The following is a 143,811-nucleotide window of genomic DNA, read 5'->3' on the forward strand; positions in this document are numbered from 1 at the left end:
ATCTCAGGGGACGGCCATTTTGCCACTTGCTGTTGACTAAAAATGACATCACAGTTGCCAGGTATTAGGTCAAACCAATCAGCTTCAGGAAACAAGCGAGCCGTGTTTGTTGTGACCTAAGACCTGGCAACTATAATGTCATTTCCAATTGACAGCCAGCAGCAAAATGAGCATCCCCTGAGATTTATAAAAAAATTGGGGATTTTTGCTGTTTAACTCATATTCCACAAACACAATATTAATAATTAGATTGCCATGTTTAGACTATTGGGGGCACATACACCACATGACTCTAAATTAAATATTGGGATTGAGTTCCCTTTTAAGGCAACGTCTGCAAATACAGTTGGGGAAAAAAAATTGCACAACATGTAAGAGTGCAAAAACTTTTCTTTTTTTTTTTAATGATCTAGTTCAGGGGTCGGCAACCTAAAATGTTCAAAGAGCCATATTGGCCCCAAAAAAAAAACCATACCTGTCTGCAGCCGCAAAAATCAAAAGCCATTTATAAGGCAACATAGACTGTCAATACATAAGCTGTATGCTTACTATTAAAATAACTAAGTAGGCTACAAATACAAAATAAACATTCATGATTAAATGTTTACTTTCCCTGCAGCGCATCCTGGAGAGAATTACGCACCACGTGACTACTGATGAACGATAGGCCTCTTGCTGCTTCAAGTTTAGCCGAATTTCCATTACAATATTGATGTGTTGTTTTGTCGCGGCCCATTGAAGCTCACGTACCTGCATAGAAGAGCTGTCTGTTCGATATCGGTCACGTCACACGACTCATCACAGGCCATTGAGAAAGCTGGAGCTGAATTAATGTCCTTGATTTGCTTATCGGTGATATTTTTTTTGCCATTTTAATTAATAATCTTTCCTTAACTGTTTTTGCAGAGAGAGGCATGGCTTTAATTTTCTGGATAATCTCGGTTTTGTTTTTGAAGTCCTAAAATAGGCACTCTGATATTTTAATAAATTAATCCTTCATGTATACTCGCCATCGGTGAATGGTTTTCCGCGCTTTATTATCTCTCGGGCTGCAAAAAAAAAAAAAAAATTGCAGCAGTAGTAGAGTTTAGAGATGAAATTCACTTCTTGAAAAAAAATTTCGGTCCTAGAACTTCTCCATCAGCACAGCAATTGCACGTTCCCTCTCAGTTCCAACTTGGTGATTGGCAGCAAATTTAGCATGCTTTATCTAAAAATATCGCTCCAAATTGCTCTTCTTGTTATTTAACAACTTCTCATTGCAAATCAAACATGCAGGCAATCCTTCAGCATTGGCAATGAAAGCAAATAGTTCAGTCCATTTTTTCTTAAACCCTCTGGTTTCATCAGCAATTTTCTCTTTTTGCCTTTTGAAACCATGGCCCATCACTAACACGCCTGATTGTTTACAACTCGCCTGTGTTGTGTCGCAAGCTGTGACGCAATTTTCTATTTGACGCCATTCTGAAATTCTGTATTTTTACTATATTTACAATTACATACATTTTTACAGCATAAAAAATTTTGTGTCATGATTGCCATCTAAAAACCATATTTCAAAAAAACAGCAAGAAAACATATTTTTCCATTTACACGCATTATTGCAAAAACTTCAAGGAGCCTCTCGAGGCGTGCTAAAGCCGTGCTAAAGTTGGCGACCCCTGATCTAGCTGGAATGAAGCTCTAATTAATGTCATCAGTAACTTATTTCGCTGAAATACCAGTTGCCAGGCATTCAAATGGAAACAATGGAATGTTGGTTCATGACCTTTGCACACAAATGTATTTGTAACTTGCATGTGTGCATCTCTATGAACACATCCTCCTTCAGAAGATTCTGTTGCCTCTGAAGACGCTACCAGCTGCACGTATGTGAAGCTGAATCCTTTCCAACTCTTTGTATCATCTGACTGCAACCACAAACGAAGTTTCTTCTGCACCCGCAGTAGGTGTCACATCGTTAAGCAGCTCTCCTTTTGATTCTACACACATACATCACTTAATTGTGTGAACATCCAGATCCAAACATTTATTGTCTTTTTTTTTTATCTGGAAAGGTTTGCGGTTGCCACAAAACCAACAGGTGAGATAAACATTCTGCTCACAGTAGAAAGTCAGGTCAGAATGTTATTAATGTGCTGCTTTTGTTTAAAATTATAGAAATCATTGGGATCTAAATCACGTGAGTGATACTACTTGAAAGGTCATACTTGGTAGAAAAGCACAATTAAAATTGCTGTTGTGTAATGCTGTCAAACATACCATAGGTTTCAAAAGGAGTGAACACCCGATGGCTCCCCATATCTATAACATTGTAAATCTCCTTTTGGTATGTATTGTTTTGGGGGATCAATACATTTTAGAAATGTAAAGTTGTTTTGCATATATTGGACTCACATTTATGGTTGATTTGCAAAAGGAAGCTGAGAATGAACTCATGCGAATGGAAACAGAAGCAGGGGAGCCAACAGAGGAAAGTAGGGTGGGTTACTAAATTTACTTTGATACTTGAGGAGGCTTAACTACTAAATCTTCTTCTAAAACAGCACTATGAATATTATATTTGCATGATTGAATCACTACTCTTTATAAAATATGAAAAGAAATTCCGAAATACCTCTGCTGCCAATAAGAACAATATTATTATTCACTACTGCTTACATAATACCTCTCTTCTCATCTGTTACAGAATGAATTCATTCTGTATTTGTTGAAAGGCACTCAAAATCTGACACCTGAATTTGCCCTTGAAAACACAGACATAATCAGTCACATCATTAGCTGCAGCATTAGCATCCTTGACATCTCCATAAACAAATGTGACATCCAGACGAGCCCTAACCGCACAGTAAGTTATAAATGACTTTTTTTTAATACTTCAGTACTGTTGCAATTGAAAAATGGTAACGCATCACTACCTCTACCAGTCCATATTTGAGGATATATTTGAAATTTTCCGGACCATTTTAATGCTGCTGAGTTCAGAAACATTGCAGAGGATTGTCATCAGGTACTCAACAGGCACCATCTACCAGAGCAGGTTGGTTCAGGCTTTCATCATAATAACTCAGGTGACAGAAACTTTGCATTTGTTCCAACTATAAAAATTCAGATTTTCCTGTTTCCACTCAGTCACAAGCCTGAAGACCTCAGCAATGTTATTCTGGGCTCTGTGGAAGATGGTGAGTTCATCATAATGCCCCCATATTCCGTTCTTCAGAGTCACATTGGACAACATGAAAGAATCATTGCTCAGGTGTGTGTGCTCACCATCGAGCATGTATTTTCATCTTTGTTGTCAGAAGTGACACTCTTATTAGTTGTTTTGTTTGGTAGATGTCTACATTCTCTGTGAATCCTCATCCAACTGATGACAAGATCTCTGGAACAGTTTGCAGCCTCATACTGAGTGATGGAGAATCAGATGTTCCGTTGGCCAATCTCACAGAAATGATAGAGGTACAACTGTGATAAGACATGATTTGGAGCACTGGAGTATGCATATCCTGTATCTTTCCCATATTTGTCATTTTTGACTAAATCAAAGACAATAAAACTGCAACGAAAACTCATTGGCTAAGGTAATGATACTGAATTGTTTCTTCACAGATATTTATGCCTCGCCCATTCACTCATATAATTAACCATACAGTTGCACTCGAAGAAAATTCAAAAGTACTGACTAGAGTCAATGTCTCAGACTCTTCCATGTCCATCTGTGTCAAAGTGGAACCAAGTGGGAACATGTCCTTGATTCTTACACTTTCTCAAGGGTCCCCTCCTAATTCCAGCTACTTTGCTAACGTGACCATCCTAAACCAAATAGGTAACCATTACGCCTAGCTTCTTGTTCTTGCTTTTCATGGTAACATGTTTTGATTGAGTGTAAAATTTGGGGTAGGGACTTTCCTTGAGCAAGAAACTAAATGGAACTTTCATTAAATTCTTATGATGAATTCATCTTTTTTTTTCCTTTTTTAATCATAGTCAATTGTAATAGGTAATTGGTCATCAGTTTTCTTGGTTGTCACATGACACCTGGCAACTGTAATGTCATTTTCAGTTGACAGCAAGTCACAAAATCCCCCCCACCCCACCTCAGATAAATATAATCGAGTGATAATAGCACATATAGTAAACTAAATTTGTGGGTTTACTTTCCCTTAGAGTCACTAATTCATTGTATTATTGCACAAATTGAGTATTATGCAGTAAAGTTTGTCCTTTTTGCGCTCTTCTGATATTCAAACAAAACTATTTAGTTCCATCATGCATTTCTTTCGATATGATTTCTTGTTTTATTTTTTAACCAAAGGAGGCTATCAATGGATCATAACACCAGAGATGTTACAGCAGACTCCTGGGGTATGGTACATTAGCAGTGAACTCTTTAACTCCACGTGGAAGCAAGGCATTACTCTGAGCATCACCGCTTTCATGACCAAATGCATGTACTGGAGCATAGACCGGCAGATATGGAGCACAGATGGCTGTCAGGTGACTTTCTACCAGGCAAATCCTTCCAAAACAACATTCCCTGCACTCTGTATACACAAATTCAAAAAAGAGGAACATTCAAATGACATTTTATTTTCAAAATGGCAGCTGAGCTCAGTTTGCTGTTGTTTTGCTTGTTCTTCAAGCTTCCTTGGTCAACAAGTTTGTTTTACTTCAGTATTAGACCACATATAATTGTAATTTAGGTTGGAGAAGGGTCACAAGTCAGAATTTCACATGGTAGCTTAAATTTCACATCATGTTCTTTTTACCTGCAGGTTGGGAAGCAAAGCACTCCTGGACAAACTCATTGTCTCTGCAATCACCTCACTCTTTTTGGGGGTTCCTTCTTTGTCATGCCTAACCATGTGGACTTAACACGCACAGCTGAGTTATTTGGCACTGTGTCTCAAAACTATGTGGTGCTTTCACTTCTTTGTGCTTTCTTTGGCCTCTACCTGGTCACTCTCTTGTGGGCGTACTCTGCTGACCGCAGATCACTCTCCAGGGTGAGTCATTCAACACAAGCCTTTATCAAAATCATCCAAAATTACTCACCTATCACTAACTACTATATTTGTATGATTATGGCAATCATCAAATGTCAGAGGAAGATGACTCTGCTGGAGGACAACCACCCGTGTGCGCAGTACAATTACTTGATCAGTGTCCAAACTGGACAGCGCAAGAATGCAGGGACGACTGCCAATGTAAGTCTTTATGAATGACACACAAACAGTTGTTCACGATGGAATATAAAGTTATGTCCAAAAGATGTCTTCGGACAATGACTGAGTTCTTGTGATTTTGCCCACCAACTCAACGGATAGGAAATTGAACAATCAAGAAAACGGATTGGGTTGAGCTGCGGTGAGCAAATTGGCTTTTGAAGAAAATTCCACTTTGCTTCGATTTGATTCCAATTCAGGAGTTATTTTTTGCATTTGGCTGAATCATCATTACAATATGATGGTATCTTATAGCTTTAAAAAATGTTAAAACCTTGTCATCATTCATTGTTGTTTGAATCAGATTTAATTGTTTTAAGTCCCCAAAAATGTTTAGAGGTCAATATTTAGCTAACCAAATGATGCTAAAGGAAAATGATCCTGTGTACTCAGTAGTTTCTTTGACAAAGTAAATTTACAGCAGCAGTTTCAAATTCAAAACTTTGACTGTGACAACAAAATATTATTATATGGCTTATTGTAACATGAAAACAATAACACTTTGATGTTTGTGAAATATGGTCTACATTTTGATGTTAAGCATGCTAAGTTTAGGTTTGCTGATGGGTGAGTAGAACATTCATTGTTTCTCTCTCAAGATCACTGTGACGCTGATTGGCTCAGAGGGACAAAGTGATGCACATCATCTCACGGATCCTGATAAGCCTGTCTTTGAAAGGGGAGCTGTCGACGTCTTTCTGTTGGCCACACCCTTCCCACTGGGCGAAGTGCGAAACATAAGGCTGCGTCACAAAAACTCGGGAGGTCATCCATCATGGTATGTGATGTAAACATAGTGGCGACGAGAAACGCTTGTGGGGAAGATTGGGTGATTCCAAAATAAAAAGTGCATGAGAGTAATCCAGGCAGGATGTGATGAAAACACTACAATGGCAATGAAACTACTGTTCAGAATTACTATTTGTCCAATAACATGACAAAAACAATACATTTATAGAAAATCAATCACACTCACCAGGGATACTTGACATTAATAAATGCATTATCGTGTGTATACAATTTAATAAACCATATTTAGACTTAAGGGTGTAAATGTTTGTCAGTGGTTCTGTTAGCGTTTAGGCCGGCAGAGAAGGCCTTGCTGGCCCTGGCTGGCACCTGACTACCACATCTACACACTAATCTAATGAATTCCTCCTTTGTTAAGGTATATAAACAAGGTGACCATACGCGATGTCCAAACTCAACACGTTTGGCACTTCTTTTGTGACTGTTGGATAAGCAGTGACCATACAGATGGTTTGACAAAGAAGATATTCAATGCTGCAAAGAACAATGAGGTTTCCTGCTTCAGGTAATATCAGATGTCTTGAAGGCATGGGGAAAATCTGACATACTTTGCCTCTTTATTATCAGGAATATTTTCCAGAGTCGAACATCGACGGGTTTTAGGGATGAACATATTTGGGTGTCCATTGTGGATCCGCCATCACGGAGCCCTTTCACTCGGGTTCAGAGGGTTTCTTGTTGTATGAGCCTGCTCCTCTGCACCATGGCCATCAATATTGCCTTTTGGAACATTCTGGAGAATGAGGATTCTCCAGTTGTCCTTTCTATTGGTAAACCTGCTTTTGAATGATGAGTGTGCATTGATTATGTCCATTTAGTCAGCATGTGAGATAGACAATGAATTACAATAGAAAAAAAAACGTCTTTATTTGTCATTTATACACACAAACGGGAAATTTGACCTCTGCCTTTTGACCCGTCAGAACAATTTGAATGTGTGAAAACTCTTGATGGGTTAATTGCAAATGATGCATTCATAGAGCTTCCACACAGGTGTTTTTCTGGAATTCTGGGAAGGAAAAAAATATATGTCCTATGATTGTGATTGGCCTTCACCCTAACTCATTTATGATAAACTCAGCAACTTTAATTTTAAGTTTCTTCCTCAGATCAACTTTAGAGTACTGTTGATCCTGGGATGAGCTACAGCGGATATAAACAGTCTACTCGGCCCTGTTCAAATGGGTTCTTAAGATACAAAAAAAAAATGAAAATCTTTAGCTGCAACTGGGAGCTTTGTCAAGGTGGAGGACGTTATTAACAGGGTGATATACCAAACGATTTAAGCAAAAATTCTCCAGATCTCAGATCGGACACAAAATATTTTTTGCAAAAATCTACTAAAACATAGTGGTTTGACTGGGTGTGTCCTGAATCCCATATAAATTTGAATGTGATTGGTTAATGGTTAAAACTGAACACAGCCAAACCCTCAATTATACTAAGAAGGTGTCCACACATGAGCAACCACATTGTCTCAGTTGCATCTTTGAACTTTTCACATTGATTCTTTTTTCCAATCCAGCTGAACAGGTTACATTATAATGGAAAAATGTTGTGAAACAATTTAACAATGTCTCAATTTTTTATACCACACAAAGAAATATTTGCAAAAATCTACTAAAACATAGTGGTTTGACTGGTTGTGTCCTGAGTCCCATATATGTTTGAATGTGATTGGTTATTGGTTAATGGTTAAAACTGAATACAGCCATAGCCTCAATTATACTAAGAATGTGTGCACACATGTGCAACCATATTGTCTCAGTTGCATCTTTGAACTTTTCCCATTGATTCTTTTTTCCAATCAAGTTGAACAGGTTACATTATGATGGAAAAATGTTGTGAAACCATTTAACAATGTCTCATTTTTTATATTGCAGAAATCTGGTACTTGAGCAGGGGCGTGTAGACTTTTAACATCCACTCTATCACGGTGGCAAGAGACAAACAACAAACAGAAGTGCGGCCTGATACCATGCATTTAATATATTGAACCATCACACCAGCGGAGAGCGCAAGAGATTACTTATCGCACTGATTTTGAACTGGCCAACCAAGTCAATGTAAAATTTTATTTAATGTGCATCCAATTAATATTTTAGAATAATTATTCAACAGATAAGCACCATAAATATTTTAATGACATTACTACACGTTTGTGCTTTTCCTAAACTCCAGTGCATTGTGCGTAGTGACGTGTGGGCTTTTTTTAAAGTCATATTTTATAGACTTTTATAGATCCATCTTAATCTTAGTCTTTAGTAGCACTTATTGTCATTATGGTTGCGGGTGAGTTGGTGCCTTCATCCCAGCCGGTTTCGGTTCGAATCAGGTGGATGACTTTTATAAACATGGGTTGTGATTGCTGATTACCAAACTGTATGTTTTATAGCACCCCTCAATTACTTGCTCATTGGCACATCCGTTCTTCCACATTCTTCCCAGGTTCACTGCACATTACATGGCAGGACATCATGGTGGGCGTTGAGAGTGGTCTTCTCATGTTTCCAATAAACATCCTCATCATCACCATATTCCGAAGCATCAAACCTCGCATCGTTTCAAAGTTTCCAAAAAGCAGCTCGGAGGACACAATGAGGTTGCGGGAGATTACCGTCCCAAACATTCTAAAGGTAAATTTAATAATAGGTGTGCTTTGCTACATTGCTGACCTTGTGAGATCACACTGCCAGTCCTGATGTAGAAAAGGGGCGCTGGGTAATTGTAACTTTCAACCGGGTCAAGTGTAGTGATTGTTTTGGTCAGCTGTTAATGCATTGCCCTTTGTTGTTTCTCCTTGCCAGGAAACCGAGGAGGTCCTTTCGCTGCTGAGCGGAAGTCTGCGGAATAAAATGGCACAGCTCTACAGACTGGAGTCCATAACTGATCTCTTTTCAGCCTTTAACAGTGTGCATGAATTCATCCATCTTATGCAAGGTACCTCAATTATCATGCAAATAAACACACAATAGATAACCGTAGGGATGCTAAAAATCTCTTCTTGGGGTTTGTCTCTATCAAGGGGAAACTGAAAGCGACCTGCATTGGGTTTATTGCAGCAAATTCCTCCTAGCTGCGCTTCGTCGCCTGCTCATGTGTCTGGAAAGGTTGGATGGAAAGAACTTCCCGACTCCGCAGGATTACACACGAGCACTAGACATCAGCAACCTGCTGGTTCGCAAGTCCGACATGGTCTTCAGCAGTCATTTAGTATGCTGGTCAGCTCTTTGTCTGTCACACTTACACAAACAAAATGCATGTTTGATGACTTGCTTCATTTGATGAGAACATGTGCTCTTGTTTTCTTGTCTGTGGCTAAGCCCACCTCCAACAAAAAAGAAGAGGGTGTCATCTGAGTGCCGGTTGGCCTGGTGGTTTGCGTTTCTCGGCTGGTTCCTGTTGATTTCCCTGAGCGGCGTGTCCACATTTTTCACTTTACTCTATGGCTTTTACTATGGCAAAGCAAAGTCCATCAAGTGGATCATGTCTCTAGGCCTCTCTCTTTTCCAGAGTATTTTTATATTGCAGCCTCTCAAGGTGGGTTCGGGTAAAATCTCTCCAGACACATTCATCCTTGGTACTTTTTCAAAATTGTCCTCTTCTCTGCTGTTTTGCTTATCAAGTCAAGTCAAGTCAAGTCAAATAATACCAGCCTTATACTTACTCTATACTTTTTATTACATTGAAGCGCACACTTGTAATAATGTAGCTCTGGCTCGGCCTGACTAGATTGGGAATTACAGTGGATGTGTATCAAGTATGTAGTCGGTAAGCTCACAGCACTTTACTTTTTCCATATTTTCATGTTAAATACGTATTCCAAAACAGAACGCCAAAAATAGTTTCCAAAGATTCAAAGTAGGAAATTGTTAATTTAGTTTCTTATTTCTAAGACATTTGTACACAGAAAGAAAAAAAAAATGGGGGATACAATTTTGAAGGGAATTCTTTCCATTGTTAAGTGACAGTTGTTATTATCATTATTATTATTATTATTATTATTATTATTATTATTATTATTATTATTATTATTATTGTTATTATTGTTATTAATATTATTATTATTATTATTATTACTAAAGGGTATTTTAAAGAAAGGTAATTTTACTTTTTTTACTTGCGTTTAGTACAACAAATCTTTTCTGAGGTGCATAGATAAATCGTCAAAATACGCTGTTTCTCAAGGCTGAAAAAAACTACCGTGTAAAAATAAGCTGTAAGTCTTGATTTTTGGGGCATTTTAAAAGTATGATACAGACTTTACACGCAGACAAATGAGAAAACACAAATACTATGTCTCCTCTAAAATCTTTATTGCTGTTGTTACTGTCCATTCATTTACCAATACTATTGCTGTCTCATGTAATTTCTTGAAATGTAATAACATTTCATTTTATTGTAAAGGTGATTGGAGTTGCTGTCTTTTTCGCCCTGTTGCTTAAACCTGTAGCTGTTGAGGAAACTGAAGAAATTGAACAAGTGCTTTCAGGTGAGCGGTCAAACTGCTGGAATACTTTGTAATGCTCTTTTAGCCCTTGCACACCATTTACCATTTGTTACAGTGATGACAATAGGATTGACTTTCTTTTGAAGAGTTTTCCCATCAGCAGCCTGCAGGTTCTAAATAAGGCACTTTCAGTGATTGTCTAAAATACCTAATAAGGAATTCTGAAAATTCTCGGGCCCTACTTTGTGGAAGTTTCAACTCTGTTTCAACCCTTTCATCCACTCCCTGTAAACCCACAAACATACATATAAACTCCCTTTCATCCCTTAAAGATAATACAATGATAGATAACGATTTGGAACAAATTATTGAACTGCAAAAACAATATTTTTATTTGAAGACTTTGGTTTTAAAGGCAAATCAATTACTTTTCATCACAATTGAATCGAGTAGTCTTAGTAAGAAGATAAACTATGGGATGGGTTATATTTTACCAGTCACATAAACTGAAGAGACTTCTCATTGATAATTTATAAAACTAGAGGTATGTATTCCATTTGGCACAGTGCTCTTTGACCCTGAATGCAAAACAAGGTTAATACTTAACAAAAATGATCAAAATAGTCAAATTAAAATCAAGAAAACATGTTTTGTTAATGTAATAAAATAAGAATGCTTTTTAAAGAATCAAAACTTACTTAAACCAACTGTAATTACAGTGCAATTATAGCTATAATCTTCACCTTTGTAGTTGTCTTTGTCAACTATATATAGCTTTAAGAGTTCAGTTTAAATGTATTTATTTTGGAATTGCTGTATGTTCGTACATAAGCAAGGTCCAACAGTCATATGAGAATTATAGTTTATTTTATTACACATCACTCAGTGATCTTTTTTTGGGGGGAAAACTTTGTACTCCACAAATACTCCATATATTTAAAAAACTGAAACTATTACTAAAACTACCAAAACCATTTGAGAATTGTCGTTTATTTTATTACACACCACTCAGTGATCTTTTTTTTTGTGTAAAACTTTGTACTCCACAAATACTCCATATATTTAAAAAAACTGAAACTATTACTAAAACTACCAAAACCTAAAATTATTTTCAAAAAATTAAAAATCAACCTGCTGTAAAAAACTACTTACTACTAAACTTGAAAACTAAAAGTCAAGCTTAAATAGAAACAATGAATAATACACAGCCCAATAATAATGAAAATTATTAGAATCATGACACTTAAAATATTTGTCTTGACAATGTGGCACTTGTGATATTTCCCCTTCTGAACAGGTCTGTTTGTGGGTTTGTATCAAAAGTAACATAACAGTACCATGAGATTCACAGGTGCATCTGTTTAATTTAACAGAACAAGAAGACAAATGCAAGCGTTACTCTAGGGGGGAACTCTGAGCGTGCAGCAATCCCTCACATCCTCTTTCCCTCCCTTGAATGCATTGGATGATAAATTTACATTCTCTTTTGTATATGCTTCAATAGACTGCATCGATTTGACAATGTTGATTTATGGTAGGGCCTTACATTTAATCGTAGTGTGTTGCTTTTTTGAACAGGCTGGCTCCTACAAAAACGTCTTAGCAAAAATTGGTCAACAAATCGAGCAAGCATAATGCCTTTTTGTTTTATGAAGGATTGTCACAAAAAGACAGAATGGTCAAGATTGTTTGGTGTGAGTCAAAATTCTGGATATACTTAATGCTGTTCTGAGTAAACTGACCAAATATGGTCTTTTGCAAGACAAGAATTGAAAAGATGATCAATGCTCTTAAAACAACTGAATAAAACCAATCCTGTTCCTTCAAATTATCCTTGACGAAAGTTGGCAACACTTTTTTAAAATTAGCTTTTCAATAGATTTGACAATCCTTTTTAAAAGTACCTGATCATTTAGCATAGTTGTTAATTTTTCATGACATCTTTTCTTAGAAACTAAACAATTGTTTTATTTAGGCCATTTGTGGAGTGTGAAGATGACGTGAATGATATATATTGTTTGTTCAGTATGTACTAGTGATGGGTCCGGCAACACCGATGCGTCGGCGCATGCGTCGAGCTCATAGAGCGAAGCCCCTTGTCGGTGCGCATATCGCTTCAAAAAGGTCACGTGACCAAACGAGCTGCAGTTGCCAAGGAAGCGCGTCAAAGCTCTGTTAACAATATCTGATCTTTTGCGGTTCATCCTCGAAGTTATCAAGAATTATGGAGCAGCCCCAAGTCAGATACTGGGACAATCAAAAGACCCACTACACTGCACTGCAGCCTCATCTGTGCCGTGTGAGTGGGTGTTTTTTACGGCGGGAGAAATGGTGTCCAAAAAGCGCAACAGGCTCAATTTCAAAACATTGGAAAAACTTGTTTAAAATAAAAAAAATTAGAAAAAAAAACAACAACAACAGTGCACAAGGATCCTCTTTCACAACACGTTCACTTAGATTTTCATGTTATGATACATGTTCACATTATTGAGTGTAACTAAAAAATGAAATATATTTTCAATTTAAATGAAGATGTGAAATAATATAATATAAAATATAATTACTTAAATTAATTAATGTATCGTATATATTAGGTCATCAAATCAGTGTCAGTCGAGTCTGTCAACTAGGTTGCCTGTAGTATTTTTAAGGTCCAACAGGTGTCAGCAGTCAGCGACATAGTGTCAATACAGTTTGGCAATGTGTCGAAACGATACACGACGCCTCATGGACTCATCACTAGTATGTACTATTTTTATGAGCTTTATGTAAGATGCGCTAAAAACTTCCCTTGAGTGACAAGCTTCATGGACCTGCCTAAGTTTGGAATTGAATAAACGGCTTTCGTTTCAAACAATGTGTTTTAACAATGTGTTTAAATTGTTTTTGTTACACACTCCATGAAAATAAAAAAAAATGTTACTTAATCCATAAAACAAAAACGGACTACAGTATACGTATACAAACCAATTCAACTAGTTCAATGATTTGTACTTGTTTTATTAAGTTGCTGGGAAAACACCAAATTGTTCAACATGGAAATTCACAAGTGTGGAGTTCTGCAGTGTCATTTGCTCAACAACGCCCATGATGCTCAACTTTCCAGAAACTGCTAAATCATTCATTCAAGGCACCCGTAACAGGTGTGGTTGGGTAGGTGGACACGTGTATGACAAAAAGTTCCACTGTTATCTGAACATCACCTTTAACCAAATAGTTTGTGGGAAATGTGACACCTCAACAAAACAAAATGCAGGAAATGTTTCCAGTCTTGATAGCATGTGCAAGATGAGCAATCATTGTACAGACTGGCCAAGGCCTCTGGTGAGCAATTGACAATAAGGCAAATGTAGCAGAAAACAGTGTAGGACACATGACACAGAGGAAGAATCTGAATTGACACCTCTATGGGGTAAAAATGTAAATATAAAATCAAGTTGTGTGGGCTCATCTTTTACACACTAGATATATTTGGTTAATCTGAAAGCTACTTCATTTGGAAACAACCTTGTCAATAATCCGAGCATTCCCAACCACCTCATCTAGTTACTATATAACATGCTTTCAACTGATATGTATGTGTGTACGTGTGTGATTGAGACAGACAACGCTCTCAAAGTGGCTGACAGAACAAAGCTGGTAACAAAGATTCTGTCTCAGGTACTGAAACCCAGTCACCCAACCAACCTGTACTGTAAACAGGCCAGCTAGACTTGTTTAACTGGTCTAAGATTAGACTGGAACTCGTCGGTGGGAAAGGTTACAGCATCACATTAGACAGGCAGCGAGCTCCAGAAAAACAATATTATATTATAAAGTATATCACACCAATAAAAGATTAATATTACAGTACAGGCCAAGCAAGAAGTGAGAATGACTATATATATGTTGTAAGCTTCACAACATGTCCAAATTAAATTGATACGAGGTAAGAGTAAATGTTTTGTTTCAGATGTTTCTATAAAGTCAGACCCTTGAGCATGTTTTACTTTCTGTTCTCATGTGTAGTGTCAGCCTGTGTTTGTTAAGACACTTAAGTCTTCTTCTTCAGCTCCTCAAAGCGTCGCGTTAGGTCATCAAAGTCGATGTCATCCGAAGTGCTGGTGGTCTTCCCGCCGAAGGAGCCTGCCGGGAGTGTGTCTGGGACCGAAGGAAGTTCTGGGAGAGCGTTGTTGTCGTATATTTGTGACGACGGACCTGCAGAAGAACATGTGGGGGTTGTCAAATGAGCTGTTTTGCTATTCCATATTGGACAGTGACATGACAAAGCATAACACAACACAGAGGTGCTCAATCTGGCAAACATGACAAGTCAAATGTAGCAACATTGTCCACTGAATAATACCTGGTAGAGCTTCCTTTTGCTTAAATTACAGATATGAATCTTTTTGGATAGGTCTCTTATTAGCTTTGCCCACTTCGATAATATTTGCCCATTCTTCCTTTCAGAGTTGCTCGAGTTTAGTCAAATTGTCAAGGTAACAGCGATGGTCTGCTCTCATCAAGATAATCCTTGTCCAGTTAATATAACAAATGGTGTTGGGGAGCCATGCCATTTTCTGGCGTGGGTCCATTCATTGTCTATCATCAAGTCCACACTCAATGCAATACACTGCATTTCCTGGGTCCTGAAGCCAACGAGCTTTTTCCCAGCAGGATTTGAAACCTGCCCACCAAGCCAACACGACTGATAACTGGTTGAATAACCATGGAATAGCGGTACAACACTCAATAGGCCGACGAACCAGCCTTACTTATACCCCATTGAAGATGTCATGTGGTATTGGTAGATGCAAGTTAAGGCGACAAACCCCAAGATGCAAATAAATCTAAAAAGCTTGGGCTACAATCACACCTGAACTTGTTCAACGGCTTAAATCCACCTTGATGCTGTCATTCATGCAAAAGGAGGCCCAATGTTACTTTGATATTCTTTTCAGAAGCCTGACATTTCTGTTTAAGATCCTTTTTCTTGATCACGTGAAATATTATGAATAGATTTGTGAAAGACTTGAGTTTTTGGTTTTGTCTAGCTGTCATTCACACACTTTCCATCAAATGTAAAATAAATAAGGCTTGAAATATTTCACTTTGTGTGTGGAGAACAAAATACAAATTGTAACAAACTATTGAAATAAACAGACTTTTTTCCCCTGATAATTTAATTTTTGGGCGCCCAAGGAAAGGAAATGAATGTCTAAAAACATCTGTGTGTTTCACTTTTGTATAGAACTATGACAGTGAATGGCATTTTCCATGTCATATTTCATGAGATGAACCTCTGGGTTTCAAGGGCCATACTGAATACAGTCGGAGGACTTACCTATGGACTGGGATGGAAGAGAGTTTTTTATGTCATCAATCTGAAACAGAAGAAGAGTGCCTGTGACAAGATCGCCTTACATTTGAGCCTTATAAGAATGTCGGTTATAATGTGTTAGTGCTTAGTGTAGGAAAAGAAACAAAGGTAACATGCTTGTGGCGCTCAACGAGAAACCAACACCTTTAGTGTGCATCAGACTTTGGGCTAGCTTGAGTCTCCGCTGCAGCACTCTTCTCAGTCCTATCTAATCCCAGGTCAGTTAGTGGGATCACTGAGTTGTTAGTGCTTAGAATACGTACAAGCCATTCACGCTGCCTACTTATGTGCACACAAAGCAAAAACGTCAGCCTATTCAGGGAAAGTGGCAGAAGTGCAGAGGTAACAAAAAAAAGCTGAAGCTAAGTGAACAACTCTTCCCTGAGTGATGCCCTGCCTGCCCTGTCCATCTGTCCTGTCCGTCTTTGGGAACAGGGAAGGGTCATGGATGGGATGAGTTGGGTCACTTACAGACTCGTATGTGGGGGGAGAAGTGGGCAGCTGAGGGGGTTGCCCTCCTCCCACAGGGTGCGGGAAGCTGTTGTACGATCCAATGGCTGGAGTGAACGGTTCCTGGAGGAAAACATGACCGTGGATTTTACTCATCAAACAAATAGGGTTAGGAATAACAACATGACCTGCAAAAGCGTGTGGTCAGATTTTTCAAAAGACAACGATAACTGACCATTTCGCATCGTTTCAAACTATATTTTTGCAAAGTTAACTATCTTCTAAGTGAAAATCCATTTTCTGTACTTTGTTCATTATCCAAGGTTGTCAACACTTGGTTCTTTAGAATAATGTCATTCAACTACATTTGTGGACTTGTCTGGACGCTCTGGGAAAAACAAAGGAGCAGTGAGAAACAGAGCAAGCACATGTGTGACTTTGATGTTCTCATTAAATGCTTAAATACACTAATTTAAAAAAAACTGCAAAACAAAATATTTCACTAGTTTTTTTCATGTCAGTGTGATGTATTCAATTTAATGATTTCCTTTCAATAGACTTAAAAATGCTATATACAACATGACTGGAAATGTATCATAATGCACATGGTTAGAATCTAAACAAGGGTTTGAAAATAATTATCTTACTCCTTTGGGAGTTGGATAGTTGAAAGGCGTAGGCATGGGCATAGGCATGGGCATGGGCATCGGCATGGGCATGACAGGAGCCGTGAAACCACCACCACCACCTCTGCCTCCTCCTCCTCCTCCCCCTCCGGACTTCTTGTCATTGTTCATGTCAATCAGGTCTGCTTCATCACAACTCACCTCAGGCTGTCAGGGGGAAAAGTGTTATGACGCTAACTAAAAGACAACATCCTGATTGGGACCTCCATCTATTCTTACCCGGACCATGGCATCAGGTTCATACGGCACATTGTAATTTTTGGCTATCTCAATCAAGTAGCGCTCCACCAAAATCTTTGGGGGAGACTCCACGCTCAGTTTGTGAATCAGCTGCAAGCATATCAGACATTTTATCAGACTTGGAGTGCTGGCACATTTCTTAGCTGAACAGAGTCAAGGCAGTCATGCGTTTAAAAAAGAAGAAAAAGAACACTAAAGAAAAAAGATATGCCAACCCTTTCATTGACCGTTCCAATCTGGTTTGTCCTGCACAGCTTGCCATATTCCTTGCTGTATTTTACACAGAGCTGTTCTGACACCTATAAGAATTGAGAATTTAAAGTGTCAAGATCTGAGAAGACCAGATAATATTGGTGCCAATGCTTTTCTTTGAATGTGTACTTACCAATTTTAATTCAGCCACCTCTGACTGAAGTCGAGGAGCTGCCCAGATAAGAGTGGACACTGCTTCTTGTAACCCTGGATCCAACTCCCTGAAATAATTAACCCATCAATACATACCCTTTCATTGGAAAAGGTCACCCCTCCCCCAAAGAAGTGATTTTTTTTTGCACAAGGTAAAATCCGCCCCTTACTTCATCGATTGAATGAGGCCAAAGCGTGTCAGGAGCAAGTCACAGTAAAGCTCCAGGATCTCCATGCCTTCAACCATATAGTCCTCTCTGATGATGTGCTCCACACGGATGCGCGCCCGTTCATCTTTTCCTGCTGACAGGTATTCCGATATCTCCTTACGAGCCTTTTGAGCGAGCTCGGCTTCATTTTAAATTGTTCAAGGGAAAGGAAAGCATTACAATGACATGAGATTAAAGACCAAAACCAAGCACTGGTGCGGTTTTATGATTTCAGGACTCACTTTTCTTTTTCTCTAGTAGCTTTAGTCGATTGATGACGAGCCGCAGGTTGACTCTTAACCTCTCAGATTTGAAGCCTCCCGGCATCATGTCTGACTTATCTTCCCTGAGAATAAAAGGTCATAAGACTATTTCTGACTTATCTTCCCTGTGGATAAAAGGTCATAAGACTGTGTGTATCTGTCGTTGAATGGCTGTTAAACGCAGTCACTCAATGATCCACGTTTTTTTCTATTCATGTAAAGTTGACAACTATTATCGAAATTACGTAGAGCAATAAGCCATTATATATATTGTGCTTTACACACACACACACACACACACACACACACACACACACACACACACACACACACACACACACACACACACACACACACACACACACACACACACACACACACACGATTTTACTAAAGGGAGGACTTCATACTATTCCGCAAAACATTTAGTTACTCAAGATTCAAGAAGTTTATTGGCCATGTTGGGGCATGCCAAACAAGGAGTTCAACTCCAGTAGATCTCAGCCTCTGTTCAACATTTACGTGACTAAAAACATTCAGGACTTGCGAAAATTGACAATTATTCTCAAACATCCCCCGATGTTAAGGTGACTAATAACATTCAGGACATGTGCGAAAACTGACAATTATTCTCAAACATCCCCTGATCCCAGGAGTTTAGTTAGTTAGTTAGTTAGTTAGTTAGTTAGTTAGTTAGTTAGTTAGTTAGTTAGTTAGCTAAATTTACCAATGGGTTCACATTTAGTGACTAGATTTAATTAATTTAGGACATTAGCAATTATCAACAAAATGTTGTGTTTTCTGGTTGTGTGTTTTGGCAAGCTTTCCAACGATACCAGTGTAACTCAATTAAAGCTTACCAAATGTACACAAACATCAAATTACACAAGTGACGTCCTGGAGAAGTTTTTAAAATTTACTGTCGGCCTCACCCACCTCCCTCCTTGTGAATCACTCAATCATGTGAGCATGACCAACCCATGGAACAACAATGGATCTCCAAATACAACCCCAAATTTAAAGGAAAAAGGCAGGTTGCTAAAAACTACTCAGCATTTAGCCTGTAACGGCGCCGTGCTCCTGTAAAGCGATGCCGACATTGCCCACATCATGAACTATTTGCTTACTAGCTGAATAAATTGGCTCTGAGCAAATATTGGGTTGTTATTGTTAGCAATCTTCCTGCCTGGCATCTGGCTAGCCAAGCTACCTAGCTCTCGCTACATGCTAAAGAGGACGCAACAAACACGTAGACTCGTTGTACGAGTTTAAACAACACGAATAAGTCCAAAAGCCGTTAAGGGTTCGGATATCCGCAGATAATTCGGTGTCGATAACATACCTTGTTGTAGCACTCGAATACGGAACGAGACGCAGTTTGTGTCTGTGCTTCGTCGCCTAGTTTACTTCCGTGATTATTTGTTGTGACGTCACGGGAGTTTCTATTTGGGGCGGACAAGGTGGAACGCAAGCTCAGGTGCTGCTGACGACGGACCCACTGAAATATGTGAATGACTGACTCATACCGTTGATGGATGTTAACGATGACGCAGCAGAGCTGGAAAATCAAGATATTCCCCCACCAATGAGTCATTGGCAGAGTTGATTTAAAATATTTTTCTGATGTCGTCGGCTCACAGAAAGACGTCCTTGCTTGACATCTCTTGTTTCTGGAGTTCAAAATATTATTATTTATAATAATAATAATACTTATAATAATAATAATAATAATAATAATAATAATAATAATAATAATAGTAATAGTAATTGTTAGTATATTATTATTATTATTATTATTATTATTATTATTATTATTATTATTATGCTTGATGCCTCGTTTTTTGATGTCGTCGGCTCACAGAAAGACGTCCTTGCTTGACGTCTCTTGTTTCTGGAGTTCAAAATATTATTATTTATTATTATAATAATAATTATTATTATTATTATTATTATTATTATTATTATTATGCTTGATGCCTCGTTTCTGAAGTTCAAAATGTATTATTATTATCCATCCTCTGTACCGCTTGTTCCTACTGGGGTCGCGGGCGTCTATTCCAGCCGTCATCGGGCAGTAGGCGGGGGACACCCTGAACCGGTGGCCAGCCAATCACAGGGCACACAGAGACAAACAACCATCCGCACTCATACCTACGGGCAATTTGGAGTGCTCAATCAGCCTATCATGCATGTTTTTGTCATGTGGGAGAAAACCGGAGTGCTCAGAGAAAACCCACGCAGGCACGGGGAGACCATGCAAACTCCTCACAGGGAAGGCTGGAGGTGGAATCGAACGCGCACCCTCTGAACTGTGAAGCGGACGTGCTAACCAGTGCTCCACTGTGCTGCCTATTATTATCATCATTATTATTATTTACCATACATATACATACAGTTAAAATTATGTTTCTTCACTTGTTTTGTTGTTTGTCTTTGACTCTGGTCAAAATGACAGCAACACTTTTGGGAACATGTTTTAACAGTGTCAAAGGTGATGTTGTATTGATGCATATTGAACATTTGTGAACATTTGAATAAAATACTCAAATCTTTGCTACAAAAACTTTAGATCAATCGACTTCATGAAATATAACTATTATTGAGATAGACTATAAGTGCCAGACTTAAGAAACAATAAAGCGGACTTTGACTTTTGACTTTGATTTACACTGCCGTTCAATAGTTTGGGGTCACCCAGACAATTTTGTGTTTTCCATGAAAACTAACATCGTTGCACAAGGGTTTTCAAGGGTTTTCTAATCACCCATTAGCCTTCTAACACAATTAGCAAACACAATGTACCATTAGAACACTGGAACTGCTGGAAATGGCCTTGATACACTTATGTAGATATTGCATTAAAAAATAGACTATTGTAGCAAGATAGTCATTTACCACATTAACAATGTAAAGAGTCTATTCCTGATGAGTTTAATGTTATCCTCATTGAAAAAAATAGCCATTTAGAAAATAAGGACATTTTTAAGTGACCCCAAACTTTTGAACGGTAATGTAGGTACTTAACAATAAAACACATTTTCCTTGTGTATTTTTACTTTACTTGCAAACGCAGAATCAGCACCTCTAATTTTATCTTTTTTTTTTTATCAACACTATTTCTACAAGTGATGGTGCCCCACTGGGGCAACTGGTTGCTATAGCCCTATCAGAAATTAGTAGAGATTCAATTAGCAGAGCTTCCCCGCTAGAATTTTATTTTATATTAAAATGTGGTAGACCTCAGTGTTAGGGTTGATAGATTAGTTTCATCCTATGCTTATGGAATGTAACCTGTAACAATTGACCAAACGTGTCCTGTCTTAACAAAGTAGTAAAACAAAGTGCTAAGATCCCTTGAACTGATTGACCAGCTGCAGAGGAAGCAATCAAAGTTGTTCTGTTTACATAACATCGTAAAACACCCCCTGCTGTGATCCCCCGAGAGGCCAGGGGTTCACCCCCACTCTGCTTCTCTCAATAAATATGCTCTTGCAAAAGGCCTAAGTCAGACTTTGTTCGATCATCGCTGTACGCACAGTGACGAATGACTTCTCCACTTGCAAGTGCTTAAAGGGCATACGTGTGGTTCTTGCAAAATAAGTTAGAGTGAGCACCACTCTAACACTCAGGACCAGGCCTCTTATCCAGAAGGCCGGCTTCTTGCAAAATAAGTTAGAGTGAGCACCACTCTAACACTCAGGACCAGGCCTCTTATCCAGAAAGCCGGCAGTTAGTGTCCTTTGTTACATCATGTTGACTTGCTGGCAGTCAATCCTGGAATAAAGACGTGTTCCTCACTTCTGCCACAGGCCCCATGAATAATAGATCACTTTTGCCCTACAGTTCAATACTGTAAAAACATATAACCCAATATGATAGGAGTGAGGAACATGTCTTTATTCCATGACTGACAGTCAGACTAGACACAAGTCATCAAAGCTAAAAAGACAGGACCCACATCCGTATAGCCCCGCCCCTAACTGCAGGCCTGCTGGGTGAGAGGCCTGGTCCTGAGGTTCGCCACAAACAAAATATATTTTCTCCCATAAAATTCAACCCCCTTTTATCAACGAAAGAGATGAAATCCTGGTGGCGTGCATAATCAGTACTTCTACTTATGTCCACACTACGACTACTTTTGCCACATCTGATTACTTCATTTGTACTGTCATCTCAAGTAAGCAGGCTTATAAAACAACAAAAAGCTACCAGCATTCCAAGTAGTACTCCCATTGCAGTAAATACCAGTCACAGTACAGTACTGTGAATTTCAGGGGGCAAAAATAACTACCATAATTTTCCAAATACTGCTGTTTAAGGGAAAACATTATTACAAAAAAATAACTTTGTCAAACGGCTAGCACAGCGCATGCCACCCATTCAAGTTGGACAAATATAAAGATCGAAGGCAAAAATTTCAGGGCCACTTTTATTTTAAGACTGGCCTTTCACCTTTGGTAATTCCAGGACCAGGCCAGTTCTACGGGACACTTGACCCACCAGTGACTCCAATACAAGTACATTTATTCAGATCTGATGTTGCATTTTAAAATAAATCATTCGCTATGACATCTGCCAACACGACTGCAACAAATTTGATTCCACTTTTTACATAGAAGGGTGTGTTGGCATTTTGAACGAGCTTTCTCAATCGCCTCCAATCACTGGCGCATACTTTGACGTACCTGCTTGATGCATCTTTGCGACTACCCATTTCACCAACATGTAAATGTGAAATTAAATACTGTTAAGTACTGTTGTAAAATGCAATATGTATGTAGCCAGTTGGGTCTCCAACCCTTATCAATGGTAAGCTTTGTGTGTGGCAGGAAAAGCAGACACGCTTGAATCCCTCTTCCCAAATGTAACACACGAATGGTTGTACTTTGTCTTGTTTGTAGTACACTCAACTTTGTAGTCCATCTATAAAAGGGAGACAATCATAAAGGAAGCATAACAACTGACATCATTCGTGTTCTGGACGAGACATGCTTTACATTCAAAGACAATAGGTCTTATCCAATTAACAATGAAAAACTCTCAGCAATGTATTAAACATTAAAAAATCACAAATGTCTAAGCAATCGCTTTGATATTTTATGCAATTATAATAAATGGTTCATTTGGTCCTTTCAATTTTGAATAGGTGTCTATAATGAAATCACTTGGCTGGCTTTCATCCTCCCAATTTTTGATATTAGTGGGTGGGATGGCGGATATAAGGTCTCTCATCCAGCAGGCTTGTAGTTGGGGGCGTGTTTATCCATCCACGTTCTTCATAGTGTAATATTGCCTTTGTTCCCTCGTGCTTCTTACTGCTACCACAATGTAATCATATCATACTGGCCAAAGGCTTCAATAGTTTTCAGGACTGGATATGCATCAAATTAGTATTGTTGTTTTTCAAGTTATTCTTGATAGACTTTTAAAAACCTAAAATATATTTTACTTTATCTTAAGGATTTTAATTAATGTCATTATTGAATTTGTTTGAATTGATACAAATAAAGTAAATTTGAAGTTGTTAGGCTGTGAGGTGATATTCCCTTGCTTTTTAATGCTGTTCTAAGCTTTTGTGGTTCTATTTCAGTACCTGCATCGAGGTATTTTATGGAGGCATGGTATTCAAGTAAAAATGTTGGTATCATGATGACAGTATTGCCAATTGTGGTTTCCTTATCAGACACTGAACCCTACAGGTGAGATTGTGTAATAATACATTTGCTCGAGTTGATTGGTGGTAAAGTATCTATCTCCTCATTGTTGTAGCACCTGCTAACCTGTCGGAACTATACAGTACTAAAATATAATGTTGAAATATTTCTAAATTTACACAATTTTAAAAAGTAAATCCTTCAAATAGCACAAACACAGATGCATATTGCTGCCCGGAGTGCTCTCTGGTCTTTGACGGATTCCTGGTATGGACGGGTAAAGAGGTTTAGCAATTCATCTTCCTCCATAGTTAACCGGGGAAGACACTGAGTAGTTAACACTTGGTAAAGAAAAACAAAGCACTTCAGTATTGTTTCATTTTAATAAAAACACATTTTCAAGATTTCAAAAACTGAAGTTAATAAGAAAATTGGACTCTGTACAATAGAATTAACTGCCACACCATTAGTGAGGCAGTCACTATAACTTGAGTTTGCTGGCAGAAACCTCCTTCTGTTTCTTTTTTGTAGGCTGCCCCTTGACACTTTTGATTTGACTTTTCACTTGATCCTGCAGCTGAGAGAAGAAGGCTTGAGAGGAGCGCAGAGCTTTATCCCGTCCCTCATCCTGACACAAGAGCCAAAATATTAGTTAGTCATGCTTGTCACTTATATTTTCACATTTATATTGTCATAACTACAACACATGCATACCTGTACATCACGCACACTATTTATCTGAATTACACAGTACTTACCTTGTAAAATGTGCTGACGTTTTTCAATTGTCATATTTTGTAGCAGATTTGTGGTACTTCTAAATTGATTTTGAGATAAACATTCAAAATGCCACTCACTTTGAGTATCGTAGCTTTGCCTCCTTTAGTGAGTTTCTTCAGGTCTTCTTTTGCTTGCGCCTTGGATGGCTTTTTGTTCTCGCTGGCTTTACTGGCTTCTTTGAGCTTCATTTTCTTTTCTTTCTCCTCGATTTTGAAATGCTTCACCTTCTTCTTATGTCGCCTCTCACGCTTCTTGTCTGTTGACGTCTTCTCTGTGGCACCCAGGATATCACCAGCTTTGTTTTTCACCTTTGGTTGGAAGAAGGGATTTTACACATTTTGTCAAAGCCACATCATCTTTGCAAAGAAATTAAATATAATCCAAACCTTGATTTCTTCTGGTGCAAGCAGTGTAGCATCACTGGCAGTGACTGGAGCCACCTCTTCCATTGTGATAGACGGCAGGTTGGAAACCACCTTCACCTCAGGTACAGACTGAAGGAGCAAAGGAAACGTGAGCAAGTGGTCAAGTAGCAAAGTTTTAGGGCCTGTCTCATACTAAACAATGTTTCTTACCTAATACATTAAACTTGACTACTATTTGGCTGCATTAAAAAAATGTAGTAATTCTTTCAGTAGTTAATAAAAATGTCATTTTTTGTGTGTGTACATGTTAAATTTGGCAATCACTACATTCAACGACTGTAGGGCATGTCTTTCCAATATCGTGCAGCCCTAATGTGACCTCTGAAAACGCAAACAGGGTTGCTGTTTTTCGGATGCAGTGCATCGTCGGTAGATGTGCGGCGCTCGATAACTTGGTGAGGTGAAAAGTTGGAAATGGTAATTTTTTCGTGATGTCCACTTCAGTCGTGCTCAGACAGCAGTGGGCCTATAATGCCTCTTTGTGTCATTGTTTGTTTCAAATGGTATCTATAATTGTGAATATTTGTATTCTCTCTTCAATCCTCCAATCTCATGTGTTAACATTGCTGAATATGCCGGAAACACAATAGCCATGCCTTCAAATAATTTCTCTGGCCTGTAAAAAGAAAACTTACAGGTTTGGGTGTGAAGTGGAAATTGGAGAGCGCATCCAGCTTTAAGAAGAGTGTGTCCATCAGTTTTTGTATCTCTACATGGGTTGGATTCTCCTCTTCCTCTTTCTGTGCCTGAAATCATTATGAAGATGTCAAAAAGTTAAAAAACAAAACAAAAACAACAACCTGAAATTAAATTTGCAAAACGTGAGATAAATGTCGAACCTGTGTTTGCTTGAGGTATTCCTGCTCATAAATTTCTGCTAGACTCTGTTTGCTCTTCTCGTGGTCTAACGTGAGTCTCTTCTTGTACTCAAACACGTCCTCTTTGGGCTTCTCTTTTCGGACCACGTCATCAAACGCCTTGGGAAATAAATGTCAAAAAGTACTTCATTACATAAGTAGGCAAGGAGCAGAACTTCAAATGATAAAGCATTGTAAAACAACTTATTGAGATGTGTGCAGGCACCTGGTCTTTAATTCTCTGACGAATGATGTCTTCTAGAACCAGTGTGGTTTCCTCTGTGATAGCAGGAGCTGACAGGGAACAGAGCAAATCTCATGGTCAAATTAAATTTGTTTATCATTTATTCAAATTATTTATATATGCATACTGGTCTTGGTTCGGACAATTTTCTACTTTTTGTCACTGGATCCGTTACAAAAATCAACAGTACCCTATCACTGCAGTTGCTGCCCTAATGGGTGGCTGCCAAAAAGTGGTATTATAAAATGTAAAAGAAGAAAAAAAAGTAGTCAAACAATAATGCCAGTTCCCTACTTCCTTCTTAATAGTACGCTATAGGTGACATTAATGCAACAAAAGTATTGGGCCACTGCCAAAAGAAAGATTTGGGGGAAAAAAATCTCAATTGTATTGCTCACAATCAAATATTCATGCACATTTTCATTTTGGTGCATCCCTACCTACTCATAGCATAGAACTGTTATCACCATTACACCCACCACATCCATATCACAGTGTCACCTACCCTTTCTTGATCCCTGCTCAAAGTCCAAATCTTCCTCAAGCATGCTGTTCTCCGGGCGCGATTGGGCTGTCACCTCTCCAGACAACTGCCATGACTTTGAAGCAAGAGACACTTTCTCCAACTGCTTGATCTTCTGTGACATCTACACACAGCAAGTGAAGAGATCATACTGACTGATTCAAGTTAAAGGCAGTGCTGTGATGAATGGTGTTGCCATGGTAATCGCGGTGCTCTGAGAAATAATCTAATTTCACTTAATTGGCCTAAAAATATTTTTTTATTTACTACAAACAATGTATCAATGTTCATCTATCCATGCTGGTAATGTATAGGTACAGGCACAACTATTAAATGCTCTTTTATTACATACCAGAAGGTATAATTAACATTTGTGTCCCCACCATTACTACTGTATTTGTACAACAAATTAACGTAGTTTTAATGCAACACTAATGTTGAGTATTTGTTTTAATGATTGTCTAATGCAGAATGTTGTCGTGTGAGAGCATCTTCAAATGCTTCATTATGCGCTAAGCCCATCACAAGGGCTTTTGCAGTACAAAAATCTATGTACAGTGATCCCTCCTACTTCGCGGGGGTTACGTTCCAGACCCAACCGCGAAATGGGAATTTCCGCGAAATAGAAACTAGATTTTTTTGAGCTATTCTTGGAAGATATTCTATTTTTATCGCTGACATCAACCAGCTCGCTGCTAGGGGACTTTCATATCAATGGACTGTGCGCTCCGCATTCATGCCTTAGCGACGAGACTAACAGTGTATTGCTATGTCCAGATGAAGGCCACCGCCGGTGGAGAGTGTTATATCTTTACTATTTTCCAGGTTCTGATGTAGCAAGCATGGTTCGGACAACGACGTGATGGGTACTGCTTTATTCCTTTCATCACAGTCAGTTCACTGGCCGTACATCGCGACACTGAACGTCCCCGAAGCTCCCCCTCCCACATCCGGGGTTTTCCCACTACGGAACATGAGTTAGTCCAAAATATACAACAGCGAGAACGCCCTGAAGTCACATGTGACGATAAAGTATACTGTACTGACTCTTTAATTTATTCATTTCACTTTTAAACGTAAGCTATCATTATTAAAGGAAAATGAAGAAACTCAAGTGGCCGCGAAACCTCGTGAAATGATGAAATTTCTGCGATAAAATAATTCATTTCCGCATTTTTGAAAACCCGCGATATAGCGAAGCCGCGATAGTTGAAGCCGCGAAGTAGGAGGGATTACTGTACTACTATTACCTTTTCTTGAATTTTCTCATGTGATGATTGGGATTGGGAGTTTTTGGAGTTTGGGTTTTTTCCTCCAAAAATATCTTCAAGGTCCTCCCCTTCGCTGTCTTCATCTCCAGAAAGGTTAAAAGTCACCTTTTTATGAGACGCTTTTGCTCCGTTCCTTGTAAAAGGCAGATAACAAATATATTGTGACAAACTGTTTCGACCATTTAAAATGTAAACATCCAAAAGAGAAAAAATATAATGATCAGTTTTACTCATTGTTAAAGTCCTCGCCAGAATCATCATCATCTACTTCATCTTCGTCCTCATGCATGTTGTCATTCTCACTATCCAACAGCTCGTCTGCATCAGCCCCTTCGGAAGCAGTAAAGTAGTCCTTGTACTTAAGGTCTCTGGAGCTCTTCTGTTAGTATAAAAAAAAATTAGTAATTGAAATTAAAAAAACATTTCACAAGTCTCTAAAAATCATAATGCATAGACGCAACAATACATACGGTGTTTTTCTTTGGCTTTCTGCTGGAGAGCATTTCAAGGTCAAAATCGTCATCCTCATCTGAGGGCAGATTCTGAAAGTAATCCACATTGTTTTCATCATCGTTCTCCTTCCCTTCTCGCTTGTCCATGTCATCAAGAAATGACTCCATCTCTGACAAGCGGAAGAATTCATCATCGACTTCTGAGAAAACGCCATTCATTTGGGAATGTTTCTCTGTAGGCCTCCTCTTTTGTTTCTCCCGCTTCTCCAGGGCATCCACGTCAAAATCGAAATCAGAGTCCTCATCTGTGTCATCTTCTGCGTCATGGTCCCCCATTGTCTTCAACTCACGTAGCTTCTCGTCAGCTTCTTCCTCCATATTTTCATCGGGCTCTCCTTCCTCATCCCCAGTTTCTTCATCCATCTCCTCATCCTCTTCCAGTACCGCTAACGTCTCATCAGACAAAGCCTCATCAATTGCATTTTTAAAGTGTTTTAATACAACAGAGTTCTGCAGCTCCAGCTCCTGCCAGATTTGTTCTTCATCGAAGTTTTCCACCACCAGCTGAACAAGCGGGCTGCCCTTATATTCTGCTGGCTCCTGGGATTTGTGGAGGTCATAAAGAGTTTTGGTGAGAGATGTAAAGTCCGCTGCCACAGTGTCTTGAAGGCTGCAACAATAAAAACAGAGAGCCATTGCATGTTATTAGCGGGGGAGTTTTTTGTTAATTGTCACTATCATATAATCCACTCAACCATTTTTTGCACTGCACCACAGCACATCACGGAATAAAGTAGATTTGGCCTCACCCAGCATTAAATTGCCTATCACTGTGACATTTATATCTAGTGAAAATATTATTACACATAAATACAACAGAATGTAGCTCAAGTCTTCCATTTTTAATTTAAAGACACGACACCTGATTTGATATACTGCACTGTGTTACGACAAAACCCCATCTGAGATTGGTAACAGCAACTAATCAACTAACCATCTTTTCTAGCTACAGACAATTACTTGATCATATTCTGTTCTTGAATCAACACACGCAAGTAGAAGTGTCAGAGTAAAGACATTCGCATCGTTAGCTTAAGCTAACACTTAGCAAGATCGAAAGACCTCCGATTCAAATTTGAGACAAGTTAAAGTAAACCACAACAGTTTGTAAAATTAGCACTTGCCTCAGAAAATTATGTGGTTGCTGTGTGTTGACGTCTAGTTTATTCAAACATTCCTCCAATGTGATATATTCGTCTGTTTCAGCCATCGTTGCTCACACGTGAAAATGCATGCGTCGCATATAAATAGGCTCGGTGAGAAACGCTTGGTCTTGTTATTTTAGTTCCGTCACTGGGGTTTCAAAATGGCGGCCGCTGTACTGAAGGTTGCAGGTTAGTTTTGACATGTTTAAATATATTTGGGCAATTGACTTTTTACGTGTGTGTGTTTGTTTTTATATATATATATAAACGGCGATGCGTTATGCAACAAACTGATTTGAACAAAATGCAACCAATTCGCGAGCTTTCTAAACACGTTAACGTTAAGTGTTTGTTTGTTTGTTTGTTTGTTTGTTTGTTTGTTTGTTTGTTTGTTTGTTTGTTTGTGTGCTGTCGGTACTTTGTGGGCACACGTTGGCATTTCTAGTCAACCTTTTCAGCAGGTAATCATTAATAATAATTTGTTCGCTGCGAATAAAACAATTGAGCGGCTGTCAAGAGTTATTGTCAAGTTATCCTAAAGTGAAGTACGTATTATTATTATAATTATTTTATATTTTTGTATTATTTATTTTACGATAATTGGCTCGGTCATTTCGATCTTAATATTTCTATTGAAGCAACAATACTACTGTGTCAAAATACATTTTTATACCAATACATTTTTACTCATACAGTATGAACAGTCTGTCTGTGGATATCGATTGACGTATGGTCTTTCAACTGAGAAATGTGACGTATGCATAATAAACCATACTATAACTCCAGTTGCCAAACAAATGATGTATTCACCCAAGCTTCTTGTCCTGTTGGTCTTTAAGTTTCCAGTCTTTCAAGCTATTGCCAACTTACACTTCGACGAGCACATTCGACCTCAGCAACCCTTCATCAGGGCAGCCTTGGATCACTGTGGAACCTGGGAAAGCTGAATCATATTGCCATTGCTGTCCCAGACATGGACAAGGCCACAGCTTTGTATCGAGATGTCCTCGGGGCCACAGTGAGTGAAAAGGTGCCTCTACCAGAGCATGGCGTCTACACAGTGTTTGTAGAGCTTGGCAACACTAAGTTGGAGCTACTCCATCCGCTTGGTGAGAAGAGCCCGATTTCTGGATTTTTGCAGAAGAACAAAGCTGGAGGAATGCACCACATTTGTATTGAGGTGAGCATTAACGTGTATTTTGTTGTCCCTTCTTATAGCCCTAAAGCATCACAACTGGATACTTCGACATGCTTATGATGGTGCATGTCAAACCTGTCAAGAAAAGCTTTATATTGTATGTTTACATTGTTAGCAATACTAGTACAATGATTTTCTGCTTTTGCATTCTCAAAAAATGTCCGTTCATACCTTTTTATTAAAATACACAAATTGTTAATGTACTGCAGAGCATTGCACCCCTTATCAGTTTTAATTACAAGATTATCTAAAATGTATACGTTATTTACTTTAAAGATATTAATTAATTTGAGAACCATGAATCAAGCAAAGATCATTTTTACACGAGCGGAACGGAATATGTAATCTGTTTCAGGTTGACGACATCAACGCTGCAATCAAAGACCTGAAAGTGAAGAACATCAGAACTCTTTCACCAGAGCCGCGAATAGGAGCTCATGGGAAACCAGTGATGTTTCTTCATCCTAAAGACTGTGACGGTGTATTAGTGGAGTTGGAGGAAGCATAACAAAGATCACGAGCTCTGTTTGCGGAACCTTATATATATATATATATATATATATATATATATATATATATATATATAATATATATATTTTTTCTAGAGCAGTGGTTCTTAACCTGGGTTCAATCGAACCCAAGGGTTCGGTGAGTCGGTCTCAGGGGTTCAGCAGAGCATCTACCAGGTCCGAACACACCTACTGGTGGGGTTCGGTACCTCCCACAAGGTTAAGAACCACTGTTCTAGCGATGCAACAAGCTTGCATTGAACATGAAATTTCAGTGTAGGTTTCTTTGAACACGTTTCACAAAAATCATATATTGAATTAACTTCTTGGTTAGTGTGCATGTGTGGAGATGGCCTTTTAATAGGATATTCAGAATTGGGCTATAAATTAACACAATAAACTTGTCCAAGTTTGTGGCTTTTGCAACATTTCTTAGGTTTGTGAAATTGCTTAAACATCTCTGGCATTTATATTGTGTGCATGTAAACAAATATTGAGCTGTAGTGACAGATGAACAAGTGTTAAAAAAAAATTTCAATCTTGCACAAAATGGATGAAATACGCATCGCATGACCAAACCCTATGGATCACTCGGATGAAATGGGGGAAAGAATGTGTCCTACCTTTATGCTGATTACCTTGAAAAGTGCAAAGTGCCAGATTTTAAATATCACCCGTAAAATGTTATCACTCATGCTGGGTGAAAATCACCCAAGCGCATCTCTTGACAAGACCAAAAATGGGAGACTCAAAGATACAATTTGACATCAGTGAACAGCCAAACTACCAAAGAACCCATGCAGCTCAGACATGAGCAACACAATGAAAATCACAAGACAAGAATTGTGTGGGTGAAACTAAATGTTACTGTTCTAGAGTTCATCTTCTGAACCGCTTTGTCCCCACGGGGGTCGCGGGCATGCTGGAGCCTATCCCAGCCGTCATCGGGCAGTAGGCGGGGGACACCCTGAACCAGTTGCCAGTCAATCGCAGAGACACAGACTAACAACCATCCGCACTCACTCATACCTAGGGACAATTTAGAGTCTTCAATCGGCCTACCAAGCATGTTTTTGGGATGTGGGAGGAAACAGGGGTGCCCGGAGAAAACCCACGCAGGCTCGGGAAGAACATGCAAACTTCACACAGGTAGGGCTGGAGGTGGTATCGAACCCGCACCCTCCTGAGGCGGACATGCTACCCACTGCTCCACTGAGCCGCCCTTGTTCTAGAGTTAAACCCAATATTTAATTTTCCATACACCTGGATAATTATTTTTACCAGATAATGAATAGGAACAAAAGTTCCACCTTAATTCATTCATCACACTTTGGGGAAAAATTCCTTTATTTTCCCCGAGTAGTATAGTTGACGAGGTAACCAAGTATAATTATTGTGGGACTATTAAGCTACCTTTGTTATTTCCAGTTATTTTCTTTAAATTCTTTAAAAACGCATTACTTTCACTAACAAGACACAATTTAACCTAAATAGTTAAACTTTAATTATTCTAAAATGAAAGTAGTCACATAAATTACATTCTGGTTTAGACTTAAGTGACCTTGCACATTTGGTGTGGAGCAGAGCTTTTTTTTTTTTTTTTTTACAGGAAACACTACACAGGTGACAAATAATCTTTCAGGTGGTTTATTTGGTCTGATCGACAGCTCATAGTTTCAAACATTTATGAATACCACAAAGAGGAGGCAGGGTGGTGCCAGGTACAGCAAGCCATGTCACAAAGTTCATAAGTTCATTTAAGCAAGGTTATCATGAGAGGATAAGCTACCAAATTACTAATAAACTGGCCAAAAGCATAAAGATGGATTCAACATCTTCAAACACAAAGCAAGATGTAAACAAAGCAATGTGGGGTGATTTAGCTGCTTTCCTTGCCCAAAGTATGTTTGTCAAATAAGTACTCTGCCAGCCCGCTCTGTTGGCTACCCATACGGCGTAGGTTGGTCACCCAGTCTCCCAGCTCTTTGATGGACTTGACCTGTTCGTCCAGGTAGTGGGTCTCGATGAAATCACACAGCTGAAACATTAAATTGTCATGGTTGAATTTAGATGGAAAATAGTCTTAGAAATAAATTCAAAATAAAATATCCAATGAGCTGCTTAAAACTCACATGTGGGTCGTTGTGATCGGAGCACAGTTTGTGCAAGTCCAGAAGTGACTGATTGACGCTTTTTTCAAGCTGGAGGGCACATTCAAGAGCTTCGAGACCACTGCCCCACTCATCCCGTTCAGGCTTCTGCAACATAAAGCGGCACGCATTGAAGATTCACCGGCGGGCCACTGGCCTGAGGCAGACGCAACTCCATTTTCAGTCACATAGGGTAATCATGTTTGCAGTTAAACATTTTACTTGTTTTCAAGACTACAAAAGATAAGCTGTACTCCACACCCACAGTATCTTTATTCACCTTGTGCTGCCCTCCCAACATGTCCCTCGTGATAAGAGTTGAAATGAAGTCCATACCCTGATATCTTGAAGGAAGATCCTACCACCCCGCTGGTTCTGAAGTTTCATGAGCTTCTCTGCATGCTCGCGCTCCTCGTGCGACTGGTTACGGAAGAACTTGGCAAAATTGTGTAAAGCCTGATCATCCCGGTCAAAGTAGTAACCCTATGACGAGGACAATAAGATCGTTGAGGTCTGAGCTATTCATTAACTTCAAACTAAGCAGTTTGAACAAGTCTAAAATAAACATGTTCTGTTAACAAAATGAAAAATAAAAGTGTACATAAGAGTCTCAAGCCAGTTTTAGTTTTGCTGATGTATTTCATCATATTCACTGTGACTCATTGTGGTCTTTCATTTATGAAACATGGCATCCACTCTAGTCACGTGGATTACTGGCTGTGTTTTGAAGACCAGGGACAAATCCTTTACTAACCTTATCTCAAATGCCCTTTCACCTATGTTTAATTGCAGACTCACCATAGAACAATGCCTCACTTGCAGCAGATACCAAGACACAATAGTTATATATAAACTTACGTTTCTGGAATTACTTTAACTATAGAATACCTTCACCCAAACCAACTTTTCTTCTCTGTTCATCTCCCAAGAGGACACGTGACTCACCATGGACAGGTAGACGTAGGAGGCATACAGCTCCAGGTTGATCTGCCTGTTGATTGCAGCCTCACAATCCTGGTGGAAGTTCTGTCTCACCTGGGAACTCATTGTTCTGAAATATGACACAAATTAGTCTTTATTAACACATACTACTCAAATTGGAGCTGTAATCTAGGAGCCTAGGACTGTATAAAAGTTGCTGCTCAGAGTTTTACAAAACAGCTTTTAGAAACAATAGTGCTTAGTTGTGCAAGTGTACCTGATTAATTGGCTAAATGTATATTCTAAACTTTATAAAACATTTCATTATTACATAACCGCGCCAAATTTAAATACAGGCACACGTGCAAAACATTATAATCAGACATTTATATTGTCGGATAACATCACTTCCTTTATTTGCGGAAAAAAGAAAATTCTATTGTTTCTACACTTTGCATTTTAAAGAGAGATGAAAGAAAAACGTCGTCGACGAAATAAACACGCTAGCAACAAGGCCGACACAGCGCCAAGGCCTCAGTGACGACATATAAACAATCATTGCAGAAGGCGTTGATCGAACAATACATACAATTACAAATAGTGTTCTTACCTTAATCGTGAGCGGCCTTTGTTGGAGAATATGTCGAAATGGTTCAAATAATGCGCGAAGTTAGCAAAACAAATAGTTTAACTTGCGAGAGAAAGCAATTTTTCGACAACAGACAACCAGGAGCTTAATTTTTTTTTAAAAATCCTGTTCTTTAGGTTTTATCGATGAAAACAAGACAGATGAAAGGTTGCCGTTCAAGCACTGTTGAAGCAGGTAACCTTCACTGTCCGCTATCTAGACGTGACTGAGCTTTTGTGCTTGAGCGTCACTTCTTAAGGACGAAAAGGATGACGTCACTGACCCTCCTCTCAAAGGGTGGAACCGAGGCGCAATCAGTTGACGTAATCGGTCAATCCAAAAAATTTGTATAATAGTCTAGTTAGTTTATGTTTGTGCTTGATCGTTGCGCTCAAGACAATGAACAGATAGACAGATGGACGGACGGATATTTATGTATATTATATGTACCAAAAGTATAGTTTCTAGCAAAATTCTACATTTTGTCATATTAAAATACTCATCAAATATTAAAAAACTATATTTTTTCTTCTTATCTAATATCTACATCTTTTGACTGATTCAAACCGTTTCAAACTCTTCATTTTGTGTCTACCGATTGGCAAATATTGCCCAAGGGACCACCATTATAACCAAGACGCAACTCGGGGACCACTGCTTTGACAGAATATTATTTTATTTAGCATACAGGCTATTTATGTGCATCTGTATGTCTATTTTGGGAATCCCACATCCTACATTTGACACAATTTGGATGGGTAAATAATCCAACAGATTAGCTGGAAAATAAATCAAATCAAATTTTTTTTCCCAAATTGACTTATTCTAATAGGACTTCTGTTTGAATTAGTACCCCTCTGTAACTTTGCTTGGGGAGGGGGGGCTGTTCAAAGGAAGACAGAAAAAGTTACTTGATTGTTCACTAAATTTGCTGGAAAATAAATCAAGTCTAAATAATAAATCAATTTTATTTTTTAAAATGTTACAATTATTTTCCATTTCCAATTTTGCAGACCACCTGCAACACCACCACGATCCACCAGTTGACAACCACTGCTTTAGAACTAACAACATTCCACGCCCACCGTGTTGGTAAGGTCACAGAAGCTCTAGAACAAAATTGACAAATACGGGTTTTGTCAAACAGGTCGGCCGGTGTCTACTAACTCAGCGCTGTGTTTTTCCAATGATGTCATTGTGCAATTTGAGAAACAGACAATTGGAGAAACAGTATTTTTGACTCACCGCCAGGAAATGACTACTTGTCATTCATACTTATTAGGAAATATCTTACGTTTCTTGATGTATGTTGTCTTGGTAGCAGGGGTATATGAACAATCAGAAGAAGCAAATGAGCCAAACCTTTATTGACATTGAATTGTGTTTGTAATTGCCTGTACTGTCAATAATAATAAACAGGCCTTTACTTTAAATGCATGGCAATACATGAAGGGGAGGGGAATGAGAAGGGAAAGGAGGAAGGGGTGAAGTGAAAGAGCACTCATATTACTCCCTTTAACTGGGTTTTGAATATGTCTTTGCTTATTTGCATTGTGCAAAAGTTCAGAATTAGGTTGAGATCAGAGACTACTGAAATTCTCTCAGATTGGTTCACCCTTTATTCATTTGTATCCACTTCATTGCTTAGTTTTGATGAGGTTCCACACAAACAGCCAAAATGTACTGCTTGTATTAGTGTATCATCATCTGGAGCTCCCACATTGAGGTCTCAATGGGTAAAGGGAGAACGATTGAAAAGTTTGATAAACATCTAGTGTTTCCATTTTTGTGGCTTTTGATTTGATTTGTTTATTTCGGCAAGTGCATAATCAACATTAATTACAATTTCATTTTGCATTGTGGTAAACATGAGTTGTCGAAAAGGGAGGCGGGTTAAGCAATTCTGCTTATGTAGTCCCGTCCCCATTTTAACCAAGGATTTGTCTTGGATTTTCCCCTATAAATCCCCTGGTTTATTTTAATGCACAGCGCCATGTTTGAAACTAATTTGGTGTCAAGTCGTTGATTTGCACTCGCCACCAAATCGCTTGCTTATAGTTATAAATCTGCCTCTTTTTTTTTCTAATCGGAGGTGACCCGAAGAAGCTGCTGTAGAAAACAAGGGTTCCTCAGTTGATATGAAAACTTGAACTTATTTATTGATTCATTTACCTTCCGTAACTACTGACTCAGAACCTGACCTGGAAATGAGAGCAAAACAAGGAAACGAGAGCGAAAGCATGTAAGCGAAAACATGTGATTGAAGACAATTATATTTTAAATTTCTCTCAAAATCTTCTTTTTTTTTTTGCCGTTGAAAAAGTATTTCTCGTTTGTTGTTTGGCACAATTCCGATACTGATGACGGTGAGATCTAAAAAAAAACTTTGACCCTGACGTGATTTGAACACGCAACCTTCTGATCTGGAGTCAGACGCGCTACCGTTGCGCCACAGAGTCCTATAGACAGATCCGCTCTACAGTGGCAATATGAAATATCAGTTTGTACCGTGTAATTAAACTTTTACGATGCATATATAAATATATATTGGAAATAAATACGAAAATATAATTAAAAATCTCTCTCTCTATATATATATATATATGTTCATTAAAAAAAAATCCATTGTATTTACACTTTCAATTATTTTTTCAAATCATATTTATTTTCATTGTCACTTTCACTGATTTTAGCAGTTTTTGTCCTCCATACTTATTGTGCCTATTTGAGTTCTTATTGTCATGCCGTTTTGATGGGCTTTGGATACGTCAATGATTTACTTGAAGAGACAGCAGTTGTGTTTAGAACGTGAACCAGCACCCGAAAATATGAGCCTGATACGTTCTGTCGCGATTAGACAGCTGCAAATATAAATAACCCATGAAATAACGTTTCTCCAACTAATTTTTGTTCACATTGAAAAATATATTGAACATTCAAGGGTGTTTTACTACCACCTGCTGGACAGACGTGTTGGTGTACGTTAAGTCATCCAAGCGTGTTTTGCATGATGCGAGAGACAGTGTACTTAAATAACTCCAAAATACAAATAAAAAATGCTTTCTTTGTTTGACAGACACAAAACTGCACCTACTTTCCAGTTTGTGACAATAAATAGCACTCTGACTTTTGAAGAAAGAAGAAAAAGAGAACCAAAATCTTAAAATGTTGGGGTTAACAATCATGTATTATGAACTTACCTCTGACACATTTTCTTTAGACATTTCCTGAAAAATATTTTCAAACTATTTTCTTATTTAGGTCACTTTTCCTCAGTCAGATCGTTGAAGTTGGAGCCTATCCCAGTAGATTTTGGGTAGAGTACACTCTGGTGCAGTCACCAGCCAATGAGGACACAAATTGACATGTTGCGTTCACACCTAGTGAGCTTTCGCTGAGATTCGAATCCAGGACATCTTGATTGTAAACGACCGGACAGCTCATATATTATTTGGGTTACAAAATAAAATCCCAGAAATACGAAAACAAAAAGTTGTAAAGATTTTAACCATTAAATTCCCCTCCCAAACTATTAAATTATCAATAAGATTCTTAACTACACTCTTGGATTTATTTTAATGCAATTTACACGATAAAAACAAGAGTTTTTTTTTTTTTTTAAAACCATCTTTAAAAATTTATTTGAGCGCTTAGTCAAAAAGACCAAATCCCATGTCGTCATCAGATTCTTCAGACTCTTCCTTCTTCTCTTCCTTCTTCTCTTCCTTAGCTAGAACCCCCCCAAAGAAACAGGTATGTATTAATGAATTTCGAATGAATAAGTTACAATACTAAACATTTAAATAATTAAATTATGGTGTGATTGAGCGGGCCACCCGAAAATAACTTGGTGAACTGATCAAATCGCAAACATGCCAAGCAGAAGCTGTGTGCCAAGAGCCAAATACGGTGGAAATCTTTGACGTTCACCTGCGACAGGGGCAGCGGCTCCTCCTGAACTAGCAGCCGCAGAGGTGGCGACTGCTACACCACCGCCCACTGGCATGCTTGCAAGTTTACCCATACCTGAGGAGACAATACATGAATTGCATCATCTGTTAAGACTGAGCAAGTAGATAAATTCAGCAGTGTCGTCAGCATCATGAAAAGATCCAGGTAAAAAAAATAGCACATTAGATTCAATATTTGCTTGTCCTTTGCTCTGTGTCAATTCTATAAGCATTTGAAGGCTTTGCAGAAATCATAACTATTTATTTTGAAATAATTGTTGTTGATCTTACAATATTGCAGCTTTTCACTTACCAGCAGCAATCACATCATTCACTTTCTTGCCTTTAAGCTCAGAGAGGACCTGTCCAAAGAAAAGGACATTTGTGTGATGCACTCAAGCAAAAAAAAAAAAATTAAGCAGGTTAGGTTAAACACCACAATAAGTACCTTTTCCAAACGGGTGTCGTCAGCCTCAATGCCGACACTTTCCAGGATCTTCTTGATGTGATTAGCATCTGGGTTATCATTGCCACCAAGGGCGGATAACAGGTAGGCAGCAACGTAACGCATTCTGCATCAAGTTATGAAAACAAACACTTGGGTCACTAGGGGTCACTGTAACATGCACTTAAGTAAGTACTCTTATTTTAGGTTATGAACACAGGAAGAAGCTTTAAAATCGTTATTGGCTGTCAAGCAGTTTCGAGAGTTTAAGTTATTAGCTATCCAATTATCTAACGTTCACAAAGCAGCAGCCTCAGAAAAAAATTAGACTACATTAAATAACTACATAGTTATTTTCAACAGGTATAACAGGGAGCAGTTAACGAAATAATCACTCTAGTTACGAATACTATTTAATTACTGACGATGCATATTTCTAGCGGCTAGCGACCATGTGGCGGTTCTCTTCGGTACAGTCCACTATCAGTTTTATACCTTCATTTCACCAAAATACGTTCAAATCACGCATGCGTTTATTAATAGTACATTTATTCGGTCACGTGGTTCATTTGATCACTTTATATAGTCATAAAATGCTTTTAAAAGGCCACTCACTTCGGCAAAAAAGGCGAACGCGTGTTCACTTGAAGGGTGGCACAAACGGAAAGGAAATTACGTCACACAACCAACACTGACGCGCACTCAATTCTTCTTCGTTTTGTGTTTGGCTACAGGTCAAGCGCCACCTGTTGCTGGATTTTGCAAGAGTGTACAGAACTGGAGATTAAATAGTTTGAGAAAAAAAGTCAGAATCCTGTCACGTCCCCGTTTTTTTTCTTCACTGGCCCTTCCATAATGGAGACATAAAAAAATTTAGAATAAAAATGTGACCTTCGAATTTAAAAGATTCACTGTCACTAGAAACCAAACTGTTCAGTGCACCGACAGTGTTGGAACCTGAGAACAAAATGTATAACACTCAAGATGAAATCTGTCATATTTATTTAACTTTCACTTCTATTACTACAGTTTACATTGCACATAAACACAACATAGTAAATAAGAAAAAGAAAGAGCACAAACATAACACAATCTACAGGTAAACAACTTTAACAAGCACAACTAAAATACTTCAAAACATTATCAAAACCTTCACATATGTTGCAAATCTGCTCTTGGAATTAGAGAGTGCACAAAAACCAGTTGAGATCTGAAAAGGGAGCATTGACGTAGGCCAGTTTGTCTGCAGAGTACTGACATCCAATTTGCTGCCAAATACAGCCCTGCTACACACACACACACACACACACACATACATACATACACGCAGCACAGACAGGCTCACATTGCCCCTAGATTAGTTTTTTTAGCAAAACACTTACAAAAATTGAAAAATATCAAAAGAAAGCTATTATAAAAAATACTCTATTCACCGTCCCAACAGGAAGATTGCGTAAAATGGCTAAAGTTGGGTGGCTTCACAATATTTTGCAATGATGTCAAATGACAGTGACATTCAGTGTGTTGAAATACGTGTGCAGAAAATCTAACATGCTGCTGTGGAATAAAACCATACAAGCTAAACTAGCATAGTATTCAACCAACTAAAATATGTACATGGAATGGTGTGCCAGCAAAACAAAACAAGGAGGGCGGAAAAAAAAAAAAAATCAATGCTAGCAGTGAAGCCCCTGAAATTCTCTACGTTTTTTTTTTTTTTTTTTTTTTAACTCCAATATAACCAGAGAGATTCATTGTGCAAGTTGAATGAATGCTTCATATTCAATTTTGCACAGCCTTGGACACATTCCAGATTGACATTCTCCATTAAAACAAACGGTTTTGCAGCAATTGAGGACAATAATCCCCCATTTTTAAAAAGGAAAAAAACTTTGCATAGATTGACTTGTACATTTCAATTTTGTGTCTTTTGAGTCAGACTTCCGTACATATATATATATTTTTTTTATACCAGTTTTCCAAATAAGCGTTATTTGCACTACATGCGGGAAAGAAGTAGCATCATTCATCTTCTTACAATCATTTTCCTTCACCGGAAAAACAAGGCAGTGCTTTGAGATAATTAGCTCATGTTGGGTATTTCACTAGTAAATAAGAAAACAACTGTTGCCTGAAAGGGTGCTGCACTAAGTCATTGTGATAGCACTGAGACTTCTTTTTGAACACAATCAATAGTTACCAACATTCCAGATCACAAAAGAAAATGAGCTGAGAATTATATAAAACTACAGATGTTGCATTCGTACACATGATAGTGTATTACAGACATGGTTTATTCATCAATATTAAGTTATGGTATGGCATGTAACAAAATAAGTGTCAGTAAATATCAGATGTTGCAGTGGCTGGATACAGTGTGTCATCACGAACATATTTGTTGCGTGGTCGAAGCCATATTGCATTCGCTTGAATATAGGAACCATAAAGCCCAGATGAATCAGGAGCCATTTTCATCCTCACTTTTGATGACTGTTGTAGCATGGCACACCAAACGTCAAGACACATAATCAATGCCGTAAAACCATGTCTTAGTCTTTACTTGTAAATATCTGCTTTGGACTATAATGAACAATCAGTGAACAAAAGAGGGAAAACACACACGTAGTGAACTCCTGCTCACTTGGTAAGTTGCTAACTTTCCTTGTTGAAGGAGTTTTGTAGTAGCATTCAAATTGCCTGTTCCAAAGGTAATGCACAAGTTGTGAGTGAGCTATGCTAAGCTGAAGTAAAAGTTTCCAAAATGGGCATGTTGGTCCGATCCACATCCAATTATGAGGCCTTTAAGCATTTCCAGCGATTTGCACCGCTAGCAGCTTTCATAGTGGACACCTAAGCAGGTGGGAGCAAAATGTTTCTGAAAAGTTATTTAGGACCAAGTCAGACATTTTGAATGGATGAGAGTCTATCCATGCGGGTTTCCTATTATGTGACTGTTGTGATGCAAAACATAAGCCTGAACCTGTTGCCCTGGTTACAGAGATGGCTGACGAGCGGCAATGTGTTGTCCAGGACAGTAACTGTGAGTAAATGTTGCTGAAAAGGGCAGAAACTAAGTACAACATATATACTTTGCTGTGCATCGACTAAAACTATGTGTGTGTAGGTTCCAATGTTTTGGATTTGGAATATAAGAAAAAGACCAGAACAGATGGCCTGAAGGCTGAAGGAGGAAAGCCGTAAGAACTGGCGTCGACATGAAACAATCCTACTGGGGATAGTTGGTTTGCTGCCGACGCTTCGCCGACCTCATTTTCTCAAAACGTGACTCCATCTCTTCGAGGACTTTGGGGGTGTACCGCACTACCAGCTTCACTGTGCCCTGAGCCGCTTTAAGTAGTTCCACTGCTTTCTCGTGGTGCTCACCTTCCACGCTCTAGAAAAAACAAACCATAAAACTGTTAGAATTTTGGCAGTGATAAAGCGTTTTTTTTGTTTGTTTTGTTTTGTTTTTAAATCAACAATTATTTAGGCCTCAGTCAATGTCTTCTCACATTTGCACAGGAGATTCATAATCGGGTTTCTGTAGAACAGTCACTAGTTGACCTTGTGGTTGGTCATTAGAAATTGATAGGAAAAGCCAAATGGTGGCAAGTACAAAAAAGTAAAACCATGCACACTTTTAAATTGAATATTTAGAGGCTTAACACATCACCAATATGGGTTTTCAAGGTGCTCAAAGCCATATTGAAGCACTGAACAACAAACTAAAGAGCATTGAGAGATGTGGTTTATAAATGCCTTGATTATCCTTGATTATGCAAAGTCAATGATGCTGTTGTGATTCAAACGCCTTGTGCAGGGAGTGTGGATTCAGTCCCCATTCACCAAGAGTGTAATATAAATAGTGATGGAAAAATGAAGCGTCAAAATTTGCTTCATGAACCAGTTGTATTTTTTTACTCTTCCAGATAGCACTGTTGCTTTCAAGAAGGCATTCAAGAAATTGCAAGTCATTGTACTTTCAGCAAGTGTCATCTTGAGGCGTCCAAAAAAAAAAATACAACAACTGGTTCATGCAGCAATTTTGGAGCTTCATTTTTCCCCATCACTGAATACAAACAATAAATGGATAAATAATAATAAATCATGGGATTTCTGTTTAACAGACAAGGCAGCCTTTTAGGAAATCAGAATAAGACGCATGAGTCCAACTGCTAAACAGTTATATTCCAACAAATGTGACAAGATAATTGACTTTTTGACTGAAAAAAAAGCAGACTTACCACCCCGTTGACAGAGAGAAGCTGATCACCTCTCTTCAGTCCACCGTGTCGGTCGGCGATGCCTCCTGGGATGATGCGTGAGATGTAAATTGGAGAGTTCTGCTCCTTTCCACCCATTATGTTGAACCCCAGGCCTTCTTCTGTTTTGGGAAGTTCCACCACACGTGGATGTGAGTGTCCCTCACTTGCCGCAAAAGCTGCCACGGTTGCCTGTACATTTAGAGTTTCTCTATTAAGACTTGAAATATATTTTAACACAGGGACTGTATGTTTGTACCTTTGCCGTAGCATTTGCTCTGACTTCGGGACTGCTGTTGATGTCCACTGTCTCATATACATGCTCATAAACCTGTAGGAACAAATTAGTCAAAGGTCAAAACTTGCTGTGTCAACAACAAATAATGCAACCTCCCATGAAAAATGGTACAAGTGGGTGTTCAAACCAAAGGAAAAATATGCCACAAATTTAAAACCAAACTTCCAATGATGATACCTGATGCGGTATCCTGACAAATCCTGTGAAAGGCGCCTTCAAGTAGGGATTTTACTTGAATGACCATTTACAATTTACAAACTTAAAACTAGTGCTGGGGAAACGAAGCAGCTTCAAATTTGCTTCATGATCCAGTTCTATTTTTTAGACTCTTCCTGATGGCACTGTTGATATAAATGAAGGTGTTTATAAAATAGCAAGTCGATGTGCTTTCAGCCCAATGTTGTACAGTAAGTGCCATCTTAAGGAGTCAAAAATAAAAATACAAATGGTTGATGAAGCAAATTTGAAGCTTCGTTTTCCTATCACTACTTAAAACTGCTTGTATAATTGATAACGTTTTAATGATTGGCAATAGTTGGAGCCTGGAACAAATTTACTTGAGATGGGAAGATTTCTTCACTAAAATTACTTACTTCTCTGACAGCATTGCAGAATTCACTCTGTAAGACCCTCTGAAGGGCTTGCAGCTTCTGAGGAGGAACCTCCCCTGTCCTCTGAAGCTTGTCAAGCAGTTCAATGGCACGGTTAATATCTGCCAACAAAGCACACGTACCACAACCAAAACAATTGCTGACATGAAGACCTTGAACATTTCGAGAAACCTAGAGAAATCTCAGAGTACTGAAGTGCATTCACTTGGGGGAAAAAGAAGAGAGGGAAACCAATAGATACATAAATAAACAAACAAACAATTAATTTTACTTCTGTATTCATTTATGTTTTTCAGAGATTACATTTTCCTCGGTTCTTTTATCTTTAATGCTCGCTATGCTAATAGTAGTTACCAGGAGGGTGCATTCTCAGTTTAACTATTTAACGTACGGCCAAAAGATCAAGACACGGCCATGGAGCCTTTTCTGTGAGATTGCGGAAGGTCGAACCCCCACCTCCAGGATTCCTTCTCATACTCTTGCCCATCCACCTACAAGGGGGTGGCTCTGCCTACTCTGTCTAATGATGTGTGACCTTGCAGTCTTCACTGAAATTAACTAATAAGTGCATAGATTGTCATAGAGAACGGAAGGCCAGTGAAAGCAAAAGAAGGGTCACAGCAAGATAGTGGCATACCTCAAGCTACCTAGCTAATCACGTGTGCCAAAGAGGATTATTCTAACACAGATTGATTTTATTTTTTCCCCCCTGATAATTTTGGTTTTCTGTTAATCATAACTCCCACTACTTTCATAAGTGATTCGTTTCCTATTTTTGAAATAATTTTAATTTTGGAAAGAATAAGAAAATAGAAAAACAGAAAAATAGTGCAACTTAAAAAATACTTTAGGGGAAAAAAAGGCTCTCCAATCTCAGGAGAAAACTAAATGCAGAAAGATTTTCTGAGACAAAATCTATTTCCTGAAACAGAAACAAATACTTTGATAAACAGGAACAAATATGAAAAATGAAGAAAACACATTTGTTGGAAAATGAACACCCCTCCTTCCTCAACACGCACAGACAGGCAGACAGGCAGACAGACAGACTTCAAGACATAACATAAATGTATAATCATATGGCAAAACGGAATGAACTGACTCTGAAAGGCTATCTTTACAATAATAACGTGTGAAACAGTTTTTACGATTGCACTACAGGAGAAACAGCGAGTAGCGGCTAACATCGGCTTTTCATGGCTAACAGGGTACAATGCTGACCTTTAGCCCGTGTCGGAATCCATCCTGAACATTCTTTTTCTCTTAGTTTATTACCGCTGAAGTATACAGAAATTAAAAATAATGTCAGTAAAACTAAACGTTGCCGACAGTTCCCTGACGTTAGCCAATTAGCTACGATAAGATACAAATACTGGTAATGCGAGTATGACGTCCAACAGCATTCTTCTTGGCTTCGAAATCAGATACAAATGAATATCTGCTAGCATATGACCCCTACGAAGTACATAAACTATCATGGTACCATAATTGCCACCGATGTTTGCTTTTAGCAATAGCATGTGTTCGTTGCTAACGGTAGTTTAATGTCAAATGTGCCCATCGACACAAACATTTCAAAGCGACACTAGCTAGCCAATTAACTGTACCTCTCTCCAAACGTACAGGCTCCCCTAGCGACGCCATTTTTCTACTGGGATGCTGTTTGTTGTCACGCAGATATTACGTTGAATGGCAGATATGGGACACTAAAATTGACAATCCTGGCTGACACTACGGGCTCTCAACAGAGACGATAAACCAGATTAGCTAAATTAGCAGGCTAGGCTAGCGGCCAGTGTCATGGTGCGTTCAGGTAACGCTGGAAAACAGAGACTCCCCACGAAATTTAATTTGAATTTACGTTTCAAAAAGAATACAGTTGGTTTAGTGACAGCAACTATGATTTTTTTTTTTTTTGCAGTATATTTGGATTAATCGGTGAACAGGTTTAATACAATTCTCCTGAATGTGAATTATGTCTTCAACCTCAAAAAGTAAAACAATACTTAGTATTCCCTGATTATGATCATTCGAATCTGAAGTTTGAGACTCCTGGCAAGTGAAATCCTTCATTTTATTCCTAAAAAAATATATGTAAACCACAGTAACATTAACTCTGTGTTAAAAATTTTAAATGAACTAACTTAAATACAGATTTGATTAAAAAAAATTGGCTTCAAATAAAAGAAACAAATGTACCTATGTCTTTAGTGTTATCAATGCCACTGGATACTGCTCAGTTTTTGCACGGCGTTGCCTATTGCGTTGCCTCTGATTGATCAAAGTCAGATCAAATCATAAAATTCCATACAAAAGTTGGACAGAAAATCTTACCAGTTTACTTACAAATTCTCTTGTCTGGTTAGCAGTATTAAAGTTGGCAAGTAGCAACCAGTGTTTGCAAACCTACCTGCAGGATGTAAATTGAAGAGGTCCAATGAAGAAGCAAATCCTATTGAAGAGGTCCAATGAAGAAGCAAATCCTCTTTTCAGCAGACAGAGCCAACCGCACTTTTAATGTGAGCGTATAGGTGAATATTTCTGCACCCCATACCTAAAATACGAGATGGACAAAAGTTGTTTTCATAATTCCGATAATCATATTTTTCTTACTTCCCGTACTATATTGATGTACTTTATTTCAATATATTTCCATTTCATTTTATTTTTCTCGTGTTCTTCCCGAGTGCTGGGGCGACTCCTTAGTGCCCTCTATTGGCCAGCTGCAACTATAATGCCATGGATTGATCTGTTATAGCAGTTGATTGATTGATTGATTGATTGGTTGATTGATTGATTGATTGATTGATTGATTGATTGATTGATTGATTGATTGATTGATTGATTGAGTTAGTTAGTTAGTTAGTTAGTTAGTTAGTTAGTTAGTTAGTTAGTTAGTTAGTTAGTTAGTTAGTTAGTTAGTTAGTCTTTTAAATGGGGAAGACCCCCCCCTGCAAGTTAACAACTAGATTAGAACAGTTTTGTTGTTTTAAACATTGAGCAGAAATGCCTGTTATAGGATGGCTTTAGGTGACAAGTTTGTACTGTCCCTCAGGAATGTGTACCATTAAAGTTTTGCATTGTGTAGTAATCACATTCACTTATATGTTGCCATGATTCACTTCCATTAGCTATAAAACTACTGTTGCAGCAATATTTCAGCATTTCCTTACTACGACTGTACCTGTTGTTGGACACTCATATAGAGTGATGACGATCATACCTTTTGAGCAGCTGTATGAATCCTTCCTTGCATTTAGTGTATGAAAGGAAAGCACAGTAAATTCTCACCACATTTCATGGGCTGGAAAGAGGAGCGAGGATCAGTTCTCTGGTCCTGGACATTTTCTTCAGGACCTTCCCAAATTTCAAAGGGTAAGTTCCAATCCTCTTTCAGGGCTTCTTCTTATCTTCAAATAGGTGGTGGTGAAGGAAATTGAGGTGAAAGTTGCACACATTAGAAAAAAAGTTACCTAATTTACATAATTGGGTTGTTTTTGCTTATCTTATGTTCATCCCCTTTTCTGAATTGTGAACACTTTGAATGTACCAGTAGTGTTCTAAAGATGTGAAAGAAAATGGCGTTTCATGGGCTGTTGATGGAATGAACTCGTGACAACCTTACCCCTCAGGAAACAGACAAGTCGGTTTGCTTCAGGTCTTTGTGATTGTACCACTCAATGAATGCCCTGATGACTGATCTTTTGTTGAAGACACATCATGATGGGATTCACTGAAGTTGTGCACAGATGCATGGGCCGGCTGAAGCCTTTAAGTATGTGTCAAGAGCACCCAGAGCCTAACTTCACAAGTCGAAACTTGATCGTGCAGACACTTTTTTACTCGTGAAAGTGAGGATTATTTCTGATTGTGGGATTATGGTGTAGGTTGAGCGACAATAAAGACCGTGCCTGTGAACACTTGTAAATGAGTGCCACTGCTCTTTTGGAGTTCACCCAACAACAGTCTCTCTCTCTCTCTCTCTCTCTCTGAAAAGCCCAAAACTCCAAGTTCCCTTTGGATCCTGACATTTTTCATCAGTCCCAATTTGAAATACTGCACATTATTGGTTATTGGGTAACATTTTGATCAATTTGGCGACTGATTGATGTGTTTTATGTTTTATGTGCGTCAGTATTTGTGACTATAACTAAAAATGGAGGGTTGAAACTTTATCCACATTGGTTTTGTTTTTCAGTTGCCTATAGTCATTTTTATTTCTTCAAATACTTCAGTTTAATATTGCAAACAACTTCACAACATACAAAATGAATAATATTAACCCAGAAACATATCTCATATTATATATATATATATATATATATATATATATATATATATATATATATATATATATATATATATATATATATATTCTTTTTTTAATATATATATCTTACTCTGGTGGGAATAAAAAAATAAACAGCAAAGCTTTGACAACAGCACCTTGACATAGTATGTAATCCCAACATTATACCTTGAGAAGTTTAGAACAGTAAACAGATAAATTACTGGAGAGGAAAGTTAATTTCCGCCGAGTATGTAAACGGAAAGTTGATTTTTTTTTTCTTTTTTTGGTCAGCCTCTTATTATTTTTTTGTAAGTGGAGAATTTCTCAATTCACAATTGAAGCAGCATGCAAGCTTTTGAAGATGGAGCTGTCCTCTCTCATTCCGTGCCTGTTTTTTTTCCACCTCATTTTGTAAATCTTGGCAACATAAACAAATCCACAATGTCTTGAGAAATGTGATATAGTAATTTAAAGTGGGAGCAAATGACTGATCAGATTTTTTTTAATCGTTTACAAGGTCATGAATATGTTCAATAAATAGACTGTTATATCACTTTTACTGTATAAACTTCATCTTTTTTTTACATGCAGTCCATAAAATTTTCATTTGACGGAATAATTTACCCTGTTATGTATATATACAAATAGATATTTTCTCTGTATTCTCTTTTTTAAACTCTTCAATAAAATCTATACATTTTATACATTATCTCCCTCTTTTAATGGTCAATGTGCATACACAGGAAGTGTCTATCCTTATAAACCGCCAGCCGATCTTCTTTTTGCTATCCATGGTGAGGGCTCGCACGTAGGACTGGGTTGTCCTGCATTGGGAGTTATAATGCCGCTTGTCTATTCCTCTGCAGCCGTCTTTCGTGTACCCCATGGGGTTGCATTTGGTCTCGTAAAAGTATTGCTTCAGTTGGCCGTTGGGGACGGGAACCTTTTCCATGACGGTAACCGTCTGCCCCGACATGTCTATCGCCGTCTTTTTATCCACCGCTGTCACCCACTGGCTAATACTGTCACAAACGCTGAGCTCTCCACGTCGCGAGGGGTCAGAGTGTCGCCGCACCCTCATGGACATATTAGCAGCATCCAGATAGTTTTTGTATTCCTCCAGAAGAAAGAGCAACGGCGGCTCCAAAGGCACTTGGTTGCTGATCATCACCCGCGAGTCGTACATGTCGACATCCTTGCTTTCGGTGGCCGCGTCTGGAGCCGGACCCCCGCCTCCCTGGCTCCTATCTGCCCCCTGTCCCATTTGTGCCGCCTCTGCCTCCCCCTCCACCTCCAGCAGCTCCTCTATCACCTGCTCAAAGGTGTCTGCGAGCGAGGGCATCCCACGCTGGCCCGGCCCGCCACCACTCTGTGGAGTCCCCCGGCCTCTTGCGACCGTCGCGGCGGCGCCCAGGTAGCCTTCCGTCCGATGGCCCTGCATGCCTGGGGCGTCTCTCAGGGGCACAGCTCTCATGCAACTGAAGTATGAAATAACCATAGTAAGGAACAGGATGGTCATCACTCTTCTAACCTGGTGGAACTGGAGGGACAAAGAAAGACAAAAGGGAAGGAAGGGGACACCCGGCTAGTTAGTGGACAGTTGGCTCGTCATTGTGAGTTATAATGAATTGAATTGAATATTCAAAGTCTCCCCAGAGACTAGCTTCATCAAATGTTTGCAATCACACTCAATCTTGCCAGTGGTTTCCTAACATGCGTAAACCAGGATCATACGATTCATATGTGAGGCTTGAGTGACTGTCGAGAAAATAAACCCTTTGTGTGTCGTATTTGGACTGTACCATATACAACTACCTCCCCGAGGCAATCGCAGATGGAAGCAGCTCTTGTTTTAGCAAAAAGTAGCATGTTTAACACCTGTTTCTTTGTTCATTGGCTTGTTCCGTGACTGCACACGTTTCGGAGATGTTACAACAAAGTTACAACTTTCTTTTGTCTTGTTTCAGCGACCACAAAGTAGCCCGACAAACAAAAACAAGGCACTTTTGCTGGAGGAATTATGATTATTATTATTCGTGTTTGAACCAGTCTTCCTTATTACATCAAAAGAAAAGAAAAAAAAAATCCTCCAACGTGTCACTCTGCATCCTATAATTTGTGTTGCTGAGATACAGAAAGCCCGACCTTTTTCATTTGAGCGTGGCATCATTTACTAGTTTTGGTATCATTATAAAACACGCTGCTGAGTGCAGAGACTGCCACTCAACAGGATGAGGCTGGACAAATACAATTAAACTCTTGTCAGCAGTTGACCCTGTTTACGCTTGATGGACACAATTACATGTTTTGCATCTGAACCTACATTTGATGGCTGTTAGGCACCAACAATGCAGACAGTTGTCATGTGTTGACGTAAGAGAGTACTGTTTTGTTTGTTTTGCGTGTTTGATAAAGGGACATCCAATGCGGAAACACGAAAAACATGGGAATAATTTGTTTAGCCGTGTCTCTGGCAAGAAAATTCCAATCGTAAGTAGCGAGAACTTTGCAGCGAACAGGTGGATGACTCCATAACTCTCCAGGCTGAACCCAGCAGGACACGAATGACTCAAAAAATGTGTCATCTTCGCTACCAGGGAAAGTGGCAATCTTTACACTGACATGATGATTAAACCCTGCTAGGTGTCACTCCAACACTGTGCGCATGCAAATGATCTAAGTAGAAAGTCATCCTTACAGAAATGACTTGTCTTCAATGATGGACTTATTTAGAAGAAAAAGAAAAGTGATCATGGCTGTGAGTGTACCATGCACGTCCCAACCTTTTACAGGAATATGTAGAGAACAAAGACACACACACACACACCCTCCCCTCTGAATGGACATAAGGACCTTTACCGTAAAGAAGGAGCAAGCCCCGCCCTTCAACGCATTTGTTTCCTTCTTAATTGGTGTCTGGGGCTGCAATTAAACAACAGCGGTGACTGCCATAAAGATATCTGCTCTAAAAATAGATGTGCTGGGAGTCTCCCAGTCTATTCAGAATATCACATCCTTCTTCCTAATGAGCCACTCATTCCCCAAGCTCAGGGACGTGCGCGCGCGCCTCCACAAAGTGTGTGTGCTCCAAGGAGGATGCATAGGGAGGGGCCGCCTTGTAAGAAGATTGGGGGTATTTTTCCCTCTCGCCAATTAAACCACAATAAGGACAAAAGAATGGCGTAAAACGCAAATCCATGCTGGTGAAATGTAATTACAAGCTAAAGCACCTCACCGATTAAACCCCTCATTGTTGTTTGGATTCCAATCAGGAGATGTACGCGGCGGGCCTTCCCAGCACTGAAAAATCATGTTGCTTTACGGGACGGATGCCAGTCACGAGCTTTATGTGTAGGATGCATTTAGGCTGATATTATTATCAGCACTGCACACAAATGGTTCCACTTCCACATCAAGGAAATGAAGGGAGAGGGCTGATTACTGTTAGGCGTCAAACTTCATGCTGGAAATGGCGCAGACAAAGTGCTGCATCTTCCGTAACCGACCACAGGGGTAATATTGCAGCAGCAGGGGGTGGAGAGGGTGGCGGCGTCATTTCGCAGCATAACAACCACAGATGACGTCTCTTCCAGGTCTCCACAGGGGAGAGAATGGAGAGGAGGAGGTTGCTGGGGGTAATGCCACTCAACAGCGCGCAATTGCATGCAATTCCCCCAGGTACGCTCACACCGGGAACAACAAATGATTGTATTTATATCTCTGTGATTTCCTGTTTCCATCAGGGCGATCAATATGGCTCATGTTCTCAATCAACATCCTGTTAAAACGCAATAAAGCCAATGAATCATTTAATTGCTGTGGGACCGGCTGAGAATTATACAAGCGGCCATGGAAGATGTTCCACGCACTGCAGGATTTTCACAGTGCATAACAGCATGTGTTTGTGTGTTTAACACAACGGGCATGAAAACTCAAGCTGGGGGGGGGGATCCAGATGTTCCAGAGGATTTATTGCAGTATCTGGACTTTGGTTTTGGCTTGATGCTAGGGTATTGATTTGTGTCCAATAATTAAGTCTTGACCATTGAGAGGCAGCATTTCCTTCCTTGCATTTATTCATTCATCCATCCATCCACCCATCCCTTCCGCCAGATAGATGACATGAAGCAGAGGGGTGGTGGTGGTGGTGGTGGGGGGGCACATACACAAAGGCCTCAATAAGCACTGCTCAAACATGCTTTTAATACGCGGTGACACACCTCAAGCCACGAAGCGCACGGAACAATGCGAGCAGGTGAGCGTGTGGCCTTTTGGACGTCCACACGCACTAAATGACCACCTGTTCGCCTGCTTTGAGGACACGGCCTGCAGGCTGTCATATGTAACTTAGTCTCGTGTTTATTCTTTGCGCCAGGTGGGGATTACAGTGCTAAATACCTCATATGACAGATGATGAAAAGTTTCTAAAGGACATGAAAGGGCTAGCATTCCTTGTGATTATTAACCATATACCTATGCTAGACTTTATGTTATCATCTACCCCCCCCCCCCATAGGAAAACTTCAATATGAGAGATAAACATCAGATCGGACTGTATAGCAACATTTGTTATCTGTCATGTCTTGCTTGTGTTTTGTACACTTTGTTCAATTCCTCAACAACCTTGCGAAGTGGAAGTGTTTACCAAGCAGCATGTTTGGTCACGTCCAACGTGCACAGAACTCAATGCCAAATGTTCAGCTATAATAACAGTGGGAAAACAAACACGCACATATGAAATTAGATTCAGGAAAACCCTTGTGTTCTATAATATATGCAGTAAAAAAAAAATCAGGCTGTCATTGGTAACAGCTTACACATGTGGAACATTGCTGCCTGGAGATCTGTTTTTAATCCAAGCATATTTAGCAAGACTGTATACTGCAGGAGCAGCAACAGGGGATCACACCTGGTCTCAGAGCCAAGCCTTATCAACAGTCATTTTGAAGCCAACAAGAATTCCAACTGCTGCTGTCTGAGCTGTGCTGTCCAAAGCGCCCACACATCATGCAGCATTGATGAGGAGAATTCGCCTCCATCGAAAAAAAATGCAGTCATATGCTAGTCGATGGCAAATCCGCTTAAAATTAGATTCAAAGTGTTCATTTGAACCCAGAAATCACCCGATCACAAGGAGATTGCTGCACACATTTTGGAATTGGGGCATTACAATTATACACTTTGTACACTAGATGGCGCCCGAGACCGTAGAATATTGGCAAGCTTTACCGTCCTCTTCCGTCTGAGATAGATAGATAGATAGATAGATAGATAGATAGATAGATAGATAGATAGATAGATAGATAGATAGATAGATAGATAGATAGATAGATAGATAGATAGATAGATAGATAGATAGATAGATAGATAGATAGATAGATAGATAGATAGATAGATAGATAGATAGATAGATAGATAGATAGATAGATAGATAGATAGATAGATAGATAGATAGATAGATAGATAGATAGATAGATAGATAGATAGATCAGTAATTTGAAGACACCCGGTGCAAACACAACACCAAGAAGTGGACCAAAGTGGCTGGTCTCGGGTTTCTCATAAAGTCTTAATGAGTGATGAATCCAAAGTTTTATTTTGCCTCGGATCTTTTTTTTACATAGATGATTTTTCTAAAAACTTACAGGATGATCCAATGCACTTGTTTTTACTAAATGCTGCCACTCATGAAGAAAAACTAGCCCAATGCTTATTTATCATTGTCCAGTGGTGAAACAGGCGTCTTACTTTTGCGTTATAGTATTACACAAGTGAGTCCTTCTTCTGCTTCGGAAACCCAATCAACATAATAAGTCCGTTTTTTATTAATGAACGGCGGGATAAGATTACACATACTCCCCCCTGGGGCCGCGGCGCTGCCTGTCCATGGGATAACGACACTTGATGGGGTTATTTCAGACACACAGCACACAAACCGAGCACCAACTTTTGTTTGTCTTAACATACAGCGCAATAACAGCAGCATCCAAAGAAGTTGGGAGAGAAACGTACCTTGTGCTGCCCAGTCGTAAAACAGACCATTCAACAGGACAGTGTCATCTGGGCTGTCCTGGGCAACTCCCTGAGTAATTTAGACTTTAGCGATACTTTCCTCTCTGTGTCCTCCTGACAAGCTTCAGGATATCTCTTCAAGTTTGGAGCAAATACATTAAATTATTGATGGTGGAAATTGCATGGATGAGGTCATGCACTCCCATGGCTGGACGGCTCCGGTGAAGATGTTGTGTGAAAGCCAAGTTGTCGCCTGCATGCCGCCGCAGCAGCAGCAGCTGAGGAAGAGGAGGAGGAGGAAGGAGGAGGAGGAGGTTGAGGAGGAGGAGCAAACCAGTGGCGGGATGAAGACAAGACAAGAGAGCCGTGGAGCTTGCAATGGGGAGTCTGTGTGGAAGTCGAGCAACTTTACTACACGATGACGCTGCAACATGTGACCAGCGGCTGGCTGGCTGGCTGGCTGGCCCACTTGCTCGCCTCCGACTCCTGTTTAAACAGCCCGGAGGCGGAACTATTAGTGTGCCTTCACTGCGCATCTTCTTTTTTTTTTTTTTTTTTCGAGCGCATTCCGTACACACCACACCCACACATTTATTTATATATATATGTATTATATATATATATATATATATATATATATATATATATATATATATATATATATATATATATATATATATATATATATATATATATATATATATATATATATATATATATATATATATATATATATATATATATATATATATATATATATCACACGCACGCAAAGCCTCTTTGCTTCCGCGTTTGCCCACCAAACATGGTGGTATGTTTCTTGAGGGCTGTGCGTCAGCGTGCAAATCGTGACCCAACGCGGAGACGTGCAACAATAGCCTGAATTTATTCATGAGCAACACCACCCTTAGTCATATTTGCGTGGACATTCTATTTCAATAAGATATTGAATTAGAATTGTTGAACGTCAAAAGACATTGGAGGCTAACAAAAAGATGAACTTGGTGAAAGAACAAGCCTTGCTTTTGAAAATAATAACGCCATCCTCGTAACAAACGGATGGATCAATAAACAAACATGTTTGCATTACAGCATATTAACAAAGGTAGCTTGCACTGAGCAGGTCAAGCCTTTGAGTGCATGTTGAACATGGTCAAACTGATGGTTCACTATAATAGGGAAACAGCGCCTCATTATCCTTTGTGACTGGTCCAGAGCAAAGATTGAGGGATTTGTTTGCTCAATGACCAGCATAATTCTTCCCTGCATTGGCGTATGTGCTGGGGAGCTCCTATTTGGCATGCAGCGATATGGGAGTGGATGCTCACACCTGCCTAATGAGTCAGCCCTACCTCCAACACACACAGGAACATGCTAAGATAGATATAGCGCTCCTCAAAGGCCCACAGGTGAGGGCGAACTCTGGATGACAAAGAGCAGCAATCATCGAGGGTTTTGACTCCAGCGAGGACAAAATAATGCTCAATGTTCCAAACAAGTAATTCATAAATAAATCACTTGTAGTCTCATTAGCAGAAAAAGCAACAGTCTCTCTCTCTCTCTCTCTCTCTCTCTCTCTCTCTCTCTCTCTCTCTCTCTCTCTCTCTCTCTCTCTCTCTCTCTCTCTCTCTCTCTCTCTCTCTCTCTCTCTCTCTCTCTCTCTCTCTCTCTCTCTCTCTCTCTCTCTCATTTGTGCAAATGCAGCAAAACCGAAGACAGTGTAGCAAGTGGTCTTTTGGCTTGCATGCGGCGTCAGAGGCTTTAGGGAGTAGTTTTCTGAATGAATTCAAAATAATGTGTAATAAATGGAGGCAACAAAGCGCTCCAGAGATAACTTTGAGGCTTGTGTTAAAGCAACCTGGAGTCCTTCTGAAAACTAAGCCACTATTTCATCCGCACCGTGGTGTTCTGTTTCTACAGGTTTAAGATTTCTCAGGGACAATGACTTCAAACTGTCTGAGGCGTATGGATGAACATCTTTTGTCTTTTGTTGAAGGGGGGGGTGGGCATGGCTCAGGTTTTAATCGAGCCATGTTACAAACATGTGATTTGCATTTACACTTCTCTCTTGCTTAACGTCTTTCCCTGTTTGTGCAGCAAAGAAAAGAAACGCATGTATAACGTTTCTTACATGTTGTGATGCCAAATGCAGACAAACTGGCACTGCATTCAGTCAGCAGCCTACCTGCTTGTGCAAGACAGGAACTGCGTAACCATGGACAAGGTGGAAATGACATTTGAGAAATTGTCATTTTCACTGGGGATAAAAGAAGGAGATGAGGGGCACTTGGATCAAAGTAGGAGTACATGCCTCCTCGAGTCGATCTGAGAAAACACTGTTTAAGCTTAGATGACGTCAAACAGTGAGGGCGGGTTGCGGATCACTTGGGACGCCTTTTAAACAGATAAATTCGGTTTCTTCAAAAGAATGAGACACTAGGATGAGGAGGCAATACAATCACTCCTGTGATGACAATATATTTATTATAGTATGAAGTTGCGAGAATTCGGTGCTGCGAAGACCTGACTGTGATCGAGCAAACGCACACTGCATCGTGAATCCGCCTAGTTCCACAGTCACACGTTAGAACGGCAGCTTCTTATTTGCTGTTTATTTTTTTATATATCAATGTATTAAACCCGAATCCGTGTTGAAAAAAAAAAAACACAGAACGTCCGAAGCCTCGCCTCTTGACGGAACTTGTTTAAACAAGCCTGTTAATTGGATGAAGGTGACGGTGATGAAGGTGATGACGGTGGTGACTATAAGCGGCAGCGGTGGCGGGGCGATGGAGCCTTCATTGCCATCATGATTAAGATGATTATTCCTTGCTCTAAATATATCGTGACGTCCGCCTGCTGTTGTGTGGAGATTTCCGCCATCTATAGCCCAAATATAATCGATAGCCCATTTCTTATTTATATCATGTGCACGAGAGCGCCGACAGTTTTTTATAATTAATGAATGAGAAACAGACCGGAAAGGACGCAGTATGGAGTGAAAAGGGGGGCCTGTCGTCATTATTAATATTAAAAAAAAATAATAATAATAATATTTGATTTTAACGAATCCATTCGAAGCACAGAAATTGACTGAAATAAGACAAAGGCCAAGACAAAAACACACAAGGCAGCTAGCTGTAAGAATTAAAAGTAAAATTACGCCTTTTCATTAAATGAATAAAGCCAAGCGAATGATTTGATGTGAATTTTGACGCCCACCACAACTCTGCAGCGAGAGAGAGAGAGGGAGAGCGAGAGAGGAGATTCTCAGTAAAGATAACGCGTGCGTCCGCGTGCGCACGCAGACGCGCGCCCGCACACACACGCGCACAACCCCATTTATGGACTGATCCGCTGACGTACATTGCAGAAAAGTGCTATAAAAAAACCTTCATACATACAAAGTGTGTCGTGCCACCCCACAGACCCCTCCTAACCCGCCTTCGCTCATCCCTCCTCCTCCACCCATGCACGCCCACGCCCACACCATAATCCCACGTATCAGTCGGGGAAAAACATGTATATATTGCAACATGCATAGAAAGGCACGCATTTTGCTTGTCATTTTTCTTGATACAATTACATCGTAGACATACACAAAACAAACAATCAAACAAACAATAATTAATTCAAGAAAAATCCCTCGATGGGGAAAAATAGGATTAAACCATCCAGATTTATTCCTTAAAATGGTAGTAAAATAACCTCACAGCTTTGTGTAATTATTTTTAATTTAAGATTTTGCAAGAAACGTTTTCTTATTTATTCACCCGAAACGTGACTGCAGAGACGTGGCATTCATTAGCAACGTATTATGAACGTTCTAAATAATGTGAGTTTTTCTGCCCGTGCAAAATGAGCATTAACGAACAGAATATGATCGGCGCACGTTGCACACGCATAAAAAACGAGCGTGGACGCTTGCACACAAGTTCCACCATTCAAACACAATGAAACAAACGTGAGGAACACATTCGTTTTCGGACTATTTATTGGATCACGTGCCGCGTGAAAGGTGACTGCTGATTAAAACAGAACTGACTGTGGGCGTTGGGGCTTTTCTCTCCTCGCTTTGCAATTGCTTCGTCTTGGATCTTAAATCTTTGACCGGAGGAGGAGGAGAGGGGGAAAAAAAGAGACAAGAGATGGAGAGTGGGACTGAGATGAAGATGGGGGGTGGAAATATCCAAAGCTTTTCGAGCGATTTTTTAAGAGAAAAGTATGCACTTTCAAGTGACGATCCTATAAATCTGTCTCCATCAAGTGTCCAATCATAGTAATTCTTTATTTTTAAAGGGGGGGGGGGGGGGGGGGAATAATTAATCCACGCTACCGCGTCAGCACAAGTGCTCACGGAGACATGTTATCGCTCCATCACATCTGTCAGTGACGTACTGAGCCACGCCCATTAGAATAATTTCACACAAAAAACTAATTCTGCGGGCAATAAATTGAAAAGTTCTACGAAAGGACGTGATCACGATTGGTATATTTTTAGAATGTTATTTCTGTGCAGCCCGTGGTTGTGGTGTACGCCCCCCCCCCAAAAAAAAAAAACCCCAAAAAAACCGAGGGGGATAGTAGGGGGAGCAGGTGAAGCGAAAAGCACCTTATGAATGAAACCGTGGAGCGGGCGTAGTAAAAACACAAGTGATTTGATGGCGATGACGGGAGGGGTAGGGTGGGGGTCCGGGGGAAGGAGGGGGTAAAGCGTAGGGCTATATTTGGACCGATAACAGAATCCACAGACATCAAGACAAAACATGAATGTAGCAGCATAAGCATATGGATAAAAAAACAACAACAACGTAGAATAAATAAAATAATAATAAAAAGGGAGGATGCTAGATTTTTTTTCTCCCCATGCATGCTATCACGACAACATCATTGTACGCACATCCAAGGATCAGTCTACCGGTTATGGAGCAGGATGACTGGATCACTGCAGCGTCTTGGTCTCATACGGGGAGCATGATTAGGCATAACGCAACCATTACGCACATTGTGTTGCAGCAAGACAGCTTCGGAAACTCCAAAGATTCAAAGAAAGAAAAGCCCATTTTAAATCATTTAAAATGGACACGTCTCGATAGAGACATTCCACGAGACTTACACGCGAGCCTTTATTCTTGCCTGATGCATTCAATTTCGTGACTAAAAGAGCAGGCATTTGATCAACTGGAGTTATTTTGGAGACTAACGCCGACAACGCAGGCGAGGATGCAAGCCGCATGCTGTGCTTAAAAAAAGCCCAAGTTAGAGAAAAGCCTGCAAAGACGACAGCAAAAAAAAGAGTGACATGGAAAAATGGATTGGGCTCTTACCTTTACAAGGGCTGACAACCACTATGTGCGTGGTTAGATCTCCGCGACCAACGCTTGCATGTCCCAAAGTTTAAACGCAGTGTGGGGGGGCTTAAGGGTACTGACAATGTGCAGTGCAGAAAAAAATAAACAAAAACAACAAAAAAGGCAAAACTAAAACAGCAGACAGCCTAATGTTTCAACTTTGACAGTGCTCTACAAAAAAAGCACATGCGCTTTTCTTTCCCCCCTACTCCTCTCTCTCCCGTTTGAATCCCCCCCCTCTCTCTTTAAATCTGGTGTAAAAGACAACCGTCTCCCTGAAAATAATCTTACCAAAAGTTGGAAAAACAATCCCAGGTTTGGCAAAGGGGGGAAGAGAGTTGGCGTCCACCGTGTGCGCGTTTAGTCCATGCACGGCTCCGGTGCCTCTGTCCAATGTGCTGAAAGCATCACACAGCCGGGGAACTACTACAGTATGAGGGGGCCACAGAAATATCTGGATACTTTTGTTGAGTGCCCACTTAAAAAAAGAAAGAAAGAAAAAAAACTGCTGCTGCTGCTGCTGCTGCTCTTGTCACGTGTATTTCCCCTCTCTGCCAAAACCAACCGCGTTAATATTTGATCACATGTCGGGTGGACATTTCCTTCCAGATAGCGGCTCCTACTAATGAAACCCAAAAAACAAAACAAACCCCCCCTCCAAAAAAAAAAACCCCCAAACGTCCAGCCGCCTTGTTTAAATCCGCCTTAAAAAGATACTATACCCGGTGAACCGGATCTCCAAGTGTCTCACTTAAGTGGCACATGTTGCTTTAAAAGAACATACATGCATGTATAATAAAGCCTCTCGCTGGCAGCAGGCACGACCCACCTGGAAGCCCCAGCATATACGCGCACGCACCAGTCATGTATTCCATGGTTTCCTTACCTGCCTCGGCGTAGCCCTAAAACACTACACAATCTTTTTTTTTTTTTTTTTTCCCCCACACAAGCTTTGTCAACACGAGCCTTCAACACACAACGCAGTCTCGCTATACTGGAGCGACTTTGTCAAGTAGAAGCCATCCAAGCCTCGAGCGGCAATGCAGTCTTAAACACCAAACGCGACTATTTTACCCTTAGAATGTTGTATTATTCCAAACGCTTACTTACCATTTCCCCCCCTACGCTGTCCTGGATAGAAGTGTCTTAATAGCCACTCACTCCAACAGATGCTGGTAGGTAATGTGTCTTGTTTGAAGTCATCATATGAGAAGTTCTGCTGTGCTCAGTAGATCGCCCACCACTTCGCTGACTTATGAATCTAATAACCCCTTCGCAATAACGCCGTGCTTAAACTGTCTCAGGAAGAAAAAAAAATCAATCAAACAAACAAAAGCAAGCACCACCACAACAACAACAACCTTGGGTGGCTTTACGGGGAAACGCAAATAATCAACAAGAGCGACTTGTCAGAGAGAAGCTTGCACAGACACAACGTAACAACACTCGTCCGGACAACGCCATTATAGGGGGGCTCTTACGCGATTGAAATACGCTCCGGCAAGCAGGCAACTTTTATGACGGGGACTAGTTCCTTACTGGGGGGGCTTTTTGGTTGGCCGACAGCTGTCAAACGTAGTCGATCAGTGAACGGAGACGTACATACCCAATTCGTCGGACAAACGTCCTTTGCTTATAGGCCTGTAATGCGCGTTCAGAATTAAAAACCAGCATTCCCGCATAACTTGTTGCTTGTTCAGAGCCAAATGATACTTACGTTGCCTCTCACACAATCGAAATTCCCCCACAACCCCTGCAGAAGAGTTCTACTCTGAGAGTTGATCACCCCGAAACAATACTTTTGGATGAAGATTATGGGGAAGTTCAAAGGCGAAATCTGTTTTGAGTAAAATTCCATCAGTTGCGGTGCCAACACCGAGCCATCTGATTGTTATGCAGTGACGAGGCGATGTGCTTGCAAGCCATGCCCCAAATGTACGAAACAACATGAGTAATAGGTGAGATTCGCCTGAGCCGATGCCAGCAAGCAAAACTTTCTTAAAGTGTCTGTGTCATTCGTTTGGTTTAAATGACTTTTTTTTTCTTTTTTTTTTTTTTTTGTAGGTGGGTGGGGGGGCATCCTCGTCGGAGGAAATCACACTGCATGGGTGGTGCACGGCTGTATACTGACTGGAACCTGTAGGCGTCTGGAAGAGACACTAGCGGCAATGTGACAACTCATTGCACACTTGTGTCACAAACACGAAAGCTGTGAATCAAACCAGGATGTCATTCCGAGCATAGCTGCCTAGGACAACAACCACACGAAACCAGGAAAGCGTCTTATAAAATCATCATGTGATGAGGATCATCACCATGATAAGAAACTTATCTTTTTCAACATCACTATTGGATTACACGCTGGACAGGTAATACTGTCACAGCAGACACTTCAATTATAAGAAGCAATAGACTTAACTAGAATACCTTCATTGTCATTGTACAACAGGTATGCAACACATTTGTAAAAGTAATCAGAAAGTTGTATTATTTATGATCAATAAAGCAACCTCTTGTTCCCTTTTACTTCGGGCTACTCGGTAAGCTTGCGCATTTGAGACAAGCAACAAGTGCTGTAGCACACAGGCAGGCTCCTATGGCTGATGAAGTATATTGCTCATATAAAGTTGATTTCTTACTACAGTGTGCTAAATGGAGATGCTGTAAGCAAGTGGGCAACAGGTTTTTGAAGAAAAAAAAAAAAAAAAAAGGGGAGTGACGTAAAGAGGGTGAGAGGTAACACATCAACTGGCTGGGGAGGAACAATTCACCTTGTTGGCTGCGCATGATTTAATGATAAAGATGTATGTGTCCCATCACCTCCAAGCGCTCCCACGCCACCGCCGCTACCACCAGCATCATCATCCTCCTCTCAGTCCTCTCTGCTTCCTGACGTGGTAACTTGAATGGCTCCTACTTGTGATGTTGTTAACACTTCCTCTGCTCCCTCAGCTCCTTGCAGACTCGCCGCCTGACTCATGCTCGTCCTTTTTCCCACTAGCCGAGCCTTTGCCACCTCTTCACCACCATATATCTTATGGCTTGGCCTGAGGTCACGGATTAAACACTCACGCGCCCTGCCTAGTGTTGCGTCGCTCTGTGGTCAGACGAGATGCTCACTCTTTCAATTTTGAAGTGCTCATGTGAAATACAATTTGCTGCTTATACTTGAAACCAACAGGCAGCGTACGTATGAAGATGAACGTGCGCACTTTTGTACTCTCTAAAGAAATATGTATTGTGAAGGAAATATTTCACTCAAGTATTATCACTATCTAATAGAGGGCTCATTTTACCACCTCACCATTACTTAGGGATTTCGCTCAATTTCTAAAGCAGCAGTCTCCCCTTAAAATGTGATCTCATTCTATTTAATCCAATTTTTAGTGAGATGTGCAAGCAACTGACGGCAATATGAGCTTGAAAAGAAATCTCAGCTCTCCCTTCTATATATGATACCAAATTGATCGGCAGAAACGTATCGTTATTGAAGCGCCACGTTAACACGGAAAGTCATCATACCTGATTGTTTACATCTGCTAATTGCTTTTGGACCTCATCTGGTCTCCAGAATCATTATGAAAATAAGTGCAAGCCTAAAATTTCTTGTCAATCAGCACTTTACCCTTCACCACAATGACAACTTTTAAGTCTTACAATAAATACTGGTCGCAATATTAACAAGTGTCTTTGTGCTTTCATTCTATAGGAAATGAAAACTCTCCTCCGCGTCCTCTAAACACTCATTCTAACAAAAGCATTTTCATCACAGGCCACATTGTTGTTATGGTTTCACTCAGAAGGCAGCTATGATTGGGAAAAAAAAATCATATGAATGTATAATCACATACATGTAGGGGTGTTGAGAGTGGTGTCTGCGCTCGGCAAAAAAATGGGCATTCATTTTGGTCTGCTGTAATTTTGTGTGTTCTGGACCATGTTGTGCCTCACTGGGCATTCCAGCCAACAGAACTGCCTCGGCAGCCACAAACTTGCTTATTCGGTCACAGAAAGTAGACTCGTAAAAACAGGCGTATTTCAATTTTTGCGCCGGGGCAAATCTCGTGTAGCGTGTTCATGAATTTGGTAAATGTGTTATGTCTTGCCGGGTATTCCAATTGACGCGTTTATATTTGCTTTAAAAAAGTGAAGCGGTGACCTCAGCCCTTTAGTCTGCACCTGTGCCCTTGGAGGTTGAGGTCCGGGACCCACAAAGAGGTGAACGCAAACAAATATTCGGAGAAACTATTCAAGCCTCGATTGGAAAACAAATATAAGGTCTTGATTGCTTTAAGAATAATTCTTTCAAATCACAGTGAAAGCCTGTTGCTAATGTGCTTCACATTGCTGTAAAGTATCCCTGAAAAGGGTGGAAATTAATTACCAGGCTCAGCCAGTGACTCAGAGCTGAGGTCGTATGGAAGTAATGCGGCCTGTAAATGATTGCCCTGCTGCCACCATACTTCAAGCTAGTGCCAAGTGCAGCATTTGTGCTAATTTGGCTGTTCTGTGTACAGTGTGACGGACAGTGTCAGGATGGATGGTTGTTTGGCTTGCCCCGGTGTCTGCGCAGAACCAAAGGAGACCGTTTCGACGTGGATTTGCAGCATTATCATCTATCTTTCAACCGCCAGCCGAACACCGGGAGAGTTTGTAAACAGTATTTACCCCCCTCAGAGGGAATTTGGAGCTTTTGGTACGATATCTTACTCTATATCTGACTAACCCGACTGCGGTCAAACCCGTATCTATATTACTGTGTATGCCAAGTGAAACGGTACCCGAGTGATTCTTTTTACTTTTTTAAAAAAAAAATGGACATTGTGAATGGCAGATGTTATTTTACTGAAAGGTCCAGGGTGACATTCTGGGCTGATAGAAGTGGAATATAATGTTCATAGAAATTTGAAAACAGAGACATTCGTGTATGTTTTTATTTTGAAATTCCTTGTCTGATTTGAATGAAACTGTATGGGGCAACATTGTATATTGATCATGTGTCGCAATGGAAAATAAGGGTTATTTCTATATTCTGAAATCAGAGGCCACATTAGGCAAGACAAAAAAAACTTAATCTCCAAGGGGTTTCCCGTTGAGTATAAAGAGGCACTCCAAATGAGAATGAGGGCTTGCTTGGGTTTGTTTTCTCAAGTGGAGGCTGCTTTGACCTCAGTCAGACCCCACATCTGCTGGAGTGGAAGATGCCGCTTGTAGCTTTATGGCTGCTCTGCTCAGATAAGTAATCTCAACCTGTCACCAGACTGACGGGGCTGCCAAACCCGACGAGATCCCAAGATTGTCTTTGCTCGGTCTGATTTTGCAGGTGACGACAAGGCGCAGAAAGGCCAATCCGAGTGCACCTACAACTGTAACTCAGCTCAGGATGGTGACACTTTAATGGTGCATTCTGAATGGATGTATTCATCGTGCAGCATGGTGCTCCAAGAGTAGTTTGTTTTTCCTTTTGGCTTGAACGACTATTGAGATGTGAAAATTTGAATACAAGTATTTGCATGTTGTTGCATGGTCAAAGCCACTGCTGGCTACCAGTGAAAGAGACTTGAAAGTTTGCATACATGGCAACCCTGTGAATGGCAGCCTCTTTCAAAACATGTTGCGAGTATGATGCACTGACCTTTAATGCAGCACATATGTGGAACATCTGTTGACAAAGATGTCCACATTTCATGATAAGACCCCTCCTGGTTTTCTGCTGAACTCTACAAAGAAACATCATTCCATTATTATCTTATTGCTATGCTAAATTAATATACAAACACGCTTGCAGTCAGACACAAATGAATGTAACGTGACTCAAAATACAGTTACAGATGCTCTTAATATGTTCACATTATGCAACGGCCCACCATAATATCATAGGCACTTGCAAAATATGTTAATGTTAAGAAATGAAAATCTACCTTTTCCAACGTAGAATGTTCCATTTTTCTGACACAGAATTAGAAGTTCATTGTGTTTACTACCGTGGCTGCAGTTTGCAGTACTATGGAGCAGTAATATTAATCCAAATCCTGCCTTAAAAATCTAATTTCGGTTAAAGAGCTGGTGTCATAATATTTTGGTAATGGTCTTGTAAAGCATGTAAAGCACTATACCTGGCTAAAAGTCAAGTTTAAAGTAAACGTAAGGAACAGCTGGTGATTATGTACTTTAAAGCCATTGTCAAAAATGCTAATTAGGAGTAAACATGCATTTGTTCACTAGCAACCGAATGGTCAGACAAGCTGTAGAGGGCAAAATGACTAGATGTAGTACTTTCTCATTGGATAAGTCAATTTGTGAGGAAATTTAGAGGAGATCATCTATATTTCCAAATGTATACGTTGGTGACATTTTTTTGTCTATGGTGGTGTGAGATTATTCTAATGCAGGGTCTACAACTACTTGTGGCTCTTTCATCTATCTGCCATGGCTCTCTGTGACTTTAGAAAATAAATATGTCATTTTAAATGACTGTTGATTTTTCAATTAAAACAGTAAATGTGAAGATTATGGTAGTCTGGTTACATTAAAAGACAATTTTGGTCATATGCATCACAAAACTTGGCATCTTGATTGATTGAGCTGGTATTTGTAAAATGGATGCCTGGGCTCAATAAAGGTTGGGAAATACTGCTTTAGATGTTTTTTTTTTGCCACTTTGTTTACCCATTCTGCTTTGACTCAAGTCTGTATTGTACTATGTTTAGTTATATTTGGTTATTAATAAACCCTAAAATGAAATCGCAAATACTGTCGGTTTTGGCAAACAAGTGAAAATGTTGGTTGGTTTCCAGTCCTAAAAATCCCCAAACGTTCAACCCAAAAGTTCAAAATCAAACTATAGGATCGACCTGATAAGAAAAAAACCAAACTTTCCACGTCAAGATAACTGCATAAAACGTCCCGCCCCCGGCCTCTACCACAAACGCATCCAATATATGCCAGCGACAGTTGACAGACAGACAGACAGCAGGCACACAGTCTGAAATAAAGGAAAGGAAAGCTTCCCAGTGAATGGGGAGGCAATTGTTAAGGCAAATACAAAAGAGTGGGATTTCTCCTGTGAGGGATATCCCGGCCAAAGTTTTTCTATACATCAAAGGGCTGCTGCAAATAAAAGTACACTTGTCAGGAGCGAACAAACTCGCTCCTTTTGTGACATCGAGCAGCCAAATTCATGCACACAAAGCCGTTGGATGTGCAACAGTGAAAAGAAGACACACTATTCAGATGACATGCTTTGCTCTCCCGTGGGTTTACTGCCTGCTTTTGTCTGTCCTCATCAGGACGGAGAATATCACAGGATCAAAAACCATTCAGGCTTTTTTACACACTGTTAAACGACTCCTGTTGCAGACCCCTATTATACTCCACAATTCTTTCTTTTCTTAAAGTAAACTTGATGCAAGCAGATAATACTGCCCCCAAGGCCTTATCCCCCAAAATGAGTCTCAAGTTCATTTTGTCTTTTTTTTTAAGCTAAGGGCCCTGAACCGTCACGCTCAGGCTGTGAGCGGTTAAGCGTGTTTTGCACACTTCCAACAAGTGTCACCTGCATCTTTTACATGTGGGTGAAATAAATCACCAGAAGATAGAAACACAGGTCATACAAGGCACCCGGCACACCATGAGCCACCCAACAGCTTCAATTTCTGCATTACTACACAGGTCATCAATTATTTATGGCGCCTCATAAACATTTTTAGGATTGGTTGCAGTTTCATAACAGGTTTTTTTTCTTTAGTTTCCTGAGAGAAGCAAGCAGTGTTTCCTGTAGAAGAACCTGTTGCATTTTCTGTGCACACAAGAGGCTTCATGAACAACACATGGTGCCCTTACTGAAAGAAAATGAAGAACATGAACTAGTAATGTATATTTATACTTAATGATGGTCCTAGCTGAATTACCACAATCACACATAAAAGAACACAAACACAATACCATCAATCTCAGCTCTATACTGACTGACTGAAGAAGTGACAATCAAAGAAAGGTTTAGTGAACCTCATCACTCCTAAACTGAAGTCATCTGCCTATCATGCCTATCTGCCAAGTCTGACAAATGTATATATTTCTATGTACAGTACTGATGGGCTGAGAGGACACTCGTGTAAATATGCATCGATCAGTGAAACGTTGAAAATGATCCCTTTATCCATTCATCCACCCCGTCGTCCATCCGTCCGCCCGTCCGTCCGCCCGTCCGCCCGTCCATCCATCCATCCATCCATCCATCCATCCATCCATCCATCCATCCATCCATCCATCCATCCATCCATCCATCCATCCATCCATCCATCCATCCATCCGCCTAACCACCCACCCACCAATTTTGGCCAGTGTCCTTAGTAAATTAAAGTATAAATACATGACAAAATTCAGTGTAAAAATTCATTTTTCCAGGCATAGTGTTCTGCTCATTGAGCTGATGTCATAGTTATCAAATTTCATAAATAGAAGATTCCATCCATCCATCCGTCTGTCCAACAACCAATTTTGGCCAGTGTCCCTGGGAAATTAAAGTATATATACATGACAAAATTCAATGTAAAAATTCATTTTTCTAGGCATAGTGTTCTGCTCATTGAGCTGATGTCATAGTTAGCATATTTCATAAATAGAAGATTCAACTATTTTGAAAAGGTGCATTTGTTGAGTGTCCTTGCAGTCTAAAATTGGATTAAAATATAGGACTTGATTCAAAACATAACAATTTGGTTTTATTCATCTGTGGAAATATCTGAAATATATTCTATTTTCTCTCTCTCTCACACGCGCGCACGCACACACACACACACACACACACACACACACACACACACACACACACACACACACACACACACACACACACACACACACACACACACACACACACACACACACACACACACAAAGGCATCATGCCAGAGTATGTCCCACAGAGACCTTCAAGAGCAGGAAGTACCACAAAGTCAGTTTTGAGCATTTGGCAGGCTTTTGTTTGTCTGTAGCCACATGTTTCCAAAACCGGGCGTGGTCCAAACAAGGACAGAGTGGAAGGAGTAGGTAGTGGCTAGGACCACATTACCAAGCCTATTAAATAACAACACGACCGGAACAATATGCAGCCCGAGTTCCTGACATTCAACCGGGAACAAGATGAAGCAAAACTAGAAAAAAAAAATCAATGTAAAATAAAACATGACAACTGTTCTTTTTCCACCCAGAAACAGCTAATTTAATATAATAAACCAATCTGTATAGGGTCGATATGTGAATTGAAAGCTGCTTAAAGTGTTTTTTTCTTTTTAATTTGGGCTTGTATTTAGGTCGAATAGAACTTTTTTTTTTCCGCATGTACCCTTTGTATGAATGTCTGTGATTAATTAATTGGTCTTATTTGTGCTCTTAATTGTGCCATATTGGCACGATCTCACAACAAAACTGATCAAAGCTTTGGTTGTGAGCAGATTTTCATGCCATGGGGTTTGCATCAACTGCCAAATTTTTAGAGCTTTTGAGTTTCCTGAACATTTTACACTGATAGTAAAAGATTGTAGATCTGCTTCTACCAACTAATGTCATTCAGATGTCTATTATTAACGTCTTGACAATAATGCTACAGTATAATTTGAGCTGAATGCAGCAGGTTGTGATTAGGGAAATAGCATGTTGTTGTTGCCGCGACAACCCAAAATCAACCTCTTGAGTGGTTCATATGATTGGTGGACCGCATTATTGTATCAGTACTAGTACCAGTATTAATGTTGGTATTTAGAGTTATAGTCAGACACGACTTGAGACAATAATAAAATAAACAAAACAATGATGATAATTATATGATAATGAACACCAATATAGTAATAATGGATTCGTGGTTAAGGGCGGCACAGTGGCGCATGTCGGTGCACTTGTTAGCATGTCCGCCTCACAGTTTGGAGGGTGCAAGCTCGATTCCATCTCCGGCCCTCCCTGTGTGGAGTTTGCATGTTCTCCCCGTGCCTGCGTGGCTTGTTTCCAGGCACTCTGGTTTCCTCCCACTTCCCAAAAACATGCATGGTAGGCTGATTGATCACTCCAAATTGTCCCTAGGTGTGAGTGCAAGTGTGAAGGGTTGTCCTGTGAGTGGCTGGCAACTGGTTCAGGGTGTCCCCCGCTTTCTGCCACATGACTGCTGGGATAGGCCCCAGCATGCCGTGGGGAAAAGTGGTACAGAAAATGGATGGATCGATTAGTGGTTATCACATCATAAGATTTAGTGAGGCCAAAGCGTAAAAAAAATAAATTGATGTAAATTCTCTTGCAGGGGTGATCAACCTAAAAAAAATCTTTACAAGATGTTGTATGCGCTCCCAGTAGTCTAAACATGGCATTCTGATTAATATTGCTTTTGTGGAATTTGAGTTAAGCAGCAAAATTGACTTGTTTTTATCCATGTCAGGGGGCGGCCATGTTTACACTTGCTGTCGACTGAAAATGACATCACAGTTGCCAGGTCTCAGGTCAACACCAATCATGACTCACCAGTTTTCTGAAGCTGAGTCATGATTGGTTGTGACCTGGGTCCTAGGCGAGGGACTGGACAAAGCACGGCTCAAAAGACCCCTTGTGACGAGTGAAATAAATGGATCTAATTTTTCCTTGCATACAGGACACTGGACCTCAAGAACCAGCATTGAAGACCCCTGACGTAGTGGATAGCGAGTGTTTGCAAACCCAGCCATGCTCCGATAAAAACGTCTATAGTCCTCAATCCAGCTGTAGCATATTCTAATAATATAGCCCAAAACGTCAATAACTAGTTTTACACGAAGATTCCCAAATTTTGAATTTTCGTTTGTTTGTTTAAATCACCATAACATCTGGATATATGCGCTGGGGTTTTCTGCCAGGAACTCATCTGTTGCGTCATATCTGACTGATTTCAGTTTAGTATTGTTAAGGGCAGCGTGGTTGCTAAGCGTTTTTACATTGCCGCCTCCACAAAAAGAATACGTAGGTCAAGACAGAAGGTTGCATTTTTTTTTTGTGTGTGTGGTGAATCTCCCTCCTTTAAATCCTGAGTTGAGTGGCGGATCACTCTCGGTCAGGGTGGCCAGAATATGACTTGAAGAAGAAAAGATGAATTCACTCAATTGCACCCACACAAAATTATTTTCTCTTTTAACATTGATGGATTGGGCAGACATTATTTTTAAAGAAAAATGGAAGGTAGGAAAGGCTGCTTAGAAAAAATCTTAGTTTCTAGTACATGGGTATCATAGTAAAGAGGCTACAACACACAATTTGTAATTCTTTTTGCTGGGTGGGGCTAAAGCAGTTCTATTACTTGGAACAGATGTGGCGCTGTAGAGTCATTTTCTCAACACATTATAGGAAAGTTTTAGTCAAGCCGTTATTAGTCTACATACATTTGCTGGACAGTCATTGTTTTCATGCATGTCTGGAATAAACACAACAAAACAAAACAAAACGGTGAGCCGTTTCAGCGCAGTCTCTCCTCGCTCCGCCTGCTTTCTTTTTTCCTTTTTCCCCCCAAAGTATTTCAACATCTCTGCCATTAAAAGAACATCATTGGCGGCCTCCTAGTTTTCCCAGTCGGTGCAAAATAGAAAACCTATTTCATGCAGGGTTCAAATTTGTCAGGGCGATTTAAGCAGAACAGGTGTACAATGGCACTGAGATAGTATTTGAATGCGTGCATCTTCTGACCACGGAACAGATGGACTCACCCCTGAGTGTGCAGTGCTTATTGGAAGTTGCAGGAAAAAGTAATAATGAGCACACACCGATGCACAATAGTGATGTCTCATAGCGCTAGGTTTGGGACTCACCCTGTCTCCATGGCAATTGCCGCAATGACGCCAAATTTGCAGTTTCAATAAAGAAAATACAATTCTGGAGGTTTAACTGATGCCTCACTGTCGTACGTGTCACTGATATTGTCATTACGTGTGCAACACAGCAGGGACGCAGGAACACAGGGGGATTTTTTTTTTTCCCCCTTGTTGTCGTCTGAGTAAAGCAGCAATGGTGTGTCAGTTGGCATTTGCAATGTGTGGGTTTCACATTTGAAGTCATCCAAGTACTTCAGTTGACTCTGCAATTTGTGAAATGTTTATTTGCAATAGCGCTACTACCTGCACCGTACAGCTCATTCTCCTGAGGATGAGTCATCCACAGGCTAATATAGAGTACATCAGAGGTGGGCTTTGGATATGCTGTCTGAGGAAAACGGAAAGGGGCAAGATACACTGCTGAGCCATCTCACCACTACTGATTTTCTGTCACATTGTTTCACAACAGGAGACTATACCTGCTAAAGGAAACTGTTAAGCGAACCCACCCCCACAAAGCCCCTCTGCTTCAACTATGTCACAAGGTCCTACCAACAGGCCACATATTATTGAGAAGTGGTGTCATATGTTTGCCACGCAAAAGCCTCAACATGAAGAATATCACCATAAAAAACATTAACATCTATTGAGAAAAGATGCCAGGAACAAAATGAAAGTCTTGCAGACGGCATCACGACCTAGTGATGTAGGGATTCTTGTATGAGTCATATTGACGTTTTTTTTTTTTTTCTCTCCCCTAAATAGCAAATACAGAATCAGTGAAGATGCACAAGAAATACGCCTTTGATATGGCACAAACAGTCAGAGGTCAAAGTACATCTCACATTATAACATATCTCACAAGACAGACAATCTAACAAAACTTAGTCAGTGAGCATATAAATGGTAGATTACTCCAAAGGCCGAGTTGTCTTTGTCTCTTTTATTACCATAGAAGAAGAAATATACGGCTGGTTACCAGCATACTGGCTAACAAATCTGCATATCATTATAAGCCCTTCCAAATGTATTATTGTTTTCAAGTATATATTTTTTAAGTATCTGAACTTGAGAAGTTCTGGTTTTTACTCCATAAATTTGAAAACATATCTATACTTTTAACTTCTTTGTCAAAATAGGCTTATTGCTCATTTCAAAACAAAAAGATTACAAGATGCCTTCATGTAAGACATGTTAAGATTTGACTTAGACTGGTTTGATATCTCAGTAGCTGAAATAATGATTCATGGCAAACGTGTTGTCCCGCCGACCCCTGGCACCGGCCCCCACCCTCATGCGGGTAAAACATTGCACGTTCCAACACCAAATATTTATTAATACATCTTCTGGATTAATAACACACAATTTGACAAGACATAAAATGTGTTTAGATTGTGACGTCGCAGTTTGATTAAACGATGACAAATCAAATGGTAGGTTCCTAAATGTTACTTGAACTACTTTTGAATTCAATTTAATTCTTTGGACTTCACTTTATTTCTTAAAAATACATTTTTACAATCACATACTTTGATTGGGCAAAAAGATAAAAAACTGACATTAATTTTATGCAGTTTAAAAAATGCTGTGCTAAAATATGTAGGTCTTTAAAATTGTCAAATTTTTTCGTGAAGGGAAATTTTATGAATCAAAAGTACTAGAGGGATTGGTTCTTGGTATTGGTGACAAATTAAGAATTGAGTATTCGTATTGGTATGGAAAAAAAAAAACACGGTCTCCAACACCCCAGAATAAATGCCCCCCCAAAGCTAAAGTATTTTAATGTGGATCAGCACCAAAGTCACAGTCTATGTAGTATATTTACAAAAAGCACAACAAAGTTGTTGTTTTTATACAGATTTTCATTAAAGTGTTATGTACTGTGTTGTCTTAACCATGCACGAACCTATACAAAAATATGTGGAAATAATTACCTACCAGACACATACCAATGAAAACTATCACTAATAATGTGATAAATCTGAAAAAAAAAAAAAACATATTTTAGAAACAACATGAGGTTATGTCACTTACCTTATTATCCCAGCGGTATATTCGAATACTAACATCAGTTGAAGTATTTTTCCAGTTCCAATTTAATAGGACATACAGATCATTCAAATTTTGATCTTTACTTTGAAAAGCTTGCTGTAGTGGACAGTGGCAGCTATAAGTTGTCAACAACACTCCTCTTGGCCCTGCTTTACATGAAAAATCTAGTGTGCATCCTAGGAATTTCCATAACCTCCATTTAAATATTTGCATCCAGCATCATGAGGCGGAATGAGAAAAGGCACTTTATGTTTGACAAAGATGAAGAAACAATATACTCAGTTGTATATGTCTGAGCATAGATTTCATTCTCAAATGAATTACATTTTTATTTTCTATAACTTACTTCCTTTGTATTACACGTTTGAGTAACTATACTGTGCTTTATATGGCCGAGTGTAGCACAATGAATGATTAGATTTAAATTAACGGCGAATGAGACAGTTAAGAATTTTTTATGATCATTATTTAGGTCCAAATTTGTATGAAGTAAACTTTTTACTTATACAAGGTGCAGGTACTTGTTTAGGGAGAGGAGACAGATACTATATGCAGTAATGCAACATACAGTTAAAATCATTGATTCCGTTTCACGATGCAAAAAAAAAAAAAAAAAGAGTAAAACTTTGTGACGCATTTGACAGATGTGTCCCCCCCCCCCACCCTTCACGAATCACAACACATATCATGTAATGTCTCCCAGGGAAGCGAGATAAAACAATGGGTCCAACATGATCTGAGATTCTACCTGCAGTTGCTAAGCAACACCCACTTCCAACCCCTCAATCTATTCTATTGGTCAGCAGGAAAAACGCACAAGGCACCTCATTGGCCAAGAGAAAGTTAATAAACTTTAGCCAAGACCTGCTTCACTGCGTACCCGCACACACACGCGCATGCAATGAAGAGCTTCTTGTGAATGAGTGTCAGCGCTTGCGCACTACAGTGCTGACATACTGTATGCATTGTGCCACTGTGCTAAAAATAAAGATCACACCGAATGTGCTGCTGCTGAAAGTTGCACGACTGAATTGAAAGTGACAAGTTCACTTTTGTCCAGAGTGGTTTGGTCTAACACTCATCACAGATCAAAGAGACATGTTTTCAAATTTCAAAATATAGGAGTATAGCAACATGAGTGATGCACTCAAATCACGTTCATTTTGTTGGTAAGGTGCACTTTGTACTAAGCATTTGTTTTCTTACCATAAGCTGTGGCACAGGTGGAGGGAGGGCCACGGGGGCACTGCATCCACCCCGAAATATGTCTGCACCCTCTGGGAGCAAGACCAAATAATTGAGTTTTGGAATTTGCAGAGTTTTGCGTTTCAGCTGATCGTTGGCCGAAGGAAAAAAAATCCTATATTTGCCACTATCCCCTTACGTTAAAAAAACACGACTCAAAATTAATCGTACAATCTATTAGGTAGTGTATATGGATATAAAACATCCAAATATTAATGGTATATAAGTATAAAAAATAACGACAACCCCTGTACACTGTGCTACTGGACAATTTTGACCCGTTTTAAGTGATACAATGTTTTCTTTATCTTCTTGCAGTAAATAAGATAAAAGCTTTCTGAAGCGCATTATGAAAGAATGATTAACATTAGTTTCCCTAATTTTATGACATGTTAAGGACCAAATCAATTACTGAATCGTCATCATTTTTTTGAAAAATAATTAGTACTACAACTAACTTGTAATTGACATTACCACTTGTGTGATACTGATTTGTTCCTTTTTGGTTTTAATTATTTAACAATGCCAAAAAAAAAACAATGATTAATTAATAAGCAATAATTAGAAGAAAAAGGGAATATCCGTTATGCAAAATATATTCAGATCCGATAAATGAATTACGATTACCTATGTTTGATCGTGACATTCCAGCTTTACACTGAAATGGTAAACAAAGCATACCATCATTCCCAGACAGTACTTTTTGCTCTTGACATAAATATCCATGTTTTAAATGACCAGAGACACTCAGAAATCCCTGATCATCATTAAAAAACACACTTGTGGCACATACTTTACTTAAAAGCTTAAATTTTATTTTGAACGAATTCGACTTTTGCCATTTGGCAAACAATGATGAAGTAATTTTAACAGTAACGCCTTAGTGCTGACTGTTTCATGAAAGTAAAATGTAAAACTATTTACAATGACGCCCACATGTCTATATTCATTCCTTAGATGCATTTTGGCACATTGGCAAAACATCTTTAAAAAGCAAGCAGTAGGCTTGAACAGAGATGCAGTAGTTTAGTGATAAACATTTTGGAAAGAACAATTTCAAGGTCCCCAGAAGTGGGTTTAAAATCTTTAACACAAATAATATGTCATAAAAGGACACTAGGAGTGTTTGGGAGGCTGTCAGTCAATGGATGCTTTAATAAGTTTAATTCACATCAGTAGAAAATTGATTATGTTGTACCATTGTTACCTCTCATCCAATGAACATGGTTTAACAATCAGATTATCTTGAGTGTGTGTTTAGTGGTTATTTAAAGTCAAGTATATATAAAAAAAAAAAAAAAAAAAAAAAAAAAGCTCATAGAGCCTAAAATGCTAGTTAAAATGGTTTCACATAGAAATCAAAATACACAGAAAAGGGAATTAGATCCATTTGGTCACTTGACTGAACAGGCGTGACTTAGGTTTCGATGGTATAAAGACGTTAAGATTTCCTTCAGAACGTTTGGACGGTATTGAGAAGTTCGGATTTCCTTCAGAAATGCTCCTGACAGCTCTCTGAGGTTTGTCCTCAACCGAACCTGATAACGCAAAGACGGTATTTCAGAATCAGTGACTGAGCTTTGCATCAAAACAAACATACATTCTGTATTGAGCGTGTGCCATTCTACAACTGATACTTACCAAATGAATTAGGGGGTGGTGCCCTCTTCGGTCTGGTGTTAATGGAAAGGACTTTCTTCACCCGCTTTGGTGCGGACAGGTTTTCATCAATCTCCCTAAGAGAGAACCAAAGAAGGAAAAAATTGTCTAACAAAAAGACAGCAACTTATCACTGTAGGTAATTTCGCCATGAAAACAATTCTTTGACAACCGTGGTGAGCTTTTTAACTTTGAAGGAAATATGGGGCTCTAAAAAGGAAAAGAAAAAGAAAGGATATTGTGGTTTTCTGTTTTTATTTTAGGGTTAGAGATTGCCCTCCACCCTTAACACTATTGTTCATGGGAAACTGTCGTATACAGTAATCTCTCGTTTATTGCGGACAATTGGTTCCAAGACCACCTGCGATAGGTGAAAATCCGCAAAGTGATGTCACCCTCTCATTTTTAACATACATACATTTTTGTGTATCAATAAAGGTATATTAAACTATATAAGTGCATATGTTATCATTAGAACATTAAATAATAGTTTCAAACATGTAAAAAAGTTCGCATGTTCTCCCCGTGTCCGTGTGGGTTTTCTCGGGGCACTCCGGTTTCTTTCCACATCCCAAAAACATGCTCGGTAGGCCGACTGAGCACTCCAAATTGCCCCTAGGTGTGAGTGCGAATGGTTGTTCGTCTCTGTGTGCCCTGCGATTGGCTGGCAACCAGTTCAGGGTGTCCCCCACCTCCTGCCCGAGGACGGCTGGGATAGGCTCCAGCACGTCCGCGACCCCCGTGGGGACAAAACGGTACAGAAAATGGATGGATGGATTATAAAAGCTTTTTTATAACAAGAACTCTTATTATTATAACAAGGTACAATACTGTAAATGTTTTTTGAACTTTTATTATAACAATATATTTTTTATAAAAAAGTACAAGTGTATGTACTGCAACCTTCTGCTGGCATGTGGGCATTTTTTGTGGCATAATTCCTTGATTTAGAAGGTTTATTTTGAATTTGTGATTTTTTTTTGGACTGAAGCCGCGATAATCGAACCACGATATAGCGAGAGATTACTGTATTAAAAAAAAAAAAAAAAAGACGAAGAAAGAAAGATAAACAAATCATTGCCTATCCTGATTCTATCTGTTCGGTTTGTTAAGGTCTGGATTATTTCCAGGCTGGCTGCTAAGGTACAACACTTGTGGTATACAAGCCAACAAAATAAAAGGTGATTGAACAATTAATTACCTGATATGTTTACGCTTTCCTCGGGCAGCAGACGTCATGCTCATGTAAGCTGGGTTGGCACGTCTCTTTTCTTGTAAGGAGAGCTGATGTCTGCATAGAATTTTTTTTCTGTTAGTTTAATGCCTTTTCCATGAAATTTAATGCATTCATTATTCAAGCAAAAGTTGACAGCGTTTCTATTACAAAGACTAGCAAAGAACTGCTCTGCTCCACTTGCCTTAACACGGTGAGGTGTGTCTCCAAATTCAGGAGCAGACAAGTTATTTCCACCGTTCAAAGCATTCTTTTTGAAGGCCTCAGTAGTAAATGCCACTTGGGCTAAAACGTTCCTTGCACAATCCTATGGAGTGATGGGTAATTGGTAATCTCTGCCAGTTACGATTTTTTAGGCCCATGTTAAAAATTGATCTGGCCAAAATATTTCGTTTTTCCACACTACGACAAATCTTTCGACATAGGAATTCTCCCGTCCAAGAAAAAAAAACACGACAGAATGTCTTTGGAAGCAATCGAGTATGCTTACTAACACCAAGCACGATGTTCAGTCTATGGAATTTTTGTTTGTCTAAATTTTGATCTCTCTAGAACCGGTCTCCCCATACATTAAAAACAATAAAGCGGTGACATGTTCCTCATATTTTGTCATTCACTGTTCTCTCTGATAGCATTGTTAAACCCAATATGAACATAATTACATCATTTCGGTTTTGAAAGTTTTTATATTCTGTTAATGAGACTTTTTTTTTTTAATGTGGTCTTGGGGGGGAAACACTGCTTTCTATGGCTTCAAGAACATTCAGTTGGTGTGCCTTTTACTGAATTTAAGTACACCATTGTGTGGGGGGGACTTTCTCACCGTTTGTTAGGAATCTGCTGGGCTTCATTGACAGGAATGATTAGTCGGGTTTGAGTTGAATCACCCTGTGACTTCATTTCCTCCGAGGGGTCGTCATCGCTTATGATCATCGTTGCATTGTCTTCATGTTGAACTTCAAGGGTCACGTTGGGATCCATGCGGGTGGACAAACTAAACTTAACATCTTTTTGAGAAGGCTCTGGTGTGCACTGGAGAGGAAAGGTACCCTCTTCAAACTCGTGGGAAAAAGTCTTTGGGCTTTGTTGTGGCAGCAACACAGAGAGATTTCTTCTAACTGGCCTTCGGGGAAGTACGTCTTGCTGTGGGTTTGAATGACCTCTGCTGCCTAGAACCCCAAGCAAACCAAAACATTGAGAAGAAATGAGCACAATGTTTTTTTTTATATTTGTTCGATATCAGAATTTTTTGAACATTTCTGTGTCATTACTGTCATATGGAAAATGACCGATCAAATTACAGCAATTCAAAGATTTGAATTCTAGGTTTATAATTACTCAGAAAATATCCAGTCAACCGGAGTAATTTAACTTTTAATATAATAGAGGTAGCTTGTTCGCTAAGAGACACTTAATCGTTGCAGCTTCACTCAGGAACAGAGTACTCCAAATTATGTCTTGGAACAGATTGGGCCTGTCAGGAACTCTGCCGTTTCATTATACTACTGTTGGTTGTCAACTCGGGCAGCTATCACTTGTTTGCCAAAACTAGTTACTCCTCTGCTAAGGTACTAAACATTTTAATGAGTCCTAAGAGTTGTTCTTGGGCATCCTCAGGTCTCTATATATTAATCCAAGCAAATAATAAAAAATATTATTATATAATGGTAATAGTAACAATGCATAATTTTTCATAAATTTTCTCAATCAGAATTAGCCTGCATGCTTAAACTCCCCAAAACCTTTTTTATGTTTGTGAATTTTTAAGTATCGTTTCCATTATCTATTCGCAAAATATATCGTTGCACAAATAATGATATTTTCACCTAGTAGCTCCTCTATAAAAAAAATCAACCTCATAAAAATGTAATTGAGTTGCAGATGAGAATGGGGTCAAAGCCCAGTGTCTGCATCACATGATGAAGCCCAATGCACTCATTTTCCTGCAGAGGGTTGTTGGGGCTTAAGCGAAAACACCAGCAGGACACTAACGAGAGGATGAGCGTGCAAAAATGCACATGACTTAAACAACACGTTTTCTATTTTAATGTTCTGTTTATCATACATATATGAGCATCTGAAAGGTTGATCAGTGTGGTGATTACATAATTGCTATATATCATCATGTCACTGTCATCACATTGGTGTGACAGTGGAGTTATTCCTTGCAATAAATGGCAGCAGAATTCCTTCAATCACATATTTTTGGCTTGTGGGGGATTAATACATGCATGAGTTGCTATTTCTGGTAGAGGCGGCACTGAATTAGGGTCGCCTGGTTGCCGCTGCATGTTTTTTATAGCGCGCCTTTTCTGGTTGGCGGAGCCGGGGAATTTACGTCTGCTGACGTTTTTTCCTGCCCTGCTGTGGATCTGCATTTTCATGAATGAAGCTCAAGAGGGATTGGGAGTGTTCACCGCAAGGCACTGAGGAAAAAAACAATTGCGGGTGCAAAGGAAAGGCAGAATCAGACAATGAGAGGTGAAGTAACGTAGAAAAGTAAATGTTTAGAGAGGGGGGGAAATGAAAGGAAAACAAAGCAAAGATTAGATACAAATGAGAAAACAAAGATAAGTAAATACTGCAGAGAATCTGTACAAAACAACAGAAGGACATCAAACGTAGACATGTTTTAATCCTCTGCGAACCACCTTCAAAGCGACAACTTTTGTGTACGTTTCTATTAATAACCAGCCGAGGCAAAGCGTCAATTCCCTCTTTAAAACCCATCAGTCGCACTCTATCTCTGACCACATTTGATTGGCTTTGAAAATTGCAGGGAGGAGCTATTTCTCATACGCTGCAGTGTCTATCACAAGAACTAGAGGAGGAGGAGGAGACGAGCAAAGCAGCATCAGGGCGACATCCGAGCACTTTGTCAAATTCTAAATAGTCCTCAATAGACCGAAGCCACAGGTTAAGAAGACATGTTTTGTGTCGCTGATGACAAAGTGAATATTTTCCATTGTTATACCCATAGTGTAAATACTATAAGAATGTGACAGTGGAATTAGGATATACATAGGATTGGTTTGAGAGATTCAAGCGTGAGTCAGTGAATGAATAATTGAGAGGGATGCAAAGAGTTATGATTTCATTAGAGAGATGAAACAGTGGCGGCATGTTCCCAATAATGGAAACTGGAGTGATTAACAGTTATATAAAGGCTGTATATATTACATTGATGATATTACATGGAAATTCACTAGTATGCTCTTTTGAAATGGCTGAATGCCTTACACTACAGGGATGCTAGCAAAATGAATGATGCTTTGACCGTACAAGGAGATGAAAACACAACACATTTCTATTAATAAAGTCTAATGTGGAGTCTCGATTAACTGGTTTTAAAGACGAGATTGTCTGCGAAGATACAAATGATGAGTAAAATAAGCAAAAAAGAGTTTGCGGGCTAATGGAAAAGGCTGTCCAAGTTTTACCAGTAAACTTTCAAACCACATATTTGATCAGACTGCAGGAAATAAGTAAAAGGGACGTGAAAATATTAGTCTGAATGGCATGAATGCGTGCAGGCAGGAGAACTTACAGATCTCTTTTTCTATGTCCTTCTTGATAGGGTTGATTATTTCTGTATGTTTTTCCTTTCCTAATTTATTGTGCAAGACATTTTCAAATCGTATGCCTAATGCACTTGTGTCCAATTCTATTCACTGTTTACATTTGAATACTACTGCACAATGTCTGCAGCAATAATGACGCACTGCTCACAATAAAAAATGTTCTTTGAGAGACTGTTCACTAATTTGAGAAAATGTCATATATATATATATATATTTATTTTTTTAACAAAAAACAAATTGGACACTGTCTGTTAACAGCACTTCCTTCCAGGAGGGACCCTAGGCTGCCCAATTCATCTTAGTTCTATTTATTTTTTTAAATCAGGTGAATAGCGTACACCCCTTCCGTACCACTGTTATAGCTGGCACAACCAAAATTCGGTCCACAATGTTTACGCATTAATTTGGTCACGGGGGCCAGTCAGCCTCCAATCATTTTGTGACGTGGTCACATGGGTAATACAGCCAATCAATCCAGTGCTTGTGGCGAGAGTGCTGTAGCAGCCATGCTAAGCAACATGCCAACCTAAAAGTCACTGTTTAGAATGATGGCTAAACAAGACTACGATTGTATCGACAAACTATCACTACCGCAATAGTACTAATATGGAGGAATCCCGAATACCTGAATACAAAATTAAATAAATGATGTACTATTAATTTAATGACTGGCACGGGGAGCACTTGTCAGCATATTCGGCTCACAGTTCAGAGGTGCAGGGTTTAATTCCGGCCCGTGTCCGGTGAGAGTTAAAAGAGAGTGAAATTGCTTAGTGGTTTGGAGATTCAGAGAGGACAATCAGAAGAGGTAAAATATAAGAATAAATCTTGGAATAATTAGGTCAACAGTAGAATAATTGAGTAATGATGACCAATTTATTTAATTAATGAATAAGGTATTTATTTTATTTAGTTTGGGACATAGAGTGATGCATTCCTGTTAGGAGCATTTGGACTATTTTGTCAGGAACATTTGGATTTAGTCTAGTTTATTAGATGGGGAAGTTGCAATAACCTCAACAAATGTTACCACGATTGGTTGGTAGAGGCCAAAGCTAATGTCGCACTTAAAGACACACTTGCAAACAGCAAGTTAATGTACCGCATGTTGGAACATTTTCGACCTCAACAAAACAAAGTATGACCAAACCGACACAGTTGACACCGTTTTATTACAGACTGTTGGTAAAAAAAAAAGAAGAAGTTATTTCTGCTCAGGGTATGGTGATTAACACAAATAAAAAAGTAAAAAGAAAACCAAATCTTACCTTTGGACAATGGGGCATTTTTTATCAGTGACTTTGCCCGCCCTTCTGCACCTGTGTTTAAAAACAAATACTGTTTGTCAATACATTCCAAACCACATTTAAAAATGTGCTACAAGGTCTTAAGACTGGTGTGTTTGGCTTCTTTGGATAATTGCCCAATACACTCGGGTTGTTGCACCAACACGGTCGAGCCTTTTGGTTGTTACATTCCAGCCAATACCTTAAGCTTTTATCTTAGTAATGATAAAGAAATCTTTCAAATAGAAAAAAAGTCCACGACACTGCTCTCATTAATGTGAAGCGTTTCTGCAGAGCATTCCGATATCTGCAAGGATAGCCACCAACATTGCTGGCTCTCAAAACCCATTACTCGGGATGATTCAATAGGGTCAAATGCAATTCATGGGTTCATATCTGAATGTCACATAATCTATATTGAGGCATAGCATAATTTTAGCAATGCAGAAAAGCAGCTTTTGTGCTCTTTCAATATCAGTTACACATATCGGCTTACATTTGATGATGAGTAGGAGAATTACAGTAGACACCCATGATAAGGTCTTGGTAAAAAGTGACACTAATGATGAAAGAAAAATAAAGAGCATGGAGACTTACTACAAGGGCTGCTCTGAAAGTAAAGCAGTTTTGAGAAAGCCAGGAAAGGTGCGATTTCACCACCGAAATCCTTGCTCTCCTGAGAGGTTTTTCCACCTTGTACGTCTTGGTTGGTTCCGACCTGGTCTGCCCAAGCCACGCTTCTCTCTCTTAGTAGAATTTGCTTAAGTTCTTGGTTTTTCAACTCATTTTGGGCTGTAACAAGCCCAGAGTCATACATGGCAGTGTAGAGTTGACTATAAGATGGCAATAACAGATTCACCATTCTAGAATCAATACAGAAGGTTACAATTAGATTTGTGTTACACGGGAAATAGCAAGTAGCAATGTACTGCTTACAAATAAATAACGACATACTTTAGCATGCGTTTGTTCTCTTGATCCTGAAGTGCAGCGATTTTGACCATCTGTTTGATGTGCTGTTTAAGATCATTCACCTGTAGCTCTAGTCGGTGGCAACGTACGTCTTTTTCTAATATCTTCAAAAGAGAGCAAGACGGTGTTACAAAAAAAAAAAACATACACTACAGAAAATCTAAAAGCTAAACTCAAGACATGCCGAATTGTTTAAAGTTAGCCCGAGATGCTATAGTCATGCATTTGTCCATGTTTTATTTGAAAGGCTGTAAGCAGTGGATAGGAGACAGGGGTGTCTCTCTGACGCAAGAAAACTATGAAACAACAGCAGCGAGAACATTTAACTGGGGAGTACGTCATAGTTCCGGGTCAGTTCTTGGAAGAAAGGATAATGAAGAAAAAAACATGGACATGGTTTTAGGTAACTGGCTGCTGTGTGAGGGACGAGTAAAGTGTATTGATTTATTCTCTTCAGTGATCCACGAGTGAGCTGGAGAAATAAAATGAGCACGGTTCTAATTACTGGGAGAACAGATGGGACGAAAACAAAGACAGTCACGACACCAGTAGAGACACAGCCTACCTTCTAAAATAAACAAAAAACAACAAGCGTTGCGTTTTAAGGATCCTTTCTATATTGATAAGTATCTTTTTTATAACATGCCCTTGTGTGCTCCTCTCACAAGAAATCTATTGCACTCGATTAAGTTACGGACATAATAATGTAATAAGGCATTTGTACATCACTCGTATTGGTCAGGCCAGAAAAATTGGTCACTCTAATTTGCGCAAAAATACGTAATATTATATTTTGAACAAAACAAAATAAACAAATAAGTAGCTGTTCTCTGAGAGAAGAACCAGGAGAACCTGAGAACTAAGTTGTTACTCACCTCAGAAATCTGATTATTTGACTTCAACAATTTCACTTCATTCTCGACACGGTGAAGCCAGCCATCATTTTTCTGAAAATTTATTTCAGCCTCTTTCAGTTTTTTATGAATGCGCTCCTGCTCAGAGCGCAGCATCCCCAACCTCCGCTCATATTTACAAGTAGCCTATTGGAAAAGGACAATGGGGGAGAGACCAATGAGAACAACAAAAGCTCATAATATCTTGCTTTCACCCATTTAGTATTTTACATTTTCGCGCCATGTGCGTGTAAACAACGACGGTAGCTAGATAGCAATAAAAAGTCAGGAACTTTGAGGGACATTTTTGGAGCGAAAAGAACAAAATCCAGATTTTATTTCAGTTTGGAGAATTAGTGGTGTTCTGCAATACAGCATTTTAGAGGTGGGACTAAGATTAGGAAAGCGAGCAACTGGGGAGCAGGACTCACTAAATCCTGTTGTGGTGTAAATTACTGGCTCAGACTACTATGGAGTGTTGCAAAGTAAAATGATGATTCAGCAGCAGTTTTCCTGCAGGGACGACAGAATCTAGAAACCAGTATAAGCATCTGCTACCTTCTCAGTCTTTTCGTTGGCAGAGATGTATTGGATCTGCAGGTTGTCCTCTTCGCTGTAGCGCTGGCGCAGCTCATTCTCCTTCAGCTGTCTCTCCAGATCCAGCTGTTCTGTCCTGATTTGGGCACGGTTGGAGAAGACTTGCTGCAGAGATTCTGACACCCTAAAGAGAGTATAAAGTGATTTACTAAACCTTCAAAGAGCCGCCACATTTGCAAAATATACAGGCAAAAAAAAAAAAAAAGAACAATAAGGGTTAAACATTTAATCTTGTAAAAGCATCATATTTAACAAAAATGCTTACAAGAAAGATAATCTTATACAATAGCATGAAATGTAGCTTTGTTTTTTATTAAATCACATCAACTGGAGGTGGAGAATGAGCGATACACGCAAGTAAATAAAATTGGAGAGCTGTCGCTGAAATGTGACTGCACTCTTGAATGAAACTCTAGTGACGTAGGAGACGTGGCCTTGCTAGACTGCTGAATTTTTAATAGTGTGAGAAGCGTGCATGGCCTATTCAGAGCCTCTCACTGTGCGAGTTGTGAATTCTGATGCCAGTGAATGAAATGTGTGGGAGGGAGACTCATTCAGCTTTTCTGTGTCCTCTGTCCCCAGCCCAAACACCTTGACAGATGCCAGTGTCGGCTCTAATGATGACATTTACAGTAAATACTGTACAACAGCAGATCTTCTGATCGATCAACCCATAAAGTATATGCAACGAAACACTGCCCAATCAGTTGTTTCAGATATGATCATTTAGCTCCACGAGTAAACTTGTTAAAAAATACACTTCCCTCCAAAATGATGGGAACACACACCCACTTGAATTTTTAAAAAGCTTATATTTCAATTGCAAATTCTATGCTTGCAAAACAACCAGGAAGCCTGTGACCCATTGGCAGCAAAACCTTCGTGTTGTAGAGTTGGCCAGTCTAACACTTTTCAATTCTTAACCCCAAATTCTCACATGTCCTATCTTATACAACCGATCACTTTGACCACATAACAGATGAACCGTGCTTACCTTTTGATGTCTGCTTGCTTCTCCGTAGATATTTTATCCACCAGATCTTTGCCTTCATACTCTTTCAATTTTTGCTTCAACTGTACAATCTTGAATGAGAACATTTGATTTACAGTGATGAGAACTGATGATATTGTTTATTCATAAAAAATGAGGCATCGCCAGTGTGTTGTTTACCTCCAGTCGTTGCTTTTCACAAATGACTGCATACTGACCAATATGGCTGTCCAGGCTTATAACATTACTTTTCAGCTGATTAGACAAAGAAAATACAATAATATGATTCATGAATGTTACAATCCATGGATGACAAATAATATATACACTGTATATAGTGTGCAATTGGATGACACAATAGTTGAATACATACCGAAGATTTGATTTCCTTGGCCCTGTTAGCATATTTCAGAGTGTTTTGTGTGTCATCATATGACTTGGATGAAGGGCTGATGTTGGCTATCATGACCGTACTGCAGTTGCCTCCCAAAGAGTCCTTGAGAATCCGAGTGAGTTTGCTGTCCCGGTATGGTATATGAGATTTCTTGTTCTAAAGCAAATGGAATTCAATGAGGTCAAAAGTTATTATCAAGGACATTTGGATGAAAGGTATGTATGGTTTGTATAAAAAGTGACTATAGGATGACAATCATTCCACTCCAAATATGGCATTTGAGAGGATGTCATGCAGTAATAAAGGAAATATGACATAGGCCAAACAAATGAAAAGTATCATATATACATATATATTTTTTTTTCCATCTGTAAAGCTTCACAAAAGATCTTCAAATACATGACACTGACCAAAACAGTTTCTTGCTGAAAGACATCTACTAAGCAAGTACAGCCATTTGCAATATTGGTCAGTTTAGGTAACTCGTGATCTCACTAGCATTCATTTTGCATAATGTCACATTAGAAGGAAAATTCCAAATAAAGGGAAGTAAGAGTATCAAGCATTGCACCTGGAAATACAGAAGGTGCTACACCTGGATCCAAAGACCACTGAGCAGCGTGATTTTTATAGGCAGAATTCAGAAAACATCCCCTGTATTAGATCTTATAGATGTGCCTAATATTTGACAAGTGAGGACATTGTAAAGCTGCAAAGGAGGCATTATCTTGATACATAGTAGTAGTATAAAACTTCACAAGAACAAACTCCTTAAGAATCCATGCATCTTTTGTTTTTGTCTTGCATGTGTCCTCGTTTGGATTGTGGGTGAGTTAGAGTCTCTCTCGAATGACTTCAGGTGAGAGGCAGGGGTACTCCGGACTATTGTTTAGACAAATGCAGAACACCAGAAACATTCACACCCATGGGCAATATAGTGTCAATTAACCCAGTATGCATGCTTTTGGAATGTGGAACTAAAAAATGTGGAACTTAAATTAATAAAAGTGCAAATAAATGTATAGTGGCCCTCTTGCCAACTGGTCGGCACCAGTGAATTCACCTATGTGTCAAACCGTTTTTTCTAAAAATCTTTAGATTTTTTTTTAGTTAAACCACAAAATTCCATGTGGCATCTAAAAAAAATTATTTTATGGGCATCAATAATAGATGGACTTTGGCAATTCGCGGGCTGGCCCAGCCCTTAACCCCGCGAATAGTGAGTGCCCACTGTACATGAGAAGAACACTTTGCCTTCCTGTGATCTGCCCTTTGCACACATATGTACACAGACATGTGGGTTCACTGTCGGGTCAAAGCAGCTTTTCACAAAATTCAATTTTTTTCGGGGTCAAGTAGTTTTTGTGTAATCCTTCTGACAGACGGACAGATAACAAAGCAACATGCGCGGGTGAAAACATGATGAAAAAATGATGAGAATGAGGATTTGACCCAACCCCCCCCCCCATCTTTTCCATAAATAGAATGCCAGGAAGCGACGCTTATAGAAAATAACTACTCCAAAATACCTCATACATACAAGCACTTGACAGCAGAGATGTAAACAATTATAAGCAACATGCCTAATACCCACTCACTTAGGAGTAAGTAGAGGGAAACAACCCTCATATTTTATTGTGACTTTTTTTTGCATGACCAAAGTTCTCATAGTTCAACAGCAACACCGGGTGACTTTGAAAGACTCAGCTTTACTAGGAAGTATATGAAAACTTTGTACACAAATACTGTATTTGAGTGTCTCGAATACCTGCCCACCTCAAGTGAAATTTAACAACCAAAGTTGCTAAACACAGAGGTACAAAAATGCTACCAAAGCAACACTGAGCAGTCACCGCTTTTTTCAAAGTGCCTTTGCCTCATCTACATTCTATACGTCTGACTTACTTGATTGGTAAACCATAGATGTATGATAAACACATACCTAATGAGTTCTTAAGGGATCTAAGCAAGAAAGTGAACTTTAAAGTGACAAAAAAAATAACCCCTTGTGTGGATGAAATCATAATTCCCACTGTCTGGCTTGAAGTTATGAAATATGAAATACTGTGCAGTTCTTGTTAGCCAATATTGGCAACAAGTATAGGTTCATCCCAAATGAAAAATTAACTCACCTTGGGATTAGCGAGAGCATTTATAACATTTCCCAGGGCGAGGAGTGAGCGGTTGATGTTCGCACCTTCACGCAAGCGCTGCCCTTTGGCATTGGTAGCACTGGCTCTTTCTGAGCCTGCCAGGTCAATTAGGCTCATTTTGGCAACACATACACTAGGATTAAGACTAGCAGCCTTGTCCTGCTGTCGCAAATATATCTGGAAAAAAAAAGTAACACATTCATTGTATGGTAAGAGTTCAAAGATGTATGGGACTCAGAAAGGTGACTATTAGACTTAGGGTGTATTCAGACCTGACTGTTTGGTCCACTTTAAACGGACCAGGGTTCAATTGTAACGCTGATCTGGACATTTTGTGCAGGTGTGAATACATGCAAACGAATCCTGGGGCGAATCAAAGAAACGGACCGAGACCAACTTTTTAAAGTGGCCTTGGTTCACTTCAGGGGTAAATACAAAGAGCGTGGATCCGAACCAACATCGCAAATATGCAGAACAGGAATGCAGTGAATAGGACTCGCATTTTTTTCCCTCCATTTCTGGTCGCCCTGGTCATTGCTGCCCAATGGGAGCACAGATCATCACAAGCGTGGGTGTGTAAACAAAATATACTTAGCTTGCAAAATGTACAGTCTGAATAGGAACCACACCAAACAAAAAAAATTAAGTCCGCTTTTGGTCCAGACCAAACAAGCGAAATAAAGGACTTTTCTGGTCTGAATACACTCTTAGATTATAGTGGATAGTTAAAGCTGTTCTTTTGGACAGTTTAAATACCTGAAATACGGCATGGGATCTGGAGGAAGTGGCATTCATATCAGTAGGGTGTTGCGTCCGGTTTTGATTGCCAAAATCCAAAGCCTGGAGAATGCTCTCGGCAGATTTTGGCTATGCAAAGAAGAAATCAGTCATCCACTTTACCGAGGACTGCATATAAAACCTTTATTGCCAATTTCTAGGTCCAAATTGATAATCATTTCCATATAGCTACAACTGACACCATTCTACAGAATGCTGAATAGTGTTTACAGAAAAATGTGGCTCCTTACCTGGTGCAGTGTCAGGCCCTGAACCACTACTCCTTTACCACTGTCCTCTCTTACTGCAAGAGGACCTGCATCAGCCAGTAAATCCCTGATTTGTTCATTGTAAACCTGTGGTTAAAACAACATTTGTGGAGAAAACCAATCAAATAATTGCAAGACATCATCTGACAAAGCGCGTGGTTTGAGCAAAACTGTAGTGCAAGACATCATCTGACAAAGCGCGTGGTTTGAGCAAAACTGAAACTGTAGTTAAAGCAGTAGTGTTTCTGACTTTCTAGTCTTCAAAACATAATCTTTCTCTCGTATTTGTCTGCTTGGTAGGAAATATACGATAAACATACACATATGCATAGATTATTAACCTACAGCACATTCTGACATCTAAAACAAAACACAAAAAAGTAAATAACTGATCACAACCTACTTACTCAGTAGACCTGGGGGGTATTCCAGAAAGCAGGTTCAACATACTCTGAGTCTATCCCTGAACTCTGAGTTGACTTACTCTGAGATGAGAGACTCTGAGTATTCGGTTCCAGAAAAGTTGATCTGAGTTAGTTCAATCAACTATGTTAACCTGGAGTTACGCGCGTGCACAACCACTATAAAAAACCATCATCAATCGAGACCCCTAGGGTTCGATCGAATCCAGGTTAAGAACCACTGATAAGAACCCAGGTTAAGAACCACCATAAGATCGTAGCATAATAACATACGCTTTTAAACAAAGTCAATATGAATTAAAACAAAAATATTATTTCAGTGGCTATGTCAAATAATTTAGACCCCAAACAAAATGTTTTCCAAAGTCCTCTCAGTTAATTCTACAATTTACTTACTCAGAGTTTTCAAATAACCCGCTTTCTGGAATACCCCTCAGGTTTTTCCAGACAAGATTAAAGAACAAAGAATGAGAGAGAAAAAAAATACCTCAAGATAGGAGACCGCAACAGAAAACTCTTTCTCATGCTTGGCATCGTCCATGCGTTTAAAAAGGTCTTCCATGGTGCGGTACATGACTCCCGGTTCATCTGGTGTTCCTAACATGGTATGCGTTTTGCCTGCTCCAGTTGCACCATAGGCAAAAACTAAAACATCAAGAGAAATATATAGTATATGTCGTATAATTGTATAATAAGCTTTACTAAGAACACACCATAACCGCAACCCGGTAAGATTTGTGATAGTGATGGACTTTTGTCCCGCGTTGATTTTAAAATGGACAGCTTAACTTGCTGAACTACAAGTTCACAACCATTTTGATCAAAATTGGATAAATACCATTTCTTCAGAAATGTGCATCATCCATCAAGGAAGTTACAAAAGTTACATCCTCAACAATCACACTGAAAAATTCACATGAAGGTTGTTTCTTTTCTGAGCTAATTCATAAACAAATTCATGAGCTTGATAAAGAACGTTAAACTATCGCTCTACGATAATCTAAAACATGTCGCATGAGTGTTGAAACTTGAGTGTGCGGACAAACAAAGGTGACAATTTTTAATTGTGAGACTTCAAATTTAGGAAAAAGTTAATTGTGTATCTTGTGTGCCATTACCTGTGCAGTTAAAACCATTCATAACCCCATCCAACACTCCTTTCATGGCATTCTCAAATATTTCGTCTTGAGTTGAATTCTCTCCAAAGACTTGGTCAAAAACAAATTTAAGGTCTTTGTTGGGCCTCTTGTTGATGTTTCTACTTTTAACTCTTCGGGAACCAAAACAGGAGAAGTCCTCTTCTTTTGGATCAAATATTAACATGTGTTTATCAACTACCTGCACCACATTGCGAAAATTGTCGCTCTTTTCGTTACTGTTGGTTGGCCTCACCCGAACGACCACCTTCATGTGGCTGCATACATTACTTTCCATTGTGTTTCCTCAAAGCGATACTACAAAAACAACAAGAAACAACAACATTGTTAAAATTATACAAATACGTCTTGGTTTCATGATTGGGACTTTTTACGTACAAGCGTATAGAGGGAAGGAGTGGACACAGTGTTACCATTTGAATGAATTAATTGGGTATAATATTTTGAGTATCAGCAGATACAGTGATTCAAGGTCTAAAAATTAGAATTTTTCTCAAAAATTAGTATTTGTATAATAAGCATATACATTTTTCCACCTTTTCCATTTATTTTTACAATATTCATCATCTTAACTTTCAATAGGGTCCAGTTTGAAAGACCAAAATTTTGTTCTTAGGAGCCCATAGCTTTGGGTCATTTCAATTAGTAGAGGTTGAGCAGTGAATTGTTCTATAGATTAGTTATCAACCGTTTGAGAGATCTGCACTATATTCATCAAAGCTGTTCAATAAATAATCTGACCGGCGAAGTTAATTGTGATTATGTGTAAAAACTACAGTACGTAATCAGTATGGATTTCCCTTGGCGTTAGACTTGACCATCAAAACAGTACAGTTTACGGTATGTTTCAACCACGCTTTGTAAATCCAAACTAGCACCTTTAAACAGCATACACATGGGCATTGTTGGCAATCAAATATATTAATTTGGAAGGATCATTGTTGAGACGATCTTTGATATGGAAACGGTTAGCGAAGAGGCTAACGTCAAATAATCAACGGCTGTCTGCGACAAAGACTTACCTATTGTTTATAAGAGGACACTTTAATTCCGTCACGTCTGCTATATTTTCAGAAGATCCACATAACACTCGCATATCATAACACAGTATTACATGGATCTTGTAAAAGAGCTGGCGTTGACGAGACAAGCGCCAATATTTTTAAAAGCAAGCATTCTTCCTCGGTGGATGCAGATTGGGTGTGAGCTGCTGGTCAATGGGCGGATCCGAGTGACATCACCAACATGCTGCTGTTTGTGGGTGGAGCTACGCGTTAGCTTCTTCCGGTTAAGGTCAACCTACTGATCGCGTCCTGAAATGTTAACTACTATGTGGACACTTCACCGTGATTAGGTTTAAGTAAGTCTGTTTATATTTGCTGCAGTTATCGTGTCCTGTCATCCAGTATGATCACGTCACAATATAGTATGATCAAACGCCGATCGCAGGATTATGTTGCTAAATTTGGATCATGTTCACGTGTTGACAAACAGCTTTAGTGGGTGGAAGTTTCTACGGCTCCTGCAGGAACAAAGATTTCTGATGCTGCAATTTTTAGTACGCGCAAAACACACTCGAGTTTTACATCCTAATGGTAGCATTGTTTGTTTCATGCATGCTGTTCTTCAGCAATGTGGTGCCTGAACATGATCATAACCATCAAACCTCTTTACACCTCCCTTTACCTAACCATTCTCATTGAATTTGAAAGGGACCGGTTGATAGGGCCACTGCAGTTGATTTGTGGGATCACTCACTACCGTTTTGAAATTCAGTGGATTCATTTGAAGCCATTGACCAATATTATGTTCATCATCCCTGGCAGCTCCTCTACATGCATCGGGTTAATTGGAATCCCAAGTCAGTAACACTCATATTTTGAATTTATCTAGTTGCCAGGATACACCTGAAGTCCTTTCTTTTTTATTACAAAGTGACTCACTTAGGTGCTTTTTGTAGGGAGTATTTTTTTTACGTCATGTAGCTTGCCAACCTGATTGATTAACCGAAGCAGATAATAATAGTTAAAAGAGGTAATATTGCAGTTGTGTATTGAGCTGCTCCAGCGTGGGAAATAAACATTGTCACGTCGATTGGCCCTTGATAATAGTAAATGATTGTTTCAGGATTTAGAATCTATCACCCCAGCTCTAATTTCCAGCATCTGCCTGATCTGGCACTGAAGATAGTGTATGCACCCCTGGCAGGGCTCAATATTTGGTTAAAAATATGATGCCCTATTGGATATAAATTTCATCCCTGCCAGAAACAATAAAGCAAAATGGTTTAACCTTGTATGCTTGTCATGTATCATTGCAGTCCAACATATCAGTCCTGCACTGTCTTGTTAATTTTATTGTGATGCTACTTATGATTAATATGTTTTCCAGTCCAAAACTAAAAAAACGGGTAATGTCATGTTATAAATGATATATTGCATCATATTTTACTCATCCTTGCTATTGTCTTTATCACAGGTCAAACTAAGGATGGCAATTCTCCGTATTCCCACTCCCCGACAGTTTCAGAAAACACGTTTGGCTGTGCAAACAGTGAAGAAATTATGGAATTTAAATTTGGACTCTCAGACAGTTGGCCTTTGTGCCTTCTCTGGTGCTCGTTCTTTGTGTAAATCGGAAGAACTGTATGCTTCAAATGAAAAACCTCCACATGTTCCTGCAATGCTCAAAGAAGTACTTCAACACTTAGACATCCACCCAGGTCAAGTAAGTTTATTTTTCTATTACCTATTCTATTTTTATATATACCAGCATATTACCCAATATGCTGGTACATGGTGTTCTAAATTAGCTTCCAACCAAACAATCATATAAACGGTTGTGAATTTCTTTTTGCTTGTTTAACCAAGGTAAGTGTGAAAGCCTTTATAATACAGCATGTATGATATTTGAATTCCGCCAAAAATTGGTTCAAGCTTTCATTGGTTATGCTGTCACAGCAGTGTGAACACATAAACAACCAAAATTCATTGTTCTTTTGCATTCCTCTTATCTAGAGGATTACACAGGCCAATTAGTGCACTTGTTTATTTGTCAATGGTTTTTAAATTTCACATTCACTATAGTTTTACATCATGACAAAAAAAGTTACGTTTCAAAAGTATTTTTTGCATTCGTAGACGTCAGGAGGTAAGTTTTAAGTAAGGGTGTCATACGGACTAAGGAAGTCCTTTTTTGTGATTGAATGAACCTTTGTGGAAAAGCAGTCGTAACATGTAAGGGTGTTCCGATCAGGATTTTATGCTGCCGGTCCCGAGACAGATCATCCATGAGTGAGATTAGCCAATAGCGATTCTGATACCGATCACCTGGATTAGTTGCATGTATTTAAATGTTAAATTTCTTCACTAACCTTTATTTTAATTATCGATTAATCCGCCATTTTCTTTAGATGAATTGATGAATCAGATTAAAAAACATTCTATTCAAATTTCAATCCCTTTAATATGCAAAATACAGATATTATTACAAATTGACAGGGTAGAAAATGTACAAACATATTTTATGATTTATTTGCTGTTTTTTCCTGTAACCTTTAATCCATGTTAAGGAAAGGGGGAAGGTTTGCTAACTGCGCACAGGCTGGTCTCTCGTTGGTCAATTGGACCACCACTAGTAACTATTAAAGTTTACCTTTGTTAGACATAAAACCACTGGCAAAATAATCAAATACAGAAAAATAAAGTCTACAGTTTATGAATGAAGCAATTAACCACTGTTATGGAATATTTTTATTTGTGTGCTGCACAATAAGGTAGTAGCTGACTAGGGTCCACCAGCCCTGGGTGTACCCGTGCCTTTTGCCCAAATTAAGATGGAATTGATGACACTTCATCCATAACCCTAGTTAAAGAAAATGGTGTAGAAAATTGTTCATTATGGTGAAAATCCGCAAGATGAAGAAATTGCAACGTCTCTGCAGTGTACTTGTAATTGATCGATAACACCAGCTGCTGGTGCGAGATGCTAACTGACAACTATCGTTCCAACGGTGCTTTATTGTAACTTTACTGTAATTTATCACTGTGATAGTGAACTTGTTTTTGCGTGTGGGAATGTATTAAGAGTTTCATTGTTTTCTGTCACAGAACAGTTAACAATACCAAAATCTTACTTACCATAAAACCTCACCTGTAAAATTAATAATTATGATGTTCACAATATGACCTGCCAAGTTCCTCTTTACTGGGAATGATTCTCAGTGAAATGCAGTGCAATGCAGCAAACTACAGCCACAATAATAAACATGACAAAACTGACCAGTCTTATTATTTGTGAAGCTGTTGATGCAGAACACGTTTTGTACCGTAGGCTTTGGATGATGACCGGAATAGAATGTGTGTTGTTATTTTCTTTGAGAGATGGTGATATTCTCTTTGCTTTTGTTAAATGCATTTTTGATGAGCACAGATGGGCATGAGTCAAAAGATCTCTTTTGAAGAAGTGCTGTGTTATTTGTTTTTTTTTAAATGTATAAATAGTTATGTTTAAATAAATACATGTATATGTAATATGAAATGCATGGTCAAGAAAAGTGGGGGCCACGGGTCAGTGAGTTAGTCAGGAATTTGCGCCACCGTTAAGCTGTTGGCACGACACAGGGTGCTGCGTCGCTGCTGCCTGAACTTTAACACCTCTAAACTCCTCCGCTGCCCGCCCATTTGCCAACTGTCCCAAGACAGTTTGCCAATCAGATGTTAGTAAAACAGTCTGATAGATTTTGTTTTGCTGCACAGTACATGCTGTGCACCTTACGCATTTGACACATACAGAACTGCTGCTTCAACACAGGTGTTCATTCATTCATCCATTCATTCATCCAATGACCTCAATCAAATGTAATATTGCAGTTCTATAAACAATGATGCCATGTGACATTAACATGGCTAAAGTGTAACTCTGTAAACTCTGCTAGTGTCAATTTGAGAGTGAATGGGATGAGAAATCTGAATTTGGACATGCCCTAACAAACAGCTGGCATTATATTGTAGTCTCAATAACAAATTAGTCCTGTAATAAAACAATTCATTGCTATCAGATGGATGCCACTTCATATCAGTGTGGACAGTGAAAATAATAGCCTGAGTGGCTGTGGAAAAATAGTCCCATATATGTATTTGCTTTTTTGCTCAAGTATCGTAAACTGGTGACGACTGGTGACGCCAGCAGAAGGCAGGGAGTGCCCACACAATTGCAGTAAATACCCTTGTACCTTGTTATAAAAAAGTTGTTATAATAAGAGTTCTAAAAACATATTTACTGTATTGTACCTTGGTATAAAAATATTGTTATAATAATAAGTGTTCTAAAAACATATTTACAGTGTGTATAGTACTTTAGCTACATGTACATATGTCACACACACACACACACACACACACACACACACACACACACACACACACACACACACACACACACACACACACACACACACACACACACACACACACACACACACACACACACACACACACACACACACACACACATATGGTGAGTTTGGAAACCACACCCTCTTGCAAACGTAGCCATTTTTTTTTCACAGACCCTTTTTGGATGCGCCCTAAGTTTTGAAAGAAGATGCCACTAAATAATTGATTCTTGAAATGAAACACTCTAGCCAAGGATACGAGGGGCTGATTGATAGACAGATATTAGGTCTTGGTCTCGTAAAGTTACAAGTTTAGTCTGAGGTTATTAGTGGTCAGAGAAGTCCTTCTCCTTCCTTGCCTCATTACTGTCATGAGTAGAACATGTCAATGTGGGATAGTTGGTGGGGGTGTGCTGTAAAGACAAGTCAGTCGTACTTCATTATCAGTAAGGTTTTTCTGAGTCTACAGAGTGGCAAGTTGTTCTCCCTTCCTGAGCAGACAAGGTCTTTATGGGCACTTTTGTCATGCAATGTTGTTTTAGTCCTTTCATTTACACGTTCTTTAGCTTGATGTTCATATAACAACACTGAAATAAATACAAGAGGCCTTCACTTACCTGAGCAGGTGGTTTCTATCACATTCTTGCGTCTTAAAACATCTACGATGAATAAAGTCATTTTCAGCATGCAGTGTTGTCTGGGTCTGTAAAATAATTTTTGGTATCAGATAATGAATAAATAATACATGTTCTTTTTCTTTCATCTGTGTGGTCCTGGGCCGCGGCATGTTGGTTGGGGACCACTGGCCTAGAGAGAAATATGCCACTCAGTGTCAGACAGTTTGGTCTCAGTTACAGCTGTTCTTGCATCTGTATAATGATCCAAAATGCACAGATAAAAACATCCAAGAATGCTGAGAGCAAAACAGTAGACTATTCTGAAGTGACCTTCTGATCTAAATCCTATTGAATATCTGTGGAAGGAGATGAAATATGCCATCTGAAGAAAGCAACCGTCAAACCCGAGACAACATGCATAGTTTGTTCATGAAGAATGGCCCAAAATATCCACTGAGGGGCAGAATTCTCATTGAAAGTCACCCAAATCTATTGATTCCATTGATAGCCTCAAAAGGTTGTGCAATAAAACTTGAAGTTAAGAGGACCATTGATTGCAATGTCAGATTTTCATTGCTTGGTTTTTATTTTACATAGAAATTTTGCTATTACTTTTGTCAGATTCAATTTATTTCTGTGACCACAGTGGGTTTCTCTTTAATTAACATAGTAGTACCAACAATTTTGTCTTTGTGTGTGGTAAACTGGTGGATAAACTAAGGAGAAAGACATTATGTGTTGTGGGCACAAAGTTGAAGACAGCTTGACAGCCGTAGCAGAAAGAAGCACAAATGAAAAGCTTGTGTCCATTAGAGACACATATCACATCGTCCACTGCACAGTAGCATCTCCAGATCTCCAGTCTGAGAAACAGCTTTACAGACTACTGTCACTGCCCACTTCATTCACAGGCTGAAGGAATCCTTCCTCTTCCCCCCATGCTATTAGACCTTTTAATTCCAGCCTGAGATATAAACATTAATAGTATCACATTTCTTTAATTTTGTAGTGTTAATGTGTTCCACAGTAAGCATTTTCCTCAATGCATTTGTTTTTGATGAAAGAAATACATTAATCACATTTTATTCTAAACCTTAAAATGAGTTGGAAAATAACCCCTGTGGCATTATTTTATATATTCTCCAATATTTCCAATCATTAAAAAAAACTAACTCTAAACTTTTGAGCTTATTAAACATGTAAACATTTTAAACATGTAATCTTTCCTCCTTTTGCTAATATCTTGCTGTTATTCATTTTTTTGTTTGCTTTTTTTGTTTGACAATCAAGCAACCACTGACATGACAGAGGCTCATTTTGTATTAACCAGCATACTTATTATAACTGCCCCAAGGAAATATAGGGCGCAAACATTTTTATATTGGTTTTTAAATGGTTTAAATCTTAGCCACTAAGTATAATAGTTAATATTGTGTTATTTTTCAAGTCTTCAGTATTATTTGATACACTGAATTTCCCCTGTGGTTGAATAAAGTCTCTCTTCATCCATCCGTTTTTATCCATTTACCTACAGTGCTGTGAAAAATTCATGTAAATATCAGACAAAGCTAACTGAAGTATGGTAATTTCTGAACTATAAGCCGCACCCGAATGTAAACTGTACCAGCTAAAATTAGGGGAAAATCCTGATTCGTTCATATATAGATTTTGTTTTAATGTTAAATTTCCATGTACACATAAGAGAATATGCAGAAATTATACAATACCATAAAAATCTTGAGAAATCCATAGATGAGCCGCACTGGACTATAAAACACAGGGTTCAAAGTTTGTGCAAATAGTAGCGTCTTATAGAAAATAAGGTAAAAGTGGTGAGTCTCTTCATTAAGGTGAAATATTCAAAGCCCAACATGAACGTAAATACAACCTTAAACGACATACTAATTGAAAGAGAGGAGACTTGTATGAGTCATTTCACTATATTGCTTTAACAGCAATCAAACCAAGATTCTGAACTGTATGTATCCAATAGTGATCCATGTAACAAAAGTAATGGTAATCTATGTCGATCTTGATCCGTGAAACAAAAGTAACGGTCATTTTCGTAGATCTTAGATCGATATCATTGTTGGTCTACTGTATTTGCAATATTAACTGTAAATATTTCTCGTGTGAGGGTTGGTATGGTAATCATATGCATACCCTGTGGATAGCTGGATTGGGATGACTCATTCCTGCAACATATGCTCAATTGGTGTTTTTTGCAAGGTCTACCTGCATTATCTCAAACTTTCCAGTAAATTTGGGATAACAATGAATAGTATTCTTGGATTGAAATACTCTTATCATGCATCACTGTTTTGAATAATTTCAGACTTGGGAAGCATTTACACTACATGGTTTAAACAGGAGTTTCATGCTCCCTGGTCAAATATGCATAAAGGCAGTGCAGAAAAAGATCAGATCTAAATCAGGCCCTGTTCATACTTTGTGGATTGAAAACAACATTTGCCAATGTAGCCATTGTGTAAGTGAGCTGACTGGGTGCACAGCAACTTCAAGGCTGACGTCACTCAAATGTGCGGATCGATGACGTATGGTAAATGCACCCGGGGCGTTGCAAAGTGAGGGCTGGTTGTCTTTGTCCTCTTTGTCCTTTTCAAGGTTGAAGTGCGGGCTGGAGCCTTTTCCTGCTAACTTTAGGGTAAAGACAAGACACAATGGAAAGGTTTGCCATCAATGATAGGGAGAATGTAAAGAGTTTATACAACAGGAATTAGTCCAACTTCAGCTGCATGTATTTTTGATTTGTGAATGATTTGCGCATTCACCAAATACCTCTTAAGTGAAAAATGAATTATTATATATTTTTTCAATTTCAAGACATAGATGTTTTATACTTGTGCACAAAATGAGCCGTGTGTGAACATCCATCCATCCATCTTCTATACCGCTTGTCCCAACGGGGGTCGCGGCCGTGCTGGGGCCTATCCCAGCAGTAGGCCGGGGGTACCCTGAACTGGTTGCCAGCCAATCTCAGGGCACACAGAGACGAACAACCATTCGCACTTACACTCAGGGACAATTTGGAGTGTTCAATCGGCCTACCAAGCATGTTTTGGGGATGTGGGAGGAAACCGGAATGCCCGGAGAAAACCCACATGGGCATGGGGAGAACCTCCACACAGGGAGGCTGGAGGTGGAATCAAACCCGCACTCGCCTAACTGAGGCGGACGTGCCTAACCAGTGTTCCACCGAGCCGCCCTGCATAAACATCACCTTATTCAAAGAACAACACGATGCATGAACTCTCAACAAATTACATACCTGCAAGTCAGTGTGACTTGTGTTGTTGTCTTGGAGAGACCAGTTCAGATATGCGTCATCACAAATTAACACGATAAATCAGGTGACCCCCCTGAGGCTCTGCCGAACCACTTAGAACGACTCACCGAACCCCTCGAGTTCGATAGAACCCAGGTTAAGAACCACTGTACTACAACATCAACGAGAGTTTGAAATAATCTGTTTTTAATTATCTCCAGTAAAGTTGTCGATGAATTTATCTTTATCTAGTTTAGACAGTTGCTTCACGGAGTTTTGTATGTAAGATACGATGGTGATAAAGCAATTATGGAAAATAAACAAATCTTTGCTTTCAGGTACTCATTTTTCTTTTAAATTTTTAGTACTACTGAGAACAGGTGTTTTTGTTTGTTTGAACATTTTACCTCTCGAGAATAATGTTAAAACTGGCACAACATCACGTCAACATGTGTTGGTGTCATTGTTGCTTGGGAATCTTTGGGTCCTTGGAATTGTTATTTATAACTCATTAAAGATATCAGTCCCTTGATAAAATAATTGCGCATGTCTTTTTTTGACCTATTTTTTTTTGCCTTCATAATCTCATCATGCTGGCCACATCTGCTAAAATTGACTCCATCCTCAGTTGAGGAGATCATGCAAAATTAATATTATTAATGCAAGTAATATAACCAGTATTTGGTTCAGTTTTCAGTGAGAAATGGAAAAAATATATGTACTTTAGCTGTTATCATTAGTAGCAGTATCTATAGTGACATAATCTCATATTTATTAGTGACCATTAGGCGATGTGGAGGGTCATTCAAAATTGCTGTGGTTATTCAATGCATTACTTGAGGGCACAGTATGTCTGCAAACAGAATTTTTGTAAGGGTGTGTATTCTTTTGGATGTGTATACTTTGCATCACTTTGGTCTTTGAACCTAACAAATGCTTATTTTTCAGTCCAGTGCTGATCTACTGTAACAGATGCATAATACGTTTCAAGACGTCATGTATTACTTGTATATTAGATTAAAGATCACTCATTAGGCAGCATTATGCAATGCCTTGAAGAAATATGAGGCATTGACCGATCTGTGAGACCAACACAATCTGTATTATCAGCTTCACCCTGAAAGTGCTGTTCGTCTAAGCTAAAGTGCTCCCACTTGTTGCTTTCTCTGTTTCCTGACTAATTTGGTTGGGCAGAGCATGTCTGCTTGACTTTACATGACACCACTCACCTCAACCAGTAATGGTAGTTTCCTTGTTTCCTTGTCATTGTGTTCATTCTTTCTCCTGCCATACTTTTAAACTTATTGTTAAAGCAGTGTCTGCACTCGAAGCTTTCTGTTATTAAGTTTGTCATATTGCCCTGTGGCGGCACGGTGATTGATTCATGAGCACGTCCTCTTCACAGTGCGGACGTGCAGGGTTCGATTCCAGCTCCGGGCTTCCTGTGTAAAGTTTGCATGTTCTCCCCGTGCCTGGGTAGTCCGGTTTCCTCCAGAATTCCAAAGACATGCATGGTTGGCCGATTGAACACTCCAGATTGTCCGTAGGTGTGATTGTGAGTGTAAATGTTTGTTTGTCTACATGTGACCTGTGATTGGCTAGCGACCAGTTCAGAGTGTCCTTCGCCTCCTGCCCAAAGTCAGCTGGGATAGGTTGAAGCACACCTGGGACCCTCGTGGCGGTTTTGGTGATGTGTCCATGCATCGTCTTGGGCTTGATTGTTTTCCTTACTATGCTACTAGTACAGCAAAAACAAGTAGTCTGCCACTGCAAACCATTACTGTATAGTTAGTTGGAATAGGAGAGGCCAAATGCTGGAATTAACTTGCTAGCGAGTTTTAAATTGTCAAAAAGAATGCTGAATATGACACTATTTAACCAATAATGCTCCTTGCAAATAAAACTGAACATTATTATCTTAAAGGCAGAATAATTTGTACTGGATCTTACTGTATTGTGCAAGTGCATAATGTTGTGACTGGTCCATGTAGGACTGTGAAGTCTACCTGCACATTTGCTGGTTTCAGAACACTATCAAATGCAACGAGTCTGTGAACTTTAACACTGGAGACTCACTGACCACTCAGCTTCGTGATGAAAGCAATTGTCACTGTCTCAGATGCAGCAATGGTGTTACCACTCATCTAATTATCTGAATGCTCAAGGCGGCAATGGCTATGGCAGTTTTACTTTTAATTAGTTTATCCATCCATCCAACGTTGATACGGCTTAAACAGCATTTTAAAAGAGCTAACCCCAGGATGTCAAAATTTGGTTTTATTGTGCATATCCTCACGAGCTGATGTTTAAATAATCTGCAAAGTATTTATTGTGAAATATTTTTTTTTCCACCTGCTCGCTTTCTGAATTTGAAAAAAATAACAAAAAACATACACACACCGAAGTCCATTAAACACTCATTACACTTAGGGGACTACAAAATACTATTTTGCAACTCTCAAATGGCCCCTGACCTGCGAGTTTGAAACAGATGAGTTAAACATTTGTGAAAAGAACAGAAGAATAAATGAAACAAAGGTGTAAGAGAGGAAGTAGAAGTATGAGAGGAAGAAAAAGGATGGATGATGAGGGAAAGGTCAAAGAAAGGAAAGCTTGGGGTGGGTCAGTGAAATAATGAGCTATCACAACTTTCCCAGTACTATGCTGCGACAAGACAACTTTTTTTTCTCCTTTTTTTTTGACAGGCTATATCACCAAAAATGCTGTCTGCATAACTTCAAGCAGCTTGTGTTCCTCAAGGTGAACATGTCCTTGTTGGGGTACTCCAGCTATAAAGAGCAGTTTAGGGAGAAGTACCAGGGGGTGGAGCAGTCATGACATTCCGAGTGACTTTGTCATTTCCCCGGTGATACATATTTCCTGGGGAAAAAAAAAAAGCCCTAACTAGTAGTTGTATAATAAGACTTGCATAGCGCTACATCATATCAGAATCAGCTTTATTGACCAAGTTTGTGCATGCCAAACAGGGAATTTGACTCTGGTTGATCTCAGCCTCTGTACAACATTTAAGTGACTACTGATATGTTGCTCAAAACGTTTTAAAGGCCAGATATTCTTTTATTTGAAATCATATTTGTTTGCCTTTAATTGGCCAGCATTTGTAGTGCACAAGTTTGTCGGCTAAGGTTCTGGGAAGGCATTTAAAAAACTGAAAACCTGTTCTATCTATTCAAAACAAGGTTATTGCATTTTGGTGCTTATTTTTTACTCATTTATGTAAAGAGTTACATCTTCTTATTGTAGTAAGAATAATCCAAATGTAGAATTTATAATAGTCCGACCGTATTTGCTACTTTAAATGTAGTGATGTCACACGGCCAACCATAAACAGCAAATGCCTGTGATTTCTCAAAGTGAATCATGAGGAAAGCTCATGATCATAATGAAAATGTGGATTTAAAAAATTCATGGGCCAGCCCAGTCCCTATGCCCTTCAAATAGCTGTACTATAGAGTACTATACAGTAGATTGCTACCCTAATGAATTGCAATACTTTCTCATTTATTACTGTTTCTGTGACCATGTATGTTAAGATGAGATGAAATAATGCGTTGAGTATCTGTTAATCCATGGATGCCTTTTCACAGTTTACAGGACCATCTCTTGATTTCATACTGTAAACATAAAACATGTACTCAAACTTTTCATGCTAGTAACGCCTAGGGCGAAGTTCAGTAAAAATCTCATCCTATGGGAGCACGAAGAAGCACCCCCTGTGAAGCCCTTCTCCCTGAAGCCACCATCGCCACCCCCACCTCATCCTCTAGTTCCTTTCATTTAAGATTGCTTTTGTCAACCCGGGCTTCAAACTACTGGACGCATCTTCCTAAATGCCTCTAGATGTGTTTTCCCTATTACTATGTCTTCCACCACGAAGCCTTCATTTAGCTCGACTCCTCTTTGCTCTCCCTAATGGACTTGGCCCTGTTCTTCCTTTGTCTTCCTTTAGGGGCATGAAATTCACCTTCAGGAGAGAAAGCCATCTTTCATGATGCTTCTTTACATTTTGTGAATATAGTTAGATGATTCCACCCCCTCTTTTCACTTCTATCTTCTCTTGAGCTTTATATAGTTTGCATTGTTTCGCTGGCACACTGTATTGACAGGCGTGTCACACTTAAAAGAAATCTTTCATAGCTCGCACCAATGAAGCGCATAATCATCTTGAATAGATACTCTGCATCATATTTGACCTTATTTCTTGTTTTCTGTAAAACAAAGTTATCCTTTAGGTATTTCTGTTGCACTTTATGGCCTTTTGTTTGATGTATCTTATACATTTGTATTCATAAATTGTTCATAAATTGGCAAGTTCACAAATGGCTAGTTGTAGTATTTTTTTCCCAGGGTTCACAGTTTGTAAAACATGTGGACAGCGGGACATTTCTATGATCATTTGTTTGTTAGAATGATTCTTAGGAATTGCGACTGTCTCAGTGGGAATTCACTATAAAAATGTCTTTCTCATATTTTTAGTGAGTACTGTTTAGTACCTATAGGTTACGAGTACAAAAACATGCATCAGTAGTTGCTCTGGTCAATAAGATAAGAAAATGACAATATAACAATGCAAAACACCATTGGGAGTCATGTACAGAACAATGTAGACAACATGAAAGAACATATATTTCTAGAGTATGTCAAACCTTTATTAAGTGGCGGAAACTATTTTATATTAAATTAGTTTATACTGGCAAGCTTTATAGTGTTCTGTCTAGAGTTTATGGAGGCAGTTAAAGAAAATGTTTTTCTTCGCATGCATGCGTGGACATGTTTTCTCGTAACTCACTCAAATACCTATTCTAGTCAAAGTCTCCCAAAAGACTGCAAACAGCACTTGAATAGCTGAGGAATTTAAGTATTTGTGCAACTTCATTGCATTCCGCTGACAAAAGAAAGATTACCTAAACATACAAGTTGCTGTTTGGGCTGCCTTCTAGAAAAGGGTTGTGTCAATGTGTCTGTGCTCCTGGATCTTTCACTCACTCCTTTGCTCATTTTGATACACGAGCAGAATGTTTAGTTTTCACAGGTAGTCATCTGAGACATTACTGATCACTATACACATAAGTCTAACAGACGAAGTGTAGGAAGCTGTCATGTCTTCATCAGTTTATCTATTCAACTACCATCTGTTTTGGAGATCCCTTTCCCCAATGCTGCCTCCTACCTGTAAGACTAATGCAAACAAAGGCTTTCTCCCAAATGTTTATAAACAAAAAAAGTGATCAGTGTGCCTATGGAGCGGTAGTCATAGAAATAAAACTTGCCTGTATGCAGTATTTGCCTGTTTTAGAAAAGGTTTAAAACAGTTTGTGCCATTACAATAATTGAATAAAGCCACACAAAATTATGTTTAATTTTACGTAAATACATACTCTAAAATGTAACTGGTTATGTACGTATATAATTTTAGAAAGGCAGCTTCAAGTGAGATTTGTCTCCAGAATAAAGTTGATAATTTATTGGTCCAATATGTTACAGTAAATCTACCCAAATAATGTTATTAAAAAAAAAAAAACCACACAATTCCTGCCATGATTCCTCTTGTGCCAGTTCATGTCCAGTTGTCTTGCCATGAACTCTGTACACCAGAAGAAGAAATGCAAACCGGTTAGCTTTACTCTTGCCATGGCAACGGACGCGACAAGAAAAGCGATCCTGCACCGGTGTTTCTGTCTCCCTAATGGTCTGTCCGTTAGTGTAACAAGATCTGTAAAAAACTCCTCTCAATGACATTTTAGATCCCTCACTGTAACTGACCTGGGCTTGGGAGTCACAGGTAGGATTTAGGTGAGTACTCTGGCTTCTCTCAGGTTCCCGTTCGCTTTAATGAATTCAACCATAAGATGGACTGTAATCAGGCCTCTTTTTCCACCTAGACCAAATAGATTTCCATAAACCATACTATTTATAAATACAAAGTGAGAGTCTATTATGCGGAACAATGTCTTCAATGATGCTGTGAGAGGACTGCTGAAGTGTCCTGCAATATACATACTACCACCTTGCAGCCTCACTGCATCACTCACATCACTCCAACTCTCCTGTTCCCTCTGCTGGCAAAGGCAGATATCACACATTTATCAAGAAGAAAATGCTCATTACAGTCATTAGCTTGAGGAAAAAACTACAAATTGTCACGGGATTCAAGTATCTGGTTGTTCTAATTTTCCAATCATAAATGTAAATTCCTTGTGAACAACAATAAAAACAAACAATAAAAAAGTAATATTCATTTTGTCCAATTTCCACTTGATCAGAAATCACCCAAGCAGCCATAACCAATATGCATTCAATTACGTACTGCCTGACAAGCTGGTCCCAGGCTAACACCACTACTCTATCTGTACAAACAAACACTGAAGGTTCTGGACAAAAAAATCCCATCACTATCATCACTGTAATATACCGTATTTTCCGGACTATAAATCGCAGTTCTTTTCCTAGTTTGGCCGGGGGTACGACTTATGTGTGAAATTATTAACACCTGATTATATCATTTCACGTTATTTTCTCACTAACTAGCATGAGGGCGCTCTAGGCCTGTGGAATAATTGGAACTGCAACTGATGATGAGTCTGACGTAAGCCACGTAGAAGAGGAATCGCTGCAGCTTCTTCTTTCGGAGTTAGCAGAGTTGTTTAAAAGTGACACAGAGGATGAAGATTTCATTGGATTTAGTGATTTGGAGTGACACGGATAGTTTGGTATACTTGTTAGCATGTTATTTATGCTATAGCTATCTGAATAACTCTTAATATGTTACGTCAGGCACGTTCTCAGTTTGTTGTTTTTGTGTCATGTAACGTTAGCATACCGTACAAATATTCAGCCTGTTGTTGGCTCTATTCTATTTTTATTTTAAATTGCCTTTCAAGATGACATGTCTGTTCTTGATGTTGAATTTTATGGAATAAATTTCCCCCCATAATGCAACTAATACTTCATTGGGACTTACATGTCTTTTTCTTCTTTATTATGCATTTTATGGCGGGTGCGACTTGTACCCCGGAGTGACTTATAGGCCGGAAAATACGGTACTGTTAAGGTACAGCTTACTAATAAGCCTTACAAACATTAAATATGTGTGTTGTTGTTGCATTTGTTTGGGGTCAGACATTATCAAATGTGGTCAAACATGTTTGGTGCAACATTGAAAATGTGAATACACATTTCGCGGCAATACAAATAACAAACAGTGAGTTTTTGTTGTTTTTCCACTTAAAGCAGTAAAATAAACAAAGTTCCATTTGTTCTTTTGGGCATATCTCATGGAAGAAGTGTAAAAATATTGTGACAAGTACTGTACACTTCAGTCATGAACTAGTTTGTCTCATGGGCGCTTTACGGAATGTCATCAAGTTTTTATAAAAGCATATCTTCTTTGCTTTTCCTTCTCCCTTTTTTGTATTGAATAGCACAACAGGCAAGTTCATTATGCGTGTGAGTCATCCCACTAGCCCACACCCCCTCCCCTGTCTGCTGCTGTGCGCTGAAAAGGAGAGGGAACCGCCATTGATCATTTCTTTCCTCACACATTCACGCACACAGCCCACCTTCCACCTCACCATCGATTGACATGTTTAATGTTTTTGTGAGGAATAGCGAGCATTTCCTTGTCATTTAAAAGTCAATCAGAAAACTGTTCATTTTTATTTGTATAACTTAATATTTCTGTAGTGGACAAAATCAGAGTTAGGATGGCAGAATTTTTTTCAAAATGTTTTTTACTTTAGGTATCTGACAGTTGAGTTTAATCATGTCACCTTAAAGCATTTCTTTAAGAGTAAATCGAGAAGAGACATTTTCATTCGTCGAATTGAATTTCCTTTTTAAATGAACTTGTCGTGATATGTAGATTAAAGGAAAATCGCTGTTCCATTTTTCATCTTGTGTTGGGTGGTGTGGGAAGCATCTAAGCAGGGAAGTTTAGATTTCCTTTTTCCCTGCCTTTTTTCCAGGGGGGACCCTGAAGCATTCCCAGGCCTGCCGGAGAGACATAGTCTCTCCAGCATGTCCTGGGCTGTTCATTGGGCCTTCTCCTTACCAGTGACACATCCTGGGCTGTTCATTGGGCCTTCTCCTTACCAGTGACACATCCAGGAGGCACCCTTACCAGAAACCCAAATCACTTCATCTGGCTTCTCTTAATGCGGAGGAACAGCAGCTTGGTTCTTAGTCCCCCCCCCTTTGTTTACAACCAAGCTTCTGACCTATCTCTAACAGAGAATGAACCTCATTATATCTGTGATTTTTTTCTTTTGATTACAACTGCCTGTGACCAGAGGTGTGGGTAGGATTGTAGCTTGACCATCAAAGTAAGAGCATTGCCTTGCCTAAGCTTCCACCTTGACAGGCTGGTGCAGAGTCTGCATCACTGCAACGACCAACCAAATCGATAACAAAATACACCTAAACGTTGATTTTACGCGGACTTTGGGTATCCGAATTTTAGAAATACAGTGGAGCCTCGGTTTTCGACCACAATCCGTTCCAGAAGGCTGTTTGAGAAGTGAATCGTTCGAATTCCGAATCATGCGTTCCAATTACAAATAATGGGAAAAAAAAATCATCCGTTCCAAGATATGACGCATAAATCAGACCTTATTAGAAATATAAATCCTGCAATGAAAACATGTACGTATAGTGTATCTTAAATCTTCACGTTCTCTCATGTAGGTGGTCCTCGACATGACGTTTGGTGGTGGTGGTCATACCAAGGCAATACTTGAAGCAGTTTCTGATGTTACAGTCCTGGCCTTAGACCGGGATCCCATGGCAATTTACCACGCCCAAGAGTTAGCCAAGGAAAACCCGTAAGTGATTTATTATGAAAGCTCAACCAATCTTAAACACAAGCCAAAGCCTGTGTCACTAACTGTTTAGACCACAGGTGTCAAACTCAAGGCCTGGGGGCCAGATACGGCCCGCCACATCATTTTATGTGGCCCGCGAAGACAAATTGTGCATCAAATTCGTGTGAAATTACTACAATTGCAAACTGTCTTTACTTTTAATATATATATTTTTTTAAATATTTGTCCAGTTTTTACTCGTCTGATTTGAAAACAAGTTATTTCTCAATTTGTTTTGTAGATTTTACTGTATATAATATGAGGTGCTCATACATTTATTTGGGTTGACAGTCATAATGGCCCTCCGAAAGAAGCTATGACGACAATGCGGCCTGCGAAAAAAATGAGTTTGACACCCCTGGTTTCGACAAACGTGTGTACAGGGTTGTGGTTCATGTTTCACCCTTCTTAACAGACTTGACAGCTTCACCTTTTTGAGCATTGTTTGGTTTGTGGTCAGCTCTATAAACATATGTACCGCATTTTCCCCACCATAAGGTGCTTCGGGCTTAAAGGCGCAGAGTCAATTCTTGGGGCTATTCTTGCTACTTAATCCACACATAGGTAGCACCGCATTATAGGGCGCATGCATTACCTCCAGTAAACAGCAAACAACATCACGGGAGCAAGACAGTGAGTTGAGTTATACACTATCATTTACATTGTTCCCGTTTAAAATTTGCATTATTCAGCTCATTCAAATCACACTGGGGAGGATTGTCAACATTCCAAAGATAACCACGATTAAAAAATTTCACATTTTTATAAAACTTGCGCAAAATTTTGCAAAACTTCCTTTTTCACTGTAGCATTCCCTAAGTATATTTTCAGCTTATTCATCTTCACATACAATTTCTCCAGAAATTGCCAATTCTAGTTGTTAATCAATATTCATCCACAAATCCATTAAAATCCTCATCTTCTGTGTCCGAATTAAACAGTTGGATAAGATCGCCATTAAACATGCCAGGTTACCTCTCGCCATTGTCTTGTCGTCGTCACGTTGCTCTTCGGCAATGATCCCGACTTTCCAGAAAGCTTGAATTGTGTCTCGTAAACATGTCTCCTTGTCGATGCCACTTTAGAGGGTCCTAATGCTGTTTTCTTTGAATTTATTTCTGAATGGCGGCGGAGGTACGTACTCTACGTATTCCGTACAGTCCTCTGATTGCTTTACTGCCCCGATCTACATAAAACTGAATGTCCTCTGATTGGTTCCTCTGGTCTACATATTACGCCTACATACATACATCCCTGTTTGGCGGCAGCCACACAACATTTACAAATTTTAGAATTCCGTCCACACAAAAGGCACATCTTAACAACTTATTATTATTATTATTTTTCGTTATTTAAGAAAATTAAAGGCTTATAAGGGTGCCTTATGGTGCGGAAAATACGGTAGGTGTGATATAATATTGCAGTTTTTACAGTGTGTCTCATGACTTGCCTGAGCCCAATCAAATGCTCCTCACTGGTTACTGAGTTACTTTGTCCAATCAAGTCCATTTCCCTTCTTAGCTTACAGATTTTCCCTCCCCACGCAGACCTGGTGGGCCGAGCATGTCATTTGTCAGAGTATGGGCCCACGACTCTGCACAATGTGAGGGAGATTTTACCTCCCTTGGTGGATCTATAAGATCTGAGAGGGCATGTGTTTTAGAGTAAAAAGAAAAAAAAAAAGAAGAAACTGTAAGTGAGAGTACAGGGAGACACAATGCCATGGTGACAGAAAGTATGCGTGTTCATGAGCAAGCTGAGGGAGGATGAAAATGAGATGTTCCCAAGACCATGGTGTGGGAAGGAATCCTTTTACGTAGATTCTGGGGAAACCTCTCTCAGGGGAATCGGCAAGAAAAATGCGCCTCTGAGCAGGGAATGACAATTAGAAGAGAGTTTCTAAACACTTCTGTCAGCAGCAATATACCCCCGCTGTAAAATCTTGTACGCCTACTCGTGATGCAAGTTGAGAAAAGCTAGAGAAATCTCGCAATTAACCAATATTATTGGAAGCCTGAGTAAAAGGCCCTCGCAGCCTACGCAGTGCATCGTCCACCAGGGCTGAAGGATTTTCTTTCTCCCTCATGTCTTGAGGAAAGTATAACCTCAATGCAAATCACAAAACACAACTGTGACTAAACCCTTTAAAGCTAATAAAATCTATTTCCAAAGAAACTGCAAGCACAGCTTGCGTGTGAGGGTAACTTATTACATGCACTGTATTCAACATTTTATTTTTCTTCCCATAATCCAACCGAGAGGTATATACTGTTTCTCAGTAAAGTTAAAGTTAAATTAAAGTCCCAATGATCGTCACACACACATCTGGGTGTGGTGAAATTTGTCCTCTCCTTTGTCAAGTAAAATAATATCATCTGGACCCAGATACATGTTTAAGTAGACAATACTTTCAGTTTAAAAAATTATCCGGATTCACATAATTTTATCTCGTGCAAACACAAAGTAATCAAATTGAGTCCCGTAATTTCCAGACTATAAATCGCTACTTTTTGCTCAGGTTTTGAACCCTGCGGCTTGTCATCCGGTGCAGCGTATCTATGGATTTTTTGTAATTTTTGTGATGACTTGATCATTTATACTAGGGGTGGCCAACCAGTCAGAGACTAAGGGCCACATTTTTTACTGTGTTATCGCAAAGAGCCACATCGTACACATGAGCACACATGAACATCACCCCCCCCCCCCACACACACATGCTGTGTATTTTCTCCCTGTCATTTTGAGAGCAAAATTGACACTATTTGTTTCCTCGAATGTGTTTGCCCCTCCTCCTTTGCGGGATTTCACCTCATGCGCATACGTGTTTGACGGAGATGTCATATTGAACTCAAGCGAAGCAACACGCACAAAAACCCCACAAACGCAGATGTTGATATGAATGTAAAAGAGCCGCATGAAACCAGGCATGCGACTCGCGAGCCGCGGGTTGGCCACCGCTGACTTATACACTCGTAAAAAGGCTGTGGACCGCTATTGTGCGGCACCGCTTTGCTGGGCGGAGGGATATGTGACACGGTCACTGCGGAGAAGAATGGTGTATTAATCGTATGTCCATCCACTCGGCAAATAGTGCCGTATAATTGACATAAAGAAGAGACTGAACTAGATCAAGATGGACATTACTCAAGAAAGGAAGCTTTTATACACAAACCCTCATTATGGGGGACAACTACTTCAAGTGTTTGGAGTTTGAAATGTGAATTCTCCAAACTATTGCTTTTTAGCTCGTTCCAGATAAAGCTTTTATTTTTGTTGGTAGTCATTCTTGGCTGTATTCAGCTTTGTGTTTTGGGTGAGTGTCCTGTTGGAAGACTCATGAGCTCATTGTGAAGACCAATTTGCCTGACACTGTTGTGTTCCAAAAAGCAAGCTGGTGTTTGGGTAACTCATATTTATTTTAGAACAGCACCAGCAGTCAAACAATGTGTATTTTCTTCCAACTCTGCCTTTTTGTTCACGTCTCTTCTTCACTTTAAATCTCTCCGATCTCGACTGCAATAGTCCCCCTAGTGGCAGGACCAAGACACCACTGACGCTAGCCAGCACATTTAGCTTTTAAATATACTATTTGTCCACAGAACAGAGTCCCGGACATCCAGCTCTGGGTGTAACAATGAACACAACCGAGTTTCTACCATGTTTCTGCTCAATAGCCACCTAGTGGTGCCCCCACGTGGTGATCAGTTGACAGCTGTGCCCTTGTTTCACCCAAGTAGCCAAGACATGCAGTTGTCAATCCAATTGGATTACCATGAAGTCTATCATTAAACTGCAGCTTTTTGTTCTGGTGTCTATTGTACATAACTTGTGTTTGAGCATAGTGTCTGTCCCATATGGATAATAGTTGACGAGCACTGAAATCCAGAGGTTGGTAGAGGACTTACTTTGGAATAATAGGACTCGCGTAAAAGTACCAAGTACAAACTAAATAGGTTGCTCTTTCCAATCACGCCTTTTCAAATCTCACTGTCATTGCCCACGAGATCATTAAAGTCCACTACCAGAATGAAAGTGTCTGCAGCATGTAGTAGTACTCTCCAAGTTCTCCAAAAATAGGTGGGTCCACTTTAGCGGATGTTTATTGCATAGGCAAAAACAAGAATCAGGACCCGTCTCAAAGGAGGTGGGAAGTTCTTCCACTGTGTTTTTTCTCATACTGTAAAACACGGCCCCTCTGTGAGTCGTCACCTTATGGTGGTGGGGTTTGCGTGTCCTAATGATCCTAGGAGCCAAGTTGTCTGGGGCTTCATGCCCCTGGTAGGGTCACCCATGGCAAAAGGATCCTTGGTGAGGGGCCAGACAAAGCACCGCTCACACGAACCCCTTGTGCCGAAAAATATAAACGGATTTTGTTTTTCCTCGCCCGGACGCGGGTTACTGGGGCCCCCCTCTGGAGCCAGGCCTGGAGTTGGGGTTCGAAAGCGAGCGTCTGGTGGCTGGGCCTTCGCCCATAGGGCCCGGCCAGGCACAGCCCGAAAAGGAAACGTGGGTTCCCCCCTCCCATGGGCTCACCACCAGTCTACTGGGTGACTTCAATGCTCACGTGGGCAATGACTGTGAGACCTGGAAGGGTGTGATTGAGAGGAACAGCACCCCCAATCTGAACCCGAGCAATGTTTCATTGTTGGACTTCTGTGGTCGACACGGATTGTCCATAATGAACACCATGGTCAAGCATAAGGGTGTCCATGTGTGCACTTGGCACAAGTACACCCTAGGCCGCAGTTCGATGATTGACTTTGTAGTCATGTCATCGGATTTGCGGCCGCATGTTTTGGACACTCAGGTAAAGAGAGGGGCGGAGCTGTCAAATGATAGTGGGTCGGCTCCGATGGTGAGGGAAGATGCCGGTCGAACCTGGCAGTCCCCAACGTACTGTGAGGGTCTGCTAACAGGAAGAGCTTCAAGTCACACCTCTGGCAGAGCTTTTCCCATGTCCCGGAGGAGGCGGGGGATATTGAGTCCGAGTGGACCATGTTCCGTGTCTCCATTGTTGAGGCAGCCGACCGAAGCTGTGGCTGTAAGGCAGTTGGTGGCTATCGTGGTGGCAACCCCCGAACCCGCTGGTAGACACCGGCGGTAAGGGATGCTGTCAAGCTGAAGAAGGAGATCCTATCGGGCTTTTCTGGCCTGTGGGATTCTGGAGGCAGCCGACAGGTACCAGATGGCCAAGCGGAACACGGCTTTGGCGGTTGCTGAGGCAAAAACCCGGACGTGGGAGGAGTTTGGCGAGGCCAGGGAAAATTACTTCCGGACGGCTTCGAGAAAATGTTGGTCCACCATCCAGCATTTCAGGAGGGGGAAGCAGTGCACCGTCAACACTATTTACAGTGGGGATGGCGTGCTGCTGACCTCGACTCGGGACGTCGTGAGAAGGTGGGGAGAATACTTTGAAGGTCTCCTCAAGACACACCTTCCATTGTGGAAGCAGGACCTGGAGACTCTGAGGTGGACTTTGCAATCTCTGGGGTTGAAGTCACTGAGGTAGTTAATAAACTCCTCGGAGGCAAGGCCCCAGGGGTGGATGAGATTCACCCGGAGTTCTTAAAGGCTCTGGATCTTGTGGGGGCTGTCCTGGCTGATACGCCTCTACAACATTGCGTGGACATTGGGGACAGTGCCTCTGGATTCGCACACTGGGGTTGTGGTTCCCCTCTATAAGAAGGGGTCTGGATGATGTGTTCTAACTACAGAGGAATCACACTCCTCAGCCTCCCTGGCAAAGTCTATTCAGGGGTGATGGAGACGAGGGTCCGTCGGGAGGTCGAATCTCGGATTCAGGAGGAGCAGTGTGGTTTTCGTCCTGGCCGTGGACCAGTGGACCAGCCCTATCAGTCCCAAAGTCCTATACTTTCAGCAGGATCCTTGAGGGTGCATGGGAGTTTGTCCAACCAGTCCACATGTGTTTAGTGGACTTGGAGAAGGGGTTTGACCGTGTCCTTTGGAAAGTTCTGTGGAGGGTGCTTCGAGAGTACGGGGTGCCGAACCAACTGATAATGGCGGTTCGGTCTCTGTACCATCGACGCCAGAGTTTGGTTCGCATTTCCGGCAGTAAGGGTGTCCGGACTCTCCGTTAGATATAGGGTGAGAAGCTCGGTCATTCGAGAGAGAGAGCCGTTCCATGTTGAGAGGAGCCAGATGAGGTAGCTGGGGCATCTCATCAGGATGCCTCCTGGACACCTCCCCGGGGAGGTTTTCCGGGCATGTCCCACTGGCAGGAGACCCGTGGACAACCCAGGACGCGCTGGAGACACTATGTCTCTCACCTGGCCTCGGAACGCCTTGGGATCCCCCGGTATGAGCTCGACGAAGTAGCTGGGAAGAAGGAAGTCTGGGAGTCCCTCCTAGAACTGCTGCCCCCGTGACCCGACCCCGGGTAAGCGGAAAAAGATGGAAACTTGATAAATGGATGGATATTTTATTTATTTTTTCCTCATTTCTCAGTTATTTTCAAAACCAATTTACATTTATAACGTTAACATAATGCAAAATATGGCGTTGGCCTTCTCACATATGACCGTTTCAGTGATCATGTTGCTAGCAATCTTCTTGTCCTTTATTCATACACGCATAAGGCGTTCCATCTCTCGTGTGTATAGTGTTGTAGAATTAACATACTGTATTCATTGCTAGTGTGTACAGGTTTTGTGTGTGTGTGTGTGTGTGTGTGTGCGCACAAGAGTTGTGATGACATTTATTGTTGCTCAGTCTCTTGCATAGATTGGCCCCAGATAGATTTTAGAACCTTTTTAAGCTGAATTGAGGTAACAAAAATTGAAAATATGAACAAGCACTTGAGCACCAGTCTCTATCTGCGTGTTCTATGTTTATAACCGATTGTTTTTCCTTCACTGGATTGAAGATATTTTCATCACTGGTCCCCTGCTGAAAGCAATCAATCAGCATCTTGTCTCTGGCTTCAGTGACGCAGGTAACGGAACTGAGCAGGTCAACACAAGGGAGTATTTCTGGCATGATTTGTGAAGAGCAGCAGTATTTTGAACATCATTGTCCACAGACTATAAAGTGATGACTTGTTTTGGATTGTTTTTCTAAAGTTAATAATATTTTTGTTATCAATGAGTTTACGATACAGCAGGGCTATTCAATTACAAATTCACTTGGGTCAAATTATCAAATCAAGAAATATAGACCATACACATTAAGCACCTGGTAAACAGCAGACAATGATAATGCCTATATTAACGGTTTACATTGTCAATGTTACATTTCAAAGTTGAAATGGACATGTTTCACTCCCAGGTTCTTGACATGACTCCTGTTTTAACACACTTTAAAACAATACCCTCAGCAATGTGGGTAGGCTACGCGAGTGATTCATTAATGTTATCAAACTCTGTAGGAATTTTGAAAATCTTGTGTACCGATCTAGTCCCCAGTGCATCTCTTGAATGCAGTTGAATTCAGAAAGTTAGGCCACTTGTGGGGCTGGTTCTGAGCCGCATATGGCCCACGGGTTGCTAATTGAATGGCTCGGTTCAGTAACGTTAAGTAATACGTTTGTGTGTTCTAGTATTATATCTTCAAAACAAAAAATATAGTTCCATGCTCAGGTTAATCACATAAAAATACTGTGAGATGCTACAACCATAAATAGTTCAGGACTCTTTTAAGTACATACAAGTCCACACTTGGACCTTAGCACATACACTACTAGAACGTGTCTTTTTTAATAATAAAAGACCTTACATAAGCCATTTATGTATCTAACTCTGGGTCTAACACACATAAGAAAATGAATAATTTAAAAATGTTATGTAACTGTTTTACATATTTTTAGAACATTATTAGCAATTTTAAAACATGATGTAAATAGCAGACTTCATTAAGGTATTATCACCTGTGTGTGGGTGAAAGGACTCAAATATGAGTCGTAGAAAAGTAATGGACACACCATGTTTGCATGCTAACTTCCCTTCTCTAGTCTAAAGCATAAAGCACCAAACACTTCAAAGCACTGTACTGTCTGCTGTCAAGTTCCCCGAAATGATCATTTTAATTAAATTCCATCCATCCATCCATCCATCCATCCATCCATCCATCCATCCATCCATCCATCCATCCATCCATCCATCCATCCATCCATCTTCTTCCGCTTATCCGGGGTCGGGTCGCGGGGGCAGCAGCTCTAGGAGGGACTCCCAGACCTCCCTCTCGCCAGCCACTTCATCCAGCTCATCCCGGGGGATCCCAAAGCGTTCCCAGGCCAGCCGAGAGACGTAGTCTCTCCAGCGCGTCCTGGGTCGTCCCCGGGGTCTCCTACCGGTGGGACATGCCCGGAACACCTCCCCAGGGAGGCGTCCAGGAGGCATCCTGATGAGATGCCCGAGCCACCCCATCTGGCTCCTCTCAACGTGGAGGAGCAGCGGCTCCGAGTCTCTCCCGGATGACCGAGCTTCTCACCCTATCTCTAAGGGAGAGCCCGGACACCCTGCGGAGGAAACTCATTTCGGCCGCTTGTATCCTGGATCTCGTTCTTTCGGTCACGACCCATAGCTCGTGACCATAGGTGAGGGTAGGAGCGTAGATCGACCGGTAAATCGAGAGCTTTGCCATTTGGCTCAGCTGTCTCTTCACCACGACGGACCGGTACAGAGTCCGCATTACTGCCGACGCTGCACCGATCCGCCTGTCGATCTTGCGCTCCATCCTGCCTTCACTCGTGAACAAGACCCCAAGATACTTGAACTCCTCCACTTGGGGCAGGATCTCATCCCCGATCCAGAGAGGGCATTCCACCCTTTTCCGACCGAAGACCATGGACTCGGATTTGGAGGTGCTGACCCTCATCCCGACCGCTTCACACTCGGCTGCGAACCGCTCCAGTGAGAGCTGGAGATCACGGACTGAAGAAGCCAACAGCACCACGTCATCTGCAAAAAGCAGTGACGCGATGCTGAGGTTCCCAAACCGGACCCCTTCAACGCCTCGGCTGCGCCTAGAAATTCTCTCTAGAATCGGTGACAAAGGGCAGCCTTGGCGGAGTCCAACCCTCACTGGGAACGAATCCGACTTACTGCCGGAAATGCGGACCAAACTCTGGCATCGGTGATACAGGGACCGAACCGCCCTTATCAGTTGGCTCGGCACCCAGTACTCCCGAAGCACCCCCCAGAGAACCTCCCGAGGGACACGGTCGAACGCCTTCTCCAAGTCCACAAAACACATGTGGACTGGTTGGGCGAACTCCCATGCACTCACCTGTGCTGGCCAATTCGGCTGGAGCTTCAACCATTGCCAATTTGTCTTTGCGATGGTGAAATTATTTTGCCTAATGTACTTTCCACCTCCTCTGTAATGCAGGCTCAGTGGTAAACACGATTTCTTTTCACAGTTTCTACGACTTTTAGCCTGGGAGGTTTGAAGTCACCATTTAGATTGAACGGTACTATAGTAACCAATAGTACCATAATTTTCGGACTATAAGTCGCCCCGGAGTATAACTCGCACCAGCCATAAAATGCACAATAAAGTAAAAAAAACCCATATATAAGTCGCACCGGAGTATAAGTCGCACTTTTGGGGCAAATTTATTTATCAAAATCCATCACCAAAAACAGACATGAACCAGCAACAACAGGCTAAACGATACGGTATGCTAACGTGACATATACTCAAACGAGGAGCTGAGAACAGGCCTGACGTAACATTCAGAGTTATTCAAATAAGTATTACATAAATAACACGTTTATCAAACCATCTGTGTAACTCCAATTCATTAAATCCATCAATTGTGCTTTATGTAAACAATGCCGCGTATGCGCCACATATGCTCACGTCTAATTATTCCACAGACCCATATAACAATATATAAAGTATATTTCAAATAACTATCATATTAAAACAATATTATCAAACCATCTGTGTCACTCCAAATCATTAAATCTATCGATCAAATTCCTCGTTCTTTATGTCAACAACGCTGCGCGTGCGCTGCAGAGATCTAGTATATAAATATATTGTAGCGTTAAAGTACCAGGAAAGACGTGGGTTTGGTAAACGGCTCTTTATTTAACAGTATATTTAAGAGTTCAACGAGCCAACAACGACTGAACTTCCAGCCACAGAGGTGGAAGAAAGCTCCATAGAACAGGAGCGGGCGTGCGTAAAAGCCATGTCTGAGCCCCATCCACCGTCCCCGGACAGCCACTCGGCCGAGTGCCGGCCGCCAACTTCCATCCACAAACAAAGCCGCTAATGATGCCGGTAGTACGTGGGGCCCTTCGTCATCCCGTGATCAAATCCTTTGCCTTTTATGTAAGCAACCGCCGCGCGGCACGGGTGACGTCACTTGCTTGTTCAAATGACAGTAATCCCTTGCTACATTGCGGTTTGTTTATCGCGGTTTCACTACATCGTGGACTTTTGAATTTTGAAAATTTGTGAAAAAAATCACATATAAGTCGCTCCTGAGTATAAGTCGCTCCCCCCCACCCCACCCAAACTATGCCAAAACCGCGACTTATAGTCCAAAAATTACGGTAAATTGGTAGCAAAAGAGAAAAATATATATATATTTTTTTTTATACTTTTAATATAAAGACAGTTACTCTTGTTGCTTTCTTCGTGCCATCATCTTTGATCACACAAGTTAAAAGGTCACATGAATTTTTCATGAGTATGGCTGGAGGATCTCACCGTGCTAGCATGAAGAAGTGACTGAGTGTACACGCCTTTGCTCTGTCAGTTATTCGAAAGTCCTACTGGAATAGGTGAGGCAGGTACAAGGCTTCCAAAGAATATCATGTTCATTTTTTAAATGTACATGAGTAGAAAAATTGAATTTCTGTTGCTATGTTTTTCTTCACTTTTAAATCTAGGGTCAGCCAGTAACTAACAGCTTGTGAAACCTAAATAATAAATCAATTGACTGTTACACAGAAAGACCAGAGCACTGTTATCTGTGCGCTTATGGTTGAAGATCAGTGGGGCATCCTAATTGAGGCTATTTATAACAATGATCCCTTTATTTTTACTCTGTCTTTAACTTCAGTGTCTACATTATATATTTACCATTTCGATAGTTCTTTGCCACACTTGTGGTTGCCTGTAATGTACTGGGTTCAAATGATGTCCGTCAAAATTATTTAGGGAATCGGTTGGTACTTGCGGCGGCTCGGTGGAGCACTGGGTAGCACGTCTGCCTCACAGTTAGGAGGGTGCGGGTTTGATTCCACCTCTGGCCCTCCCTCTGTGGAGTTTGCATGTTCTCTCCGATCCCGCGTGGGTTTTCTTCGGGCACTCCGGTTTCCTCCCACATCCCAAAAACATGCTTGATAGGCCAATCGAGCGTTCCAAATTGTCCCTAGGTGTGAGTGCGAATGGTTGTTCGTCTCTGTGTGCCCTGCGATTGGCTGGCCACCAGTTCACGGTGTCCCCCGCCTACTGCCCGATGACGGCTGGGACAGGCTCCAACACACCCGCGACCCCCGTGGGGACTAAGCGGTTCAGAAAATGGATGGATTGATGGGTTGGTACTTGCGATAGGCGATACCAGGCAGTTTTGATTTGATACAATACTGTGAATCTTTTTTATTTTGATCCCAACAAAACACATAGCAGTAACTGACCATTTAACAATTGAATGAGTTTTGTTTGCAAGATAATAGTGATAACATTACTCAATTTGTATGAAGAACTGTGTAAGAGTAAACCTCTGAAGATACATTTGATCTTTCTTTACCTGAACTTCAGACTAGCCACCATTGTTTGCAAAACAACAAATGAGAGAAGTGTCAATAATTAAATCATAAATTAGCATAATTATGAATTAATTGAATTGCCAGAAAACAAAGTGACATGTTAATGACATTTGTCAAATGAACTTTACCTTTGGTGACCAAGATTATTCTTCAAAAACGTGTCCTGACATAAAAGCAAACAATAATTAAATTATAAATAAGGTCATTGTAATGATCCATTCATTCATTTTCTGAATCGTTTTATCTATCCATGCATTTCCTGAACCGCTTTATCCTAAACTGTGAAAAATAATCATTACAAATTTTAATATATTCGATATGCAGAGGTAAATGAAGCATTCTAAAGTCTATACATCCAAAGAGCTTATTCCAACAACGCTCTGAATTCCCGAATGCACCCTTTGTCACGGATGGAATGGAGCCAGGGCGACCAAATACAGCTTGGACCAGGGTTTATTGAGGGAAAAGGGAGTTGGAAGGGAGGATGAGGGGAACAAACCAACAAGAGAACATGCAGGAACAAACAGGGACTAAACTAACTGAAACCAAGAGACACGGACAGAGAGACGAGAACGACAAGAACAGAAAGACGAGAGACGAAACGAGAGACGAGACTAGAGAGATGACACTAGAGACTAGAACGACGAGACTAGAACGACGAGACTAGAGACCAGTACAATTCGACAGGAGAGTGCTACGCAGACAGGATTTAACATGACAGATACCGAGAGGCAGGTGACGGTGATTACATAGATTGTGAGCAGACACAGGAGGGACGACACAAACAGAAACCATGGCAACATATACACAATAATGGAATGACCGGAGACGAGTCGTGACACCCTTAGTATAGTCAAGACCCAATGGATATTCATGAGCTTATTGGTATATCAATATCACTAGCTAGTACTTTATTACTGTTCCTATATGCTATTTAAATTGCACCTCATGTAATTTTAATATGTTCAAATTAATAACATCCATTGTGGTAGAAATCAGCTCTAGAAACTACCTTTATGAGACCATAAAAGACATCCTCTCATTTAAAAATTATGCATATGCACAATTAACTGATGATGTTGATCTTCTCTCCCTAGTGGCCGAATAAAACCATTACTTGGACTATTCAGCGAGCTTGAAGCCCTGCTCGCTAGCATCCATGTTAAAGCAGGCAGTATCGATGCCGTACTGTTGGATGCTGGCTGTTCTTCCATGCAGATGGATCATGCAGAAAGAGGCTTCTCACTCAGCAAGGATGGGCCGTTGGACATGAGAATGGATGGAGAAAGGTGACATATCTTTATCATATGTACAATTAAAAAAAATTGACAGCCGTATCATTTCTATATTTTGATCAGGAAAAAAAAACAAGTCATTTTAAAATTTAGATTCACACAAATGTCTGAATCCCTTCTTAGTATCAAATATAAAATGTAGATCGGAATGTAAGAAAGATGGCATCCTATGACAAATTAAAAATACGCTTTTGAAATATGTAATGTTGTCCACCCTCACGATCCATCAGTGCAAAATGCAATCTTGAAGAATTTATTTTAGGCAATAAGGTAAACATCCCCTATATCCCCAAAATGTATTAGCATCTTTAGAAATATTGCAAATCATGACATTTCAGTCAGGCAAATATCGATCATTAATGTTTGAAAAATATTATTTTACCATTTGAATGATAACATCTCTCAAAAATTCAATCAATTGATCTTCCAAAGTCATTTTAGTGGGGCATGTCTTGACCTGGAAGGGAGGTGTTCGGCACTTGCTCCGCTGTTATGTAACAGTGGGGCTAATGTCCATGATAACCAGCCCCACATCACGTTTGTCTGATCATGACATGATCAGCTTGGCTGGGTCAAGATACAGAGCCACACACAAGAGATGGGCTGGACTTTGGTGACCGGACTGTATTGCATTATCTCAAGTGGAGGCACTATTATGCAGAAACACACACACATTGCACACATGTTGGACAGCCTTACTATCAAAGGGTAAGCATTAGCTGTCTACATCCACGCAATTTAGGTTCTTACTTTGTAAGTAGAATCGAGTCATCAAAAGACAGTTGCCACTGGCCCAGTCGTAAATGGGGCAAGTCACTCGCCTGAGACAGTGCTAACCCCTCAAAACAGGCTCATTTCAACGCGAGAAGTGTGGTGTGTATATTCTTCTGATCTTTGGGATATTTTCACAAACGTAATGTAACATGCCATTAAACCACAAATGTTTTAAACTGTGAAAAATTGCGAGAGTTCTCCACAATCCGTAATCATTTAATATTAAAAATCAATGAGTAGATGGAATTACTAAACTTAACAGTAAAGTCTGAATATGTGGTGGAAACGCTATAAATAAACATGTATGTTTACACATGTTGCTACTGGTAATCATCACCATGCTCACTTACCATGTTAAATGTATTGTAAATAATCATTTTATATATAAAAATACATTTCATCATTAGCCCTTTACCCGGCTACTGTAACCTCATCACGGTTTGTCACGGTGATCCCTCACAAATTCTTGTCGTGATAACTATCAGCTATACATGTTTTCAGTTATACATATCTCACCCTTGGCAGGATTCACTGCTGTCAGCAAGGACGTGACGTTGCCAACTTTAATTGGTCTTCCCATTGTGCGTAGGTTCTCCGACATGCCCTGTGCTGCTGACGTGGTGAATACCTTAGATCAACAGGCTCTTGCCTCTATCCTCAGTGCATATGGTGAGGAGAGACACGCCAGGAAAATAGCGTCAGCTATTGTGGAGGCACGGCGTGTCAACCCAATCACCCGGACACAGCAGCTTGCAAGTGTGGTAGCAGGTAACGAGACATTAAGTTGATTAATTCCAACAGTCATCTAAAGGCTATAACGAAGTAACCCACAAGTTGAGTTCGAAGCCCATTACCAGTGGAATATTTCAAAATTACTGAGCAATGATCTTAGTCACTCAATTGTCTTCGAATTAAAGAGTCCTTTTCCTTTTTAATAGCAATGACAAAATGCAGGAGTCTGGAGCAAATTGTGATCAATGCCCCAAAATTACAGTACATTTTGAACACGTATAGAGTATCTTCTAAAGAATGCATTCACAAATAGAGATGGGGGTGTTTCCTTTTCTCCCTACGTCCCTCTCATCTCCCTGTTTGCTTGCACGCAGAACCACCAGACACTTATGGTAACACGTACACGGTTACACACGACACACATAATTTGTTTGCATTACTTTTCTTCTCTGATTTTTTTTTTTTGCCCCTTTGTTTATACGCCTCCAAGATTTGAGGTGCTGAATAAGTGAAATGTTGTAGTCAAGAGTTATTGCACAGAGCAGCATGTGCGTCAGCGTCACCAAGGGAGAACAGGTGTGGGTAAGAGCAGCCGTCTGAGCTCTTTTGAAGAGCAACAGAAAATCACTGTCTCTGCTTATTCGAAACAATCCAAATAAGTCTTTATTGAAGCAAGTAGCACTGGGGGCTCTGTGACCAATTGTGCCATAAATGCAGACAAGAAAAATATGTCATTTGAGGGGAAATAACACATTTATGAAATTTGGTGTGTGCACCTGCACCCACTTCAACTGTGAGATGTATAAACAATATGAAATTTAGACTTGTGTCTGAGATGACTCATGCTGAGTTTGTTTCCTTCCTTTCATTTTATTGCAGCTATTTTTTTGCGCCATAGAAAAAATGTCCAGTTGTTTTCTTCAACTATAAAGAATACAATGAATATTTATTGATGATAGAAGTTATATCACACAACATGCCACTCATTGTCAATTTGATGTTTTGCATTCGCAAGGTACAAGTATTTACAAAGAATTCATGCAGTTGGAAATACAGTTTGATTAGTCATTCTTTGTCAACCGCCTGCAGTGTCCATAGCAACTACATAGCAAGAGTAGACTAGCAGGAAAACCAAGGAAAACTAATGATGACTGGATTCAACAAATTCAATTTTGCATAGATTTGAATTACATTCAAACCACTATTTACGAAAACGTCACATTTCCAGCCTTTTAAAACATGTTTGACATAATCCGATGATGAAGCGCTATGGATGTGGTGCAACCTTGCACTCATAAATAAAATGTCACGTTGACAAATTCGAAGCAATTTGATGGTGCATGTGCCTAACACGTCTGCCCAAGAGTCAAGATTCATGGTTTAAAAAAAACCTCGACCGTTTCTTTGTGGAGTTTGCATTGCATGTGTCTGATTTATTTCGTTGCGTATTGCATTTGCATGCATGCTTTGTTAATCAACTCTAAATTTCTCATATTTGTGAAAGTAAGTGTGAATGGTTGTTCTTTGCTATTGTCTTATATCATTTATAGGTAGCTGTATGGTGGGCAAGAAGTATACAGGAAATAAATGGACAAACTTGAAACGCTTTTGCCATCTCTGAAGCACATTTACTGCACCAATAAAAAAATAGTGATTAGTTTTGTCAATCAAACATCTTGTCAGAGTGGTTTTGTCAGTATTGTACGGTGGCCCAGAGGTCTAAAACATAATATGAATAATAATAATAAGAAAACAAATCAACCAAAAACTAAACACAACAACAAATGGAAAAACTATAATACATGTAAATAAACAAAAACCTAATAAATTCAGCCACTTGTATATGGGATCTTGTTCTTTCGGTCATGGCCAAAAGCTCGTACTTGACCACGTCAGACAGATGCAGAGCTAGCATCACTGCAGAAGCTGCACTGATCCGCCTGTCGAGCTCCTACTCCATAGTCCCCTCATTCATGAATAAAACCCCAAGATACTTAAACTCCTCCATTTGGGCAGATTTTCATCCTAATTCAAGCCCTTTCTAATTGAGGAACATGATCTCAGATTAGGAGATGCTGATATTCATCCCAAATGCCTTAACACTCAAATCACTCAGTGAGAGTTGATCTGCAAATGGCAGAGATGTACCACCAAACAGGACACACTGAACACCTCAGCCGCACCTAGAAAGTCTTCCCATAAACGTTATGAACATATTGGTGACAAAGGATTGCTTTGGTGGAGTCCAACATTCACTGGAAACAAATCAAACTTATTTCTGGCAATGCAGACCAATGTCTGACACTCATAGTACAGCTCCCAAACATCTTGTAGTAAGGGATTTTTTTTAACTACCTAGGTGACTTCAACCCCAAAGATGGGAGAACCCATTTCACACTTCACAGATTCTCCTTCATGGAAAGGAATAGCAGTGCAATTGAGATCTTTTAAAGTATTCTCTCACAATGTGCAACATAGATGTCAGCAGTGCCCCATTCCCACTCTCCACAGTGTTTATGGTGCACATCTTTCCTCTCTTGAAATGCCAGATAATGGACCAGTTTCCTCGAAGTGTTCCAAAAGAAATTCTTGATGGACTCACTGAACTCATCTCGGGCCAGAGTTTCTGCCTCAGTGACCACCAAAGCTGCATTCTGCTTGGCTGGCCGGTACCCATCAGCTGTTTCTGGAGTCCCACTGGTCATAAAAGCCCAGGTTATAGAGGGACTTGTAGGTGAGAAATTTGTATTGGATGCAGTGTTGGGTAGGGAGCCAGTGAAGCTGACTCCTCCAACTGGAAGGCATCCTTGCCACTAATATCCACCAATATCCGCCAGTGTAGCTGACTCCTCCATCTTGAACGTATCCCTTACCACTAATATCCACCCAAACTGCACCTGACCCCTTTGATCCTTGTCACACATGGTGTGCGAATGGGGAGGGCGACTCATGTTGCCTAATCGGGCTGTGCTCGGCCAGATCTAAGTCTGACCCTAAAAAGGGTCCTGGTGACTCATGTCCAAGCGGGTACCAAAATCTGTGTTTCTCATCAGGGGTCTTTGAGTAGTCCCGAGTCTAGTCCCTCAACTAGGACCTGATTGCCATGGGTGACCCTGCCAGGGGGATAAACCCCCTGACAACTTAGCTTCTAGAATCAGTGGGGAAACACAAAGCCTTCCACCACAATATGGTGAGGGATCAGGGAGGAGATAAAACATTACAATTGGTGGAAACTGTTGTTGACCCTATTGAAATCCGGTTCATTAAGAGTTTAAGATCGGGGGATGTTTGAGAATATTTGTCAATTTTCGCACGTCCCGAGTGTTGTTAGTCACCCAAATGTTGAACAGATGTACCGAAGTCAAATTCCTTGTTTGGCCAATCAAAATTCTTGAATATCGTATATGGCAAATATTTTTAGTATCACTAACAATTGAGAAATGCCAGATGGAATGCAATGTGATCTCTAAAATCATACATGTATGTTTTATTAAGTTGTCTGTTTCTCTTCTAATTTCATTATGCTGTCACCTAAATTGAAGTCTTGTCCACCATGCTGTCGATGTTCTAGGGTTGTTGTGCAATGGATTTGCTCTTGTGTCTCTTCACCACAAGACCAGTTTATAGAAAAGGCAAATAAGAAACAACATATACATTATATGTGTTTGTGTTTTTCAATGTATAATGTACATATTGTTGTGGTTCTTTTTGTACACATGGTAAGCTTCCCTTTTCTCCATGGATCTGTCTCTTGGAGCTTTGAAAGATGAATTAGAAAGAGGGAGAGAGAGCACATGGCTTGGTGAGGCGAGACTTGGGCTTGGTCTCTATGTGCAGGCATTGTATTGATTGCAGTGTGACTCACACCTTGGGCTGTTTAGTGCAGGAGGGGAGAAATGCCACATCACTCACTTCTCTATTTATTGCAGTTTCTCTTAAAGGTCTTATATGGGCCGGTTTTATATTAAAATGTTGTAAAGCTCAACCCCACAACCCAAAATATATTTGCTTTATTATAAATGAAAGCCCAAAATGTTTGGTTTAACATAAGCATGCTACACTCAAAAGATAAGAAAAAACGGAAAATGAAAGCAAAAACTCATTTGTAACTCACAAATCAGTGCTAATTTTACATTACAAAAGTCGGAGACAAGAGACTGCTTTCTCTTCAGAGCTGCCTGATATTCAATAGTTAATGTCACTGAATACAGTATATGCCCAAAAAGAGTTGCACAATCAACTTAACTCCCTCTCCTGATGATGATGCCATAACATTGACTTCACACTGTCCATCTAAGCCAATATTTCCCCACCTTTTCCTGAGTCACTTTGTTTTACGAAAGAGACTGATTGCAAGGCGTTGCATTCAACCTGGAAATTTGCCAGCTCCCGATTGAGTCTGAGAGGCAGAACGTCACAGTCCTGACCAGAATGGGAAGTTTAACACCTAAGATTCACTCCTTTATGTTGTACGCAATTACGTTATAACTGACAGACCCGTGGTGGCATGTATCTTATTTTCTACATTAATTACACAAAGCACCATCGGCTGTGTGAATGTACATTTTTAGTTGATTTACCAAGTATGCAGTGTGGACGTGGCTATTGCTCATGTGACAAAACTACAGAACTGAAAATAATAGGAAAGTACAGTTACCAATTTAATCGTAAGGTAACATCTTTGTTTGCGTAAAATGTATTCAGGGGCAGCCTGACGCAGGTAACCGGAGGGTCTCCTGTTCGATTCCCATTCTTGTGTGTTATGTCTCTGAGCAAGACACTTCACCCACATTCCCTCCAGCGCCGTTCGCTCTGGTGTGTAACTGGCTGTGAATGTTCGGTGGTGGTCGGAGGGGCCGCAGGTGTGCACTGGCTGCTACAAGGCAGCTATGGCTAAATATGTAGTTTACCATCACCAGAGTATGAATATGCAAGTGTATGAATAATGTATCCATGGTAATCGCTTTGTTACATTTTTTTATGCTTTGTTTTATTGTTATGTTACAGTAAAGAGCCATACAAATCTGATGCATGATTATTATTTAAAATTAGAACTTAAGTAAATGTTTAAGCTGTTTTTCTTTTGCATTCCATTGTTTATTATTCATATATTTTTTAATCTTGTAACACATCTCATGCACGTGAGTCACTTCAAGCCAAAACACAGAAACAGTCAGCCAGTATCCACACTACAAGTCTAAGTACATTTCTCAGTAGCGTTACTATTTTCCAACTCAGATTTTGCGAGTAGTCAAGATGCTTTTATGATAACATAGTGATAGCAAAGTGGCATTCACAAACACTTGGTTGTCAACATTAAATGCAGCGTCACATTGCGTGCCTTTTTTCCAAGCCTTCTGTGAACATTGAGGGTGCTGCAGCCATTAGCATTTACTATGGGCTATACCCATAAATTGACTACAAGGTAACATTTTCCCAAAGTATTGAAAAGGCGGGTTACAAGTGTCGACGGCTGAGTGCAACAGCCAGCCAACAAAAACATTTGAAATATGAACATGTCGTTCATGAATTATAAACATTTGGCTCCACTGGCTTTAAGTATTTTAGTGACACATTCGCCAGTCAACACCATGTCCACCGTCCATCTGCTATGCATTCAGACTCTGTTGGCCCAAATGGACCAACATCTCTGTCCTGCTGCTCTTCTCTCACGTCCATGCATACGTTGGCCTGTACATGTTCAATAATCTCATTTCTGTGCCATCAGTTGTTGACTCATGCTGTATTAATGATATGAATATATTAGCACTGTACACGTGTCATTTGCCCAAGCCAGTTCTTTATTTAACTGAATTGACCCCATGAGGGTCTTCAATGTATTACTCTTTCAGTTGTCCCATACAGTCTTTTGTCTCTGGATTGGCAGACAGGAATAGAGGTGGAGGCAGAATGTGAAGTCCAACTGCAGCGGTACCACGCTTCTCAACAAATTCTATTGGAGGGTAACTGATAGCAGAGGCCTGCTACTATTTGAACCGACAATACGTATGGTGCTCATCCCAGGTCTTGGAGCGCAGGACAAGCAGTTCATACTATACTACGTTTGATATAATGTATATACGTAGGAGTTTGTCCAACCAGTTTACATGTGCAGTAAAGGATCTGGGCTCCAGTCTGGCTACTGCAGGTCATATCGTCCATAACTACGTACAGTCACACTCGAGTATTTAGGGGGTATGACTTAAAGCTGCATTTATCTTGGCCGACATTGGATTCCATTTGTTGCTGGTTCTGTTCATTGTCTTTATGTTGAAAATACATTTAGTCAGGGCTTAGCATGAGTCCAGTTTAGTGGCCTGGATTCCACTTCACAAAGCAGGTGCAGTTCTAAGTATCTCTAAGTCTTGTTCACAAGCCAGGGAATGGCAGACATCAGGGCCAACTGGTGCAACATCCGCATTAAAAAGATTGCTCTAACATTGTCATGCTGAATTCAACAGCTGATTTACAGTTATCTGCCACACTCATGTAGTTTCAGTAGCTCCGAAAGCAACAGAAAATACAAGGTGATAGGTACAAGCATCAAAAATGTGTTTTTGCTGCAGAGTGACTGGACTCACCCCAAGAGATGGGTGAGGAGTTTACTCATGCAGCTTTTCCACTTCAAGAAAAACGGGTTGAGGCGGTTTTGCTTCTTGTCATTGTTCAAGGGTTATGCTGCTTTCCACAAAATTTGAATCGCCAAGACATATCCAACCCAACTCAAAGGTATTCAAGGTAAATATGACCATGGGAAAAAAAAGCTGTAAATGAGATAGTTTGAGTCTAGTCTGGACTCAAAATTTATAGCAAGTTGGACAACAGACGCACCTCCAATATTCCCTTTACTTTAAAAAAATACTGGAACACTCTGTTTTATCTCCAACACCATCTCCACTCCACCCAACTTTACAAAACATTTCAGTATGGATTCTGTTCATGCCAAAGCAAAGAAATGGCCCTCCTTAAAGCCTGCAATGATCTCCTTGCCGTTAACTCTGGTTCCATTCTCGTCCTCGAACGCTCGGCTACTCGTGACACCATTGATCACACCATCCTCTTCCACAATCTATAGACATCTATGGCATAGCACTCCTCAACTCCTAGCTCATCACTTTGTCTCTGTCAACAACTCCAAATCATACACTTCCCCAGTTATCCATGGAGTTCCCCAAGGTATGGTGCTCGCCCCGCCTCCCGTTCACAATCTATATGCTCCCTTTCAGTCAAATCATTTGCCACCATGAACTCTTTCTATGCCAATGATACACAACTGTACATTTCCACCGCATGGATGGGCCCTGTCAACATCTCCACCAAAAACTAACTCCATCTCTGACATCAAAACCTGAATGGCAAAACTTGTTCTAAAATTGAACAGCGATAAAACACAACTTATCTGTCCCAAATGTTTCCTTCCTTCTATATTTTACTCTCCTCATCTATGGTCACAGTATCACCTCCCATGTCAACCGTGGTGGATTCCACCCTGTCATCCCAATCCCATATAACCATATATATCACTGAAACATTCCTTTTCCTCCTTCGCAACATTGCACATCACCATCCCTACCACTCGCAGACCACAGCCTTCACCACCTCCAGACTCAACTACTACAATAGTCTCCTCTTTGGACTTTCCTCCACTAATCTCCCAAAATGTTAATATGTCCCGATCTCTGCTACCCACCTCCTCACCCACAAATCCAGAGAACACATCATCCCCATCTGCCAACAGCTTCACTGGCTTCCTATCCAACACTGTATCCAATACAAACTCCTCCCTCTCACCTACAAATCCCTCCATAACCTATCCTTAACTTTCTGACTTCCTGACCCGCCCCTCTGCTCTGCTGACTCCACCCCCTCACGCCCATCACCCGCACAAAGTACCAAACCTTGGGAAAGACCGAGCCTTAGTTGCCAGTGCTCCCACCCTTTACTTCAACAACAATAAGAATGTTGTTATTGTTTTTGTATTCCATAGTAATTATATGGTAATTACCACAAATACCATAATATTTTAGACATTACAATATTCTTTGTGTCTGCCTCTAGAATCTTTTCCTGCAGCTGCTATCTATGCTCGGAAGGACAGACTCCACCGACCTACACATGTAGCCACAAAGACCTTTCAGGCTCTGCGCATCTTTGTGAATGATGAGTTGAACCAACTTCATGCTGGTCTACGCGCTGCCCAGACAACACTGAGATCTGGAGGACGTCTCTGCATCATCACGTTTCACTCTCTAGAAGACCGACTGGTCAAGCGCTTCCTTCAGGGTGATGATTTAGAAAAGTATCACTTTGGCCTAGCGAAGAAAGGTACAGGAAAGGACAAATTGGTGGGGACCAAAAAGGATGTAGCAACTGCTAATTGGCGTCCTTTGATAAAAAAGGTGATCACACCAAGCAAAGATGATGTCAAAGAAAACGCCCGAGCACGCTCTGCAAAACTTAGAGTAGCGCTCAGGTGTTAGTTATGTTTTTTTTATTTTTGTCTCTTTGTTTTTACGATTTAATGTGCAGATTTTGCTGTATAGAATGTATCATATTTTCAATCATCAACAATCATATTTTAAAATAAAAGTCAGTTCAAACATACAGTTCTAAAAAGATTTAATACAAATGTATATAAAAGTTACATATTGTACAACTGAACTGTGCTGAACAAATGTTGTGTACTGGATTCAAAGTTCAAGCTGCTGTAATAAAGTTTGAACAATTCATTTAGTGATTCTTTTGGTTATAGCTAGAGTATCACTCGTGGCACTAGTACACCACACTTTCAGAATCATTGTAGAAATGCTAAAAGTCTAATTTAACCACCTGCTGCTGTTCCTATCAAATACCAGTTATTTTGGTCTTTACGATATGTTAACAAGGTATCTGATAATCAAATTGATTAGATACTATCTAGTCTCATAAGTTAATGTAGGTTTTACAATGTTATGAAGTATCTAATAACTGATGTATGAAGATTTTATAATTCTTTATTTAGGTTACTCATGTTTTGAATTTGCTACCAGAGACAATCCGTCAATATCGGACACAAATAGAAGACATTTTTGGTTGTACCACTTGTCAATCTTTTTTTTGGGTTCTTTTATTACAAACAATTTGTTTTAGGTTGCATTACCTGACATGTTTCGGCGTGTACTTCTGCCTTCATCAGAGTGTCACTGGTGTGGTTGTGACGTGTCTTTCTCAGCTGTCAGGTAATGCAACCTAAAATAAATTGTTTGTGATAAAAGAACCAAAAAAAGAGAAGACATTTTTATATTAAGTCCACATTGAAAAAGTGGATACAATTTATTATTTTGGTGAATCTAACAAAAAAAACTCACTTTGTATGTTTGTGTTATGCATCGCCCCCATTTTCAGTACATTTGAACCTGTTGGTTTAATGAGACACTAGTACAGTAACACACAGCATGGCAGCTTCAAAAATAATTTTATTGTTAAGCTCTCACCCTTCCTCAGTTAAGAGAAAATACTTTATGCAATGATGGTAGTTATTTTGCATTTTAAATGGATGCTATACAGTACATCAACAATTAATAAACCTTGATGATGAAACAAAAACACTCTTATCACGGGGCAGTTTGATCAGAACTTTCTTCCGTAAAATAAGAACACCAGGCCAATGGAAGGGTTGTATGGAAGGAGCTTGAGCTTCTGAGCTCGAGCCTATCCCAGTTGACTTTGAACGAGAGGATATGTACACCCTGGACCGGTCGCCAGCAAGTATGGAAGTCACTACATCAATTTGATTTTGTGCAGCCAATGCACTTTTCCAAGGAAATGTCTGACTCCCCAATTTTCTCGAATGAAATATAAGCTTAAATATTGATTTTCTTTTCATGTGTTTTTAAAGCACAAACTAGAGTTATTGAACTTTCTTTTTGGATGTCTTGTTTTCATATGACTATATATGACCGATAAAGTTCATTGGTTGATAAATTTATATCAATCATGGAACACAAATGTCAATAACCTCTTTAATAAAGAATAAAAAAGACTGGATCTTTTATCACCTGCCTCTGTCCTAGAGCGTGTTAAAAGAGCTGCTCACATTTGCTCCTGAGATTATAGACCTTGTAAATTCACCAAACAGAAAAATTATCCATTCGACCATTGTCTTTGACACCCAGTTTACTATATGAACAAAAGGCAGACGAGATTCTGGATTGGTCTCCATTCGACCACGGGGGACATACAGCTAGAAAGCCATTCAGACTCACATTCATACCTAAAGAGCAAAATTGAATTTTAACTTGACTGTTTAATTAGTTTTTTATTTAATATAAATTAATTTAAAGTCATCAAGATAGGCAAACACAATGCATTCCGAGAGGGTTTGTGTATGCTGAATTGTTTATTGGTCATTGGATGCATACTAAATTTAAATATGTAAAAGTTTATTTACATACCTTACCTTTCCGCTGAAGTTCACATATGGGGCACTCCTTATGCCTACTAACCAAAACGGAGGTGCTTTATCTTTGGTCTTGGTATCTAGCTCCCAAGAAAAAGAAGCATGCAAGCTAACCCATCCAGCGTTTGCCATGGGGACTATTTATCACTATTTTGCAACACCAACATGTGCAAAAACCGACACAGATTCTACACAATGCAATGTGAGATTCGCCTTCAGGTAAGCCATTTGGACCAATAAAAAACAAATGCCAGTGATCCATGTTCTTAATACATTTTCAATTAAATTAATATCTGTCTTTTTAAAACTCTTTAAGCAAAAGCATTGTGTAAGTCTTCTTTAATTACGATTTAGGGAAATTTGTATTTAGTTTAGGCAGCCAATGCGTGGACTGGGTGTTACAAGTTGCTGTTGGGCCCTTTTTGGTGCAAATCACAGTCAGTGGCTATTCACCAACCTAACGATGTGAGGAAATAACCTGCTCACATGAATGACTCCTAAACAGAAGCACTCAGCAAGTGAACATTTACGTAGCCCCATGCCTGCACACCTTTCCCACATGGCAATTCCATCTTACATAGAACACCTCTTAATGTAAGGAATGTGTTTATCACTTGCATACATATCTATTCATTACCTTTATTTTGTGTGGGGGGGAGTAATTCTGTCAAGCAAGCAACTATTGTGCATTATGCCAGGTTTTCTGTCAGTATGGTACTGTATGGTAAAACAGTATTTTCAGTTTTCATGTGATCAGTCTGTCTATTAAGTCAACAAATGATATTTCAATTCACATCCAGAAAACCTTATCAATTATTAAAAGAAATTGAGGATAGATTTGTTGAAGTTAGAATGAAGGATAGGTTGAAAACTGAAAGGACTTGTGACTCAATGCAAGAGGTGAGCATAAGAAAAGACCTTCTTTTATGAAAGACTGCAATTTCTGAATCGCCATGGAAACTGTTACGTAAAATGATAATAAAAACACTGCAGGACAATGAAAATATTGCAAACTTGGATTGATCCATAAATTGACGACCAGGTATGTAACTAATAGTTGCCGTTATCAAATTGCTTTTCTGAAACTGCAAACAGACAACCTGAGCATCACCTCATCTGCTGCTAACTCAACACAGGACGAATGTCTCCGCTCTCTACTCAAAGTAGGCATAAGTATGCGTTTGTCCTCTGCTAGGCTTCAATGCCATCATTTGCACACATCTGATGCACAGCATTGGTATGGTGGATTGCATAGTTTGATGGCAAGAGAACACAAGATATAAGATTGGCAATTATTGCTATCCGGCCGGACTGCCAAAGCAATTTGTCTTGTTCTTTCGAGCTTTATGTACTTCATGGAAACAATGAACATTATGACGTGTCTTGAAAATAAACATGGGCAACTTGTATCGATGTTTTAAGATATTCCTTTATTAGTCCCACATTGGAAATATAGAATACCAACCCATCTGATTCAAATGATCAGGATCTGATCATTTGAATCAGGTGCGATGCAGCATGGAGACATAAATCATGCAGGACACCGGACCCCGAGGATCAGGAATGAAGACCGCTGCTCAAAACTGAGCATTTTCATCAATGTCAAATCAAAATGTTTGAATCAAGTCAGTTCTAATGAATGTGACAGCTTTATAGAACCTGTGCTTCTAGCAGGTGAGCGTATGAACCGGTTCAACTTTTTCTGCATCTCCCACAAGGTATTGTTATCGAACATATTGAAAGGCTCGGCCCACTAGCAAAGTACCATTCAACATTTCTTGTACGTGTGTCATTGGCTGTAATAGTCGGGGGTTAAAGGGTGGGAGAGGTTTGTTTAGGCTCCCAAAAATCTTTACAAACCAGAGCTTTGACGCCCACCTAAAAGAAAAGGGATCGACAAAGAGCCTGGCCTCCATCTCACCGGGAGCTAAGCTGTTGCTATGGTTGCAAACCAAGAACATCGCCCTTGTTAAGCCATTTTCAAAATTCTCTTGCGATGAGAAAAATTACAAAAAATCTTGGCGAACATTTGGCGAATGCTTTTTGAACATTTGCGACCTTGATCAAACCCTGACGATTGACGATTGAATGTGCATTTTGCTACCTTTGTCATCAGCAATAAAAAATATTCAGCCTACAATTTGATAGGGGCTAAAGCATTCTGAAGAGAGATTCAGATAAAAGCAAACGTGATGTTTCCCATGTCTTTTTAATAATTAGCCTACAAGAAGTATATCACCTTGGACTGTTCCCCTGCATTTTGTTGGAAGGTTTATAATGTACCTTAATGTAACATCCGTGCTAATTCTGATTAGAAAATCTGTTGTTTATTGACTTTTGTTGTTAAATCAATTGTTTTACATTCCAGTTTTGCATTCACAAACAACTTGTCAAGTGTTCTACAATAATTGATCGTCTTGAATTTACATGTAAAGTTCATTTGCCTTTTACATAGGAGTAACACTGAAAGGACTATTGTGCACAGATTTTTATATACGTATACTGTATATAATAATTGACAAGATCAATATAAGTCACACTGGGCCGTGCTTGATTTTGAGTCAGCAATCCAATCTTGCTGTTGGAAGTTTATAAGGGGCCATATCTCCGGTCAAACGCAATATACAGCACACTTGCCTGCATGTCTTAAATCTTTGTGTGCTTTTCCATCACTACAGATTGTTAAAGTCCACTAAAAACTAAAGTCATGTAAATGTATCTCCCTATTTACGCCTAAAACTGTACCAGCATTTGCAAAGAAAAGGTGTCACAGCCTACCAAATGGTCAAACGCATGGCATTGTGGAACATGTGCGTACCTATTTTCATCACAAAGGTGGAATTACGTGATACTAACATGAGCGTAGATTATGTTCCAGCCACTACAAGAGTACTGCTCGCCTTTTATTTGAAATATCTCTGCATGGGCAACCGCCAAAAAAAAAAATCCAAACATACATTTTATATAGAACCTGCCCTCAGGCTCATGGTTACAATCCAGAGTAAAAAAAATAAAATAAAATGGTGAGGCAAATTGTACAAGATGAACAAATACTTCAATATGTCAGGGCGGGAAAAAAAGCAAGAAGAATATGCTGTAACCTAAAGCATGAAACAATAAATCTTTCACCTTAGAAAACGAATATTCATTCACACCTGACTGCAGATTTTTGTTATTTTGTCATTTTTGACAAAGAGAAGTGAGTCAGGGACTGTGACCATTAACTTTCTGTGTGAGGAGAAGAGACTGTGGCTTCCTCTTGACAACCTGAAGAATGTATGAATTTCGCAGTGTTAGAGAACAGGCTGACACAGAAAGGCTCTTTCCATTAACATCTTCACTTCGTTCCCATATTCTGCTTCTGTCTGCTGCAGTTGTTCTCAAGGGGGGAAAAATTCCAAAGGTCAAATCTTTTGGAATAATTGTGTGATTGAGGTCTCCTTTGAAGTCGATTCAAACATTAAAGAAGACCATCCTTTTGGTAATTGCCTAACGGTGAATTCACAACCTCAACTTATTCACTCATGTTCAGGGATTTAAACATTCACTTTATTAATTCCTACGATGAAAACAACGACACATCAGCTGCCAAAAAGTGTTCAGTGTTTATTGTATCCTGGAGATTAAGCCGTTGGCTGGGTCTTCGTCTGTCGGAGAGCCTCTTGCTGTGTCAGATGTTGTACGTGACCTGACCTGATGTCAGCTCTCTTCCAAGGGAGTCTTAAGATGGAGGAGACATAACATTGGCTCTCATGCCTTGTAAAACAGCCATTATGCATTTAGGCACCGGCTTTTTTCTGTCTGCTCACATAACAGATCCTAGCAAAGCCAACTATCACACCAAGAGGGATTCCCACAAATGTCTACAGTGGTGGTATTAGTTGCCAAAAATTAAGGCACAAATTTGCTATCACTAAATGAGTCCAACTAAGAACATTTCAAGTGTAATAAGATTTCATACGTGATACCATGAAATCATTTCCATTGATTACTCAGTTGTGCACGTCTGTGAGGGTGGAGTCTCTGGAGATTTAACGCGGAGCTGCATGAGCTTGTTGGCCTTCACCCACTCCTTTCTCAAAGCATTTTATATCAGGAAGCAACCGTGAGGAAAAGATTAGTAAGTAGAAATTAACCTGCAAAATTTGAAATACTCATCTTTATTATTGTTGTTCACTCTAATTGTGTGGTTGTTGTGTGCTTATATATATATATATATGTATATATATGTATATATATATATATATATATATATATATATATATATATATATATATATATATATATATATATATGTATATATATATATATATATATATATATATATATATATATATATATATATATATATATATATATATATATATATATATATATATATATATATATATATATATATATAGTGGCCACTCTTTATGGGAAACATAAAATTTACAGGGGAAACAAAATGATGTTGAAATGACAAAAAAAACACCTTGAAATGAAGTACGAGCTTGATACTAGCCATTGTCTGTAGTCAACACCAATGAGGCGATATATTGGGTAAGAGCAGCACAATAATATAACCACCTCTCAAGTAAATATAGTGTATATAAGAAAACTCAACTATCAATCGCCTCCCCACTTGCTGCCATTAGTCCACTGTAGCGAAAATAACCCGTTTTGGTGCAAAGCTACTATATTCACAGCAGTCGTTCTTTCAGTTCATTCTCAAGCATCATTGTTGAGAGTGACATGAACCTCCAGTTAACTGTCAGACCGCAGTTAAAATTATAGATTGAGGAACCCTGTCAGTACCTCCATAATGCTACACACTGACACACCAGCATAACTCATTCACGACATAATTTGCATAACTGATCAATTCAAATGACTGAATTCGATTGTTTTTTTTAAACATACCCACACACATGCGCACCTTCCCCATCACATGCATGCGCGCAAAGCACACACACAAAAAACGTAATTCTGTTGCTATTTCCCAGCTAAAATGAAAGTTGCAGTTCTATCAGATAGAGTCTTTAAATTTCATTTTATCATTGCTTCACACCATTTTATAGGAGCATTCAATGCCTCTCTCTCTTTCTTTCTCTCTCTTTCCAATTCATAATTGATCCATTAATTTTTATACTCTGCCATCTTGAAAACAAGCGCAAACAAGCACAAAATTGCTTGCCGGCAACTGTTGGTAATATCTGAAGGCGACTATACATTTTAGATTTTTATTTTGTATCCTGTTGTTTGGCCAGTCATCATTTTGCATCCTCTCCTACTACCATTTAATTTGCCATATTTTATTTTATTTAGTGCCTAATAATGAGCTTTTAAAGTGAATTACTTTTGCATATACTGGACTGATTATTTATGTAGAACACACAAATTGCTTACTTCTAACTTGCTTATTGCTTTGCAGTGGAGAGAATTGAGCATAAACTGAATTTAAATACACACATTCAAAGCTTGTCAATATAAACCATATGGTCAACATTTTTGTTCAGCACATAATGAAGTCTTATAGTATGTACAAATTTTACTCTAAAAATTTTAGCATTTTACTGGCTCCAATGAAGCACTGTAATTTGATACAGTATGTTACTGCATCTGTAATTTACATGATAATATGGTAAATTTATATCCAGTTAATTACAAAGTTTTTGATCAGTGATTAGAGCCTTTTACTGGACTACTACATCATTTGTATTGATATAGTAAAATACTGTAGTTTTTTTGTTTTGTTTTGTTTTTACATTTTTTACAATGACTAAATGTATTTAACTTAATTGTATTATTGTAATATTTAACTTCCATCCGTCCATTTTCTGTACTGCTTTGTCCCTACGGGGGTCACGGGCGTGTTGGAGCCTATCCCAGCTGTCATCGGGCAGTAGGCGGGGGACACCCTGAACCGATTGCCAGCCAATCGCAGGTCACACAGAGACGAACAACCATCCGCACTCGCACTCATACCTAGGGACAATTTTTAGTCTTCAATCGGCCTACCAAGCATGTTTTTGGGATGTGGGAGGAAACCGGAGTGCCCGGAGAAAACCCACGCGGGCCCGGGGAGAACATGCAAACTCCACACAGGGAGGGTCGGAGGTAGAATCGAACCTGCACCCTCTGAACTGTGAGGCGGACGTGCTAACCAGTGCTCCACCAACCCACCTAATATTTAACTTAATTGTATTATTTTCTAGTATTTTAAATCAATTATTTCAAAATAAACCCTAAAATTAAGATTTAGGATTATTGACACCATTTCAACTTTAAACTCTTCAGCCCATCACTACCACATTTAGGTTTGCAGACATGGTCAACCTGTGCAAAAAGTGTCCAAAGCTGCTGGGGGTGGAGACACTGGTTTGGTTTTCTGCAAATGAGTTGAGACCGATTTTATAAATTATATCTGGGTCTTCTGTTTCTATTCGCACAATCTCTTGCGACAAGCTCCTGGCTAATTTACAAGAGCATGAAGTTTACAAGTAGGACTGAAGGATCTCTGGCTTTCCAGAGGTTATTGGTTTTGCTCCGTCACAACCCTCTGTCTACAGTGATGCCACGACTCTTCCCAAAACAGCCACCATCTTGAAGAGACTCATTTCCTTTGACTGAACCTTCTATGAGAGATGAGACCATTCTACACAATCTTTTTTAATTTAATGGGCATGATTGAACAACGGGCTGAAATCAAATCACAAGATACAAGGAAGAGCATCATTTCACAGACAGGGAAAACATGCCACATCTAAATGACTGTTTTGGAAAAGGATGCTGATGTAAATGCCTCATAAATATGGCCCATTTTGTATGACAGAGTAGTAGAAAAATCTATGATGTCAACAACAAACAACATACCTGTAATTTGGGGGTTACCTGCATTGAAGGTTGGGTCAAGTTCTAATTTATCTGGATGACGAGTGGGCCAACTCTTTCATGAATTGATTGAATCAAAGACAAATGAGACCAGCTTATTGCTGGGGCCAGTGATTACTCGAGAAGGGATCAGTTCATTAATGAGCCCTGTGTTTCACTCTTCAGTGACCAAAAATAGCAGCTTTTTATCAGATGCATTCTATGTTTGATTATCAATGTCAAAAATGAGCTAATAACTGGTCTACAGTCTAACATGACGTTACCTGCACTACAACTTAGACCAGCTGGTCAAAATAATAGTCTTATTTTTCTCAAATTGTCAGGTGCATCAGCCGTTTGTAAAAGAAACCGCCTCCGGTGTAACTGCACTGGTCTGGCCTGCCAAATTCCCAAACATGTTAAACTCAACTTCTCCCAGCACGAAAATCAAAATGCGCCAAATTTTGACACCACGCGCATGCACACACGCTCCGAAAATAGAGGCATTTGACACCAAGATCAGAATGAATCAAAGTGGTCACATTCTGTCGAAATATATCACGTTTACATCGCCCAAATGCCTATTCAAACCGTTTGTCATGCATGGACTTTAAGCGACCACAGTGATTGTAGATAAAGGCATAAAACCTATAAGTCAAAGGTATTCAGAACTTAAAAATACAAGTTCTAAGTTCTATATATGTATAAAAATACATATATATATATATATATATATATATATATATATATATATATATATAATTCACAATGATCTTATTTTCCCCTTATTTTATATAAATTTTCTGAACCGCCTCTCATGAGAATCACGGGTGTGCTGGAACCTACATCAGCTGAATTCGGGCAGTAGACAGGGACACCCTGAACTGGTTGCCAGCCAATCGCAGCTCACACATAGACGACTATCGTGCATGTCTGAAATGTGGGAGGAACTCTGGAGTATCAGAAGGGAAACCCTCACAGGCAAGGAGAGAATATGCAAAATGCACACATGAAGGCTGATGACAAAATCTAACACTGCACCTTTGACACGTGAGGCGACGTACTAACCGGTGCTCACCGTGCAGTCCCTCCATTTTCTCTTTGAGCATAAAAACCTCCAGAATCTACTGAACAATTCTAACGGGCAATAAAGTGATCATCTGCCCTGTAAATAATCAAGCAAGCTATTCTGCCGTCAAACTGTTGACTACTATTTAATTGCATAATGTTGTCATTATTACTATGGCAAAGATTTATTTCCACAGAACTGAAAGCAAAACTAATGCTACGGGACAAACTGAATGCCGTTCAGTCACAGTGGTTGCTGAAACCAACCGGCGCAACCACAATGTCTTTTGTGTATTGTAGTGTCTGACTAGACATTGAAAGGATGACAAAAAAAGTGGTGGACCAACAATCGCTTTATTGCACACATGATGGGGTCATTATTGGCTGTGAGCACACCGAATAGCAATCATGAGCATAGCCGTCTGCCGAGCCTTCTACGTACACCCAGTTTCATCTGAACTTAAGTCAAGACCAATTTTCCTTCTAAGCTTGCCATTCACACAAATGCGTGTTGCTTTCTCACTTTTTACGCATAGCAAATGTCAAGGAAAAGAACAATCAAGACCTGAGTTGTAAATTTGCATTGCATTTACATATTTGCTTCATAAAGGAATTGAAGAGTTTATTTGGCCCATGTAGTTGGAAGTGGGAAGCAAATTGGGATAAAACATGTCAATTGCAGACGTGACGTTGTCCAGTGCTTGTACTGTACTCTTGCCATCTCACCAATCCTCTCACAACCGAACGAGGAAAAAAATGACAATGCTGAGTGCGAATCTCTTTGCGCAATTGAAGCATATTACTCCGACGTATGTATGACGTTTTGATGGGTTAGGTCGCTTTTCTAATCTGTTAAATTGATTATCTTAAGTTAGCCGACTAATATTCACCTCCAAAGATTTGAATTTGTGAAAAATGCTCCATTATCATGAGCTGAGTACATTCCTTACAATCCCACTTGAAGAATTACTGTCCAACAAGTAACATCTTTACTGTAACTACTAATAGTAACAATTGTCTCCATGTAATATGTTTTACTTTTTCACTCACTTATGCAGTCACATATTATTGATGAATAGCATTACGAGTGTCG

The 143,811-nt window shown here is 39.7% G+C and overlaps 10 protein-coding genes and 1 non-coding gene across 16 annotated transcripts; 3 read left to right on the forward strand and 8 right to left on the reverse strand.

Moving 5' to 3' along the window:
• The first annotated feature begins 3,143 nt into the window (after positions 1-3,143).
• On the forward strand, positions 3,144-13,097 carry pkd1l3 (polycystic kidney disease 1-like 3). Its single transcript, XM_085907959.1, has 15 exons — positions 3,144-3,256; positions 3,337-3,459; positions 3,610-3,826; positions 4,316-4,497; positions 4,776-5,006; positions 5,106-5,207; positions 5,825-6,003; positions 6,394-6,540; positions 6,603-6,805; positions 8,484-8,671; positions 8,843-8,975; positions 9,061-9,256; positions 9,359-9,575; positions 10,443-10,527; positions 11,859-13,097. The coding sequence occupies exons 1-15, from the start codon at positions 3,197-3,199 to the stop codon at positions 11,900-11,902; spliced, it is 2,307 nt and encodes a 768-aa protein (XP_085764085.1). The 5' UTR covers positions 3,144-3,196; the 3' UTR covers positions 11,903-13,097.
• A 372-nt stretch (positions 13,098-13,469) lies between these two features.
• Positions 13,470-22,972, reverse strand: ist1 (IST1 factor associated with ESCRT-III). 2 transcript variants are annotated; one of them, XM_085907781.1, is made up of 10 exons: positions 22,783-22,972; positions 18,077-18,180; positions 17,796-17,976; positions 17,606-17,693; positions 17,436-17,519; positions 17,200-17,310; positions 16,942-17,127; positions 16,316-16,417; positions 15,809-15,848; positions 13,470-14,682 (listed from the first exon to the last, which is right to left on the reverse strand). In XM_085907781.1, the coding sequence occupies exons 1-10, from the start codon at positions 22,809-22,811 to the stop codon at positions 14,519-14,521; spliced, it is 1,089 nt and encodes a 362-aa protein (XP_085763907.1). In that variant the 5' UTR covers positions 22,812-22,972; the 3' UTR covers positions 13,470-14,518. The 2 variants fall into 2 exon arrangements, with proteins under 2 accessions (XP_085763907.1, XP_085763908.1); XM_085907782.1 differs by lacking the exon at positions 22,783-22,972 and adding an exon at positions 19,440-19,594.
• Positions 22,973-24,121: 1,149 nt separating this feature from the next.
• mphosph10 (M-phase phosphoprotein 10 (U3 small nucleolar ribonucleoprotein)) lies at positions 24,122-29,656 on the reverse strand. The gene is made up of 11 exons (XM_085908032.1): positions 29,488-29,656; positions 28,322-28,973; positions 28,082-28,230; positions 27,831-27,984; positions 26,563-26,704; positions 26,040-26,107; positions 25,796-25,933; positions 25,592-25,702; positions 24,918-25,025; positions 24,609-24,839; positions 24,122-24,379 (listed from the first exon to the last, which is right to left on the reverse strand). Exons 1-11 carry the CDS (start codon positions 29,571-29,573, stop codon positions 24,233-24,235), a joined length of 1,986 nt encoding a protein of 661 aa, XP_085764158.1. The 5' UTR covers positions 29,574-29,656; the 3' UTR covers positions 24,122-24,232.
• On the forward strand, positions 29,629-31,981 carry mcee (methylmalonyl CoA epimerase). Its single transcript, XM_085908034.1, has 3 exons — positions 29,629-29,697; positions 30,348-30,688; positions 31,062-31,981. Exons 1-3 carry the CDS (start codon positions 29,670-29,672, stop codon positions 31,212-31,214), a joined length of 522 nt encoding a protein of 173 aa, XP_085764160.1. The 5' UTR covers positions 29,629-29,669; the 3' UTR covers positions 31,215-31,981.
• Positions 31,982-32,846: 865 nt separating this feature from the next.
• On the reverse strand, positions 32,847-35,153 carry LOC147058956 (ferritin, heavy subunit). Its single transcript, XM_085908016.1, has 5 exons — positions 34,897-35,153; positions 34,311-34,416; positions 33,702-33,848; positions 33,348-33,473; positions 32,847-33,253 (listed from the first exon to the last, which is right to left on the reverse strand). Exons 2-5 carry the CDS (start codon positions 34,410-34,412, stop codon positions 33,095-33,097), a joined length of 534 nt encoding a protein of 177 aa, XP_085764142.1. The 5' UTR covers positions 34,413-34,416; positions 34,897-35,153; the 3' UTR covers positions 32,847-33,094.
• A 2,148-nt stretch (positions 35,154-37,301) lies between these two features.
• Positions 37,302-37,373, reverse strand: trnaw-cca (transfer RNA tryptophan (anticodon CCA)). The gene has a single exon. It is a non-coding gene; the product is annotated as a tRNA-Trp (tRNA).
• A 1,098-nt stretch (positions 37,374-38,471) lies between these two features.
• Positions 38,472-40,058, reverse strand: LOC147058958 (large ribosomal subunit protein P2-like). The gene is made up of 5 exons (XM_085908338.1): positions 39,925-40,058; positions 39,313-39,436; positions 39,178-39,226; positions 38,845-38,940; positions 38,472-38,644 (listed from the first exon to the last, which is right to left on the reverse strand). The coding sequence occupies exons 2-5, from the start codon at positions 39,433-39,435 to the stop codon at positions 38,565-38,567; spliced, it is 348 nt and encodes a 115-aa protein (XP_085764464.1). The 5' UTR covers position 39,436; positions 39,925-40,058; the 3' UTR covers positions 38,472-38,564.
• Positions 40,059-40,294: 236 nt separating this feature from the next.
• lin7c (lin-7 homolog C (C. elegans)) lies at positions 40,295-46,308 on the reverse strand. Its single transcript, XM_085907558.1, has 5 exons — positions 46,088-46,308; positions 44,463-44,581; positions 43,831-43,902; positions 43,554-43,763; positions 40,295-42,703 (listed from the first exon to the last, which is right to left on the reverse strand). Exons 1-5 carry the CDS (start codon positions 46,122-46,124, stop codon positions 42,536-42,538), a joined length of 606 nt encoding a protein of 201 aa, XP_085763684.1. The 5' UTR covers positions 46,125-46,308; the 3' UTR covers positions 40,295-42,535.
• Positions 46,309-48,886: 2,578 nt separating this feature from the next.
• On the reverse strand, positions 48,887-62,008 carry bdnf (brain-derived neurotrophic factor). Of its 4 annotated transcripts, none has more exons than XM_085907554.1 (2): positions 61,852-62,008; positions 48,887-50,311 (listed from the first exon to the last, which is right to left on the reverse strand). In XM_085907554.1, exons 1-2 carry the CDS (start codon positions 61,990-61,992, stop codon positions 49,478-49,480), a joined length of 975 nt encoding a protein of 324 aa, XP_085763680.1. In that variant the 5' UTR covers positions 61,993-62,008; the 3' UTR covers positions 48,887-49,477. The 4 variants fall into 4 exon arrangements, with proteins under 4 accessions (XP_085763680.1, XP_085763683.1, XP_085763682.1 ...); XM_085907557.1 differs by lacking the exon at positions 61,852-62,008 and adding an exon at positions 61,245-61,565 and having other exon boundaries at positions 48,887-50,249; XM_085907556.1 differs by lacking the exon at positions 61,852-62,008 and adding an exon at positions 61,245-61,565.
• Positions 62,009-76,046: 14,038 nt separating this feature from the next.
• kif18a (kinesin family member 18A) lies at positions 76,047-92,856 on the reverse strand. The gene is made up of 18 exons (XM_085907970.1): positions 92,661-92,856; positions 91,600-91,935; positions 90,969-91,126; positions 90,042-90,146; positions 89,770-89,880; positions 88,993-89,190; positions 86,840-87,016; positions 86,647-86,721; positions 86,470-86,558; positions 85,437-85,599; positions 84,861-85,025; positions 83,968-84,089; positions 83,611-83,876; positions 82,996-83,046; positions 78,970-79,315; positions 78,114-78,203; positions 76,895-76,989; positions 76,047-76,791 (listed from the first exon to the last, which is right to left on the reverse strand). Exons 2-18 carry the CDS (start codon positions 91,913-91,915, stop codon positions 76,634-76,636), a joined length of 2,685 nt encoding a protein of 894 aa, XP_085764096.1. The 5' UTR covers positions 91,916-91,935; positions 92,661-92,856; the 3' UTR covers positions 76,047-76,633.
• On the forward strand, positions 92,850-133,060 carry mettl15 (methyltransferase 15, mitochondrial 12S rRNA N4-cytidine). Of its 2 annotated transcripts, none has more exons than XM_085907971.1 (6): positions 92,850-92,998; positions 94,117-94,365; positions 109,640-109,776; positions 122,657-122,848; positions 124,218-124,396; positions 132,419-133,060. In XM_085907971.1, exons 2-6 carry the CDS (start codon positions 94,129-94,131, stop codon positions 132,838-132,840), a joined length of 1,167 nt encoding a protein of 388 aa, XP_085764097.1. In that variant the 5' UTR covers positions 92,850-92,998; positions 94,117-94,128; the 3' UTR covers positions 132,841-133,060. The 2 variants fall into 2 exon arrangements, with proteins under 2 accessions (XP_085764097.1, XP_085764098.1); XM_085907972.1 differs by lacking the exon at positions 92,850-92,998 and adding an exon at positions 93,048-93,499.
• Positions 133,061-143,811: the final 10,751 nt, after the last annotated feature.

Source organism: Syngnathus leptorhynchus, chromosome 3 (genome assembly GCF_054491065.1).
Source record: "Syngnathus leptorhynchus isolate UIUO chromosome 3, UIUO_Slep, whole genome shotgun sequence".
NCBI lineage: Eukaryota > Metazoa > Chordata > Actinopteri > Syngnathiformes > Syngnathidae > Syngnathus > Syngnathus leptorhynchus.

Coding starts and splice junctions, on each gene's coding strand:
- pkd1l3 (XM_085907959.1), top strand. CDS start 3,197: ATGCCCCCATATTCCGTTCTTCAGAGTCACATTGGACAACATGAAAGA. Junction 6,541..6,602: donor AATGAGGTTTCCTGCTTCAG/GTAATATCAGAT, acceptor CTTTATTATCAG/GAATATTTTCCAGAGTCGAA. Junction 6,806..8,483: donor TCCAGTTGTCCTTTCTATTG/GTAAACCTGCTT, acceptor CATTCTTCCCAG/GTTCACTGCACATTACATGG.
- ist1 (XM_085907781.1), bottom strand. CDS start 22,811: ATGGGTAGTCGCAAAGATGCATCAAGCAG. Junction 17,694..17,795: donor GGCCTCATTCAATCGATGAA/GTAAGGGGCGGA, acceptor TAATTATTTCAG/GGAGTTGGATCCAGGGTTAC. Junction 15,849..16,315: donor CTCCCCCCACATACGAGTCT/GTAAGTGACCCA, acceptor CTTCTGTTTCAG/ATTGATGACATAAAAAACTC.
- mphosph10 (XM_085908032.1), bottom strand. CDS start 29,573: ATGGCTGAAACAGACGAATATATCACATTGGAGGAATGTTTGAATAAA. Junction 26,108..26,562: donor TGAGCAGGGATCAAGAAAGG/GTAGGTGACACT, acceptor GTTCCCTGTCAG/CTCCTGCTATCACAGAGGAA. Junction 24,840..24,917: donor TTGCACCAGAAGAAATCAAG/GTTTGGATTATA, acceptor TTCCAACCAAAG/GTGAAAAACAAAGCTGGTGA.
- mcee (XM_085908034.1), top strand. CDS start 29,670: ATGGCGGCCGCTGTACTGAAGGTTGCAG. Junction 29,698..30,347: donor CGCTGTACTGAAGGTTGCAG/GTTAGTTTTGAC, acceptor TTGGTCTTTAAG/TTTCCAGTCTTTCAAGCTAT. Junction 30,689..31,061: donor TGCACCACATTTGTATTGAG/GTGAGCATTAAC, acceptor AATCTGTTTCAG/GTTGACGACATCAACGCTGC.
- LOC147058956 (XM_085908016.1), bottom strand. CDS start 34,412: ATGAGTTCCCAGGTGAGACAGAACTTCCACCAGGATTGTGAGGCTGCA. Junction 33,849..34,310: donor CCTACGTCTACCTGTCCATG/GTGAGTCACGTG, acceptor TCCTCGTCATAG/GGTTACTACTTTGACCGGGA. Junction 33,254..33,347: donor CCGATCACAACGACCCACAT/GTGAGTTTTAAG, acceptor TTAATGTTTCAG/CTGTGTGATTTCATCGAGAC.
- LOC147058958 (XM_085908338.1), bottom strand. CDS start 39,435: ATGCGTTACGTTGCTGCCTACCTGTTATCCGCCCTTGGTGGCAATGAT. Junction 39,227..39,312: donor ACGACACCCGTTTGGAAAAG/GTACTTATTGTG, acceptor TTCTTTGGACAG/GTCCTCTCTGAGCTTAAAGG. Junction 38,645..38,844: donor AGCCGCTGCCCCTGTCGCAG/GTGAACGTCAAA, acceptor GGGGGGTTCTAG/CTAAGGAAGAGAAGAAGGAA.
- lin7c (XM_085907558.1), bottom strand. CDS start 46,124: ATGGCGTCGCTAGGGGAGCCTGTACGTTTGGAGAGAG. Junction 43,903..44,462: donor TCTGCAATGCTGTCAGAGAA/GTAAGTAATTTT, acceptor TTGTTCCTACAG/GTTTATGAGCATGTATATGA. Junction 43,764..43,830: donor GAGCAAATGCTACGGCAAAG/GTACAAACATAC, acceptor CTAAATGTACAG/GCAACCGTGGCAGCTTTTGC.
- bdnf (XM_085907554.1), bottom strand. CDS start 61,992: ATGGAATTTTACTCAAAACAGATTTCGCCTTTGAACTTCCCCATAATC. Junction 50,312..61,851: donor TCGATTGTGTGAGAGGCAAC/GTAAGTATCATT, acceptor TTGTCCCTCCAG/TTCCACCAGGTTAGAAGAGT.
- kif18a (XM_085907970.1), bottom strand. CDS start 91,915: ATGGAAAGTAATGTATGCAGCCACATGAAGGTGGTCGTTCGGGTGAGG. Junction 91,127..91,599: donor GAATGGTTTTAACTGCACAG/GTAATGGCACAC, acceptor TTGATGTTTTAG/TTTTTGCCTATGGTGCAACT. Junction 90,147..90,968: donor TTGCGGTCTCCTATCTTGAG/GTATTTTTTTTC, acceptor TTTTAACCACAG/GTTTACAATGAACAAATCAG.
- mettl15 (XM_085907971.1), top strand. CDS start 94,129: ATGGCAATTCTCCGTATTCCCACTCCCCGACAGTTTCAGAAAACACGT. Junction 109,777..122,656: donor GAGTTAGCCAAGGAAAACCC/GTAAGTGATTTA, acceptor TTCTCTCCCTAG/TGGCCGAATAAAACCATTAC. Junction 122,849..124,217: donor ATGAGAATGGATGGAGAAAG/GTGACATATCTT, acceptor CATTGTGCGTAG/GTTCTCCGACATGCCCTGTG.